Raw genomic sequence first — 144,179 nt, 5'->3', positions numbered from 1 at the left:
CTCTCTCCATGCCCCACAAAAATTAGGGTCATTATCATAAAATTCCTTCATTTCATCAAAACCAAGAACTTCAACCTTCATCTTGGTCAAAAAAGAATGTTATCTACTCAATACATCAACAACTTGGTTAGTAAATTGAATTTTACGCTTGATCACAAATGTGAAACTATGCAAGTACTCAACCCACTTCATGTCTCTAATTCAACTTATGTTGACTTCCCAAATACTATAAAGCTTTATGATCAGTATTGTAGAACTAGATCTTAGTGTGCAAGGAACATTAACATTAAAGAAAGCATTCACAAACCAAAACTAAGTTCACATATATTCTTAGACAAAGAAAATAAACAAGAGATGCAAACCTCAAAAGATGAAGCACTTCATTGCTTTCTTGATTTTGTAGATGCATCCTTTGATGTGGATGTATGCTCAAGATGCTCAAAGTTACTTCAATGGTGGAGATGGGTAATGGCAAATTGGTAGCTTTGTGAGCTCTCAATTTGGCATTATAAGGGTATGGGTATGGCTTTTGGCTCTCAAAAGGGCATGATAACTTTAATCAAATGGTTATTATTAAATGGCTTGGGAGGGGATTCAATTTATAGGCTAAGGGCTTGAGGGATGGAGGGCTAAGATGCAAAGAGATATGAAGGCTTAAGGAGGGCTAGGATGCACTCAAACGAGAGCACATGGGTTGTGATTGTTTAGCACCAATGGGAAGGTGACACTTGTCATAAGGAGGATGAGTGTGAGAGGGTAGGGTAAAGGGTTGGTTAAAGGCATGATGAGTGGGGTTAGGTATGTAAGAGAGATGTAAGAGGAATGAGTGTGGAAGAGGGAAGAGTGTGGAAGATGGATGTAAGAGTCATGAGTGGGATTGTAAGAGTCTTTTATGGTTTGTATGAGCACTCATGACTTGGTGGTTGGGATTTTTGAGGGGAGACTTTGATTTGGTTTAGGAAAATCTTAAACTTGTTTAGGGAATATGACAACATTATGGGATGGATTAGGCTTGGGTTTAGGATTAGATTAGGGATGTTAGAGATGTGCAAGTGGATGGCATTAATGAGGGTGGGTGAGTTAGTGGCTAAGCTTGGTTAGTATGGGTGGATGGGGTGGATTAGGCTGAATGGAGGATTAGGGATAAGTTAGGGGTTTTTAGATTTGAGAATTTTATTTATCAAATAGATTTATTTAATAAATGAGGATTTTTGGAATTAGATAGGAGAATAAGCATTAATTGATAAATAATAGGTTATTTGATTTATCAATTAGGACTATAGATGATTAATTAAATTAATCAGCTAGGGGATGGCAAATGATTAATTAAATAAGAATTTAATTAATGATACCTTTAGAGATAACTAAAGTAGATTACCAAAGCGTTGTAATCAAATTTAGGTGTCTACATTTTGCTCCTCTTTGACATAGTGTTAAGACAACACTATTTCAAAGAAGTTCGAATGAAGATGACACGAAGAAGATGTTTTAGCAACAAGGTTGCCCTAGTCTCAGATAAGAAGAGGAGAGACTAGACTTAGATGATGCCCCCTCAAGAAGGCGACGGAGAGAGAAATGAGGCTCGATGGCTTCTTAAAAAGTACAAGAAATTGAGATGAGCAGAGACACAGATTGGAAAATAGAAGGGGTTGAATTAGCTCAAACTCTCACTATGGGAGAATGATAAAGGAGAATTAGAGGCACAAGAGTAAAGCAAGCTTAAGACTTTCCAGGATTGGGGGGGAGGATGGAGGAGTGGAGCGCTATAAAAGGTATCCATGGTAGAGAGATGGATGATGGGATGATAGAGCTGATGCAATAGGATTTCAAAGAATCAGATTGGCAGAAGATGGATTTCGGAGATCCCTAAGACTAGGATTATGGATCTCAAAAGATGAGGCTTGGTGGATTGATTTGATTGGTGGATCCCTAAAGCTAAGCGTGAGGAGTGATTCAAAGAGATACTGATGCATAAGCTGGGGGAGGAGTGACAGATGTTGGAGATGGATGGGGGATAATGGAGATGAAGGGAATCCATTGAAGCTTTTTTGAGCAGGGGAGATACTTCAAAGAGAAGTACCACCATGTAGTTGAGCACTAGATTTGCTATAGGACTGTTGGTTAATTGCCAAGGTTACCAAGAACATCAAGGCCTTTTCACCAACCATCCAGAGGATTGACGAACTAACTCAAAACAAACACGCAAGGATTACCCCAGTATCACACATGAATCCCAAAGGAAGCAGCGTGGAAACAACACTAGGTAACCCACAAGCAAAAAAGAAAAACAAAAAAAAGACCTAATCAAGACCTTACACTCTGATTTCCCCATTCACAGCATACCATGATATGGAAGATAGTGGCAACCTTGAGGAGGGAACAAGGAGATTGCTTGGGAAAGATATTTTCAAGACCCAAAAGGGAAGATCCCAAATCAAAAGAAAGCGAAAATCCAAAAGAGAACCATTTGCCAATGAGATGGGTAGGACGAGGTACTAACAGACCAAGATCAGACATGAGGAAAGCTATATCCTGCAAGGATCTATCGGAGAGCACCTATGCTAATGGATTTGGATGAGGGATGCATCTGGCAAGCTGAACTAAGAAGGATAACACTTTGGTGATAGGAAATCTAGCTAAAAGATGCATTGGAATAGCTAACCAAGGCATGCTATGTGTGCAAGATGTTGACCAAGGATGAACTAACATGAAAGCCGGATAGATACAATGGTACTAAGCTAAAGAGGATGTACAAGCTGACGGACCAACATATGTTACAAATGTACAAGGTTGTTCATGTTTTGGTTTTGTGAGATGGAAATGTTTTTGAAGGGTGGGATGTCTACAATAGTTGATAGATGGATAGGTAGATGGTTTGTGAAAAGCTTAAGTGAAAATGGGGTTCTTTGTGTGCATGTGATAGGATACAAGCTAGGATACAAGATTATTTACAAGATGGAATATGGTACAAGCTTTGGACAAGATTTGGATATACAAGGTATGGTACAAGATTTACAAGGTATAATACAAGCTTTGGTACAAGATTTTACAAGCTATACAGGAGGTATTTACAAGCTTCATCAGATTTTGGATATTTGGTTGGAACACCAGGGGAACAAGCAGGTGTGTTATGGGATGGCGCGTGGATGGATGAGGGATAGGATAGTGATAGATAATGGATTAGTCTTTAGTACACAAGGTGCCTAAATTACCAGGTCTTTACCAAGGTACCTATCCAAGGTGCTTGAATTGCCAAGTTTTCACCATTGGACGCTTATTTCTCTTTACTATTTTTTTGTATTTTTCAAAAACTGGGTATACCAAGGATCTTCAAACATAGAACTTCTTGAGATGAATGATGTTAGTAGGATCATTCAAGAGTTCCCCTTCTCGTGTAGATAGTTGATAGGCTCCGGAGCCAAAAGATGCAATGACAACATAAGGACCGAGCCATGTAGGTTCAAACTTGCCTTTCTTTTCTCAATCTACTTGGACTTTCATGTTTTCCTTGAGGACCATGTCGCCCGGTTGAAAGTGTCATGGAAGCACTTTCTTGTTGAAATTCCTTTTGAGATGAGTTTGGTAGACTGTGAGATGGTCATAGGCTTGTTGTCTCTTCTCGTCTAAGAGATCTAGCTAGGTGAGCCGAGCTACTCTGTATTCTTCATCTAAGATTTTCCCTCACAAAGATATGTGTAGTGAGGAAAGTTCAACTTCTATAGGTAATACCACTTCAGCACCATAGACTAGGGAGTATGGAGTTGTTCCTATGGATGTATGGAAGGAGGTTCGATAGGCCCATAGAGCTGGATTTATTTGTAGGTGCCAATTGTGGCTGGAATCATTGACAACTTTCTATAGGATTTTGGGGAGGGTTTTGTTAGTTGCCTCTGCCTGGCCGTTACCTTGTGGGAAATATGGGCTAGAAAAGCAATGATGGATACAGAGGGAAGTGCATAATTCTTCCATGTTGAGATTTTCAAAGTTACCTTCGTGGCCAGTGAAGATGGTGAATGGGATGCCGAAGTGGCAAACAATGTGGTACAAGATGAACTTGGAGACCTGAACTCCTATAGCTGAGACTAGGGGGACTGCTTCCACCCATTTAGTGAAATAGTCTGTAGCTATTATTATCCATTTATGTCCATTAGATGAGAGAGGGGTGATAGTTCCAACTAGATCAAGGCCCCAACAAGCGAAAGGCCAAGGTGGTGCAATAGGCTGGAGATCTTGTGCTGGAGCGTGCACAAGATTTGTATGCTGCTGACATGGGAGACACTTTTTGACAAAGTCACAGGAGTCTTCTTCAATGGTAGGCCAATAGTAGCCTGCTCTAAGGATTTTTCATGCTAGGACAATACCACTCATGTGGGCACCGCAAAGTCTGGAGTGTACTTCTTTTAACGCCATCACGACCTCATTTTCATCTAAACATCGAGAGAGAGTATCGTGATAACCTTGAAGATATAGGGTATTGGCTATTATAACATAGCGGGATGATTTTTGGATGAGGTTTTGGCATTGGGTATGTGTGAGGTGAGGGGATATGATACCATCTTGTAAGTAAGCGTGAATCTCATGGTACCAAGGGGATTGTGGACCAACAAAGATACAAACACGGTTTGAATCCTCATTCGCATAGGCGGGTGTGAGGAGCTGCTCAACTAAAAACTCATACTGTGTAGCTACTTGGGGAATTTCCAGGAGTGAGTCGATAGTAGCCATAGCATCTACTGCTTTGTTCTGCATTCGAGGTACTTGTGTAAACTGAAGCTTTGTAAAATGTTGGGTTAGCTGATCAACTAGCTCTTTGTAGGGTAATAGCTTTTCATCTTTGGTTTGATATTCATTTAGGACTTGCTTGATGATGAGCTGAGAATTGCCAAAGATTTGTAACTTAGTGATATTCCATTCTGCAGCTATCTTTAATCCTGCTATAAGAGCTTCATATTCTGCTATATTGTTGGTGCTAGGAAATTGTAGCTTGAAGGCTTTTGGAATGTAATCTCCTTGAGTTGTAACCAACAATATTCCTACCCCTGATCCATGAGATGTGTATGAGCCATCAAAATAAAGTTTCCATGGGGGTTGTTCTTCAATTAGACAGATATGCTCATCTAGAAATTCAGTGATCAAAGGATATGCATCTATTAGAGGTGCATTAGCTAGGTGATCTGCTATAGCTTGCCCTTTGATTGCCTTTCTGTCCACATACTGGATGTCAAACTCACTTAGTAGCATAATCCATTTTGTTAGCTGACCTGTGAGTGATGTTCTAGAGAGCATATACTTGAGAGGATCAATTTTGGACACTAGTTGGATGGTATGACTTAGCATGTAGTGGCGAAGCTTTTGAGTTGAGAAAAAAACTATCAAACAAGCTTTTTCCATAGGAGTATAATTGAGTTCATAACCAACTAGGGTTCTACTAATATAGTAGATGGCTCTTTCTCTGCTATAATCATCAAGTAGTGCTAGAAGTGCCCCTAGAACAGTAGGCATTGCTGATATGTAAAAAATTAGGGGACGACCAAGAACTGGTGGAACCAAGATAGGGGGATTGGTGAGATACTGCTTGAGCTAGTCGAAGTTGTGCTAACATAAAGGATCCCACTTGAAGTTTTCATCCTTCTTTAGTAAATATGAAAATGGTGTACACTTATCTGCAAGTTGGGAGATGAAGCGCCGGATGGATTGAAGCTTTCCCTGAAGAGAGCGAAGCTGTCGCAGTGTCTAGGGAGGAGGCATGTCTAAGATAGCCTTGACCTTCTTGGGGTCGATCCTTATACCTCATTTAGAAACTATGAAGCCTAGAAGCTTGCCAGATGTGACCCCAAAGACACACTTCTTGGGATTTAGCATGAGATGATATTGGGCTAACCTATCAAAGACTTTCTCCAGGTCAGCGAGATGATCCATGAAGGTGTGAGATTTGACTAGGATATCGTTCACATAATCCTCCAAAATGCTATGGATAGGATCATGGAAAATGACTTTCATAGCTCTTTGATAGGTAGCCCCAGCATTCTTTAGGCCAAAAGGCATCATGGTGTAGCAAAAGGTTCCCCAAGGGGTAGTGAATGTTGTCTTATGTTGATCCTCTTCTGCAATCTTGATCTGATTATACCCGAAAAATCTATCCATAAGGGACAGAATTTCATGTCCAGCCGTAAGATCTACAATCATATCTATGTTGGGCAAGGGAAAATCATCCTTTGGACAAGCTTTCTTAAGATCCCTGAAATTAGTGCAAATTCTGATGTCATCGAAATACTTAGTGATAGGGACCATGTTGGAGATCCACTCTGAGTAGTCTATGGGTCGGATAACCTTAGCAGCTAACATTCTTTCTAATTCAGCTTTGACAAGTAATGTCACCTTGGGGTGCATTTTTCTAAGCTTTTGTCTGACGGGCTTGATCTTTGGATTGACTGCAAGATGATGAACTACAAGCTTTGGATCAAGTCCCGAAATGTCCTGATATGACCATGCAAATTGGCCAATATTCTCTCTTAATACCTCAAAGAGGAGGTCAGCTTGGTCTTGTGATAGGGATGTAGCAATGTGAACAAGTCTAGGGATCTCTAAAGAACCGATGTTGACTTCTCGAGTATCCTCAATTAGAATAGAAGACACCTCTGGTCAATTATCTTGTGGAGGCAATGCTAAATCCTCATGTTCTGCTTGTGACTCTAGATTTTCTTGTTGAGGGGCTTTCTTTGCTACTTTAGCTAGTCTTGGATTCACCTTAGTTCAAGTTTTGGGTGTATCGAAACTAGGTTGGGGATTTTCTCCAAAATACCCCTTGGGATCTAGCTTATAGATATAGGTAGAATTTGGCTTTGTCTGCTTATGAGGTATTTCAGCTCCCATGAATCTTAGAAGCACTTCCTCTGATGTGAACTCATCAATGTGTATGACACTTGGTTGGTCCCAATCTATGAGTTGTGGATGTGCAAGTGGTAGGTCAATGAGGTGGATGGATAGTTCTTGGAGAACAGAGTCTCCAAGGGAGATTTGGTCTAGGATATCATCGTAGGCTCTCTTTTCAACTTCCTCAAGAATGTCTTCGATTTCGACAAGGTCGCAGTGAATGTTCAAAAAAGCGTGACCATCCTCGTTGGTGCCCCCAGTCGTGGGTATGCCAAAGCCAAGACCTGACTTTGTTTCCCACTTATGCGCTTTGATGGGACATTGCATGCCCCTTTCTTCTGGTCCTAGTCCACCTCCTTGATAGTTTCATTTTTCAGTGATGAGCTTATGTTCTTGGGGATACTTCTAGCTAAAGTGGTCAAGGCGTGCTTGATTTCTTGGAGGTGCATCCTTATGTAACCAATTGTTGATATTTGGAGTGAATTCTTCATGAAGAGGGATTTTTGAGGATACAAAGGTTGGTGGGTCAAACTGTTTGTATCGAGGAGGTGAAATCTCCTTAGCTTTGTGATATGTCGATCGTCCATTGGTATGTGGATCAAGTGGGATTGCTCCGACAACAAATGCATCTGACAGACTATATTCTCCACAGCCTTTGTTGTTGATCTTTACGGTAGATGGGGTGGATGCGAGGATGGTTTTTGCATCATTACAAGTGTGGGATGAGCTAGCGATGGCTGTGTCAATGTCTATTCCAAGGCAATGGTTTGTATAGGAGGCTTCAACCGCATTGTAGTAAGCAAAGGGTTCTGGATCGGCATGGATGGTTACCTCAATGCCCTAATGCAGAAATTTGATGTACTAATGGTACGTGGATGGAACGGCTTTGATGGCATGAATCCATGGGCGATCGAGGAGGATGTTAAATGGTAGGTTTAGATCAATAACATGGCAAACCGTCTCTTGGATGACCGGCCCAACCTTGATTGGCAGCAAAATAGTTCCTTTTGTGGTTCTTTCCAAGTTGTCATAAGCTTTGATGGTGATAACCTCACTGATCATATCTGCCTCAGTATACCCAACTTGTTTAATGAATTTTAGGGTGCAAATATTCAAGGCTAATCCATTATCTATCATTACTCTTTTCATGACAAAATTGGATACCATGATGGCTATGCGAAGCGGAAGGGTGTGATCTGGCTCGACTGCAGGTATGTCGGTGGGTTTGAATGATAGGGCACATGAGGAGGATAGGTTTCCAACAAGATTATGAAAGTCAGTAGCATTGATATCTGAGGGGACACGAGATTCTATGAGGGCACTGTCAAGGATGCTTTTGTACACAGGACTCGTGCGGAGAAGGTCTAAAATGGAAATTTGGGCTGGCATGTTCCCAAGGTGTTCCAAGATATTGTATTGGCTTTTTGATGGAGTTGATGGTGCTGATGAAACTGGTGGGCTTGCAATGTTAAATCGCGCTCTTTGAGTGGTGATGGCACACTCATTGTCTAGTCCTCGGATATTGATAACATTGACAGAAGGCTCTTTCTCGGATATACAACCTATAAGGCTACCATAGTCTATATAGGATGAAGTGTGGTCATTGTTCTTCCCATGCTGTTGGTTTGGCTGGCAGTTGTTGGTGTTGTTTTGGATAGGTGCTTTTCCAAGATTTTGGTTGTTGTGTGGAGGAAAAGCATTTTGATAAATCTGTAAGCCTGCATTGGGAGAGGTTTGGGCACCAATAGTGATTTCTTTCCGATCAATGAGGTCCTGCACATAATCTTTCAGTTTCATGCATCTGAGGGTGGTGTGACTGTTTACCCTATGGAACTTGCAATACTCATTGTCCTTGTACCATGCATCTTTCGATTGGCTTGGATCAATTTGCTGGGTAGGAGGAAATTTGGTGACGTTTTCCTTAGCCAATTTCTCAAAAATGACATCCAATGGCTCACCAAGGGGTGTATAATTTCTAGGTGCGGGTTAGAATCTGGGTTTTTGCCCTACAGCTACATTGATGGCATTAGCTTGATTGTTAGACCTTTGAAAGTTGGGTCTTGTATTGTGGTTTTGATAGCTTTGGTTATTCTGTTGTTGGTAATTGATAGCTTGTTGGTTGTTTGGTTGATATGGTGGGTTAGACTGGCTTTGAGAAGGACCAACAATATTCACATGTCTAGTGTCAGTAACCCCATCTGTTGCAACTTGCTTGTTTTTGTTCCAATACCTAGACTTGTCATTGGAATGTGATTGATTTTGGTTGGCCTCTTTGTAAATTTTGACCACACCATCTTTAATGAGTCCTTGTTCAAGGATCATTCCTTTCTCTTTGATATCTTTATAGGTTTGCAAATAGTTCATGGTCATGTGGTGAGCCAAGCTGGGATGGGCATTATCAATAAACATTTTCACCACATGGCGCTCTGGCAAGGTGTAGGATATGCGGGTGGTAAGGGTTTGCCATCTTTGAAGGTATTCAGCAAGGCTTTCTCCACCTTTTTTCTTAGTGTGGACAAGGTCAACTATTGATAACTCTGTTTCAACAAGATGGGCATATTGGGCTACAAATGCCTCAGATAATTCAGCAAAATTTTTAATTGTGCCATAGGGGATTCTGTAAAACCATTCAAGAGCTGGTCCAGCCAAGCTTTTGGGAAAAAGGTGCAAGAGGAAGACATCATTGTATGCCACGTCCTGGAAATGCATGTAAAATTCTTTGATATGTGTGACAAGGTCTCCTTTTCCTCTGAATTTGTCAAATTTGGGTACCTCAAAGTGTTTGGAAAATGGTGTCATGGTAATGGCTCTATCAAATGGGTAAGGACACACATTCTCAAACTTGAATGTCTTCAAATCATTCCCTTCTTGGATGGCTTTCAGAGCTATCTTCATTTGCTCCCATTCTGAATTGATAGGTGATGGCTGGGGTGCCCCTAATGTAGGAGTGCCTTGAGTTAGGTATGTGCTAGATGGGGCCACTGAATATGGATGGCTATGAGGGATTTGCTGATAGGGATTGTACATTGTTTGGGTAGCTGTATCGTGGATGATGAGTTGCTGAGGTGGAGGTGGCACATATTGTTGCATGTGTTGCAAGGCTTGCTGTTGATATGGGATTTGAGGTTGGGATTGAGGAACATAAGCTGGCTGTGGGATAAATGGATTTCTTTGTGGAGGTAAGGTATAAGATGGTTGTGAAGCTTGGGGAAAGGATCGGGGGGCTTGTGGGGTTTGACCAATATATGTGGGTTGCGCCCCCATTTGGGATGGCATCTGCAAATAATTGGTGGTTGGTTGGGGTGGTGGATTACCTCCTAGAAGTGGCATTTAAAATTAGTTGGTAATAGGAGGTAATGGATTAGTTGGTGGTGGAGGTGGCAGGAATTGAAAGCTTGGGAATGGAACTGATGGGGTTCGATAGCTTTTTGGCTAGATTTGAAAGCTTGGTAGAGTGGTGGCGGGAGCTGGGGTCACTTGGGAGCTTGGCAGAAAATTGGCAGTAGCTTGTGAGATTTGATAGCTTTGTGGAGTGAAGGTAGTAGCTTGTGGATTTGTGGCCGATGGTATTGAGCTCCCAAGACCTAATGGAAATGATGGGATTGTGCTTTGGGCTGTGGTGAACAAGCTGGGGGTGATGAAAGGTTGATTACTTGGCCCCATGGGTGGCATCCCTATTGTATATTGCTGAGGTTGGCCAAAGATGCTAGCACTGATTTGGGAGATGGGTGGATTTGGAAGGCTGGGTTGGGGAGCAGTAGTAGCAATAGTGAAGGGAGTGAATGGTGAGGTATTTTGGGCAAAGGCAGTTTGGAGCGGAGAGGTATGAACCAAGGATGGAGTGGTAGTGGCTAGATTGGCTTGCGGAATGGAGATTTTGACTTGGGTGGAGGATGGTATGTTTGGGTTTGTCGGATCAAATGGATTGGCTTGAGTCTCTTCTTTTGGCATATATTGAAGATAATTTGGATCATAAGAGCCGATGGGTGGTGGCAGCTGCCCAAACAATGGGTGAGATGGATCTGATAATGGAGGGGGTCTTCCAAAGTCAAAGGTTCCTACATTGTCCCTTCGAAAATTAGCCATGATTGTCTCTTTGTTCTTGTCTATAATGGCGTTTACCAATACTGCATTTCTTGGTTGGTTCATGAAAGCTTCAATGTTAGTAGATGATGGCATATCTTTTTCTAGGCTGAAGGATGGCTAAGTGCTCAAGGGGGGTGATGTTGTTCGATCCAAATGATAGGGCTCCATTGTTTCTTTCTTCTTGGCTAAGTGAGTGACGGGTGGCATGAAAAATGCTCCTAGGGATGAGATGCAATAATGCTGATGGATGCAAAAGGGGGAAGGCTTCTCTATGCAAATGATTTCCTAGGTTGAGGCAAAGCTATATGACAAAACCTAAGGATTATTGGGTTGGGGATTCTAACTTCAAAGATATGTTTCCAAAGCACGAAAGGTCTACTTTCCTATGTGCAAGCTTGGTGGTGATTGTGTCAACTTAAGGATAGACTAATGATCCTTTAGGACGAACACAAGATTGACCACTTGTGGATCCCAATCTTTAGCTCAAGGTGATGAGGGATAACAAGTAACAAAGCTAGATTACCCTAGACAAAGCTCTGTCAAAGGGATAATCTTGGTGAGATTGGTGGATTTGGAAGATTTTAGGAATGGTAAACTTTTGGCAAGGTGACAACAATTGTGAAAGCTTAGATGTGAAGTTTTTTGGATTGTTGGCTAGATGGTTTGGTTCTAAATGAGATGGATGAGCTAATAATGCTTAAGGGGATAACCTAAGATGGCTGGCTTTTCTACAAAGATGACTCTAAAGTGAAGCTTATCCAAGAAGATGTGGAGAAATAAGGGTGTCTAATCATACAAATCATGCCTAGTTGGTAAGGCATAAAAAAGATTAACTCCTGGATGTTGGCTAAATTTGATGGTGCGCTCTAACCAGGCCTCTTGAAGTGCTTCATCGGCAGCTTTGTCCTCTACTTTGTGGAGTTTGGCAATTTGTGGGCTTGGTGTTATTTCTTTTCTCTTGGCTGAAATTTTTTGGTATGCCAGAGATGGCTTGATTTTGACTTTGTGAAACTTCTGTTTGGGTTTGGGTTGTTCTGACATAAATTCCTGAATTTGCTTGGCTTTGGGAGATTTTGGTTGTTTTGCTTCAAATTGTTCAACTTCTAAAATAGGTAGTGACTACGCTAAGTGTGCCCTAAGCTAGGATTGACCAAGTTTGGCAAACATTCATTCAACAAGTAAAATAAAATCAAGCAATAGATAGGAACACCCAGATAGAAGTTTGTGGTTCTCAGAATGTGATACTTGCGCTGAGGAGTGTGTATGTTCTATAAATATTTTGATCAATCACTTCAAACACATTAACATTCTAGATGGTTGTCTGCAAGGCTGACAGTTGGTTTAGCTAGGGAGTCCTTGATATACCCATGGTACGTGAGGCCCAAATTCGTAGATGAGACCAAAAAGATGTCATGAGGAGTAGTAACCCACTTCTCCTCTTTCACTTCTCAAGGGTATAAAGTTCCTTGAGGCTTAGCCCGAGTGAAAAAATCTTGATCCCAAGAGAGGTGTATTTCAATTCACCTCCTGATTCTTATACTCTGCCGGAACACTGGAGTTGAGGTCGTGCAAGGGGTGATGAAATCCCCAAGCAGGCCTCCTAAAAAGAAACAAGGTTTTGGATCCTAATCTTATGCCCCCAAGATGGCCTTGAAAGATGACAAGGGGAGAGAAGACTTGGATGACCTTGGGATAAAAAACACGCTTGTTCTTTTACCAACTGACTCTTATGTGTGCTAATCTAGACTTTGCAAGCACTCATGCTTAAGAGACAATGTTCAATTCCAACTTGAAGTGCCAACAAAAGTAAATCGATCGAAGAATGCAAACAAGAAGAAGATTTAGGGTCAACAAAAACAAACTCGCGTGCCCAGAGGCCCTCCACGTCAAGTATCGATTAATTTTCTTTAAGGCATTCAAGATTGAGTGTGAGTTTGTTTTAAGCCCAAAACAAAAGTGTGTGAGATTTGATTTCAACCAAGCACCCGGAGGCTCTCCACGTCAATTGTTGTTCAATTTTAGTGCCCAAACTTGAAGTGTGATCGATTTAATCTAGAGTTTTGGTCATTTAAGAATTTTGATAAAGTTAAAGCAAACGTTCAAAGACCAAGTGAGTTAGTTAGATTGTGGAACATTTAACACCTTTTTCAAGTAGACCCATCCCCATAAATGGTGTTGAGATTGCAACCAATGGTTGAATTGATGGGTGATTAGAAAAGAGGTGAGTCCAAGGAACTACTGAAATTGATTTTTGAAAATTTGTATTTAACTTAACAAAGTTTCTTAATTGTCCAAAAATCAAACTTTGCCTAAATTGCATGCAAAAGAGATATTTGTTTGTTCTTTTTAATGCCCCAAAAATTGAAGTGTGAGATATTACAATGGTTAATTGATCTTTTCATTCAAGATTGAGTTGTTTGTTTGAAGCATGCATTCCAAGAAAAATTGATTTTAATCCATGGCATTCAAGAGTGTGTTTTGAACAACATATATTCAATGAAAAATGTGTTTAACCATTCAAGTTCATTTTAGCAACATGCTTTCAAAGATAAATGATTAAACATTCAAGTTTATTTTAGCAACATGCATTCAAAGACAAATAATTAAACATTCAAGTTCATTTTTTAGCAATATGAGAACCTGCAAAAAATATGGTTAATGGTTTCATATGTGCTCCAACCTGCAATGAGACAAAAAAAAGCAATTTGGTTAGTCACCCAAAATCTTTCAAAATGAAAGCTTAACTATGGGAAAAAAAATTTTAACTTTTTTTGTTGTTTTTCCTACGCGTAAAAATGCTTAGAATGGTCTAAATCCTACAGAACCACTAAAAGTCTTTTTTTTTTTTTTTTTAAATAAAAAGTGCAGGAACTGATATGCTAAAACGAAAATGCAACATAAACAAGCAGAGACGACAGTTTATCAAGTGGAGATGCCAAACTGCGGAGACGCTGAAACTCGAAGATGTCGAAACTCGCAGACGACAGTTTGATGAAGAAGGTAGTTAGTGACGTCAGAGACGACAGTTGACTGTTGGCAGCGGTGAAGATGACAATTGACTGCTGGTGGCGGCGAAGATGATAGTTTGAGCTTTTGAAGGCGGCGCAAACGACAAAAGCCAGGCAGAGATGCTGAAACTCATAGATGTTGATCTGCGTAGACGTCGAAATTCTCAGATGACAGTTCAGGTTTTGACACAGATTACCAGCAAATAGGCAGAGACGTTGAATTCCGTAGATGACAGCTTGAATTGGTGGAGACGAAGGTTGAACTTTCGCAGACGACGTTCTACGGAGACGACAGGCAGAGATGCTAGTTTGCGGAGATGACACTGCATGTAATGAACCGACGGGCATGGGTTTTTTTCCAAATTTTTTTGTTTTCTTGGTTATTTTTGGATTTTAAAGGGTGTATCTTTCTCTCTAGTGCATCTTTCAACCTACAAAAATAAACAAAAATAACTTGCACTCACTCAAACAACAACAAACCATTAGATTGTTAGTTTGTAAAAGTACAATGTAGATTGAAATGGATAAAAAAAATGACCCATAGCAGGGTCCCACCGGGCGTGCCAAAATGTAGAACTAGATCTTAGTGTGCAAAGAACATTAACATTAAAGAAAGCATTCACAAACCAAAACTAAGTTCACATATATGCTTAGACAAAGAAAACAAACAAGAGATGCAAACCTCAAAAGATGAAGCAGTTCATTGCTTTCTTGATTTTGTAGATGCGTCATTTGATGTGGATGTATGCTCAAGATGCTCAAAGTTACTTCAATGGTGGAGATGGGTAATGGCAAATTGGTAGCTTTGTGAGCTCTTAATTTGGCATTATAAGGGTATGGGTATGGTTTTTGGCTCTCAAAAGGGCATGATAACTTTACTCAAATGGTTGTGATTAAATGGCTTGGGAGGGGATTCAATTTATAGGCTAAGGGCTTGAGGGATGGAGGGTTAAGATGCAAGGAGAGATGAAGGCTTAAGGAGGGTTAGGATGCACTCAAAGGAGAGCACATGGATTGTGCTTGTTTAGCACCAATGTGAAGGTGACACTTGTCACAAGGAGGATGAGTGTGAGAGAGTAGGGTAAAGAGTTGGTTAAAGGCATGATGAGTGGGGTTGAGTATGTAAGAGAGATGTAAGAGGAATGAGTGTGGAAGAGGGAAGAGTTTGGAAGATGAATGTAAGAGTCATGAGTGGACTTGTAAGAGTCTTTTATGATTTGTAAGAGCACTCATGACTTGGTGGTTGGGATTTTTGAGGGGAGACTTTGATTTGGTTTAGGAAAGTCTTAAACTTGTTTAGGGAATGTGACAACATTAGGGGATGGATTAGGCTTGGGTTTAGGATTAGATTAGGGATGTTAGAGATGTGCAAGTGGATGGCATTAATGAGGGTGGGTGAGTTAGTGGCTAAGCTTGGTTAGTATGGGTGGATGGGGTGGATTAGGCTAAATGGAGGATTAGGGATAAGTTAGGGGTTTTTAGAATTGAGGATTTTATTTATCAAATAGATTTATTTAATAAATGGGGATTTTTGGAATTAGATAGGAGAATAAGATTTAATTGATAAATAATAGGTTATTTGATTTATCAATTAGGACTGTAGATGATTAATTAAATTAATCAGCTAGGGGATGGCAAAGGATTAATTAAATAGGAATTTAATTAATGATGCCTTTAGAGATAAGTAAATTAGATTACCAAAGCGGTGTAATCAAATTTAGGTGTCTACACGTATACAACAAAAACTCTTTAGGAATCAAATAAAGTCTCCACTTCTTCATGGCTTGAATAATATCATAAAACTCATGATCATACACATAATACTTACTTTTAGATTAATTCAACTTCTCACTGAAGAAAGAAACAGGTTTACCTTCTTGACTCAACATAGATCCTATTGCATTGCCACTTGCATCACATTCCACTTGAAATACCTTATTGAAATCTGGTAAAGCTAGTACAAGTAACTCAATAACCTTTTGTTTCAAATTCTAAAAACTCTTATCAACCTCATGTGTCCACTTGAAATCTTTTTAATCTCCTCTCATTATTTTATTCATAGCATTACAAATAGAAACAAAATTCCTTATAAAGTTTGTGTAGAAACTAGCCAAGCCATGAAATGATCTTACCTTACCCACATTCTCAAGTGGGTCCATTCCAAAAATGCTTTAACCTTCTTAGGATCCATTCTCAAACCATCAGGTGAAATCACAAATCCCAAATACACAATCTCCTCTTGCATAAAGGAACACTTCTTCAAATTAATCAGCAACTTTGCCTCTTTCAACCTCTGCAATACTTGTCTAACTTTCTTAAGATAATTTCCTTAGTCCTATTGAATATTAGAATATCATCCAACTAAACCATCACAAACTTACCCAAGAATTACTTGAGAACTTCATTCATTAATCTCATGAAAGTAATAGGTGCATTAGTTAAACCAAAAGGCATAACCAACCATTCATACAAACCATCTTTTGTCTTGAAAGAAGTCTTCCATTTATCACCTTCTCTAATTCTAATCTAGTGATAACAACTCTTTAAATTAATATTAGTAAAATAATTTTCTCCACTCAAACAATCCATTATGTCATCCATAATCAGCCTAGGAAGCCTATATTTCATTGTGACCTTGTTAATAGCTCTAGAATCAGTACACATCCTCCATCCTCCCTTCTTCTTAGGTGCTTATATAATATGTATATCACACAAACTCAAAAATTTTCTTATCAAACCTTTGTGCAACAACTCTTGCACTTGTCTATTAAATTCTTAATTCTCTAGAGGTGTCAATCTATATGGTGCTTTATTCAAAAAACTAGCTCCATGAATCAAATCCATACAATAACTTATACTTCTTACCAATGGTAAACCATTGAGTACATCTTATAAAAAATCACAATTTTCTCATTTAGCAACTTTACAATTTCTGTTGGCAGTTAGATAACACTGATATCTTTTGTTGTCACTCAGTCACTATTGCTACAACTTGGTCCCTTAGGGATTAAGAAAACACACTTGGTCTTGTTGGAATTCTTTTAGAATAACTAAGAGCAAGGTGAATCAGTTATTCAAGGTCCAAATGTACAAATAAACCCATAAAATATTCATATTCATGCATGCATCCAAATCAATATGTGAATACTTAAAACTTTCAGGTTATTGTCTAATCAAATTTGAGATATGTAAAGTATGAAACATAACACATTCATCAACACACATGACACAATGATTTAATGTGGAAACCCAATTTGGGAAAAACCACCAGTAACATGCTACTCCTTTTCACTATTCTGAAGTGATGCTTTGTGAAAGGCCAACCCTATTAAAGGTTACAATACACACTTTTAAATGTGACTTGGTTAAGGGATTTCAATCACTCTATTAAAAGTGAGCCTTGTTAGAGGACTTTAAGCTATTCACTTGGAATTCCACCCTATTAAAGGATTTTCCAATGACTGTTAGGTCAACCTTAATCCAAAGGATTTACCCTAGACTAATGCAATTGTTAGAGAGTAACAATAGAGCTTTGATCTTATACAACTTAAAACTTCACTTGTAGATTACAAATCTCTCTTTAGTCCTAAATTTTTCTCGACTTTCATACTTTGCAACTTTGACAGCTTGTTCACCCTTCAAGCATTCGTCTCCTTAATCCTTCTTGCTTGGTATGCCATTGCAAACTCTTCTCTTGGGTCACTTGAATAAACAAAACCCTTGATTCCTTCTCCTCCTTAGGTTCTTGCACATGACACCAACTTTTCTAGACCTTTTTTTATGACTAGACATTCCTATAAAAAGGGAATTAGAATATTTTCCACTCAGTATCCATCGTCTACATTAGAGTTTTAACATGGATTAGGTAGGATACAATGTATCTACCCCATATCTTATCTTTCCTAGAAACTTCTCTTAGAATCCATTTGAATTTTCCTAAAAATAGTTTACATCAAATTCTATGCCACCAGCTCATCAATCTTATCTTCCTCCTAGCTTACAAGTTCCAAAAAAACAAACTTGTCAACTTATATTTGGAAAATCTTTGATCTTTGTCATAATGCAGCAGCTCGACATTATCAATCTTCTAATGCTCAACACATACTACATTACTCGACATCAATAGTAAAATCACTCGACATCAACTAGATTTTACTGGTGCTCAACATCAACTGAAATTTACTCAATATCAACTATTTTGCTCAGCATCCACTAGAATTTTCTTTCACTCAGCTCCAACTAATTTTTTGCTCGACTTGCACTAACTTTTCTTGACACCTACTATCCACTCAGTCAAGCTTGGTAGACAAACTTTATTTAACTTATTCTTCTAAACTTTCTAAGTGTATCCAAAAAAAAATTAACCTTAAGTAAATCATCAATACATCATGTTGTCACTTTCTCAATTGATCCTTGTACTCCATTACATAATCATAACTCAACCTTTTTTCTAGGTGCTTCTGTTACATCTTATTGATCAAAACTTCCTCATCAATAAACTAAGTGATAATACTTGAATCTTGTAAGCAATTGTCTTACTAGCAAATGGGAGGTTCAACATCAATGACAAAATAATGATTGAAACACATAATATTCTTCAACAATATCCGTCTTAACAATCATTTTAGTCAATGATCTTTTCAATCATATTTCAACATCTCCCTCTTTGGCATTAATATTAAACCAAACTGATCAACCAAGTCAATCAAATGATGAACATCTTCTTCAACCAAACTAACTAGGTTAAAACAGTAAGACAATACACAAAAGAAAACTTGTATTCCCTCTATCAAAAACTTCCATCTTCTGATTAGGTTACAAAAACTCTCTCTTATAACTCCCTCTGATGATGATCAATTCTCCCTCTTTGTTCTAATCTTTTCTCTGATATGCTTTCTCCTTCTCTAATCAACAAATTAGTTTAGGACTTTCTCCCTCTTATCACATGCACTTGATTAGTAAAAATCTTCTATTGATGATGATCAGTTTAATGTACTTTCTCCCTCTTTGACAACAATGCCAAAGACATATACCAAACACTTGGCATCTTTAATACATGCAGATATAAGATTTTGTAGGTTCTTCAATTTTTCCTTGTCGCCTTGCTTGTGACTAATTTGTAGTTTCGGTTCTATGATTACTTTAGATAGTTCCTAAAGTAAGATCCACTGCATCAATTTGTATTATATGAACATCATCTTGTTTGATGTAAGGCACTCCCTTTGTTTCTTATATAGCCTTTGATAGGAATATTACCCCTAGTTTATCTCTTAGATACTCATAAGCATCCTTAGGTAATGCTTTTATGAAGATATCAACAATTTGCTCCTTTGTGTTAACATATTCCATCTTCACTTCTTTATCTTGAACCAATTCTCTTACATCATGATGCTTAATTGCAATGTTCTTTTTCTTTGTGTGCATTACTAGATTATTTGATATATTGATAGCACTTGTATTATCACAATAAAGTATCACTAGTTATGTGATTTCTTCTTTCATTCCTTTGAGTAGTTGTTTGATCCATACAATGTTTGTGCAATTTACAGCAGCAACAAAATATTATGCTTCATCAGTAGATTGGGAAGTACAACTTTGTTTCTTGCTAGTCAATGTAACTAGTCTTTTGCCTAAGAATAATGCTCCTCCATTGGTGCTCTTTCTGTCATCAATTTTTCCAGCCCAATCAGCATTAGTGTAGGCTCTTAGTTCAAACTTTTCATTCTTCTTGTAGTATAAACCAAACTCTTCTATTATTTTTAGATATCTCATTATTCTCTTCATAGCCATTAAGTGATTCTCCCTGGGATTAGCAAAAAATCTTGCAACTATCCCTACAACTAATGAAATATCAAGTCTGCTATGTACTACATATTGCAATTTGTCAATCATTGATCTGTATAATGTTTGATTCACCTTAGCTAAATTATCATTCTTTGATAGCTTCTTTCCTATCACCATAGGTGTACTTACTAGTTTGCATCCTATAGCCCAAATATCTTCAATATCTCTTTGACATACTTTGATTGAGTGATGCATATACCATACTTCATCTGATATACTTGTAATCCCACCAAGAATTTGATCTCTACAAACATAGACATTTCAAGTTCTTGCTTCATTTGATTTGTGAAGTCCTTACACAAAGCATCTTGTCCTCCAAATATGATATCATCAACAAATATTTTAGATAACAATATACCCTTGTCTTTTTGTCTTCATGTATAGATTGATGTTATCATTAGTCCTTTCAAATTGAATCTTCACAAGATAAGTATGAAGCCTCTCATACCATGCTCTTAGTGCTTTCTTCAATCCATATAGGGCTTTGTGCAATCTACATGCCATGTTCTTATTGTTATCATCAACAAATCCTTCTGGTTGTTTTATGTAGACTTCTTCTTCTAATATGTCATTTAGAAATGCATATTTAACATCCATCTGATAAACTTTGAAACCATTGTATGCAGCATAAGAAAGTAGAATTCTCACTCCTTCCATTCTTGCAACAAGGGAAAATGTCTCACCATAGTCAATTTCTTCTTCTTGTGCATATCCTTTGCAAAATAATCTTGCTTTGTTTCTTGTCACTTCACCATTCTCACCTAGCTTGTTTATGAATACCCACTTGGTGCCAATCACATTTGTGTCTTCTAATCTAGGAACTAGACTCTATATTTTGTTCTTCTCTATCTGTTGAATCTCTTCTTCCATGGGCTTGTACCATTCATCATCTTCCAATGCATCTTTTACTATTTTTTGCTCCTTCATGCTTAACAAACATAATTCATTTCTCAATCTATTTCTTGTCATTGGCCTTGCATCTTTGTTTCCAATTATTTGATCAGTAAGATAATGTCTTTTGACATATTTAGACAATCTTGGCTCTGCTCTTGTTTTTACATTTTGTCTTTCAACTTCAGAATCATTGTGTGCATCTTTGTCAAGTATCTTACCATCTCTTTCATGTATACTAATCTCATAATCAAAATGTTCATTTTCTTCATTCTGCAACTCAACATCTAAATGTAGCTCAATTCCTAAATGCAACTTGACATTCATAGGATGTGACTCAGTAGTTACTAAAACTTGTTGTTGATTTGTAACTTGATTTGCAACATCTTCTTTAGCAGGCATTCCTTCATAGAAGTATACAAATGATTTGTATTCCTCTTGTTCATTCATAGGTTCAGCCTCATGTACTTCTATAAATTCATCAAAATTCACATTTGTACTTTTCATAATTTTGTTAGTGTTAGTATTTAAACACTTGTAGGCTTTTCTTCTTGTGCAGTACCCAAGGAATATACCTTCTTCACTTTTTGCATCAAACTTTCCATTCTTAACATCTCTAAGAATATAACACTTGCTTCCAAATACCTTAAAGTATTTTACATTAGTTCAAAAGGTGTTGAATGAGTACCTTTCTTGACTTGCACATGGTTTAAGGTATATACAGCAGTACTTATAGCTTCTCTTTAGTATTTTAGAGCAACTAAGTGTACTGGAACAGTCCATTATAGACTTGTTTCTTCTTTTAGAAATTCCATTTTGTGGAGGGATCCTGGGTGCAAATTTCTATCTTTTGATTCTTTTGTCATTACAAAACATCTCAAACTCATTTGAAGTGAATTCTCCTCCTTTGTTTGATCTCAAACATTTCAAACTCTTGATTGTTTCTTTTTCAACTCTTGCTAAGTACCACTTAAACATTTGAAAAGCATTAGATTTCTATTTTAGAAACATGATTGTTATCATCTTAGGGTAATCATCAACAAATAGCATTATGTACTTATCTCCTATGTAGCTTTGTGCTTCAGTTGGTCCACACAAGTCAGTATGAACAATCTCTAGTATTTCCTTAGAGGTATAAGCTTTACTCTTAAAGTTGGACTTAGAAATTTTTCTTAATTGACATTGTTTGCATACTATATTATCAGGTTTCTTCAACTTAGGCAAACCTCTAACTCTTTTCATGTTACTAATACTAACCAAATTATCAAAATCAACATGACATAATATCTTGTATCAAAGCCATACATCATCAAATTTTGCAATAAGACAAGTAGCATCCTCTATAACCAGATAGAACATATTACTTCTAGTTTGATCACCTTTTCCAATCAGCTTCCCATTTGTGTCATATTTCTTGGCAATTTTGTTTTCAAATTCAACCTTGCATCCCAACTTATTCAATTGTGACAGACTTAACAAGTTATAATTTAATCTTTCAACATAGTAAGCATTTTTACATGAAATCTTTTCCATGAGTTTGATAGAGCCTTTTCCTTTTATCAAACATGGTGCATCATTACCAAATCTTACACTATTTCCATCATAACAAGTTAAGGTAATGAAGTTACTTTTGTCTCCAGTCATGTGATGTGAGCATCCATTGTCAACGATCCATCTATCATTCTTGTTCACACAAGTCACAAGTGTAGTTGGCTCATCCTCGTTAGATTCATCCTTCATTGCAACATATACCACTTCATCATCATGTTCATCAAAATCATTATCATAAACAATGTAGCATGACTTCTTGCCTTTTTCTTTGTAATATCTTTTGTCATCTTCTCTTTTGTTTTTGTACTTGTTTCCTTCTTTGTAGTTTTTTTTTGTGTACATCTTGTGGCAATATGACCAACTTTATTGCAATTAAAACAAATGATGGGTAACTTACCTTTAAACTTGCCTTTACCTCTATGAAACCTCCTTGCTAGTAGTGCTTCCAATTGTTCAATGTCTTCCTCATCTATATTATTGTCACTAGATTTAAGGTTCTCTGGTTTGTAATTGTCAAAGTTAGATAGCTCAAAAATAGTGAGTCTACCTACCAGACCTTCAAGGGTTAGATCATTTCTTGGAATACATCTCAACTCTTGGATTGCAAAAAATCTAATAGCATATATAGGAAATAATGTTCTCAAGACTTTACTTAACATAGTATCATCGTCTATATGACCAATAGCACCTTTTATTGCACTAACAACTTCTTTTATCTAGTGACATATTGAGCAATATTCTTACCTTCTTCCATTCTCATGTCATCAAACTTACCTCTGAGGCTCTTAAACTTGGCTTTTTGAACATTTTTGTCTCCTCCATAGATGGTGGTCAGGGCATCCCACATATTCTTTGTAGTATTGCAGCCTTTGATATCATCAAATTCAAAAAGCTTAGAGTAGAGGTAATCTCCAACATTGCCTGATTGTGTTCCTTTTTCTTCTTCATATCTTTAGCAGTTAAGGCTCCTATTGGATCAACATGTTCCACTATAATGGTAGATTGTGCATGATCTCCAAGTCCTCCAAGGTGTAGCTTCATCAAACTTTTGCATGCAAAAAATTTATCTTTGTTGAGCTTGGGTACTTCTCTTTTAGACATCTTGATCTTTGTTCTTTTAGTTCCTTAAAACTAGTCCTCTTAAGCAGATGGCTTTGATACCAATTGTTGGAATTCTTTTAGAATAACTGAGAGGGGGGGTGAATTAGTTATTCAAGGTCTAGATGTACAAATAAAACTTTTCTTATCTTAGTGAACCCATAAAACATTCATATTCATGCATGCATCCAAATGAATATGTGAATACTTAAAACTTGCAAGTTACTATCTAATTAAATTACAAATATGTAAAGTATGATATACAACACATTCATTAGTTCACTTGAAACAATGACTTAATGTAGAAACCTAATTTGGGAAAAACCACCAGTAACATGCTACTCCTTTTCACTCTTCTAAAGTGACGCCTTGTGAAAGGCCAACTCTATTAAAGGTTACAATACACAATATTAAATGTGACTCAATTAAGGGATTTCAATCACCCTGTTAAGAGTGAGCCTCATTAGAGGACTTTAGGTCATTCACTTGGAACGCCACCCTATTAAAGGATTTTCCAAAGACTGTTAGGTCAACCTTAATCCAAAGGATTTACCCTAGACTGATACAATTGTTAGAGAGTAATAGTAGAGCTTTGATTTGATATAACATGCAACTTCACTTACAGATTATAGATCACTGTTCAGTCCTAAATTCTACTTGGCTTTCATACTTTATAGCTTTGAGAGTTTGTTAACCCTTCAAGCATTTGTCTCCTTAATCCTTCTTGCTTGGTATGCCATTGTAGCCTCTTCTCTTAGGTCACTTGAAGAAACAAAACCCTTGACTCCTTCTCCTCCTTAGGTTCTCACACATGACACCAACCTCTCTAGACCCTTTTTTATGACTAGACATTTCTATATAAAGAAAATTAGAATATTTTCCCACTCATTATCCATCATCTAAATTAGGGTTTTTGGATGGATTAGGTAGGATATAATGTATCTACCCCATATCTTGTCTTTCCTAGAAACTTCTCTTAGAATCCATTTGAATTTGCCTAAAAATGGTTTACATCAAATTTTGTGCAACCAGCTTATCAATCTTATCTTCCTCCTAGTTCACAAGTTCCAAGAAAATAAACTTGTTGGCTTATATTTGGTGAATCTTCGTTCTTTTTCATAATGCAGTAGCTCAACATTATCAATCTTTTGATGCTTAACACATACTACGTCACTTGTCATCAACTATAAAATCACTTGGCATCAACTAGATTTTATTGGTGCTCAACATCAACTAAAATTTACTTGGCATCAATTGTCTTGCTCGACATCCACTAGAATTTTCTTTCACTCGGCTCCAACTAAATTTCTGCTCAGCTTGCACTAACTTTTCTTGGTACCTACTATCCACTCAATCAAGCTTGGCAAACAAACTTTATTTAACTTATTCTTCTAAACTTTCTAAGTGTAGGCAATCATTTTGTAACCTTAAGTAAATCATCAATACATCATGTCATCACTATCTTAATTGATCCTTGTACTTCATTACATAATCATAACTCAACCTTTCTTCTAGGTGCTTTTGTTACATCTTATTAATCAAAACCTCCTCATTAATCAACTAAGTGATAGTACTTGAATCTTGTAAAAAATTGTCTTACCAACAAATAGTAGGTTTGACATCAGTGGAAAAACAATGATTGAAACACATAATATTCTTCAACATTCTCCTTCTTAACAATATTTCTAATCAATGATATTTTCATTTAGATTTCAATAGATTCTTTTTCAACCCCTTTTCAAAAAAAAATTCTTTCACCACACAAACTTGAACAATAGTACAATTAACCTCATCTGGACTTAAATCAAAGGTAATAATACTTGATTTCTTCCATTCACCCAAAGAGTATATTAATTCAATCTTCCATCATGAATAGCATATCTATCATATTGCCAAGGTCTACCCAAAAAAATATGAAAGCAATCCATAGACATAACTATTAGAAATAGAGAATACTAAGAGGGGAGATTGAATCAGTACTCTAAAAACTTTTTTTACCAACTAGATTTTTAAAAAAAATTGAACCATGCATAAGCAAGTAAATAAGTAATGTTGAGCAGTAAGAGTAACCATGCACAAAAAAAACTCATAACATCATATTTTATTAACTAGGGAAACCCTGGCCAAGGGAAAACCCCAGTGGGAATGATGCCCACAAAGAAATATATATATATATATATATATATATATATATATATTTCTTGTTAGAGGATGGAGCCTGTTAAGAGTCTATGTAAACACATTCAGTATATAAGAGTCCCTATTAGGAGACATGGAATCCCTGTTAGTAGTTGTGGTACAATGGATGCAAGAAGAGCTCACTACCCAAACATGTACTTTCAATTACAAGAAGAACTTACTGCCCAAACAAGTAATTTATCCTCTAAGTTTCTTAAATATAGAAGTATAGATGTTGTACCTTCTTTTTTTTTATCTTTGACCTCAACTCAATCTTGATCACAAAATCAAGTTATCAAAAACTCGCTTCTTGCATATGATACAAAACTTCACATTCATAACTTTTGCACATAACTTCACAATTTTGCAACATGTCTCTACATAAATACCATGCCTTTTCACAAATTGTTGTTAGACCGACTAGGACCAAAATAAACTTTTCAATTTAGAGTAAACATCTACAATGTCATCCCTAATTGGTCAAGTAATTATTTTGTAAACAAAATAATTCCTTTACCTTACATTTTGTTGTTCTTTAAATCTTAAATATCTCTTTTTCATATTGTTTGTACTGATGTCCAAGGTTATACACATCATCGTCAACATGTATATTATTTCCATATATCTTCTCTCTTAAAAAGAATATTGTATAAACAAGTTATACTTCAAATGTTGTTCTTTGTTCTTGTCTAATAAACACATAATTGTATTCACTAGAACTTGAATAACAAGTGTCAAGGTTAGTATTCCTACAAGCAATCTTTTAGATTAGGGTAAAAACAAGTTTTGAAGGGACTTGAAACCCTTAACAGAAAAATAAAAGATGTTCAAATAAGCACAACCAAGTTTTACAAGAACCTAAAACCTGCAGTATGAAAGTTACAAAACTGGGTTTTACAAGGACCTAAAACAACAAAAAAGGACCAGAAAATGAAACCAAGTTTTACAAGGACCTAGAACCTAGAGTTTAAACAAAAGAAAGAAAAACTAGTTAAAAAACCCAAAGGTTAAGCACATGTTTTTCTCACTTTATTCTACCTCCATGTAACCTTGCTAGTCATAATATGACATCAACAATAGGTTACATACAAAATAGTACACTATTGTAAACCATTTTCATACTTAGACAATTTTCTAAGTAACCAAAACCTAAGTATCTTTATTTCTGAGGTTATCTACAAGCATGTACATCATGTGTTGTCATTAATGAAAATATTTACATACCTACATATAGCCAATTTCCAACAATCTCCCCCTTTGGCATTAATGGCAACAAAGTAGGGAAAATTGGCTAAGTATCAAAACTTTACCAAAACTTACAACATTACTACACTTACCATCTATTACAAATGCTTCATCTTTATTTATTACAAATGCTTCCCCTTTTGATATGACTACAAAATGTAACTTACAATTTTCTCATACAAATTCTCCCCCTTTGACATCATGACAAAGGTTAGAATGTCCAACAAAACTGTCAAAAAGTTATGTCTAAATTTTGTCAAAAATTGTTAAATTTTATGTCTTTTTGCCTCAAGCTGATATCATCTTCATACAATCATCAAAATTTTCCTTTAGACCATCCATATATTTCTCCCATGTGTCCTTGATTTCTTCGACATTAGTGAGTATTGCACATAAGTCATATGTTGCAATCTCAACTGCATTAAGGTTAGAATATATGAAATTGGAATAAGTTTTCTTTGTTTTAATGCAATCCTCCAATTGTCTCTCAATGGTTGATAGTTTCAAATCTAAAGAATCTCTAAAATTTGATAATCTTCTCAAAATTTGCTCTTTTTTGAGTTGCAGTTTCTTGATGTCAATGTGAACACTGACAACTTGTCCTTAAAAATCATCAACTCTACTAGAGGGTTGTTGTAATTGTCTTCATAGAGCTTCTAGCTCACTCAATTTCCCTTCCATCTTATTATCCAAATATTTAGTCAACATGTGAGATAAAGTACATTTGATGTACAATACATTGTCATCTTGTTGACATCTTCAGAGTTTGTATCAAGACTCAGCAAATCATTCTTTATGTTCTAAAAAATAGTACTAAAAATATTAGCATCATGAGAAATTTGAGCCTTAGACTTAGCAACACTTAATAAATCTAGAAATTCATCATCAAAAGATTTTACTACTACTTTGGCTCTTTGTTTGAGGTCTACTTCTATATGTTTAGCTCCCAGATTTCTATGCAATCTATCAATCACCTTCATTAATGTCCTTTGTAGACCCTTGACTTTCTTGTTCTTCTCAATCAACTTGATCAAAGATGACATCAAGCCAGATTGATCATCATCATCACCTGTAAGGTCGGCAAGAGATAGTGGAGTGGATGAGCTAGATTCTTTAGTCTCATCTTCCTTTTGTTTCTTCTCTACTGTCTCCCTTGTTTTTCTCTTTTTCTTCCTTCTCCTCTTGTTCCTTCCTTGTCTTTTCTTTCGTTTCTTCATCCTTCTTCTTTTCCTCCTCAAGCAACTTCAGCTTGGCTTCTTCAACCTTTTTATTTTCCTCTTCTAACTATATTTTCTCTTCTTCAATTAGTTTTAACTGATCTTGAATGTTTTTGGAATGGGACTCAAGTTGATCACAACTTACAAAAGGATTATATTCAATATTAATAGTAATATTTGTTTGATCAATTTGCATTGTATCACCACTTACTAACACTTCTGAAGTATTCTCTATAGTGGTAGGTGTTGTCTTTAGTTGAGACATCATCTTGTTGATGGTTGTTACTATTTCACTTCTTATTACATTCTTCTCACCTCCCATAAATAGAAATGGCCTCATCTTACTTCATAAGTAAGGTGCTAGATTATTCATCAATTTCCTGATTTCAACAATAACATCACATAGAGCTTCATCAAAGTAATTTCCAATCTTGAACTTCACAACATATTGTTCACTTACTAGAAGCTTAAGTTCATCCTTGATTCATGAAACATTATAGGTTTTAGGGTGTCTCAACCTTTGCAATTGCAACTTTGTAACCAACTCCTCTGATGCTAATTTTTTTGGCCTTCCACTGTTAATAATCACTTTGAAACATTTTTCATCCATCTTACATCTAGTCTTGAAAAGACTTCTCTTCAAGATAGGTTCCTCATCAATTCTCTTATTAGAAAAATTTCTCCTTACAATCAAATTTTATCCAACTTCAGGTCCACATGGTAAACCCTCAAGGCCTTCTTGAATCACAACATTTTTGTTACCTTGTTCGTTCTCACCAAAGTATCTACACTCAAAGGATCTATGCCCTTCTTTTCCACATCTAAAATAATTACCACAAAAAATCCCTCTAGAATAAGAACTACCTCTTCCTAAATAAGAACTAGTACCTCCTCCATAAGAATTACCATATTTTCATTTGTTCTTGCCTTTTTTATCATTTTTCCATTCATACTTTTTCTTATCTTGCACAGAATTATTAGATCTGCTACCTTCTCCATAAGATCTGTGTATGCCTCTCTGGAATCTACCACTTCTACCTCTTTGCCTTTGTTCATGCTTCTTTCTCAAGGTCTCCTCATCTTTCAAGGCATATTTTTATGCTTCTTCTACACTTTCTAATTTCAAAAAACTTATCTTGAATTCCAAATCTGAATCCATTTAGATACCTTGCAAATTTCTCAACCTCATCATCTACATGTCCAAATTTGATGTTTAATCCATAGAATTCCTCGGTATACTCTTTCACAGTCATGTCCTTTTATCTCAAATTTTGCATCTCTCTCAACAATCTAACTTGGTACTAATTAGTAGGAAGGAACTTCTTCTTCACCTTGTTCACCATTTTTAGCCAGGTCTTGATCTTCTCTTTTCCTCTTCTTTTTCTATCAATTTGAAAATGCTCCCACTATAGTAAGGCATGACCTTTCAACCTAGTGACTACAATCTTCAACTTTTGATTATCAAGAGTGCCTTCAAACTCAAAGAACTTATCCATATTAGATAGCCAATGCAACACAACATTGGTGACCAATTTTCCATAATAAAGAATGACTTCCACAATAGGCTTTGAATGTGCCCTAGATAATACTTCAATAATATTTCCTCATCCTAATCTTCCTTAGGTTTCAGATTAGGGTTTTTTATCATTTCTTCATCATCACTCATTATCAAGATGCTCTCCTCTCCTTTAGGTTTTCTTGATAGCATCTAATATGGCTGCAATTTGTCTTATCATATCCATAATAGCATTTCCTCTGTCACGAACCATCTTTACAAATAGGTTCTTGCAAGATCATAACCCTCTACAAGTTATAGGTCAAATTTGCAGGTCTTCCACCCTACAACCATATTCAACTTAGGGTTTTACACGATCCAATCTCTACAAGGACAAATCTTAAGCTTTGATACCACCTAATGGAAGGAGGGATTAAAAAGTTAGGGCTAGAGGCTTGCCTAACTATCCAATCACCTTGCTGAGTAACAAAGTTGAAGAAAAGAACACCAAGGAGAGAAGGAACTTCAAAGTAATTTATTAATTCATCCAATTATTTTCATACATGCCTAGTTGTAAGGCTTCTGGGTTATGGCAACAAAATACAACTTCAAAATCCATGATCTAGCTTCAAATTCTCTATTCCAAGAACATCTTCTCCCATTTCTCTAAGTAATGCCTAACCTTAATCTAAACCTAAAAGCCCTTATTTATACTTTTCAAAATGTCTTATAGAATATTTTAGATCATTACATAATAGAAATGTCAACTTATAACAATATATACACACCCCAAGACAAGATCTGAATATTACATTCACAATTAAAATTAATTACATAAGTCATATCAAAATAAGAACCAATCACAAACAAAATTGGTCAAAGAAGGAATTGAGCATTAGTAAATATCAGGCTCAATCAGCATATGAAGGAACACTTAGCCAACATTGGACAACTCAGCCAATACTAGATCGATCGTCCAATATAGGATAGCTACAATAACTTGAGATCTACAATAACTTAGCCAATGTTGAACAACTCAGCAGTAACAACAAGTTGGAAACCACTAGCACTCAGCTCTAATAGGTAGAATGAACAAAGATGAGTAGGATAGCAAGACAACCCAAGATGCTCCTGCATCAAACATGTTGCATGAAATCAAGGTTGATATTTCAACTATCAAACCTAATCCAATTCCTATTGATGGCTTTGAAAATGTTATCACACAATCTTTGGGTGTTGTCATTTTTCCTATTCAAGTAGTCCCTATTATTTCACCTATAGTTACTAGTTCCATGCCCAACCCTCTTTGCTATAATCTTCATATAGGAATCCCATGGTTACATGTCATGCATGTTGTTCCTTCAACTCTTCATTGAAAAGTGAATTTTATATATAACAGCATAATATGCACATTTCCTACTAATGATAGACATAATAATTATTTATGAATTGAATCTGATTCCCATGACATTTCTACAAAGTCCCTTTTAGATGTTGATTGTGCATTAGCTTTTGTGGGTATATAAAAGCTTCCTAATGACAACATGGGATATTTTGTATAATTTGATATCTCATTCATTTCACTTGATTCTCAAACATATTCAACTTATAATATACAAAATGGTTAAGGGTGAGTACAAAAAAGCATTGAGAATAGTGAGAACCTTGTTGAAGCATCTAGTTTTGATGCTCCTTCCTTGTCCACGTCCTATCTTTTATTTATATCTACCTTTCATCAAGGCATTGTTTTGCCTTAATTTCTTTTTACTAAGGTGATTAATTGGCCTCAATATAAAGAATTTGTGAATCTTTTTTTTGGCATATATCATGGATATCATGATCACTCAACTAATTAATATCAATCTTTACAATACAAAATTAAATAGTTTGTTGACAAAAATGTTATTTGTGTATCTTGTCACAATGAGTTTTATTTTGATCTTGATTTCTCAAGATAATATCAAGATTCCATGTAGCATGGCTATCCTATTCCTTAGGGGCTTATTATCAGACACAGTGCTCTTTGTGAGTGCATAACAGGTCCCCTTTACCCTTGTTCCAACACTTGGGGGGTGGGAGGGCATATCAATCTCTCTCATTCTCTCAACGATCCTCTTCTACCTTGGTTAGAGTGTTATTTATGTATCTTGTAATATCTAATCTTACATCAGCATATTGGTTTGCATTAAAGGTATTCATCCTTGATTTAACCTTTTCTTTGTTTGCTATTATATTTCCATGGTAGATAAATTCCTTACCTTGGAGCCTAAACATTATGTCATTCTACACTTCTTGCATGCTATCTCTTCACACTCTTCTCTTACATGGGTACATAATATTTGTTACCTCTTTGGCTTGAAGTAGGTGTCACTTTTGGATATTATCTTGATCTATAAATTGCTTTATCCTTATTCATCACTTCATTAAGATGATACAATAACACTTATTTTTTCATATAAAGGGAGGGCATGCATAGCCTCCTTATTGCACATATTTTTAATCATTTAAAGTATGATGGATAGATTACACTAGAATAACACAAATTTCTAGGATTAGTTACTATCCCTTTTCACATATTTAGGATTGGTTTACCAGAATAAAACAACTTGCTAGGGTTAGTTACTATCCCTTTTCACATATTTAGGATTGATTTACTAGAATAACACAATTTTCTAGACAATTTGACCTATCCTAGAACATACATACCAAATTTTGATGGTGATAAACTAACTTATTTGTGGGTGCACAAACAAAATAATCCTCATGGATACAAAAAACCCTAATCCATTCATGAGGCTCATACATACACACACATGGAAAGTTGCCAGAAGGCGCAAATATTTTATAGGATTGACTATCGAGTACACAAACTTACTAGACTATTCAATAAAACAATTTTTGTGGTTCACAATAAGACACATAAATTTCCGTACATGAGTTAATATTACTTATTTCTATTTTTGTTTTTTTTTTGAACAGTGATGTTTCACTTGTCATGATTTTGGATTTGGAAATGCCTCAAGTCTATTGAGGGTTTGATTGTTTCTTTTTCACCTTAGTTTTAACAAGATCATCCTATACATTTGATCTACTTTGTCATGGGTATGAATTTGTCTCTTTTTCCACCAATGTGAGGGATAAATGTATCATCTTAAAAACTATTACGCATTAATTTGGAAGCTCTAAATACTTTTTAGGTCCTATTTTAGCAATCTCCTAGACATGGATATATTTATGTTTTAAGTGTTTCCTTTTCTAAGTTTTTGCCCATTTCTAAACATTATATCTCCACCCCCAAGATTCTGGAGGGCATCCCAATGTGGAAAACTCCCAGCGTAAGGGTATAAATCATATCTTACCCTAGGGGGCTAGGTTGTCCCTTACCCAAGGTCAACGGTAAGGTTGTCTCTTACCTTTGGTAAGGTGGGAGGTTTTCCCTTAGTTTGGCTATTTTTCCTTGAATCTCAATTTTATTTCAGAGTTTTCAATCTTCTCCATTTGATCATGGTTGGCCTCTTTCAAATTTTATTCCAAAATTAGTATGAAATGGAGTGTACTCACCTTATTCTAAAATCCATACATTCTAAGAGAAATTCATATATTTTGTGAGAAAGAATATATTATTCATATTTTGAAAGCAAACTTCCAAGGTGGATTCAAGGAGCTCAAGCCAAGAAAGCAAGGATTCATTGAAGGAATTTACTCCATGTCATAAATCATATTTATTTTATATCTAGATTCTTTCTACATTGGATATAGAGGAGTTGGCCATCAAGGAAGGAGAACTACATTTATCATTGCACAAGCACTCAAGTGTCCATCCTTAAAGCATTCAAGAGCATACTTAAATCCATGGATCTATGATTTGGCACCTGTAGACCTATTTACTTTGTGGATATATCTTACCTTATCATCCTACATCAATTTTTTCCATAAAGGTTTGGTAAGTAAGGTCAATACTCATTTTTCTACTTTTTGCATGTTTTCTCATTTATGGTTAATTCCTAAATGGATGATTGAAAAATGAAATCCCATCCTCCCCCACCCCCACCAATAATTTACAATTTTATTATTTGTAAGATTATATGTGCATATTTTTGGAGTGGTGAATTTGGATTACGGATCTTGGGTTTGCGAATTCTGTCATAGTTCTAGATTTGCAGGTTTACATAGGTAGGGTCAAGGATGACATTATCCCTTACCAAATTATGCCTCAACTATAGCTTTCAGTCTTTCAAAATCCATGGATCTTAGTTTCTAGGTCTCCAATCCTATTTGGTTTCTATTTCTATTATAGTGTAATAGTCAATTTTCAGATCTAAAGTTCCATCCTTTACTAGCCCTTAAGGTGATTTTGATTCTTCATTTTTCATTGTATCATGATTACTTTGATGTATAAGATCTGATATTCTCATGTTCTTATTTATTATATATGCCTATGCAGTACTTGCATTTCAATTGGTCAATTTACTTGTATTATATAAATTCATTAAATAAATAATACAATCAATACGTAACACTATATCAAATCAATTCATTAAACTACTCTTCAATACTATTTTTTATTGCATGAAGAATAAAGATGTCGTTCATATTTAAAAATTAACTTAGTATAACATGTCACCAATAAAACTAATATGTTGAAACCAAATGTTAGAATCCATCAAAGTAAATAGCTTTAATTTTACAAGGCTTACTAATAAAACAAGAAAATCAAATAACCCAATTAAGTGTCATAATAGTATTCCCTACCATAATTTGGAGACAAAGTCGTCCTAAAAGTATCATGCAACCAACATTAGTAGAATAAAATTCATAGTAAGAAGGATATGACAAGAACAATATTCAAGATGCACCTTGATAAGAGAAAAATGTCCAACCATAACTTCAAGTACAAATGAGTTGCATCTCGTACCCAAATTTAAATGCACAATAGTTAATGATAAACGTAATCCAATAGCCAATGGGGTTTCCAATTCTATATCATTGAAGTCTAAATGCTAAGATGGTATTTTTTAGGGATAATTTAAAATTATTTGCATTACCTTCCAAGATTGTGTGTTGTTTTATGAAGAGGAAATGTATCATGTGTTTTTTTCTTAGGTTCAAATGGCACATTTGAGGAAATTAATGCCAAGCTTGGTGATCATGTTTTAAAAAAAAATTTATCTCATGATGTCCCTACTTAAAATAGGACAATATGATAATATCCCAAACAAAATTCCATGGATCATATATAAAACAACAATTACAATAGAATCAAATTGCCTCATAAATGAAAGTAGTTCTAACGGAGACAAACTAATCATCTTAGAGAAATATGAAAATTGCAAAATGAAGCAATCAATAATGTTCAACTCCTCAAAGTGAAATGTGATAATTTGTTCTATTTAACACAAATAAAGCACATGTCACTACAATCATAAATTTAGATATGTTAACCCCAAGTCTAAGATAAATGAGGTATAAAAATTGAAGATTGAATGAAGAAACTTGATACTTTCAAAATGTTACCAAAAAAATCTAAGGATGTGATTTTACAAATTGATTCAACTAAAATCATAAAGGAAAGGAATTTACAAGATGCAAGAGAAAGCATTCCAATATATTCTGATAGTAAATGTTCTACACATATAAACCAATTTTTTTAACAAACTAAAAATTTGAAATGTACATCTACCAAATAACTAATAATCACATTAAAAAATTAACGTTAATTATCCTACATTCTCCCCATAGTAAACATCTAGAAATAAAATGGATTATCATGTCCCCTTTAAAATTGTATTCTTGCTTAAATTGCTCTAATTTATAGTGCAAGTATTGGAAGGGTAATCTATTAGTTTTTTATTTTTTAATTTTTTTATTGGTAAAAGGCCAAAGCCCTGATAGTATAATAAATAACAATGAATTTATAACTCGACCTTAGGAATTAACTTCTTCATGTTTTATAGATTCATTGACTTCTTATAATGTCCAATTGTTGTTGCATCAAGAGCCTTCCTTGATAATTTATTTCCAGCTTCCATCTTTACTTTGAATTGTTCGGTTCTTGAGTTGATGTATTTTTATAACAATCTATGTACTATATCCTGAAAAATTCAAATGTTTGGACAAGATTGTTGTTAGATTGTAAAATTGACATATTAAAATACATAAAAACTTAACGAACACTTATTTTATTAATCGATCCTTATTCCTTTAACAATTTTGAAGATTTCCAAAGCGTTTCCTTTATTTAGTTTGATTTTTTAATTAGCATTTTCAAATATCATTTAGAATGTATCATTCTTTAAACAGTAATATTATTCCCCCTTCTAAATTTATTCAACCTTAATTTTAAAGTTTGAGTTTGATTTATTCTACCTTACTTTCCTTGTAATTTAATTGGAAAAGTTTTACAAGAAGATGCCTAATTAACGAGATAAATCTAGAAAGACATGATTTGAATATTGCAAATTATCATAAATAAAACCTAATTTCAATATAAATCTGGTTTGTTAAGAAGACTGAGACTTAGACCAATTTTATATGATTTGAACATCTAATTTGTTATGTCAAAACATTAAAAGGAAAACCTGCACGAAAAAGACAAGGAAATGGCAGAAGAAAACAATGAATGTAACAAAGAATATCAACAAAAAATCTAGAACTTACCCAATATAAGAACATAAAAACAACATAACCAAACAACCAAAAGGGAAAACAAATCAAAAACTCGAAAAGATGAAGACTAAAAGAAAAAGTTGAAGTGACTAAGAAAATAATACTACACAACTATATATGGGAAAAGGCCAAAACTAGAAACAGGCTAAATCAGAAAACTCCAACCGAAGAAGCAACTAGAGAAAAAAAATAAGAGAGAAAGGAGGGAAAGAGGGGGAAATCAACCAAAATAAACAAAGAAAGATAAATAAATAAAATGACCATAAAGGAAAAGAATTGATGCTTGCCTCCTATATTAAGAAAATTAGGGTTTGGAATGCCTAAAATCCTTCCATTGTCTCTTAATCACAACTAGAACCCATAATTTCTATTACTATACATGAATTAAATTGTCACCCACTTCATTAATGCTTAAGAATTAGGCTAAATCAAAACCTTTCATAATAAGCATAAACACGTCGAAAATAAAATCAAAAAACTCATTCCACTAGAATTATAAGAGCCTCAAAATATTTAAGATTATATTTATATTTAATATTTATATTACAGCCTCTAAGCTAGGCAACCTTGAGCAAGAACATTATTTGTTCCTCCATAATATGAACAAAAGGGAATAACAAAAGGAAAGAGAAAGAACCATATACAAAATAAGAAGGGGAAGGAAAGAAACTAAGAGGCAAAGCCCTCTGAGGGAGACAAAATAAGGGCCCAAATACAAAACCTAACCATAATATATAGACCTACTACTTCTGAATAACATGATATTGGCATACCCATTTCACATAAGACCTTCAGCTTTCAAATACCACTTAAAGCCTTTCCGTTCTTCACAAATACGGGTGTTAGTGATGGCTAAGAGAAACATCCAATTCCTAATTATCTCTTCCATTCTAGTAGAAAAAAATCAAGAGATTATTGATTCCTAGAATGTGAAAAACATGGTAGGGTAATTGTGGATGTCATGTTCACTCCTTTTAGGAATGCAAAGATTGTCATCGATATTCTCAAGAACTAGGTCCAATTTCTTAATGATCAAAATTTTAAAGAGTTTTCTATAGAAATCCATAATAGTTGGTTAATCCTCATCAACATGCAATATTGTTTCCACAAACTTAGCCACAATATTCGTATTATGCTTTTGACAGTCCATGAAAACAAAAAATTATTCCCCAAATATCCTATTAATAGCTCTAAACACCAGTTCATTCTTAGTATTTACTATTTTACTGATTCTTAGCTCACTTACTTTCCTCCAAAATGGCATTCCCATTTGCCCAACTTCATGCAAATTGGAGTATCCATCAAACCAAGAGACCTAAAACAGAGAAACTCTAAATAGACATAGAAGAAATAAACATTAAATTAAATTAAATTGAAGACACTCCCTTTGTATAAATAGGAAAGTGTGTAATAATGATTTGAAAGGTGGAAAAACTAAAGAGGAAATATCTTAATATTCAAGATCAATAATTATCATCCTATATTGCTTTTAAGTATATTGATTAAAGAAATGTTAGTTTTTGTAATTGGTTTAAATGCTTTGAAGGACATGTTTTTCTTGATTTGCAACCTTAAAATTGGTTTTTTTTAGATTTAAGGATTGACATGAGATTTGAGGATATGCCTAGGGATTTTGTGATAATAATACTATCTTGAAATAATTACTTTATTTATGGCATCTACAGCTTACATGATAATATAAAATCATTGAAGAATGAGCTCATATATTGATGCAAAAAATAACCCTGAAATTGTTAGAGTAATAAAGAATTTTCTTATTCATTAAATCCTATTTATTTAATTATTAAGTCATTTATTATCTCTAGTTTACTTATGCTAAACTTTGTGTATATAATAATTAATTTTTTTATTAATTATTATCATGCAACCTAGGTTAGTTACCTTTTAGGGTTTTGAACTCCTTTTATAAGGATTGATCTCTCTTTGTAACATTCATTCATTGAATACAATTTGCAACTCTTTTTTTGCACATCAAGAATGTTTCATCTTTTGTGGATCCAGTAATTCTAGCCTCCATAGCTTTTGTTTTTCTTTATCTATGACAAGTGTTTGCATGTAGGTGATTCTAAGGAACTATGCTATTGATCTTTCATCAACTTCAACATGGTATCAGAGCACCAGATCTTCATGTCTTTGTCCTCTTCATGAGAGGTTTGGCTTTAGTTTTTATATCTATTTTTAAGAGGCTTTTTTGTATTGAATTTGCAAGGTCATTTTTTTGGTATACTTTGAGCCTAAACGGACCTCACTGTTGGATTTGTAGCACCCAAAAACCCCTATTTTCATATAAAATTTGTTCAATTTGGACACAGTTGCAATCTGAGGTAAAAAAAAATTGCTCCTATATTTAACATGCTACCTGAGGAAGGAAATTTTTTATTATTAAAAAACACAAAAACAAATCATTTTTTGAAGCACTCGTAATTTTTTTATTTCAAAAATTTAAAAGGCCCATGCAAAAACAACATTAAAAAAAAAAAAAAAAAAAACTTTTTGGAAAAGGATGATGACATCAACATAGCACTGACAAATCTGAGACATTGCAGTACTAATGTCATCAATTTTTAGGCAAAATTTGATGGTCTTTCCACCATTGTGTATGATTTGTTTTGTCATTAAAATCTATTGATGGTTTTTTGCCGGTATCTTGGACATACTGAGGTATTTTTGGACAAATCATATACAATCAGAAATCTCTTTCTTTGGAAAAATCATATACCATCAGAAATTTCTTTCTGAGCTCGTCGTGATGATGCAAGTTATTTTTATTTTTATGTTGTTTGGTTCCCTGTTTATGCAGTCAAAGTTACGGGTTTTATTTTGTACTTCATGAGACATATCTTGAGCATCTGATCTCTAATTTGAGAATTCTTTATATCATTGGAAAGGTCTTTCAGAGATCTTTCCATTGATGCTAGTTTTTTTTCTTAGATTATGCTCCAAGCACATTCTATTTAGTCTTTTTAATTTTTACACTTTGGTAGATATCTTGGTTGTTTGAGGTTTGAGGATCGATTTTGTTGCTTCATATGATTTTTAATGGGTTGTATTGTTTGTTGTATTAGCCTTATGTTTCTTCTAGTCTTTATAGACATCTATTATATGCATTCTTGCAAACACACTAAGATGATGTATCATATTGCATCTGTATTTTCATTTCAGTTGTTTTTCCTTATTTTTCCTTTTGATTCAAGAAGTGTCATCTGAGCACCCTCATGCAAATTATTGTATTCTTGGGATTCACCATATCTTGTGCCTTATTGTACATACACTACTCTAATTAAAGTGTCATGGGGGGTTGATCTTTTGCCTTTGTTTTTCATCTTCCTTTGTCTAGTGAGTGTCCCTTTTGTGACATTAGCCTATGTCATGTCTAAGATTGATCACCTTAGTAAACACATATGTATTCTTTTGTGCATTTTGATCATGGTTCCTTGACATGTTCTTTTGGCCCACTTTTCCAATCACTTGTCACCTCGCCCTTGTCAACATTAAGGGGTTCTTATGCATCTTTGGTTCAATGGAGTGAGCTATGTATTCAATTTTTGTTCCTATGTACTAGGAAGATGTAGTGGTTGGGTACCTATGCATTTTGGTGAGATGGACCATTTACCATATAGTCACGCTTCTTTTCATTCCTACTTTGGTTTCATCCTTCCATGTTCGATTGATCAACTCTTCGAGCTTTGGTGTTTTATGCCTTTTGTATCTTCAAGTTTAGTTATTTTCCTTTGTGTGCCTCCTGATTTGAGTAGTGCGTTCTAAGAGCACTCATACAGATTATAGTCTTCTCTACCTAGTCAAGTTCTATTTTAGTTGAGGTTCTTCATATCAGCAATTACTTTTGATAGATTTTTACAACTTCTACATGCTTCAGTGTTGTTCTTCATGATCATCTTTTGTTCCTCTCTTGTATAACATTTCCTAGTTTTACCCTTACTAAATAGCCTCTTATTTATTGCACTTTTATTCCAAATACAAACTTTCAAGGATCATAAAGCCCTAATTTCATTTTAAATATCATCTTCTGACATACTTTCAAATTCTTCCAATTGAGTCGTATCCACATCCCACTCTCATACATCTATTTGGTCTTCTACAATGAATAATTCAATCCAATTTGGGCATGGACGGGGATGAACATGGAGAAAATGAAGCAAGAAATCCAAATTCCTTCAAATAGTGGGTGTCCATTCAATAAATTATCAATGTCTTCGATTTCCAATATAGGATACAAAGGATCAATCATATTACCTATTGTTGTTTGAAGATAAAATATAGGTTTGGGAATTGTTAGATCTTCCTTAATGTTTGCAATGACTAAAGCAAGATTTTGAATGTAAGATGCTTTGAAAATTCTTCTACATAATATTTCAATTGCAAATTATTCTGGATCTACTTGTAAAGCTGAAGCGATAAAAATCAGATGGATATTTGAATAAACTATGTATCTATCCTTATTATAAATGAATTATGGACCCATAATTTAATTATTTGCATGAACTACTAAACAGTGGGTAGCTAGAATTATACTTATGAGTCTTCAATCTTCTATTATGCCATCAAAGGCAATCTGTTATGTAAGACCCTTGATCATAATAGGGTTAGACATGGCTTTATCCCAAAGAGATAAAAATTGGACAAGTCAAAAGGCTAAAATATAAGAGTGGTGTAACTACTCTAAGGGTAAACTAAAATGGTTGTGATTCATAACCGCTTAGATCTTGGTTACATTTTGTAACTGATTTAATATTCAATATTAAATCTCTATCTATTAAAGCTTAAATATTCTTATTTATTAATTCATTGGTTTATTAATTTTATTATATTTGATTAATATTTTTAATGAGTATATTACTACTCTCAGCACTTGAATTTGCTAAGACATCCACTTTTTTGTTTCTTTCTATTTAAATGTGCATAATCTAGACTGATTCTAGTTTATTCATTAAATCTAGAGCCTATTCTAATATGGAATTGAGTTGTCAATTTGGAGTTCTCTTTTTCCTAATTGCATTCAAGATAACTTGTGAGTCTCCTTTAATTATCAATTTCTTGATACCAAGTTCCATGGACAAGCATAGCCCTTCTATTAATGCTTCCATTTTTGTAATATTGTTAGTAACCTTAGCTAAGTATTTGGCGTGCTTGACTATCCATTCTTGATTATCATTATGTATGATACATCCTAGGCCTGTGTTTCCAGGATTACCTTAGGATACTCCATCAAAGTTTAACTTGGTCCATCCTTTTGGTGGTGGAAACCATTTACAATTAGCTCTAGCTTGTTTATTAGCTATAAAGTACAACATTTCAAGATTGATAATGTAATGCCTACCCCTAGTTGACTTTCAGATTTTTTTGCCAGATTCTTTTAGGCATGTTTTATGATTATCGGTACTTGGTATTTGATTTGAGGTTATTTCATAGTTAGTTGATTTATGTGTTGAGTTACTTAGTTATTTCATGTGTTTAGGATTATTTTGATGATGACACATGTATGTTCAAATAGTGATTTCAGATAGCTCATGATGATATTTAGATGGATTATTTATATGTAGTTCTATGGTTACTTACACCATACTTGCATGTGTATGGTGTACTTGTATGTTTTACTCTATGCTTAACATTTCTGATATGGTTGAGGGAGGGAGTCACAGTCACCTACTAGTTGAGATCTACACAATGCCCCACTCCCTACCATTGTTTGTTTAGTTTAGATTATATATGTATATACATGCTTAGATTTTATGCAGATTGCAGGTACCAGGTATCAACTTCCCTGAATTGCTTGGATGAGCATACCCTATTATAGTATCTCAATGGTAAAAGTGGGAAGATAACTCTTGAGTCCAAATGCTAACCTAAGCCAATTTGTCCTAGAAAGTAGGACAAGTATCTAAATTGTTTACCTGTCTAAATTCGTCAAGGACGTAAATTCATGATTTTGACTCTAAAGTTTGATTATGTTCTTTGTCTTCAGTTGAGTTTTTGTATTTTGGTTTGTGGGTCTAGTGTGATTTTTAGTTGTAACTAAATTAAATTAAAAGATAATTTGATGATTTTATTTAATGAAAATTTTATAAAGAAAATTCAATATTTAATTATATTTAATTAATTGAGACATTAATTAAATAAAAGAATTAAATTTAAAGATTTTATTAAAGTTCAAATTTTGGTGTATTTATATTTATTTTATTTAATAATATTTTATTTAGGAGTTTCATTTTAATAATAAACTCTAACTAATATTATTAGTTGAAATAATAAATATTTAATTAAAATGCCTTGTGATATAATTAGAGAGAGAAAGGAATTGATTTAATAAAGATTATTTTAATTAAATTGTAAAAATGTTGCACATGAAAATTAAAATATAATAAAAATAATAAAGGATAAGGGGTTTCACGTGATTGCACAATCGAAGCTCTAAATTGGGAAAAAACTCTTTATTAAGATATTAGAGTTCATTACTCCAAAACTGCTCAAGGCTTTGCAGGAGCTAATTTCTGAGAAGAGGGTTTTCGAAAGAAAACGGGATTTGTTTGTGAGCTCCATGTGATCATTATTTTAGCATCAAATCCAGGTAGGATCTTGTGGGTTTTTGCACTGTAGTTTCTTTTATGAAATCATTATGTCTTCTTCGTGATTTATGAATTTGTTTCAGAATTCATTTAAGTTGAAACCCATGTTTGAGAAGAAATTGATTTTTGTTATTGTATTATCTGTGATTTAATCTAAAACCATGGTTGCGAATCTATTGTTTTCGTTTCTAAAACATCTGTAAACAATGAAGATTGAAACCCTTGTTTGAGAAAATTTGATTTTCGTTATTGAATTATCTGTGATTTAATCTAAAACCCTTGTTGTGAATTTATTGTTCCTTGTTTCAAAAACATATGTAATTGAATATAATTTTGAAACCTTTGTTTGATTGATTGGAAATCAGGATGAGGGTTCGGAAAGGAAAATGAAATTTAAAATGCAATATCTAATTGGTTAATCGTGTTTTCTCTATCAAATTTATTATGCAAAATTTATTATATTTATTTATTTATTTATTTATAATTATCACAGTAATTATAAATTACTGTGATAACTATATATATATATATAATTTAAAAAATTGTGAGATGGCCTTGTACATAGGAGGGCATTGTTTTAAAGTTTTTATAAAAGAATTATTTAAAAAACAAATTGGGTGGGCAGGGGCCACCACCCCCACCCCCTTCTCCTTTCTCCTTCCCTCACCTCGCAATAGTTCAGGATTGTGTGTGGCAGTCCTGTTGTCACTGCAACAGGTATTGCTGACGCAGTACCTTGCTATTGCATCAATAGGGCTATGCACAGTAGTAAAGTCAACAAGCTTTAAAAGTTTTAAACAAAACTTTAGTATTTAGTTTTTTGAATTTATTTAATTTTATTAAATAAATGTTTTGTAATATGGTTTATTGAATTTGAATAATAAATGATATTATTATTATATATAATTATTGTATTATTTAGTTTAAATATTTATTATTATTAATAATTTAATAAAAATATATTATTTTATTAATAAGATAATATATATTTTAATTAATAATTAATAGTTATTATTAAATGATGATGATAATATTTAATTTCATGAAAGTTTTAATATTATTTTTTAATTAAATATTTTTGCTAATTACTTTATTAATAATATATTTTAATGAAGTAGATTGATAATCAAAATTCAATTTGGGAAATTGATGGGTTTTAATAAGCTTAGTTTTGGTAATATTGTTCAATTTAAATGACAAAATTTTTATTACTAGGGAAATTTTATTTCTTTTGTAAATTCGAAAACCTTATAAAACTGTCATGCTTGAAAATGAAAATGTAAACTTGTAAACCTTTAGTGAAAATTGAACTTTTAGGTTTTCAAACCTAATGAATTATGAAAGCTATGATTGTTATGTACTCTATGTGACATGTGGTTTACTGTTATGGGGTGCAGGTTTAACTTAGTTATTTGACCAGTTAGTGTGTTTACCAGACGCTTGAGGGCTTTTTTTTTATGATGATGTTATGCATATGATCTTCTATACCTAACCATGGTGATGTGTCATGTGTCTTCTATGATGAGTTTGATCTATTGGTTGTTAATGCTTTCCAATTTTCTTGTGCAGAACTGAGGTGAATGGTGTGACTTTTCTAGTATAACTTTTGAGTCTTTGATCAGTTATCTTTGGATGCTTCCCACTTACTTGTATAGGACTAAGGTGATTATTGAATTTTATCCTTTGGTGATTTCCAGTTGCTTCTATATGACTAAGGTGATATTGAGATTGGTTTTTTTGGTGCTTTCCAATTGCTTGTAAAGGAAATAGTAATATTTTGTTAGTCTCTAACTATAGAAACCAAAAGATTGGATAATGTAGCTTTGATATTTCGAGAAAGATTCATCTTATCAGGTGCTTGGAGTCCATCCCATGAATCTTCCCATAATAAAGCATTACTTACATGTCATGTGTACCAAGTTAGATACTTGCAAATGAAAGGACGATATTGCATCATAAAATTCCATGTTCTGGAGCCCCTAAGGGGGTTAGAGGTTCAAAAAATAGATAGCGAGCTAGTAGTAGAGAGATATTTATGATATAGAATGCTTTCCCATTTGCTATCTATTTCTTGGAAGAGCCTCCAAACTAACTTGGCTCCCAGAGCCTCATTTTGCCAACTTAAATTTAGAATACATAGACCACCATTTTTTTGGGTATATTGATGGTCTCCAATCAAATAAGAGCTTTATTTTTCTTTTCTTCTAACCTATTCCAAAATAAGACTTTCATTTTCTTATCTAGGTTCTTTTTAACCCCACTAAGTAATGGCAGACAATACATTTGATATGTGGGAATAATAAAGAGTACATATTTGATTTTGGTTGCTCTAGCTATCTTGTTAACCATTCCCCTTTCTAATTTTCCATTTTTTTTTCTTTTTTTAATATTATATAGTTCTAGGACTTAGAATCCTTGCAATTTTTTTCTAATTATATTCCTAAATATTTGCATGCAAATGAATTGTGCTTGTAACTCATGAAGTGACATATGTTATCTTCTAAAATCATATTTGTGTTTAAACAATAATTTTTTTATTTATCTTCGTTAACTTTTTGCCCATATGCTTCCATATATTTGTTAATGATTTGTTTGAATTTGTGAGCTTCTTCCATTGAACTTCCCCCTGGGAGAATAGTATCGTCTGCAAATTGTTGGTGCGTAATGTTGGGAATACCTTCCATAACGGTGACTCATTTGATAAGAGATTATGTTTGTACTTTTCCAATACTTCTACCAAAGGCTTCTTCCATTATAATAAACAAGAAAGGAGATATTGGATCCCCTTATCTTATTCCTCTTAAAATGCTAAAAAAATCTTTCGGAGAGCCATTGATCAATAGAGAGATTTTAGGTGTAGCAATATAGTTAAAAAATAGATTAATCCATTATTTTGAGAAGCCAAAGGCTTCAAAGGATTTACACATAAATCTCCAATCTATTTTGTCACATTCTTTTTGGATATCTAATTTCATAAGTATACAGGATTTTTAATTAATTTGTGTTGAATGAATCACTTCTCGAATGATGATAATGCTATCTAAAATTGATCTATTGGGCATAAAACTAGTTTGTTCTGTAGAATTAAGTTTGGGTAAGAGGATTTTGAGTCTATTGGCTAATGCCTTAATGATATTTTTTCATATAGTATTACATAAGGCAATGGGCCTATAATCACTAGGCTTAGCATGATTAATTTTTTTGGTTTTAGAATACAAACACCACTAAGAGCAGGGTGAATTGGTGATTTAAAATACTTTTCAAAACTTCAAACAATCATAAGTTATAAAATTTAACACATGAGAAAGATGGGTAATGCATAATAAAGTGGCACAATGTTTTAACGTGGAAAACCCCTTGGGGTAAAAGACCACTTTCAATCTGAAACTTTATTTGCCTCTTGTGAAAATCTTTTAGAGCTACAACTCTGGGAAGCACCAACACCCTATTTTAGAAACACCAATTTCAAAGAACAATAATGCCTTACGCTTGAAGCACCAACTTCATGAATACAAGAAGCACCAACTTCCAAAATGAAAAATGAGATATAAAATCAGAGAATCATCTCTATTACAAAACTATTGGTGTAAATACGTATTTACTATTTACACTTACTTAAGTTTAATTGGGTTAATGCATTATTTTATTATTTATTTTGTGAGACACTTAGGAGTTTGTGTACCTTTATGAGTTCTCATGTTGACAACACAGAAATATGCAACTCTAATTTAGCACATGGTGTCTACAACATTGGAGTTTGCATCATTCATTGAGTTTTCACGTAGACAACATAGTTATTCATACTCTTTTTTTAGCACATGTTGTCTCCAACATAAATTTGTGTGATATACGTTTGTAGGCTTATTCTCTCATCATCACACTTACTTCTGTGCTTAAGGGAGGATAACACATATTTCGTGCACATGTGTTTAGTTGTATGACTTATAATGATGTTAATTCCCAAGCATTCTAGATGCATCTCAGAGGCCTTTATATATAGGCACTCCTAGTGTACTTTCATTCATATTGAATCGAATAGATATCAATATTTTGATCATACTCTTTATGGTATATAGTTGTTCTTGTGTTTGAGTTCTTTGTTCTTGGATGAATTTTTCCCTAAGGCAAATTCTTACATGTTATCAGAGCTTGGAGAATCTCTCTTCACATAACCGTTTGAGACCAGTGTTGCTTCAGCACCTCGGCCCAAATCTAGAGTACTGCAAAAATTGAAAGTGTCTAGAGCCTAAATAGACCTCACCATTGCATCTGGAATGTCAATTTGGTGAAGATCAGCTACAAATTTTCCTACCCTAGGCCAAAGTCGATTATGAGGCAAAAAAAATTTGCAAATTAGCACCTAGAGGCCCCGATTTGCAACTTGGGTATGGTCATTATTTGATCTACAATTTAAATTTTTAGATCTAATTATATCTCTATATATTCAAATTCTTCTTTTTTCAAAGAACAAAATTAGGCCAAGCCTTCTTGTAGAGAAAAAAAAATTGTACAAGTACCGAGCAGTCACACCCTAGCCTTGTATGGTCATACAGAATATTCCCTAGCATCAAAGAATATTCCCTTATCTGTGGCTTAAACACAGCGGATAGCAGAAGGACGGTTAACATTTTCAGGCAAACCTCACCATACCGGCCAGCAGATTTACCACCGGCGACAACCCCTTCACACCCACTGTGGGCTTGGTTTACTTGGTAAGCAAGTGGGATTTGTTTTAAATAACAATCCACCTTCCCACACCACCAATGTGGGACTATTCATAGTTTCCCTAGTGGCCTGTTGAATGCACTTTCTAACACCCTTTTTTCACCTTCTAGCCATTGCACTTTCACTCACCAGCCTGACACAGAGATTCCCCTCCCGGTGGAAAAGGACCTATTCCAGCAGCGACAGTAAAACTTTCCCAATGCTGACCTTTCGCTAATGATTCTCTGGCGCACATTTTTTGCAACTTTGGCCACGTCAATAAAGATTTCCAGCATCCTATTTTCTAAATCTGGTGCACTACACATGTAGATTGCAGGCATTGGCTTTGCACCTGTACCATGATGTTAACATTTCAGCCAGCTACGTCACAAGACCTGCTGACTCACCAAGCCATGTCAGCTACCACAATGCCAACTCAGACCAACCGCATTTTGCCACATGTCCACATTGACATGTCAAGTTCGTACGACCCACATTAGAAAAATTCTATTATGACATCATCATTTCCATACACAGTATGCCCAATCAACTGCCACGTCACCCTTGGGCATTTTTTTACCTACATTAGCATTTCACAAAGTTAAATTTGATAGTCATCTGACCATCATTTCCAAGCATTTTTTAACTACTACAATAGTCATTTGACCATCAAATTTAAGCACAAAGTTTTCTACCTAGACCCCTCTTCAAATGTAATTTTGATTTGGCAGCCCAACTTTGAGAGGCCATAACTCAGTCATCCAGACTCCAAATCAAGTGCAATTTTTATTGATTTTGGGTAAAATTTTCTGAACTTTTCAATAGTGTTCTTTTCTAGTTTTGGTGCAAGGAATTTTTAGAAATTGTATTTTTTCGTGATTGTACCTGTTCAATCCAGCATTTTACAACTTCAAACGCTCTGTACGAGCTCATATAGACACAAAAATAGGTTCCTTTTTTTGAAATTGCATTATTTTTCATCCACATTCCAGATCTGCAATCAGATTTTAGGGTTGTGTGGACAAAAATCTCACTTTCAAAATTACGACTTTTTCTACATTGTATTGCTTTGATTACTTTTTAGAACTGTTGTACATCTGAGCTATAGTGCTTAGTGACAGATTTGAGCCTCAAAAGGCAGTTGTAAAAAGCAAAATCAAAAGTCCACTTTGTACTTTTTGACAAGTGGCCTATTGTACACACACTACATATAAAGTGCCAAAAGAATCTTTTTTGGGGCGGTCTTTTGATTGAGTGAAATGAGGAGGCGTGTATTGTGTTTTGTGTCTCTCTTGTGTGCTCTTTTAATTTTTTGCATCATGGGTTCACCTAAATGCCCACTTCTAACTTCACACAATTATTCTACATAGACAGATATTGTATGGAGTAGATTAATGGAAAAAGGTCTGAATCTTTATGTTGATGGTACAATTCCAAAACCCACTGATGTTAAAGAGCTCATTGATTGGAAAATTATAGACAATTAGGCTTTAAGAATTATCAGGAGTTGTGTACATAGAGATCTCTTCTTCCACATTGCCAGTTTTACGAAATCCAAACCTACTTGGGAAAAACTTGAATCATTGTATGGTAAGGTGGATGAAAAAAGGGATTTCAAATTGAGGATGATCTACTTCTCTTGGATCCAAGGAACTTTGATACAATTTAGGATTACATCAACAAAGTGAATGAGTACAGGGCACTACTTAAAGATTGTGGAAGTCCCATGAAGGATGATAAGTTGATTCATCACATCTTGAAGAGGCTACCTTCAAAGTATGCTTCCTTTGTTTCAAGTTATAATACTCACAAGTTGACCATGGGAAGTGCTTTCCAGAGGCCTGCATTTGATGCATTTACAGATCTGTTGATTGTTGAACAATATCACTTGATAGATTTGGGACTTCTCACGACAACAAAGACCAAAGCATCAGTGGCTAGTGATGAGCACCAATCAAGTCAAGGTGGGAAAAGTTCTAGCAACAACAAGAAGAAGCAGTGGAAGCAAAAATCACAATCTAAGACACAACAATTCTCCTCACAGCAAGGCAATTCTTCTTCCAACAAGAAGGGAAGTAATGAAAAGAAGGACAAACTTTTTTGTGCATATTGCAAAAAGCCAAATCATGATGAGCATCATTGCAAGACTAAAAGGATCGATGAGTTGGAAAACCTACTCAAGAAGAACAAAATTCAAGTGCCATGTACTTCCAAGGATTCAACTCCAACCTCTTCAAAGGGAAAAGGGAAAGCACTTATGGCATATGCAAGTTTTTCGGAATGGATACTTGACTCAAGTGTCTCCTATCATATGGGTTCTTCAAAGGGAGACTTTTCTTCATTAAAGCAGTCAAAGGTACTGCACATCTTTGTGGGAGATGATACTAAAATGGAAGTTGAAGGGAAAGGACATGTGGAGATGGAAAATGGTGAATTCAAAGATGTTCTCTATGTTCCAAACTTTAGATCCAATCTCCTCTTAGTTTACCAAATCACTCGCCTTGGAGACGGACACAAAGTTGAGTTCCTTCCAGATTCAGTGATGGTGCGCAGTCTTAGAGATGATTCATTGGTTGCAGTGGGGAAAGTCAATCATGACAAGAGGCTTTATTCCTTCTCCTACTTAGTGCCTAAGTCTCCTTCTCAAGCCTTGTTGACTCACTCACATTCACAAATCAAACTATGGCATGAGCGGTATGGTCATCTTGCCTTCCGATAACTTCAACAACTTTGCTTAAAACACATGGTCAAATGTCTACCTAACATCAACTTTTCTAAGGGTGAGTTTTCATCATGTTTTGTGGATATGCATCTCGAGGAGAAGTATGATAATGGGAAGTCTTCTAGAGCACCAGTTGTTCTCCAATTGATCCACATGGTTTTAGCAGTTCCTTTTGTAGTGACTTCAATCAGCCAAGCCACTACATCCTTACTTTTGTTGATGACTTTCCACGCTTTACATAGGTCTACTTCCTTCATCACAAGAATGAAGTGTTGGACAAGCTTCAAGCCTTCAAGAATCATGTTGAACAAAAATCAAGGAAAGTCATAAAGGTTCTTCAGATGGACAATGAAAGCATATATGTAAACAAAAGACTCAAAGACTTTTGCAAACTTGAGGGAATTGATCTTCAGAATCCACCATCATTCAGTCCGCACAAGATAGATGTTGCAGCACTGAGATTAGAACTCTTAAGTCCATGGCAAGTTGCATGATTAAAGCCAAGTCTCTTGATCCAACACTTGAAGTTGAAGCCATTAGAAGTGCTACTCACATAATTAACAGGTCTCCTCATAATGCCTTAGATGGGAAGACTCCTTTTGAGGCATGGTGTGGTAGAAAACCAATTCTGAGTCACTTTAGAGTCTTCGGTTGTCCAGTATGGGAAAACATATCTTCTAAGGGATGCAAGGCACCAGCACCTAGGCCTTGTACTTTCATCAGTTATAAAGACAATGCTAAGGCATATAGACTTATGGGTCTAGAGACTCCTAAGATTTTTGTGGAGAAGGATGTTCAATTTGAGGAAAATTCACCCAACTTATCCTCTACTCCTCTCTGCACTTCATACACTGTGGAAATTGATAGTGATACCAGTGATAGTGCTTCAATAGATTCAAATACGTGGGGTTCTATCGACAATTGCAGCGAGAGATAATAGCATCAGTCTAGTCCACATGCTTGTATTGCCACAGTGAAAGGTCTAGCACAGCAAGGTACACATTGCCTTCCAGCTTTAGCAACAGGAGATGACTACATGGTAGAAATTGTAGGTTTGTTCGTGGAGTCACACATAGAAGACTTGGGAGATAGCCTTGATGATTTTTATCTTCTCTTTGATGAAAATGATCCTTTTACAGTTGTTGTGAGGGCTCACTTTGACCCTCATGTCCATTCTCTACATGATCAATCTGTACAGGTTGACATGATTGTGGATCTTTATGAACAGCAGTTGTCGAAGGTCTCTTTATTAGTTGAGGAGATAGATGGCTCATTGGGATAGGTTCAACAAACATCCTTTCCAGATCTGCATTCATTCTTTTTAGCAGTGTTAGAAGGGGCAACCATCAACATCAACACAGGGACACTTGAGAAGGTTTCAATACCACCATACATCTTCGGGATTGTACCTTTTCCATTGTTGCTTTCAAAAGGGAGGAACATCATTCTGCACTCATGGACCAGCTTCTTCCTTGGAGCAGCAATCACTATTCGGCATTCTTCATTGGGGGTGGGGGGGACTACCTTGTCTCTCTTCCTCTTCTTTCTTATGGGGGGGGACTTTTTCCTCTTATGAGGTATTGTTCTTCTCATTCTTCACTATTGTATATACTTGATGTATGTTGTAATGGGGGGGTCTTGATTACTCCATCCATCCATGCATCTAGTTTTTTCATCTCTCTTTTTGAGGGAGGGTTTTTCCCATGAAGTTTTCCCTCTTTCTCTTCTTTATGAGAGATTGCATTTTTATTATGTACATGGGTACCTATCATGGCCTAGTAGTCAAGACCCACCTTGCATTCTTCATCCTAGTTTTTGTAAGCTTAAGGGCATTCCCCTAAATTGCACTTAAGGGGGGGTATTGGTGTAAATACGTATTTACTATTTACACTTACTTAAGTTTACTTAGGTTAATGCATTATTTTATTATATTGCATTATTTTATTATTTATTTTGTGAGACACTTAGGAGTTTGTGTACCTTTATGAGTTGTCATGTTGACAACATAGAAGTACACAACTCTAATTTAGCACATGGTGTCTACAACACTTGAGTTTGCATCATTCATTGAGTTGTCATGTAGACAACACAATTATTCACACTCCCTTTTTAGCATATGTTGTCTACAACATAAATTTGTGTGATATACCTTTGTAGGATTATCCTCTCATCATTGCACTTAATTTTGTGCTAATGAGGATAACCCATATCTGGTGGACATGTGCCTGGTTGTATGACTTATCATGATGTTGATTCTTAGGCATTCTAGATGCATCTCAGAGGCCTTTATATACAGGCACTCCTAGTGTACTTTCATTCATATTGAATCAAATACATATCGATATTTTGATCATACTCTTTTTGGTCTATAGTTGTGCTTGTGTTTAAGTGCTTTGTTCTTGGATGAATTTTTTCCTAAGGTAAATTCTTACAAAAATAAATCATGAATCACTAGTTTCAATTTCTTGTTGAAAACATAATGCATAATGCAAGGTCACACCATTTAGCCAAATTGAATTTTTCCCTTTAGGGTTCCTAATGTCACTCCCACTCATTACCTCCTCCTACTTGCTGAGTTCAAATCCAGCATCTTCTAGTGGCTCTATCAAGGCTCCTCCCTATCGTACTTGCATTGACTTGGATTTTGGGGGGTTTCCCTTGTAGGATCTCCAAAAGGTGAGGGATTTCCCTATGTTCCTTCTAAAGGGTTGGGGTGTCTCAAGTGGTCTACTTCTACTAGTATATCATTTGTGGTATGGATAATTCAAGTATCCAGATTGGTGTTGTGCAAGATAAGACTGTCTCGAATGGATCTAGCTTTTTGCATGTTGATGATGGATTCTTGGATGCTAGGAATGGGCTCTCTTATGCCTAAACTTTAAGTTCTAGAGGAGGTTTTGAGGTTGTTATTAGAAAGGAAGTTTCTATACCTTTTCATGTTTGTCATTTTCTTCTCTTGGATCTAGATGAAGAAACAATAGTGGATATTGAGAAAAGGACTAAGGCTCTTGTTGTGGATGTTGTTATTTTTCAATCTAGGGGTTTGTAGCCCACTCTCCTAGGCTTCATGCTTGGATCTCTAACCATTGGGAACCACATATTAAAGACTTGGTTCAAATCTTTTGTGAGGCCTCACCTGATCTATCATAGTATAGATGACATATTTGCATTATGATACTTCTAATTTGATGTTTTAATATACTTTCGAGTCTATAGGGTTATGTTATTTTAATATCTTCATTTTGATGATCTGCACTTATGTCTGCACATTAAGACCAAAATTATATAATTAATGATTTTGTTCATGTTCTAACTTTTTTTTCAATTTCTTTGATAGAAGTTGAATTGCAGAATTGCTTGTAATATGAAATTGTAATGTTTAAGTCGACGTATGTTACTTGCATTTTGATATTTGGGATTTGGATATTTTGGCATTTTTCAAGACTTAGAAGGACAATGGCTTATTGGTTTTGACATTTGTAGTAGTGTTTTACATTTATGATATGTACTAAGAACCTAATATTGTGAATGGGATGATCAAACAAATATGAATGCAACTTTACACATGGCAGGATAGAAATTAGGTTATGATGTGATGCAAAAGGTTAATTTGATTATGATGATGATTTAATGTGATATGCAAATTTTGATATTCTAACATTTTGAATGATTTATTAGAAATGATTAGGAGAAGAAATTTATTTGAATTATGTTAATATGGATTGTGTAACATTTGAATTTATATGCATTTATGATATGTATTTTATATGACCTCCTTGGACTAGTAATATCAAGTTTAGTGTGTAGGAAGTCAAACCATGGAAATTTTTGGGGGGAAATAAGGTCCAAACCTATGTGAATAAGGTTTAGCCAAGGTGAATGTTTGGAAGATTTAAAAGCCTCATTGTGATATATTTTATTTCGTAAATGTGAGCTTGCTTGTGTGTGAAATTTTTTTAATCATAAAAATGCATTAGGGACATGTCATGATGATATGGAATGTGCTTTTATGTGTCACTTGGCACTTGTGGATTTTGTGTGTTAATGACATATCATCTAGGGTTTTGGTCATGGTGGCATTTTACCCTAAAACTAATTACCTTGTTAATGATTAAGTAAACCCACTTGACAAGGGCTAGGATGGGTCATTATCAAAAGGAAATTCGAATTTAGACTTCACTAGGGTTTTGAAGGGTCATTAGGTGGTCCCAAAGTGTCTTTTGTGTGAAAATAAGCTACTCATATGATAGTATAACATGTTAGGAACCTAATTTTGACCATGATAGAGCCTAGACAGCCTAGGGGGGCCATTTACCAATGCCTTCTTCCATCAATTCGAAAATGGAGTTTTCACATGAGCTCTTTTCCATGTTCCCACTAAGTCAAAAATAGCAAACTTAGAGGGAGACAAGTTTGTAAGAGGAAGTGGCTTGGTGTTTTTGCTAAAATAGTTAGTGGGAAGGCTTGTTTAGAGAGTCTTGGACAAACTAGTCGGGTGTTCACCCACTCTCTAAGTTTAGAGACTATTAGGGTTTGGAAGCTTGGGAGGGAGCTCTTCAACAAAATTTCATTATCATTTTGCAAAGGAATTTCAAGGTTGGTGTTCTTACCATGTAGTTAACTCCTTCCATTTTGAAGTTGAATCTCAATATTGCATTCATGAGTATGTAGGTATGGAGAAAGATATTGTAATAAAAAAGTGTGGTATCATCTTGTATCATGTTGTGTTGTGTTGTATTGTGTTGTGTTGTGTTGTGATGAGCATGAAGTTTGGATTTTCATTGTTCTCTTTTTTTTGGAGTTTCCATGATTTTGTGCATGACTGTTGTTATGGGTGTGAGGGCTTCACTCACCCTTTGGGAAGGGAAGAGAAGTCTAGGGTGAAGGGTTTAGTTGAGATTGAAATATAGTTGAGAACCTTGGAGTATGGGCTCCATTGTATGCCATATTCATTCATATTTTTCTTTGGGGGTGATGAGGAAAAGATGGTGTAGAAAGGAAGTTTATGGCGTATGGGCTTCAAGGAAGCCATTACTGATGGTGTATGTTTGGAGCAGGTTTGTGGAAGCCTCGAAAGGGCATGTAAATTGTTAATTTGTGAAAGCCTTGAAAGGGCTTAAAGATTGTTATCACAGATATGGTATGATATGGCAAGTCTCCTAATTGAAAGCACACATTCACCCTATGTTCAAGATTTCATTCGTGAACCATTGTGAAATACCCTTGGGATGGGATTGTTCAAGTGTTTTAATGTGATCTTTATACATTTGTAAGATTGGTATGAAACCCAATTTGAATCTTGTTTCCCCTACTCGATGGGTGGCTTCATAGAAGCCTAAGATGAGAAGTGAGCCTCCATGGTTCCAAGTTTGTGTTGTTTTGCAAGTTTTGAAAGGAAGTAGATCCTATGAAGAGATTAGGGTTTCATCCCTTGGAAATGTTGAGAAATCAAGTATTGTGGAGGGACTACCATGTTCCATGTCATCCCATGATGTGTTGTAATGTTAAGATCCATTGTTGTTTCATTGTAAATTGTAACGTGAAAGAGATTTACTTCCTATTGCATGCTAATGTAAATATGTAAAGTGGAGTTTGAAAATTTGCATAAAGTTGATTTGCAAGAGAAATATTGTAGCACTGTCATAGTTGTGTAGAAAGGGAAAGAATCAACTCATGTAAAAGATTTCCTGTTGAAGCTATGTAACTAATCTCTTTGTCTTTCCTTAGAATTCTTGTATTCAATCCATAACTAAACCTTATGGAATCTTTATGTAAGAGTTGTAATTCTAATGAATCAATGTAGACTTGAGTTATTTGATTTTATGATTCTCTGTTATGTATTTTGATGCAATAGAAATATTAAGTCCTAAATAATTCATATGCATGCATAGATAGTGATTCATCATGCCCTTTTTAAAATAAAAATAAAACTAATAATCTCATTTGTGAGTGTATTCATCATTTAGAGAACTTATAGTTGATTAATGGAATATAGACAATGTGTACATTTTGAGTATTCTAAACCAATGAATCTCTAGACTACATAGATACAAGAAATCACATTGATTTATCACCAAATAAACTACCTTGGTGTCATAGAATAAAATAACTCCACATATGTCATAGTTTAAAAATTCCTAAGAGAGAGTAGGTTGTAGGTGCAATTTTGCTCTCTGGAATTTGTATGGAGAGTTAGAAATAATTTCATCATCTAATACAGACCATTAAAATAATTTAGGGAATATCCCTTGGAATCATGTGCATATAGAGAGATAATAAACTAAGAGGGTTGGTCAAGAAGAACATAATAAATAAACAGGATACTAGTCATAATGAGTCTGATGCAAGTCACATCCAAGGAAAAAAATAAGTATATAAAATTATGGTAGCTATAATAAAAGAAAATATATATACTAAGACTAAGTAAGATAACCACCTAGGAAAAGCCATGTACTAAAAAATGTTACATTTAAAAAAAAGTAAACTAGACATGCCTAACCAACCACCCTAGGCTCCCACTCCTGTCAACAACAAAAAAAGACAAAAAAAAAAAATAATGTTTTTGGAGGGGTAGGTCCTATCCTTTCCAAATGCATGGCCTATAAAGGCAAGCATGGCAGGTTGAGGGAAGGTGGGAGAAGGCTTTATCTTTTCAAAATTTGACTATACACTTTCCTTTGTTTGGGGTTATGCACTTTCCTTTGTTTGGGATTAAGTGCCCATGATGAGCAACCTTAGAAAATCACCTCCTCCTCATGCCTCACATGAGCCTAGGTGGGGACCATGTGTTTGGGAAGGGGATATAGTCTTAGGATAATAGAAAGGCGGATTTGGGGGAGGTTAGAAGCATGTAGGATGGGATAGGGGTAGGTGGAGAGTAGGGTAGAAGGGGTAGGATAAGTAAGCAATCGTGGTGAAAAGTGAGATAGGTGTTTTCTTTTTGAAGAAGGGAATGTAGTTTTACATTAAATTGGGTAAGTAATATTGTTTAGGTTAGGGATTAGTTAGTAAAAGGAATACTTAGGTGATTTAACATATAGTTTATAATGATAGGTAAATTCATCAGTAATTAATGATTGAAATTATAGTTAAATTTGATAATAATTAAAAAGGAAGTTTAAATTGTAGTTAAGTTTATTAATAATTAAAATGTGTAGTTAAAATTAAAATGGTAGTTAAAACTATAAATTGAATTAATAAAGTATAATGATGTTAAATTGAGTGAAAATTTTGATTAATGGGAAGAGTGTAGGTAGCAGTTGAGTTGACCATGACCCTTAGTTAATATATGATCTTATTAAATTTATTTTTGTATTTGAAATAATTCTATCAACGTTTTATAGTTGATAATTAAAAATAATGTTCTAGAGACATTAAATTTAAATAAATAGTATATATATATATATATCTTCAATAGTCAAGATTATGGTATAAGATTTGTTAGAAGTTCAATGAAATAACAATGTGCAAGAGCTCATTCAAATTGGTATACTTAAATAATAGAAGGTAAAACTAATGAAATTAAATAATTAAATAATTAAATAATTAAACAATGGAAAGGGTATTGGCCTAAAATGTAATGACACTTTATAAGTGCAAAGATACATATATTAGCACACCTACCCATTCTCGAAAAAATATTGAAAGTTATATGGATGTAGAATGGACGTACACATTATCATTCGCAAACAATTGAACTACTACAACTTCATTGATACCAAATTTGCACTTCTTTTTATATACATAATATCTTACTACTAGGATTGTATGGATAACCGAGATGAGAACATCACCTAGCTATAGCTCAAAGTTCCAATGAATTTTAGAAAATAAAATTGGTCTTCCATGGAAACTCGAGTATCGAATGTTTGAATGAAAACAAAATATTCCACACCTACTAAAGTTAATTATCTCCAACTCAATGATCGATTACAATAACAATTCTGATATTCTCGAAGGCTATGTGTTGTTATACTCTAAGCACCCCTTGGTCTGATAGAATATTCATAACATAATATAAGTTATGCACTATCTTGTAGTTAACCCTTCGAAGAAAAAAAATGTTGGTTGTGTTTTGCCCTGTTAAATTTAGGGCATGACATCTTTACCTCAAAAAAGGTTTCTTTATAGCCAAATTCGACAATCTGGAAGCTAGAAGGGTCATTCTTTGTGATCACTTTATTATATGGGAAAATTGCTTTCCTCCTACACTTAAGCTTGGGTACCAAGATTCTAACCCATCTTCTAAATCTTTTTGTAAGAGATGTCAATTTGGGTACATCTTCCTAACCTTACTCTACATCTTTGGGTGGATTCTATCCTCAAGGAAACAGATGAGGCTTTAGGATTTTTTTTATGGTAGACTTTGATCCTTCCAATATCTTTCACTCGATCTATGCTTGAATTCTTGTTGGCATAAATGCTTCTAGAGGTATTTTGGAAGAGAATAAACTTTTCTCTCCAAAGGGCTCTTGGATTTAGACATTAGATTATGAAGGTTTTCCTTTTAGATGTAGATAATGTTTTAAAGCGAGTCATGTGGTGGCAAAGTGTGACATTAAGAGAGTTAAGTCTAAGAAGCCCACTTCATGGTGGAAGGGAGCCTCTATGAAACACCATACTATGGTTACTCTCAAGAGGATGAGAATCCTAAAGAAGTTATGTAAGGTTCCACTAGTTCAAAATAGGTACAAGTTGTTCTAGATAGGAGTGAGGTTCCTAGTACTGATTTCTTTCTAGAAAAGGCAATAGTTGTTGATCTTGTTGGTTTGGATCATAAGGTTGTAGTGTCTTGCAATTCTTATCAGCTTAAGATTATTCGATCTGTGACTTCTAGTTCTGATCAATGCAAGATTTTTAGTTATGTAACTATTGGCTCTGACCAACAAAATGTTGGTCTTACTATTTTTATGGTTTTGTCTAGCATGGTATTTTTTGTGTCTATTGTTGGTGGATCTATCTAGCGAAATACTTTTGGTTCCTCCCATGGAGGTTACAAATGTTAGTCCTAGCTAGAAGTTTCCTTGTGGCTCAGTTAATATTGGCTTTTGTCATGTTATCATTCTAAGGTCTTTGGATTCTCGAGCTTGGCAAGATAAGGTTGCTATATTGGAGGAAGGTTGGATCCTCACTACTGGAAATTATCATAAGAAGTCTCTTCATTTTGACATGCCTCTATGCTCCCAAAAGAAGGGTAGCAATGGAAAACCCTAATTTTTTCTTTTGGTTTCAAGTTGTGGGGTTTTGGTCTGAAAACCCACTATGGCAGTTTCGGCTTAGTGATTGTTTATAAAATTATTATTGTTTTGAGTGTTTTCTCATTTTTAGCAATGTTTTTTTTTTTGGGAACTCTTTGAGAATCTTTATGTTTTGAAGTTGTAAAGGGTTTCGGGTCCCTTCAAAATGTGTTCTTGCCTTTAATTGAAGACAAAAACTCCAAAAAGAATTCACAATTACAAATGGAAGGGGCTTTGGGGCAACAAAACAATCATCCTCAAGATAAGAAATGATATATAATATTGAATTGTTATCAAGGAATGCAGAGAAGAAATATCAATATTGAATATGCTAAAGCCACTAAAGACTTGTTTATTTTCGTGTTTGTTGTGCTTGACAATCAATAGAGATTAAGTTGTATATGCAGGAGGGCAGACAAAGGGTCATGATCGATAGGCGTGACTCATGTTTGAGTCATGTCTATCAAGCGTGACACAATATCACCCCCGATACCTTTTCAATGTCAATGATACAACAATGAACTAGCATAAAAATAATCAAGACTATCGATTACATTGGTTTTGTTCAAATACAATTTCAATTTAAATCTGCATATATATATATATATATATATATATATATATATATATATATATATATATATATATATATATATATATATATGTATGTATGTATGTATGTATGTATGTATGTATGTATGTATGTATGTATGTATGTATGTATGTATGTATGTATGTATATGTATATGTATGTATGTATGTATGTATGTATGTATGTATGTATGTATGTATGTATGTATGTATGTATGCACACACACACACACACACACACACACACATATGCATGTATGCATGTGTGTGTGTGTGTGTGTGTGTGTGTGTGTGTGTATTATATATATGTATGTATCTATCTATCTATCTATGATTATATTTGAATATCTAACCATATAATAATAACATAAATATTCACAATATTCATTAAGAAAATCTTTATAATTTATGTTTAACTAATCTATACATTAACACTCCCTCTTAGATTAGTAGAAAAAAAATACACAGAAGAAGTCTTTGATCAGAAGACTTCTTAATGTCAGATAAGGGTTGATTCATCAACGAAATGATATTCATCAACTTATATTTGACATCATATAACATGAGAGTTGGCCTATCAACAATATCAACAATATGATATTCACCAAGCTCTCTAGAGTAATGGCCTATCATAACATCAATTGAATGATGACCACCAAGTACTCAGTGTGATATTGGCCTATCAAAATATCAGGGAAAGATATTCACCAAGTACCAAAAAATATATCTATACAAGAGACTTGTAGATAATCAAATTAATGATATCTAACACCTAGTTGTTGATTTATAAGATAAAGCCTTTACATGAAATAATTTCACAAAATGAATCATGCTACAAGTTATTGTAAGGATGTCACTTTACAACAACTTCTTTTGATACAAGTGGAATCATTTTGATGTCATCACTTCTTAATGATTAACATAGGTTTTATAAATTGTAATATGTAGAATGTACAATAATCAATTTCTTTGAGACATTTCTTCAGATTTTACAATCATACCAAGTTCTTTACGAAAATGCTCCCCTTTTGTCTTAGCAAGTGGTTTGGTAAGAGTGTCTACAATTTGATCCTTTGTACTAATATATTCCAACTTGATTACATCCTTCTCAACCATATCTCAAACATCGTGGTATGGTATCTCGATGTTTTTTGATCTGTTGTAGAACACTAGATTAAGAGAAAGCTTGATGTAGCTCTAGTTATCACAATAAATAGTAGTAGGTGGAAGTGGCTTCCCAAATAATCCAAATAGAAGTTTTCTCAACCATACAGCTTCTCTTGCTCCCATAGATGCAGCTATGTACTCGACTTCTCTAGAACTTTATGCTACTGAAGGCTGCTTCCAACTAAACCAAGATATCATTGTTGAACCCAAGGTAAAACAACATCCTGAAGTGCTCTTACAATTCTCTAAATTTCCTGCCCAATCATAATCTATATATTCTCTTAGATTTAGTTCAGTTTTAGTGTATTTGAGACCATATCCAATTGTACCACTGAGATACTTGAGAATATGTTTTGTTGCTACTAAATGAGTTTGTTTAGGTTCACACATGAACTGACTGAGAACATTTACAGCATAACAGATGTTAGGTCTTATGTTTACCAAATACATTAAAGAACCAATTATTTGTTGATATAGAGTAGGATCAACACTTTCAGAAATATTTAGTTACTTATTTTAGTTTCTTGAGGTTTGTTTCCATAGGAGTGTTCATTGCCTTGTTGTCCAACATTGTCAAACCTTTTGAGTAGGTCTAGAGTATACTTCCCTTTATTTAAGAAGATTCCTTTTGAATGTTGCCATACTTCTAGTCCTAAGAAGTAGTGCAGTATTCCTAAGTCTTTCATTTCAAATTCAGATATGAGATGTTTACATTTTTCAATGAGATGATCTTCTCCTGTGATCAAAAGATCATCAAAACATATAACCATAATTAACATATCCCCCTATATTACCTTGTAATATAAATTTGGATTTGCAATTTTTTTAGAGAAATCAAGTTTAGTTAGGTGATGATATATCTGTTCATACCAAGCTCGGGGAGCTTGTTTCAATCCATATAAAGTCTTTCTTAATTTGCATACATGAGATTGTTTATTGTGTACTTCAAATCCTTCTGGTTGTTCAAGATAAACTTCCTCTTCTATAACACCATTCAAAAATGCAGTCTTTACATCCATTTGATGAATTTTCCATCCCTTGGATGCAATAATGGCTAAAACAGTTCTGACTAAAGTATATCTGGCTACTAAAGGAAAAGTTTCCTCATAGTCTATTCCTTCCTTTTAAGAAAATCCACTTGCTACAAACCTTGCTTTGTATTTGTTGATACTTCCATCTGCAACATGTTTAATTTTAAATAGCCATTTTGAGGAGACAACTAATTTATTTTTTAGTCTAGGAACAATATACCAAACATCATTTTTAAGTATGGGGTTATATTCTTCTGTCATGGTATGTTTCCAATTTTGATGTTTTATTTCTTCTTTTACATCAGATGGTTCAGATTTGGAGATTCACTCATTAATGCAACGTAACTTGAGTATATGTTAGGACGTTTTCTTTCCCTAATGAAATCTAAGGGAATGGAATTGTTCTCTTCAATTAGCTTTCTGGCCTATAGTGGTCTTTTCTTTTCCTCAGAAGTGTGAGTAATGTCCATGGGTTCAATTGATTAATCTTCCTCCATTAGAAACTCCCTCTCATTATTAGAGTTTTGTTCTTCTAGAGTTTCTTCTAGGGTTCTTCTGAATTTGATTCATTTTCATCCTTAGATCTTTTGAAGGCAAAATCTTCATCAAATATTACATCTCATCTTAGTTCAGTATTTCTTTTTCCAGGGATATAGATACGATAAGCTTTGGAAGTTTCACTGTGACCTACAAAGATTCCTTTCTTTCTTGAGGGCTCTAGTTTGATTCTCTTCTCTTTAGGAATGTGTACATAGAGAGGGAAACCAAAAATTCTTAGGTATTTAAGATCAGGTTTCTTCTTGGTAAATGCCTCTTCAGGGATCTTGAGTTCAAGATGAGAGTGTGGACATCTATTTTGAAGGAAAACAATAGTATTTGAGGCTTCTCCCCAAAGATAAGTTTCAAGATTTTGATCATAAAGCATTGCTTTAGCAGATTCAACTATGGATCTATTATTTCTCTCAATTATTCCATTCTGTTGAGGATTATAGGGAACTGAACACTCCCTCTTGATCCCAACAGTTTTACAGTAATTTATAAAGATATCATAAATGTACTCTTTACCATTGTCTGTTCTTAAGACTTCTATTTCTTTCCAGATAGATTTTCTACAAGGGCTTTAAACTCTTTAAATTTCGTTAGGATTTCTTCAAATTCTTTACTTTTAAGAAAATAGATCCAAATCTTCCTAGAAAAATCATTTTAAAATATGATATAGTATAGAAACCTCCTAGTGAAGGAACTAACATAGGACCACATAACTCTGAGTGAATAAGTTCTAGGACTTCTTTGGATTTGGTTTGACTATTTTGAAATGTAGTTTTAATATTCTTCCCCACGGCACAACCTTTACAAGTTCCTTCATGGTACAGATGAAGTTTAGGTAGACCCATTACCATTTTTCCTAGAGAAGGTAATCCTCGAAAATGAAGATGAACTAGTCTCCTGTGCTAGATTTCATTTTCTTCGAAAGAATCATGAAGTAGAGCTGAATGAATGAGAGAGTTAATTTGGTAAAGACATCCATGTCTGGAGCCAATCTTCTATGCATTTTTTATGTTAGAGTTCTTAGGCCAAGCTAAGACCTTTCCTTCCATAAATTTAACTTTGAATCCTTCATCTTCAAGAGCAGAGATTGAAAGCAAGTTTCTTTTTATACCGGGTACATATAGTACCTTTGTAAGTTCAATTGTTTTCCCTGATTTCAGATGAATAGTACATTTTCTTATTCCCATTAGAGGATAGCTTGTATCATCTCCAATGGTTACTTCGTCAACATAGTCTTCCTTGATAGAGTCCAGTTGTTCTTTAAAACCTATAATATGTCAAGAGGCTTTGTTGTCAATTACCCAAGTACTTGATCTGGTTGATGCTTCACTAGAGAGAGTTGAATAGAAAACATTGTGTTCAAAATTTCCATTTGAGTTGTGAGTGGTTGCAAAGGAAGCTTGTGGGTTAATTCAATCAAGACATCTAGATGTTGGATGTCCAATTTTATCACATCCAAAGCATTGCATTTTAGAGAAGTCGGGTTGCTTTCTCTTTCCTTTGAATTTTCTTTTCTTCTTATTTACTTGTGTAGAGAGAACTTGTAAATCTTTGTTTAAGGACAAAACATTTTGACCTCAAGCTACTTGCATACACTCTTCTTGTATACAGTCAGCTTTAAGTCTTTCAAATTTAGGAAGTTTTGACCGAGAGCATACCCCTTATCTGAAAGTATCTTGTGATGATGGAAGGCCTTTTAGAGCCATTATTGTTAACTCCTTTCCATTACAGATGTGTCCTATGGAAGAGAGTTGATTTCAAAGTTCAATTATTCTCATAAAGTATGAGAAAATTTTCTCTCCTTTATTTATTTTAATATTTGACATTATGTCCTTTAATGTAATAATCTGAACAACATTATTTATCTCAAACATATTTCCAATAGCAGTGTACATCTCATGTGCAGTGTCTAGTTCTAAGATTACAGGAATTAGATGAGTTTTAACAATGTCCACAATAAGTTTCATAGCTTTATTGTTGTCACTCTCCCATTTTTCCAGTTCATCATTTCCTTTAGGTGGTGGGTCAGAATTTTCAATAAACTTATTTAGGCCATCTTCTTTCAGTATGAGTTTCAATCGTAATATCCAACCTACAAAATCTAAATCACCTTCTAATCTATCTTCCAACCTCATGTCATTCGCTATTTTTGAATAATATTTGATTAAAGTTTGATTTTAGGATTACTTCTTTAAACCTACTCCAATACCATGTTAGTGTATCAGACTGTAAGTGAAATAATATTCTAAATTATCCTCAAGATAAGAAATGATATATAATACTGCATTGTTATCAAGGAATGTAGAGAAGAAATATCTATATTGAATACACTGAAGGCACTGAAGACATGTTTATTTGTGTGTTCGTTGTGCTTGACAATCAGTGGGGATTAAGTTATATATGCAAGAGGGCAAACAAAGGGTCACGACCGATAGGCATGACTCATGCTTGAGTCACATCTATTGGGTGTGACACAATATCACCCCCAATACCTTTTCAATACCAATGATACAATAATGAATCGACATAAAGATAATCAAGACTATTGATTACATTGGTTTTGTTCAAATACAATTGCAATTTAAATGTGTGTACCTCTGTGTGCGTGCATGTGTGTGTGTGTGCGCGCATGTGTCTGTGCGTGTATGTGCACGCGCGCGCGCGTGCGTGTGCATGTGTGTGCATGTGTGTGTGTGTGTGTGTGCGTGCGTGTGTGTGTGCGCATGCACACGTGCCAATCAGTCTATATTTGAATATCTAACCATAAATAATAACATAAATATTCACAAGATTCATTAATAAAATCTTTATAATTTACGTATAACTAATCTATACATTAACAATCCCAATAGGCATTGGATTTTTTATGGTTACAAATATGGTTGTCCGGGTCATTTGCAGTTATGTTAATTATTATGTCTTCAATAATAGTTGCAAATTTGCAAACTACTTCAATGGATGAAAATCCATTGGAGAATGTTAATGGGCAAAAATCCATAAACTTTCCATGATTAGGAGATGGGGACCCTTTTATAGAAGAAGGCATTCTCATCCAAGGATTTCTTTTGGGCTAAGGGAAAGTCCATAATATTGGTTAGTTATTTTATTTCTTTTCAATATAGTTATTATTCATGTGTAGAAGAGTTCAAACATAATTTTTGTAATTTGTTATCATTTTTTAGTCTTACTAATGTATCACATGAGTATGTTGACGTAATTGAGTTTGCAATTAAATCTATATGTTAGCATTCCCATTTGGATAAAGTACTTCAGCTTGTGGTGTTCAAAGTTGATTGAATGACATTTTATGAATTTTAAGTAGAATTTGGATGTTGAAAACCAATTCAATTGCTAATGTTGTGAATTAGATCTCACACCTAATTATTTTGTCTTAAATATTAGACAATTGATCTCTTTGGTGTTACATAGAGTTTCATTTGTTATGATGTTCTTTTATTGAATATTAACTAGCTAGTTCATCAAGCGAAATTGGATATTCTTGATGCATGAAGCTATATTGAGTTGTTCTAATAAATCAGTTCTCGACATATCCATGTGCTAGTTGATATCAACAAATCTATCTTTAGTATTTTTTTTATGAAGTGTATTAAACTTGTAATTATTTCAATGCAACACAAGGTGACTAGTTTCAATGTTTTTTGGTGAAATTGGCAAAGTATTTGCAAATCTATAAGTATTCGTTGAATTTTCTTGACTACATTACATGTCCATTAGTCTATTAGCTTTGAAGTCTCCAATGAGCCACCTATCTCTAAAAAACATAAAATCTTGATGATATCACTTCATGGAATACATGGTGTACCACGATAAGTTGTGCCAATCCAAAGAACTCTGAAACTTATGCTACTACACTATAAAAATGGGAATCCATCATATTCCACAAATCTCTCAAACTCAATAAATGAACGTCCATATCAACAAAAGAAATGAATAAACTGCTCTAACAAAAAAATAGTGTCAATCCAAATATAATGATTTGAGTCCTCTCACAAACCGTCACTCAAAAAGATCAACATACATTCTCCAATGAATAATAATCAATGTACAATTCACCATGAAAGAGTCACTCATCATTGGTGCTCACTCCAAATTATGATTATGCAAAGTCATCTCATATCTACCTACAATGTCGAAAATTATATTGACCTAAAATCTCAAAAATAAAAATCAAACTAGAAAGATAATCTTGTGACTTGTCTCCATGGCACTTCCTAAACTTTGCAATATTCAAGACATAATGGTGTCCAAATCAAATACAAACAACTTAGACGAAATATGAAAAAACCTAGATTCAACAAATTTGTGTAACATTCTAAGCATACATTATGCATATCTATGATGTCTACACTCAAATTTGCCATACACATACCAACAAAGGCCCACTTATATAAACAAATTTTATAACAATCTGAAGAAGCACATAACAATCTAAATAAGAGCATGATCAATCTTCTCGTCACTGAAAACATTATGAAGAAATTCTTAACTAGTCTTGGACACTATTTTTGGATTATGAAGGAATTCCTTTCAAATGTCAGCAGTGTTCTAAAACTAGGCATGTGGTGGCTAAATGTGACATTGAGAAATCAAAGAAGATTACCTCTACTTCTTGGTGGAAAAATGTCACATTTCAACATTATATAATTTACAAGAATTCTTCCAGAGGAGCATCTCCCAAGCAATTAGGAGGATGTCCTAGTATCTTATGTTGTTGCCTTGGACTCTTTGAATGTTGCTGATACTTTGCCTCTAGTAGACGTTCATGGAATTGATAATTATCCTAGCTCTAGTAGGGGTCTGGTTGTTGGAGTTACGATTATTGTCCCTCGTGTGTCTGATGTTGATCAAGGTTTAGTTGTTAGTAGTCCCCTTGTGATTGTCCATAATTTTGGTCCTTAAGCTGGATCAATTTTATGTTCATAGGTGTATGAAGGACATGTCTCGCCTTCTCTAATTTCTTTGTTCCCGCTACCTATGTTGGCCCTTCCTCGGGATCTTGTCTTCCCTCCTAGGCTACAAGAAGTTCAATGTCGGATTCGATTTCTTTGCAGGATGTTGTAGCTAGGGTGGGAGGGATGGATTAAAATAAAATCCAAGAAATCTAAATCTGCTCAATCCTCTTTTGATATGACCCTTTGTTTCCACAAGGGTAAGTTCAAGGGTAAATCTTAGTTCTGTTTGGTCGGTTTGGGTTGCAGATTGGTTGGGCATTTTTTCTTTTCAAGCAACATCTCGTCTTGATGAGGGGAGCTTGTTGGCTTGTCCCCTTTTCTTGGTTTTGGCCCATCCTATTTTGTCTCGTCTCTTCTATGTGAGTAGACTTGAATATCTTTAGCTACAAGGTTTCAAGTCCCTGTCAAACCTACTTTGGATAAGGTCTTGAGGCCCCTTCAAAACATGTTTTTCACTTAATCAAAAATATTATTATCACAACATCATCATCACCGACATCCTTGGCATTAACAACAACATCATGATCACCAACAAGAGCGTCAACAACACTCAGCATAGCCTTATTTGGACTATCTAGCTTAATTTCCATGAAAGGTAACACAATTGTAGTGTGTAAAGAAGCATCTACTATCTCCTTAGGACTAGTTCAAACAAGGGAATTGCAACACATAATAGTGTTTCAGGCACTTTCTTCTAAAAACAATGAGACAAAACATAAAAATATGATGATCACATAAAGAACAAAGATATAGACCAAAACAAGATATGCATGTATGACAATGGTGACAAAAATAGGAACACAATTTTGATTGTACCAAATTGACAACAGCAAAGGAGGCCAACTTATCAAGTATTCATATACTCTCCAAATACAAACAAGATGATTTTGGAATACTTCAAAAGACAACACCCAACAAAGCCCTTATAAGATTATATAAGATGATATAAAGTGTGTTAGAATAGCTCCAATCTTTTTCTATTTGATTAGCTTCTTTTATTTTGTCAATTTGAACATGTAATGATAAAAATGTCATATTTATACAAAGTAGATCTGTTGATGCAGAATACATAAACAAATCAAAGGAGATACTTGTTCGACATAGGGCTCAACTGATAATGTGTATCAACAAAAAAAGGATTAGCCATAGTTCTCACAAAGTAATCTTATAACTCCCTATAAAATAACAAAATACCCTTAATACTCCATATAGACTATAAAATATCAAATAGTTTGGTTCTGTTTGCTTGATTATAGCTACAACTCCATTTATTGACTATGGTGTTGAACCCCATGCTTACTAGAGCACTTGGACATTCCATAAAAATACAATCATACCTAATCATCTTCTTTAGTCCATAGCATGGTAGCGCCATTAAGAAAACTCGATGATCCTGTGATCTTTGCAATCCATCTTACAATAGATGGTGACAATGGTTACAAGTATATTTTTATAAATAAAATATCAAGATAACAAAAAAACATTGTAGTGTTGTCAATTTTTGGGGTTCAATGACAGTATGAACATCTACAACAATACTTTGTATCAGTAAATAGATTCATAATTGATATAGAAACTAGTATGTGGAAAACAAAACAAAAGCAAACATGTGTTCACTGATAGAGACTTAACACCACAATCCTTTGTTAAAATGATTGAGAATCAAAGTGATATCATATAAGCTTACATTAAAACCTTGCAAGGCTAACAAAAGATGATCTTCAAGAGAACAAGAAAACAACAAGTACAAACAAGAAAATAATTTGAAAAACCCTTACAGCCAATAGTCAACTTTTACAACTTACCTCGTTCTTTATCTCTAGAAAAAAAATTCCACATCTCCATATTCCAACAACCAAGGATTCATCATAAGTGCCTTGATACAAATTCAACGAATTCAAAACATTGAAGAGAGAGCTTTCCAAGTATCTCCATTAAAATTTGTGAATAAATATTGTACATATAAAGACTAGAAAATGTCATATACTAGAAATTGAAATCTAAAACTACCAAATGACTAATAACTAATCTTAATTTTCATTATCCTACATAATGTAGATATATTATAGGTCTAGTAGAAGACAATAGAGTAGTAAATGAATAAAAAATGATAGAAAATAATAGTATTAGAAAAGCATAATGTGATAAACTAGTCACTTTCCATTCCCTTCTTAATTATAGAAACTAAATAATGCAACCAATGCACATATTGTCGTTGCTCTTTATTATGTAAATAAACAATGAGAAAATTGGCAAGGTCATTATTAATACCCCGAACTTTTAGGGATTCTTTAAAAGCGCCTTGTAGATCATAGTCCAAGCTACTGCACAACATACCCCAAAAAATGTCCATTATGAGTACTGCATATAGAGCTAGTGAGAAAATCGCATTGAACAAAATATTTAAATGAGCCAACAAAAATGAACATGAAATCAAACTTGACAAAATCATATAAAAGACTACTAGTACAATGCTCAATAATATAATTTGTGATAAATTTAAATGTGCTCAAAATTCCATGCAGTTCAGAAAAAACATTAAATCTATAAACTGAACAATGACATCCCCAAGAATGTTGGAATGGTGAACCTCTAAGAAAATCAAACCTGATTGATCAGAGAAAATGGCTAGAAAAACAATTGTACATTGTCAAAGAATGGTTTATTATTTTGTGTTAGGTTAAAATGTTGCAAAATTTTGTAATTATGTTTGTATGTTTTCAATAAAAGATTCATGATCTAAAATCTCTTGGATATTTATAACTTAAAACTAGAGTAGAAAGTGAAAAATATATCAATGATACCAATGATTTTTGATCAAATGTTTTTCAACATTTGTTGATAGATGCAAGTCAAAAACAATTTTTTAAATACATGCTAAGAGAATATAGATTTTCCTATTTATAAAGAGCATAATTGATTTATGTTTGCTCACAAGAAGTTGATCTTATTTAATTGTCTATTTGAGATTTGTTATTATTCTATTAGATTTTTTGTTTTTTGTAATGTGATCATCACTTGTTTTTCAATTCATGATCAAGTGTGCAAGAGATTTTAAGTAAAATATCTCTAAGATCTAGTTATTGTTTTGTTAGTGATCATTTGATAACAGGTTGTTCATTAACTTTTGTACAAACAATTCTCCATATTTTGGTTAACCCCTAACACATTTGGTCCATTGCAAATTCACCTTGGATTGGTGGTGAAGATAAAAGGAGACAAATGTCAGGAAGCTCTAATTTTTCTTTGAATTTGAAATTGGCGATACAACTATAAGAGTACCATTTAATAGCATAAGTAGCATGGTATAGTAAAAAGGTGACCAGGATAAAAGGGGTTCTCAAGAACCTTTGATCAGCTTATAACACATACACACACTGCAGCAAGTATTTGAAAGGAAACATATTCATTATCGATGATGTTGGTGTCGACCAGCCATAAGTAGAATCTCATGAATGTCCCCTTTTTCAAATGTCCTAGTTTGTGCCCTAAATCGCAAGTTCCAAGTAGAATAGAATACATAATCCTTGTTGAGATGTTGCAATGTGTTAAAAAATCACTAGAACATAATCTTCAGGAATACATCTTCCATATTAGAGACATTAAAAGCATAGATCATCTCAACTAGGACCAGGAACATTAACTTAATCATATGATATATTTAATTTAAGAATGGAGTTCAACCATTGGAGAGCTAGCATAAGGCGCATATATGGGACCTTAAACAACCCTTTATAATCCTTTACCCTAGGCCCAAGAGTGGATATCATTCCACTTAGCCATCATGTGGCTCCTTGTCATCCATAAGAGGGGGTTGTACTAAATGAGGAATTCTATAACCATTTATAATCCTCTACCCTAGGCCCAAGAGAGGATATCATCCGTCTTGGCATCACATGGCTCTTGACATCCATATGATGGGGTGCACCTAGTCAGGAGTCCATATCCAATCAATCCTCTACCCTAGGCCGAAGAGCGGATATTGTCCCTCTTATCCATCATATGGCTCTTGCTATACATATGCAAGGGTGTACCTAATAGGTAATTCATGGTCCACTAACCCTCTACCCTAGGCCAAGAGTAGATATTGTCCCTCTTGGCCTTGTGTGGCACTTTGCATCCATATCAGGGGTGAACCTAGTGAGGTGTTCATAATCCTTTGATCTTCTACCCTACACCTAGGAGATGACATTGTCCATCTTGGCCTCATGTGACTCCTGTAATTCACATGAGAGGGTGTACCCAATGAGGAATTCATAATCCATTAACCCTCTACTCTACACCCAAAAGCATATACCAGCCCTCTTGGCCTCATGTAGCTCTTGCCATCCATGTGAGGGGGTGAACCTAGTGAAGTGTCCATAATCCCAGAGTTTGCAAACTCTACAATTACTCTCTAAGTTGTTGAGTACTCTAGGTTTTTGCTTTGCAAATTTGACTCTCACACGTATATAAGCACAAGAACATGGATAAAATTGCCAATGCAAGTAAAATGTTGGTTTCACGTTTTTTTTTTTTGTTATAAAATCATGCATTTTGTTTTGAGGTGTCAATTTTTTATTTCAAAAAGATTTAGTAATTTAATTTTGCAAAGAAAACATATGTTCTTTAAGATATTTAATTTTTTGTACTTTCTAACTTGTCGAATTTCTACCAATCAAAAATTTGGGGCTTGTCAAGTACTCTTCGAGTCTGAGTTTGAAAACAATGCATAATCCATTGATCCTCTACCCTAGGTTCAAGAGTCGCTATCGTCCCTCTTGTCATCATGTGGCCTTTTCATCAAGAGGGTGTACCTAGTAAGTAATACATAGTCCACTAACCCTCTACCTTAGGTCGAGGTGCAAAAACCATCCCTTTTGGCCTCATGTGGCTCTTCCCATCCATATGATGTGTACCTAGTAAGGTGCCCATAATCCGCTCATCCTCTACCCTTGGTCGAAGAGCAAATATCATTCCTCTTGGCCTCATGTGGCTCTTGACATTCATATGACAAGTTGTACCTAGTAAGGAGTCCATAGTCCATTAATCCTCTACCCTGAGTCCAAGAGGTGATATGAGGAAGTCTACCTATTGAGGATTATATATACCATTGAACTCTAGCCTAGGCCCAAGAGCCAACATCTTCACTCTTGGCTTCACATGGCCCTTGACGTCTATATGAAGGGATGTACCCTGTTAGAAATCCATAGAAAAGTAAATGAATCAATTAAGAATCTAGAATGGTTAGCAACAAAAACTAATATGTTAGAGAAAGTCTTCATACATACTAAGCATACATCTCATGCAGACCACCGTTGAAGAGGAATGAGAAAGCCTGCAATAATTAGTAATCTCTGGTCTGATCCACCTCTGTGCATGATTGTAATATCTGAAGAACTGATCTGCTCTTATGGATCAGTGTTTGATCCTTCATTTGTTACAACCTCCCAAGGGAGTCTTCTCCTTTATGTAGGTTCATCTCTCATTGACGGGAGATAACTCTTTAAATGGGCATATCCTTTGTTAATTAGCTCTTTTCATTATAATCGTGGCTCTTCTACAATCGCTGCACATTATGCATATTAATTGTTTCCCTTAATCACTTACTTTGCTTAGTTGGATTTATCCATGTTGTAAAGATAATGATTACTACTTAAATGTCCATCACTGCTGTTCAAGTAAATCGCTGTTGGCTCATAATACGATGTCCCTGGGTATTATCTCTGCATTTCTCTGCATATTCATTCCCAAACACTTTTTCTATTTTCTGTTCTAATTCTGCTTAAATTTCGAATATTTCTTCCATCACTCCCCCACACAAACTCTGTTCTAGACTGCTGTAGATCTGCTCTTATTCATCATATAGGTCTGCTATCATCTTTCAGATCTGCCTATATATCTTGACAAGATCTGTTTATTGTCTGCTAATGAATATAAAGATATTCCTTGTCCATTTCTCAAATGAAATGTATCCACTTTATATCTTTCGATGGAGGGCATCTCTAAGCAATGCAACTCTTCACAAAATGCCCTTTGCCATGTTTAATTAATTTACTTGGTTGGCCGGACATGATATTAATTTAATTTAATTTACCCTTAAGAATTAGTTGACCCTAACCCTAGCTGGCTCTCTTCACTTATTTACTATTATGGCTGAAATTTAATTTACGAGGGCTGTGATATAGATGGGGCATGACAAATCTCCAAACAGAAACTTTCCCAATACAAGAGAAACAAATGTTCTTTCACCACAATAAGATGAATTAATTATGAGATTCAAACAATAATGTAAAAAATCTTGCTTATAGAAGCAAGGAGGGAGAGCTGGTCAGAGATCACCTCGCAGCGGGACAGTGGTCAAACGTCCTGTTGATAGGACAGTTGCATGTTCAAATCCCACTCACTGCCGAGATGCCGATGATTTTATGTGATTGGGCTCTGACCAACGGATCACGTTTGTCATGGACACCGACGTTCGGGTGTTGCCACAAGGATGATGCCGCACAGATGGTGCGCACACGCACGTGCAGCTGGCTGTTCAGCTGCTGGGAGGAGAGAAAAAGGGGTGCCGCACACCTTGGGAGATATAAAGGAGATCTAGCTCAATGGAGAAGGGAGCCATAAGGTGGCTTAGGCCAGGAGAGATAAGGAGAGTAGAGTGGCATTAGAAATATAGGTTTATCTAGGAGGCACCAATGCCTCGGCAGCCACATAGTCTTGGAGAGGTAAGGTGTGTAGTGAGGCGGTATAAAGATGGATGCATCTAGGAGGCGTTGATGCCTCGACAGCCCAAAAAAAATCTCCAGGATGGGGTCCCCCCTTAATGTGACCCCACTAGTTGATTGCTCCAATCAAAAGTTCTAACCTAAAATAATAATAAAAAGAAGGGAGAGCTAGTCGATAATCAACACCATCTACCAAAATTATTAAATGCACTAACCCATCTTAAGTGCAACTTAGGGAGAAGATTATTATGCAATATGAAAGCAAGATGCAATATGAGTCCTAACAACAAAGCCATATTAGGTACCCATGTACAATGCAAATGCAATGCAATGCAATCTCTCACAAGCAAAGAAAAGGAGAAATCCCCGTGGGAGAAAACTCCTCTCCAAAAGAGAGAAGAAACACAAGATGATGCATGGAGGACTTAATTGTAACCCCCAAGACTACATATATCATGTATATACAATCAAGAATCCCTCCGTAAGAAGAAAAAGAAAGACAAGATACCCCCCATAATAAAGAAGCTCTAATGTCAATGAAGAATGCTTGGAAATAAAAGATGATCCAATGCCTACAAGCAACACCTCCCCTAAGTCCACTGAATGATGAGGAAACCACTCCATGTCCTACTAAAAGGAAGAGGAACTCTCCAAATAGAAATCTCCGAAAACTAAGGAGTCTCCAAGCTTGAATAATCCACCATATAATCATGATCAAACTCAATCAAGAAATGTGACAAATCAAATGAGGGAGGAAACTCGTCAATGTCAATTTCAAAGACAATATATCAACAATTGTGTTTAAACTATCATCAAAGAGGAGAAAAGTCCCCCCCCTCATCTATGTCTCCCAATGTAGCATCCCAATATTAAAACTATCATCAAAGAGGAGAGAAATCCCCTCAAGTATGTCTCCCAATGTAAGATCCCAGCTAATTCTGTCATGATATTCTCAAAGTGTATTGACATTTTCTCAGACACTTATTATGCAAGGTCACTCTGTATGTTGATTTCTGAGTTTAAAGCTTGGTTTTGAAACTCATTTAAGATTGTCTTCACACATGCCAATGTAAAAGAAACATAAACAAAACTTTTACATTCAAAGACATCAAATTTCCAGCACTAAATAGTTCCAAACTCCCTAAAATCCCATCAAATGCTTGGTTGGAACAACCTTATTGGCACCAAAATGAACAAATGGAAACCATACAAGGTAATGATGGAATCAATACAGTGAATCTAGAATAAATTCATTCAGAAACCTCCTTATTAAGCCCTGCAAATGATCTTTTTTGGCAGATGTCAGCACCTGGAGTAGTACGGCTGGCTGAAGGTGTTTGGCAGCCTATTGGGATGAATGTAGACTCCAAAAACCTCTGATCTGCTGTTGAATATGCTCAACCTGCCCTGCACACTGATTCTCAGCTGGTATTCTTGAGGATTCAAACCCTAGATACAATTTCCAGGGTACCTGTTGTTGAACAGCTAGAGGAAAATAGTCTGGCAAACACAAATTTGTTGCTACAAGATAAATCTGTATGTTTTTTTATATACTTCTAATTTGTCCCTTCGCACCAAAAATTATCAAAATCAATTTGGACTCCAGTGCTTCAATCAGCTGAATGACCAATGAAATCCTCGCTTCTTGCAAGCTAGGGTATTGTCCAAATGCAGCAAAACTCAAGAGTTGTTGTTCCTAAGTATGTAATATGTAATATGCTGGAAAACCTTGTAAGAGCTCTCTAAAGTTGTTGTAGGTAAGACTGTGAACCCTAATTAGGGTTGGCCCAATTTTATTTTTTTCTAGTTTGATGAGCTATTTAGATATTGCCCCCTCTTATTTATTATTATATTATTACTTTATTAAAAAGTGATAATAAAATAACCTTTTTATTATTTTATTATAAAGTGAATATAAAGTCCTTTTTTATTATTATTTTATTATAACCCAAGCTTAGAAAATATTAATTTATTACCTCATTTACTCATAAAATGCAATTCAGGGCTCAAAACCAAATTTTGTCTGATGCTCTTCAATCCCTGATACTGTCTGAACCCTGCAAGCAAATTGGAACCTTGCTCAAATACAACCTGAAACTGCACAAGAAGTCCTTGAGAGAGTCCCCTTATCAACCCATTAGCCTACACGAACTCAAGTGATAGATCAACCATCAACTCACCTCCTTATCTCCTAGAAAAACGACATTACACCCAAATATGTAACATGAGACTCCACAAAAGAAGTCTGAAATACATATACTGATCCCATAAAGCAAGATCGGGAATACCATGATCATCTTGCTCAAGGGTAGAATTCAAATTCTAAAGAAGCAGGTGATGGAGGAAGCTCAATACTAGGCTCAAGAACCCCAAATTTCAAACGACCAAACTTCTCTACACAAACATGATTCACCCTTAATGGCCTTAATGGAAAGGTGTAAAATGTAACAAATGGTTTTTTATAACAAAATAGGATGATTGTTTAAGAGTTTTCCCAAACAATAACTGAATTCCTATTCATGGGACATTAACTGCTTTTAACTACTAATAGTTAATTGAAATAATTAGAATAATGATTAACTGAAATAATTGTATCAATGATCATCTGTAATAACTGGAATAACGATTAATTGAAAATAACTGTAACAATGATCAACAGATATAACTATAATAACGATTAACTGAAATAATTGTAACATTGATCATTAGAAATAACTATAATAACAATTAACTATCTTTCCCTACATACAAGTAAAGTAAATGCTTAACATGAAAAGAAGAAAAACATACAAGTAATATCCGGTGAGTCTTTAGTAGGTTGTGCAAGCCTCAACTTTTAGTAAGAGGAGAAGCATTGACTTAGGCTTAACCTCCCAACCTCGGACCATACTTATCCCCACACAATCTATTGAATTAGAAAGACCCTCCCTACCTCGGGATCAGGCTTGAGATACTTTTAGTCCTAACATCTGAGCATTCCAATGTTTAGAATGTCTGCACAGTTATGGACAGACATCTTTGAATAACTAGCGCCACTGACATCAAGTGATCATAGATGGCAAACATGCCTTTAAACGACCTTGGCCAAGGTTTTTCTGATGGGTTCAATGACCTGATCACCACCACTCAACTTGACAACAGGGGAACAATAAGATGGACAAGCATGAGCTATTAAGTGAAATTATTTTAAATTTATTGTATCGAATCTTACTTTTATTTTTATGTCAATGCAGATTCCATCTCACCTCTTCACATTTTTTGTGGCTATACAGAGCCGATGAGTCCTAGGTGCTCGGATCTCAAAGCAATCGGCTCTATCTGTTGATTCATGAATATTATATATTTCCAGCTTATCACAATCTGTGGCTTGAAAAATGTGTTCTTCAAGACTTGCAGAAAGTATCATTTGATTCTGATTCCGGTGGCATAAATATATCATGATTTCATAACATGGTTTCTTGGCTTTTATTGCCATAAACAAACTTTGAGAAGGTCAATCCTATGATGTTAAGTAAAATGATTTGCATCATGTTGTAAACTATAGCTTACTGTTGTATAATTAAAATGCAGTATCAACTGATAAAGAAAATGTATAGCAAAATTTGGGTTTCGGTTTATCACATAACCTAATATAATATGGAAAGAAAGATGATGTCTTGTTGGACACTGTGATTCGACTCTTCCTTGAAATGGTCTTCAAACACCAAAAACCAGTACAAAATGTCACGTTTTTCATCAGGAAGATTTATACCAAGTGGAAAAGAGATTGGTGGTAGACGTAGAGTTATGTTAGATGGTATTGCAGAGATATCAGGTGGTAGATGGAAGTTGGGTGCTTGGAAAATATATAAGTCGGATGCTTGGAAAATATAGAAGTCAGGTGCTTGGTAAATAATAATATATCTCCTCCGCCTCTCTCTCGACTTCTTAAATAAAAAGGTAATTTGTCTCCTTGGCTTCCAAGAAGTCTTAACATAAAAAGAAAATCTTGGCTCTTGAACACCAAATAAAGATGCCATGTGTTACAATCGGTTTCAAGTCAGAAAATGAAATAAAAAAGATGGAAAAAGATTTGAAGGTTATAAATCGAAAATAACTATGGTTTATATCTATCTACATGCACGTAGATATAATTATGGGGTGACATCATACTATTATAAAAGAAATAATAATATTATGGTGTCACTTTATTCTTATGTCTATGTGTATGTACTATGTACATAGGTATTTATTATAATTATGTGATGGAAAGATCAATCGAAATCCTTTGACGTACGTATTATATTTTAATTAAGTTATTTTATGATTTAAAATGTTTGCTTAATAGCTCATGCGGGTCCTTCAATTGTATCCTGAACTCTCTGGGTGTTCTTTTTGCATCTACATAACTTTTTTGTCTGTCATTGGCTTCTTTCAATCTCTGACAAATTTGGATTATCTGCTCTTCCATTTCCTTAAGCATTTCAAATCCAACAATAATTCTATCTTCCAATCGATTCCAGCTCACGGGAGTTCTACATTTGTGGCCATATAGAGCCTCAAAGGGGGCCATCTTAATGGTGTATTGATAGGAATCATTATAAGCAAATTCTACCAAGGGTAGATATGTTTCCCATTGGTATTGCCGATCCATACAGTAAACTCTCAAAAGATCTTCTAATACCTGGTTTACTCTTGTTGTTTGACCATCTATCTCGGGATGATAAGTTGAACTGATGTTTAGTTTAGTCCCTAATGCTAAAAATAATGTTTGCCAAAATCTAGAAGTTATCCTAGCATCCCTATCTGAGATAATTTTCTCTAGAACTCCATGCAATCTGAAAATTTCCTTTATGAATTTATGAGTGATTTTTGGTGCTTCATCAGTTAAATTTCTTGGTATAAAGTGAGCAACTTTTGTGAATCAAGCTACTCCTGCCAAAATGGCGTTGTGTCTATTCCGTGTCATACGTAATCCTTGTACAAAGTCCATAGAAATTATCTGCCATTTCCATTCTGGTACCTCATTTGGGTGCAAAAGATCGGCTAGGTATCGATGTTCTACTTTTACTCTTTGGCATTCCAAGCATCCTACCAAAAATCTTGTTATCTCCTTTTTCATTCCATTCCAAAAATATAGAGGTTTTATATTTGACGACATTTTAGTTACTCCAGGTGTCCTAAATATGGAGCTAAATGAGATTCTTCCGTAATCATTCTCCGAAGTTCAGTTTTGTTAGGTATATAAATCCTGTCATGATATCTTAACAATCCATCCTCCGGTACCCTAAATTCTGAATACTTGGGATCTTGTGGGTCTCTGATGAGAGCTAGGCCGATCTCTGCATAAAATTCATCATGCTCTAGATGCTACAAAATCTGGTCTTTTAATCTGAAATTTATAGTAGCCATTGCAAAAATGTGTCTCCTTCTACTTAAGGCCTCTGCCACTTTGCTTTCCTTTCCTTTGATGTAATTTATGTTAAATTCAGTCTGCTAAAAATTTCAGCCATCTCCTTTGCTTAGCATTAAGATTAGGTTGAGTAAATATATATATTAGGTTGTGGTGGTCGGATCCTAGATCAAAAGGTTTTCTGATCAAGTAATGTCTCCACATTTGAAGATCATGAACAGTAGCTGCTAATTCCAGATCATGAGGGGTATAATTCTGCTCGTTATTCTTCAATTTCCTATATTCATATGCAATTACCTTCTCATCCTACATTAGCACACCTCCTACTCCTCCTCCTGATGCATCAATTGTAACAACGAATTTCTTTTGAGGGTCAGGTACTCTTAATATGGGTGTTGTAATTAACTTTTCCTTCAAGCATTCAAAAGCTGATTGACAGTTTTCTGCACATACAAACTTCCTTCCCTTTCTCTGAAGTGTTGTAATCGGATAGGATATCTTGAAGAAATTTCTGACAAACTTCTTATAGAACCCTGCCAATCCCATGAATCTTCCGACTTCTGTCACATTTTTAAGTATAGGCCATTCCTTAATTGCTTTGATTTTTGACAGATCTACAACTATTCCTTGAGCTGATATAATGTGTCCTAAATACTGAATTTCCTTTTGATAGAAAGCGCACTTAGACAATTTTTCATATAATTTATGTTTTCTTAACCTTTGTAAGACTTTTTCCAAATGCTCTTGATGTTTTTCCTTGTTTTCTGAATAGATTGGAATATCATCTATAAAGACCAGTACAAACTTATCTAGGCAATCTTGGAATATGATTTCATTAAGTTCATAAAAGTTGTTGAAGCATTGGTTAACCCAAAAGGTAACACTATGCATTCATAATCTCCATACCTAGTTCTAAATGCAGTTTTGTGAATATCTTTGTCCTTAATACGAAGCTGGTGATATCCTGACGTCAAATCAATCTTTGAAAATATTGTAGCTCCTTTCATTTGATCAAAGGTCATCAATTCTAAGGAGTGGATACCGGTTCTTGATAGTAACCTTATTAAGCATTTTGTAATCTATGCATAGCTCATAGTTTCGTCCTTCTTCCTAACAAAAAATATTGGGGCTCCCCATGATGATACACTAGGCCGAATCAGTTTCTTGTTTAACATATCCTGTAATTGTATTTGCAACTCCATTAATTTGGTGGTGGTCATTTGATATGGTGCCCGAGAAATGGGTTCTACTCCTGGTAACAAATCTATGGTAAAATCATAGACTCGAGATGGAGGTAAACCGAGGAGTTCCTCGAGAAACACATCCTGATAATTCTTTAGGTAGGGATTTTTTTTCAAAAGATTCCTTTTAACTTTTCTCTAATTTCCCCATCTTCAAAAATGTAGTCATCTCCATAAGTGGTGTTTATAAGATTTCTCATATCTTAAACTCTTACTGCAAAAATCTCATAGCCTTTTCTTCCACATTACTTAAGTTGCATGGAAGATATCTGTTTTGATTTAATTTCATGTTTAATCCCAATAATGCTTGCAAGTTTGCGTTGATCATCCAAACAATCTACAGTTTTAGCAAGACAATCAACCTTGGCCTTATGCTCACTGAGCCAATTAATGCCTATAATAATATCGTAAGACTCAAGAGGTGCTACATATAGATTCAATTCAGTAGAGAAATTTGGAAAATCAACCCAAGCCTCAAACAGACACTGCTCTACCTTAGCCCTTGATTAGTTTGCATACTCGATTGTCCATGGTTTTTCCATAAAACTAGATCTCTTTGGAAATCTACTTAATAGTTTAGGCGATATAAAACATTCAAAAGCTCCAGTATCAATTAAAATAGAGACAGAGTTCTTGTAGATCTTACCTGGAGTTTCAATCAGGCTTATCTGTTATTCTGCTTGTTTATTGTCAAAGATTGCATGGATCCTTTAATGATAAACATGCTATTGTTGTGGAAGAGGTGGTCAGTGCGGCTGATTGGTGTTGGACTTGACGGGACATTTATTGGCATAGTGATCTTCCCCACAATTGTAACATCCTGAAGGTGGCCCTTTCTTTTCATTGTTCTTATTATTCTTACCTATATTAAAATTACTTTTAAAATCCTTGACTCCATTCCCTTTCAATTCTGGCTTGCTAAACTTATAATCCCTAAACAATTTCTTTTGAGATCTAGTGTTTGTACTTTCTGTATTCCAATTTGTTTTCCTTCTATTATCTCGAATGGAGTCATCTCTCTTGATTTTATATTCTTGTCGGATAGCCTTCTCTAAAGCTCCTTCCATGGTTTGAGGAGTGAGAACATCAACTGCTCCTATTCTATTTTTCAAACCCATAATAAATTTCCTCAATTTTAGATTTTTGTCTTGTTGATATGTTGGTACATACTTTAGTAATCAGGTAAATTTCTCCCAGTACTTGTGTACAGTCATATCTCCTTGCTTCGAGTTTTGGAAATCCAGCAATTTTTTGTCATAAAAAGTTTGGGGTAACAAACGGTTCTAAAAAATGGTTACAAATTTTTCCCAAGTAATTTCAATGGTTTTAATGTTTTGCTCAACCTTGGTGTTTACCCACCATGTAGCAACTTCTCCAATAAAGTGGCATATTCCCCAAACTGCTTTTGAGGTTTCTGAAAAGTTCATAATTTCAAAGTATTGTTCCATTTCGGTTAACTAGGCCTCTGCATCCTCTCTGGATTCAAAACCAGCGAATTTCGATGGTTTGATCTTAATATCTATGCATAGATCACTCACTATTTCTTGTTTCTTTTATTTTTCAGTTTGAATGGGTAAAGCTTGTGAGGTTCTCTTGTTGCATTCAGAGACTTCTGTCTCTGTTCTAAGAGGAGGCGAGGATTGCATTTCTTCTTGGTTCTACCCCATCTGGGTTACCATCTCATTCATTGTTTTTTCCATATTATTGAACTTTAGTTGTGTTTCTTGCAAAATCTAAAGCAATAAATCAATGGATGATTGTGTGTTTTCATGGACCATGTCATGACCTGCAACGTTCTCTTTGCTGCTCATTTTGTTTGTTTATTGGTTTAACCTGAAAATTTACAAAATTTTCAGTCAATATATTGTATACATATTTTTAAGTGTGCCTACAACAAATTAAAAGAGTTTGCGAGTGAATATAACACACAAATAAACCAATTTATTTAACTTTAATACTCTTGTTGCTGCATTCATGGCAGCCTTATTTACAAAAACTTCCTCTACTGAGGATGTTTACATTATGGAATCTAAATTTTGCTTCTCAGCATTTAGTTCTGTTTTAAATTTGTACATATCCCGCACCATCCAAGATCTGTGGAAATGCAGAAGAGAGTTTCCCTATCGAGCATTCCAATTTTGAATTAGTTTGATTCTATATGCTGCTTTACTAGCAAGAGTCCACCTGACTCCTTCCTTCTTCATTCGTTGCTAAGCCTGGTTTAGAGTTTCATTGTCTTGGGGCATGGACCAGTGTAGTATCCCGATCCTAGATATTTGCTGATTTCTCTTTAAAACAAAATAACCAGAAACTAAAACCTTGCAGATGTATTCGAACACAAATGAATACAATACAACAGCCGACAGATGTTTAACAAGCTTCTTCTTAATAATAATATTCAAACTCAAAAATAGGCAAATGGAATACAATACGATGTTTGAACCAGAAAATTTCTTCACCAATTAAGAACCGGTTCCTTTCAACTTTATATTCAGAATTCCAAGCATAGGCAATTATAATACAAACAACAATAAGAAACTAGTGTTCTCCCAAATAAATCCGTTTGCCTCAAAATGATATTAAAGATTCAAGCATATAAAAATGTATTACAATCAGTAGGATTAAACCAGTAGTCCTTCAACACTCCTAAATACATTATTGTATTATATAATAGCAATACAATAACCAGTACAGAACACCAATCCTAAATACAGATTTAACAGTCGGATTGGAATGATAGGATAAGAACCTGTAAACGCGAATGAAACACCTGAAGTGATGTTTCCCGAGACAATGGGTTTGTGTCCACTGCCTACTAGCACGAGGGCTACGTCCTCCAACTAGCTGAAAGCTGAAGCTTTCTAAGACTCCCGTATGAGAGGAAAATTGAACTGAGTAATTAATCAAGCCTCCAAAAGTATGAGTCTCATCTCCCTTTATCTTCACAACGGTGACTCTTCAGCTTCTTCCTGGTAAATTGTCTTATTCCTCCTCATCCTCTTGTGACCACATGAGATATTAATTTGAACTTAAATAATAAATCTCCAGGTAACATAGTCAAATTTAATATTGAAAATTTGTTCCTTCTTAATAATTCTAATGTCCCCAAAGAAGGGACATTACAAATCTCCCCTCCTTGAGATTGCTTGCCCCCAAGCAATCAGTACCAGGATCCCATATAAGTCTGTAGGCAGCCCTGAAATCAAAACTGAAAACAATTTCAGCCATACTATGTAGCTAATTGTCTCTCTGCAATAAGACTTTCAACTGGATCCCTGGATCCCATATAACTCTCTGAAAGAACTCAACACCTGCACCTATAAACTGTTCAACACTGACCAATACTAGGACCACAATAAAATCCTCGTCCAACCATAGATGTAATCTGCCAACACTTAGGTCCCAAACTCTATTACGTTGTCTCGTTGCTATGATGAGATAGAAATATATCCAAGGTCCATGTATAATCCAGTAGAGTGTAAAGACCTACCCTAAATGGGTGATGTCGGAAATGAGCTCCTCATAAGCTAAAACCACTATCTCAAGGACATCAAAACCAATACCATCGTCATCAACCTGGAGAACTCCCAACTACATAGGCGCTATGAAATTGAAAGATGCTGGAAATATAACCACATTCCTCACATAGCTACTCCACCAAGAATTACTTAGCAGCTGATGAAGGAAAATCACCCAACTCCTGAGAGGGTTGAAATCAAAAAATATGTTGGGGTTGATCAACTAATAAGCAACAAAAGTTGATTCATCATTCCCAAGCTGAGTTCTTGAATCACTATTAGGATCTGAATCAATATTCCAAGGTCTGAAATCAATTTCTTCCTCCTCAAGGCATACAAGAGAGACTCCCTCATCTATCATAAAAAGTGGGTTATCGGACATCCAGTCAGCAACCACTTCAAACAAGGGGTTATCTATCAGCTGAAAGTGATCTAAAGTTTTGCTACTTAATCATTTGGGGCAGCTATCCAAGTCATAAGTTTGCTGAATGCTCTCAAGTTCATCGATGACTTCTAGGAAAAATTCCTGTTTCATTCTATCCTCATGTTCCCGAGATTGATTCATGACCTTGATCTGATTTTCTGCTCCTTGAAGAGAGAATCGAGCCTCATCCAATGCCTCACGAACATGCTTCAACTCTGTGTTAAGTTCGTCAATCTCATCCATCTCTCTATTTGACTGTTCAGCATATATCTCAGCAATCTTAAGGATATAATCCCTGTAGGTCAACAAATACAAGTAATCTGATTTCATAGTTTCAAGGGGTATCTTGACCTCCTGCAAGTCATCAGCATTCCAATCTCTTCCCGCTTCTCTTGGAATCCTCATATAGAGCTCCTCAACCGATGCATGGGTCCTGTCATAATGTACTGAAGATGCCACAACCATATCTTCACTAACCCTCAATTGATTCCTTAAGGCATGCATTTCGTTACTGCCCTGTTGGAACTATTTATTATCTTGCAATGTTATCTTAGGGGGTTCTTCCAATTTCAAGCCATGCATATTAGGAATATAAGGTTCATCATAAAAATGCCCCCAAACTACTATTACCTTGTGGGCAATCTATCTCCCCAACCTTCCTGTCAAGGCTCACTTCCAAATCACCAACAAAGAAACTTGCACCTTGTGTAGCATCTTCTACGTGAACGTGACAAGGCCACAATTCACTGGTAGTTGACTGTTCTTTTTTTTCAAGACACCCTAATTGCTGATTTCGGTCCGCCGGAAGATCTTCTGATACACCTTTGTGCTGGTTGTTTGCAAGGAAATCTTGAACCAATTCCAAGTACCTTCTTTTTGCCATGTCAGTCATGTTTTGCTGCTCAAGGTAAAAATTCATATAATCGCTGAATGATAGATCATTCTGAATCCGTTTAGGGAATTTTTTATATTCTCCATAAATCTCAAGTGTCTCAGCTCTTATATCAGATTCAGAGTTCTAGGCAAACTGTTCTTGAAGCTTCATAATATTTATAGAGATTTTTCCCTGTTCAAAATTACTTGCCGCTGTAATAGAATTTGATCGAAAATTTGATTGTAATTGACTGATGCAATTCACCTTAACACTCTAACTTCTGAGCTAATAATTTGATATTAAGTTTTCGATTGGAAGCTGCAATCATTTACTGCTATAATGACCTCTGGCTGGATGTTGTTATGATTGTCTGACCAGGGGTCTCTGTTGAAATGGAGTTTGAGTGCCTGGGTTCAAAATTTTGCTATTACCGTTTGCTTACTGTTTGTATGCTTCAAATTGCCATGAGAGATCAAATTGCCAAGTAATAAAAATGCATTCAAAGGTGACACCCTAAGAATTTAAGACCACTTTATGACTGGAATATATAGACAAATATTACAACGCGTATCTTGATAGAGATATCATATTTGCTCTGATTTGTCAATATATTCAAAAACCATTTGTCCTGCAACACTTAGATGCTTAACATGATCCACCCCAAATTCAGTACTCTAACCCAAAATCACTGGAAGTCTTCGAATGAAGATAGCTGCAGACAACAAGAATCATCGATGGCGATGCCAGGGAATCATGTGTTAACACATCCCACAGATCTGAGTATTTGATTTTGCCAATACTTGTCCTGGACTGCTCTTCCACCAGCTACTAATATTATACCTAAAGAAACCTGAGATGGCTGAACTTTTATGTTTGTGGCAGCATTAAACACTCTGCTCTATCACAATCACAGTTTACTTTCCAACATGCCCAAAACTAATTTCTCATGGGCAACCTGTGACCACTCCAGCATTTCCCAGAATATTTTCAACTTCCCGTTCTGTGTCTGGAAAGCTCCTCAGTCAAGTAATGTAATTAGAACCACTATGAAAACACACAGCAGTCAGCACCAAGGATTTCACATGACCATCAACGACTATATTCCTTAATCTCACTCCAAGAAGAGGACAACATGCCAAGTCTGAAAGACTTCTCCACGCCAAGGCAAGGAAGACACAAATTTGGCTCAGTCTCTCCTCTCATATGTGCCACTGTTTATGCATAATGACAGTCCAATATGTTCAGAATAGTACCACTAGATTTACATTCCACGTCATCTTCAGAGAGTTCCGTCATGATCACAAGGTAACTTTTGAGGGCCCTAATGAAACTACCTTCTCGTATATTTGCAGTAATCACCAGCTTCAGAATTTCTAGGTTACGCACGGACATGTAACCATAACATAGTTACACCAAACCTCCCTTTTTTCAGAATCTAGTATCGGTAATGCAACAAAAATGAAGGAGACCTGTAAGCGCGATTTTTTTTTTAAATTCCTTAATTAATAATAGTGCGTGCCACATCCTATGTCACGTATCTCCTTACAAGAGTCCACGCCCACACCCCTAACTAGAACCCGATGAAATTATTTGGCTTCCCGAACAATTATGACGTGGAATAATCATGCAGTAGAGACGTTGCTTTTCTCTTGATAAGAAATCTCACAAATGCTACTACGTGGCCAAGAGCCGAGAAAACGCTACAACAACCGCTTGGAATATAGATTTTCAACTCAACGCGTCATGAGTATAGGCAAGATTCTTTTTTAAATCATCTCTCGGAAATTATAACTTGTCGGAAATAGTTTGGGGAACAAGCGTTACCAAAAACACTTAGAGTTCACTCATGAAACTACTGGCATCCGCGTGAGTCAAGCACCCGATCTGCAGCTGAAACGTCCATCAAATCACTATCCAAATATGCTCGACCTGCGAAGATAATCTCCCCTGCAACTTTCGGTGCCGTCCAAGTATTCAATGCGTGTAATAGACGTCGACTTAGGAGGCTCTGCCGGTATCTGCAACTAAAACTTCTTTGCCAACGTATATGAGCTTCACTCTGGGCTATTCGTCTTGGCCCCTACATTCAATCTTCCGCTCTCGCATTCAAGAGGATACCGTTCTCTCTGTTGGATATGTTGTGTCAATGCATAGCAGTCCCAGAGAGCCGACTATTGCAATTGATAATATGTTCGCTTACAGAAAACTCCAAAGTTCCCTCGCATATTTCCTTGGTGGTTACTTTACAGATATATACGTAATAAAGTGTTTGGCTCCCTTTTCAATTGTATAGACATGCCAATTAGTTGTTCACAGGATCAACTCTTCTCGTATCGGCGCACGAACAAGGTATAAATAGTTCATCTCATCTTGCCAGACCTCATCACGAAATTCAACTCTCATGTGAGGTACATTGGTTCTGTGAATATCATTGCCTGCCAAACCTCTTTTGCAGTACGTTCTCCCAATCCAATGGGACTTCAAAGCATGAGAAAATCCAAACTGGTAAACAGAATTACATGCAATTTCACAAAGATTGCAAGCACTAAGCTTCCAGACCAATGCTGCAATGCTATATTCCTCTACAAGAGGCTCTTTCATGAGATGAATTTGTAAAGGATCCTCTATTGAAAGAGAAACATTGAGCCCACGAGCAAAAACATATGGAAAGGATTTTTATGGTAATTTTATCATTGATCAGAATTCATGTAGAAGGAAAGTTCTCTGGAACTTAATGACACTGCCCATCAGATATGATTTTGCATATTTTTCTTTTAAACCATCAAGTTTGTTACAAAGTTCATTTCTCAGAGAAGGTGCACTTTCTGATAAGCCTGATTTCTACCTTGAAATGATAAAGTGGAAGGTAGGTTTTGTGGTAGATAAAGTATTCTGGTAACTTCTCAGCAAGACCTAACAAACTTCCTTCTCATATAGTAATTGCTTTTCGGAGATTTCTGAAGATAAATCTTCGTCTACACCATTTGCAATGGTTCCCTAGTATTCCAAGTATTCTAAGTAGATAGACCCCAACAAGAATATGCCCAGAATTTCAATCTTGTATTCCAAGTATTTTCTCTCAGCTTAATATGTTTATGAAATATCCTTATAGAAACTCGTCACTGTTATAACTTCACAGGTTGGTAGGAAAACCAGCTCTGATACCACTGTAGTATCCCGATCTTGGATATTTGCTGATTTCTCTTTAAAACAAAATAACCAAAAACTAAAACCTTGCAAATGTATTCGAACACAAACGAATACAATACAACAGCCGACAAATGTTTAACAAGCTTCTTCTTAATAATAATATTCAAACTCAAAAATAGGCAAATGGAATTCAATATGATGTTCGAACCAGAAAATTTCTTCACCAATTAATAACCGGTTACTTTCAGCTTTATATTCAAAATTCCAAGCATAGGCAATTGTAATACAAACAACAATAAGAAACCAGTATTCTCCCAAATAAATCTGTTTGTCTTAGAATGATATTAAAGATTCAAGCATATAAAAATGTATTACAATCAGTAGGATTAAACTAGTTGTCCTTCAACACTCCTAAATACATTATTGTATTATATAACAGCAATACAATAACCAATACAGAACACCAATCCTAAATACAAATTTAACAGTCGGATTGGAATGATAGGATAAGAACCTGTAAACGCAAATGAAACACCTGAAGTGATGTTTCCCGAGACAATGGGTTTGTGTCCACTGCCTGCTAGCACAAGGGGCTATGTCCTCCAACTAGCTAAAAGCTGAAGCTTTCTAAGATTCCAATAAGAGAGGAAACTGAACTGAGTAATTAATCAAGCCTCCAAAAGTATGAGTCTTATCTCCTTTTATCTTCACAAAGGTGACTCTTCAGCTTCTCCCTGGTAAATCGTCTTATTCCTCCTCGTCCTCTTGTGACCACATGAGATATTAATTTGACCTTTATAATAAATCTCCAAGTAACATAGTCAAATTTAATATTGAAAATTCGTTCCTTCTTAATAATTCTAATGTCCCTAAAGAAGGGACATTACAAGCAGCAAGTGTAGTCGAAGTTTGGCATGTTTTTAATTAAGTACAATATGGGATGTCGTGCCTTCTTGTGAGGTGTTTTACGTACTTGCATCCTGTGCAATTATTCTAAGAATTTTCAAGTTTACATGGAAGGTAGCATACCCTACATTCAATGTCGAACACAGCGCTCTGATACCATATGTAACAAACAGTCTTTCATAACAAAATAGGACGATTGTTTAAGAGTTTTCCCAAACAATAACTAAATTCCTATTCATGGCACATTAACTACTTTTAAATACCAACAGTTAATTGAAATAATTAGAATAACGATTAATTGAAATAATTGTATCAATGATCATCTGTAATAACTGGACTAATGATTAACTGAAAATAACTATAACAATGATCAACAGATATAACTATAATAACGATTAACTGAAATAACTATAACATTGATCATCAGAAATAACTATAATAACGATTAACTATCTTTCCCTACATACAAGTAAAGTAAATGCTTAACATGAAAAGAAGAAGAACATACAAGTAATATCCGGTGAGTCTTTAGTTGGTTGTGCAAGCCTCGACTTTTAGTAAGAGGAGAAGCATTGACTTAGGCTTAACCTCCCAACCTCAAACCATACTTAACCCCACACAATCTATTGAATTAGAAAGGCCCTTCCTATTACAAGGTAATTGGTAAATACTTGCTTATTAATAACAGAGACCGAAAGGTCAATTTATACAAAAGGAAGAGACGATGTTTCCTTAGGAAACGATCGTAAAGAATAGAAACATTCTATTCCAGAGAAAGCAAAAAACGAAAGCAAACTAAAGCTAAAGATATTTACAAGATAACCATTAACTAATAATAGACATCTTATCTATTATTGTAATACCCTCCCTTAATGGTTAATCTATCTAACACACCAAGCTGTCCTCTGAATTTGACAAACTTATCAGGACCAAGAGGCTTGGTGAGAATGTTTGCAGTCTGATCTGAGGTAGGAACATACTGCAGATCTATAGTCCCGTCTTCAACCAGCTGTCGTATGTAATGACAATGAACATCCACATGCTTGGTTCGTTCATGGAAGACTAGATTCCGTGCTAACTTGATAACGCCTTCGTTATCAACAAACAAAGTAGTTGGTCCTGCTGGTGACATCTGCATATCCCCAAGCATCCGACGAAGCCAAACAGCTTCACATCCTGCCTTAACAGTCCCTCTATATTCAGCCTCTGTAGAAGAGAGAGAAACTGCCTGCTGCTTCTTGCTGGTCCATGTGACTGCACCGGATCCCAAACTGAACACATATCCAGATGTTGACTTTTTATCATCAACAGAGCCTGCCCAATCTGAATCTGTGAACCCACTGAGTTTAGGATTAGAACTCCGAGAATACAGAAGTCCATAATCAGAAGTGCCCTTCACATAACGAAGCACGCGCTTTGCTGCCATCCAATGATCAGCCTTAGGAGCTGTCATAAAGTGTGAAATATAGCTGACTGCGAAGCTGATATCAGGCCTAGTAGCAGATAGGTAGATGAGGCTGCCTACTAGTTGCCTATACGTAGTATCATCAACGGAAGGAGAATCAGACTTGGCTGATAACTTGAGACCTTTCTCCATAGGTGTAGATGCAGGTTTGCAATCCTGCATTCGGAATTTGTCTAACAAGGCTCTGGCATATTTGGACTGAGAGATGAATATACCAAAAGACTGTTGCCAAACTTCAACACCTAAGCAATAATGCATGAGCCCAAGGTCAGTCATATCAAAAGACTGGCATAAGTGTTGTTTGATTCCCTGAATCAAAGATGTCGAACTGCCAGTGATGATCAGATCATCCACATAGATAACCAGAAGGATGATGTCATTGTCAGTAGTCTTGATGTACAAATTTGAGTCTGAAGAACTCCTCTTGAAGCCTTGATCACTGAGGTACGTATCAATCTTGATGTACCATGCCCGAGGGGCCTGCTTCAAACCATAGAGAGCTTTTACCAATCTGAGAACCTGATGGTCTTTACCAGCAACCTTGAAACCAGGAGGCTGCGTCATGTAGACCTCTTCATGGAGATCACCATTCAGGAAAGCACTCTTTACGTCCATCTGATGGACCTTCCAGCCAAACTGTGCTGCCATGGCTAAGACTAATCTGATGGTGCTCATCTTTGCAATAGGAGCAAAGGTCTCCTCATAATCAATGCCCTGACGCTGAGAAAAGCCCTTTGCCACTAAACGAGCTTTGTACTTATCCAAAGTACCATCTGATTTGTATTTGATTTTGTAGACCCATTTGCAGCTAATGGGTTTCTTCCCTGGGGGAAGATCAGAAAGGACCCAAGTGTTGTTCTTCAGCAGGCTCTGGTGTTCAGATTGCATGGCCTGTTCCCACTCTGGAATTCCTTTAGCTTCGGAATATGTTTGAGGTCCAAACACACTGTGAATGTTGGTCATAAGAGCAAAGTTAACAGAATCTATAGTTTTGCTCTTTTTCCGAGTAGTTCTCCCATCAATGAGCTCATCATCATGAAGATCAGCAAGTGTCTTAGCCCACCACTTAGGCCGGAGAGGAGAATGACCAACAGTATTACTAGGATCCTGATCAGAAGAATCTGGATCAAACTCAAGTGAAGCATCTTCAAAACGAGGTGATCCTGCAGGAGAAGCCGGAGGTGGATGTACAGGTATCACTGGCAGGACTGGAGCTATAGGAGCTACTGGAGCCCTCCCATCAGGTGGACCTAATGGAATGCGAACTCCCAAATCATGAACCTGCATAGGCTGGTCTGCTGGATCAGGAACAGGAGAAATAGGCATGAATGGTCCTCGTTGCTCATCAAAGACTACATCGCGGCTGTATATGAGACGAGATGTCTCAACATCAATAAGGCGGTAGGCTTTGTGAAGACTGCTATATCCAGCAAGCATCAATTTCTGACTCTTGGCATCCAACTTGGTGCTTGAAGCATCAGGGATCCAAACAAAAGCAAGAGAGCCAAAAACCTTCAGGTGACTGATTTTGGGCTTGCGACCTGACCAGGCCTCTTCCGGAGTTTTGCCTTTGACCGCCACTGTGGGTGACCGGTTCAACAGATAAACTGCAGTGTTAACTGCTTCTGCCCAAAAACGCTTCGGAATATGTCTGTGTTCGAGCATGGAACGAACCATCTCGGTGATTGTCCTGTTCCGACGTTCAACTACACTGTTCTGTTGTGGCGTGTGGGGTGTGGTGAACTGGCGTTGGATGCCATGTGTATCCAAGAAGCTGGAGAAAACATTAGAACAAAATTCCCCTCCATTGTCTGATCTAAGAGTAATAATAGATTTCCCAGACTCTTTTTCAACTAAGGGTTTAAACTTCTAAAATACAATAAATGCATCGGATTTCTTTTTAAGGAAATACACCCACATTTTTCTACTGAAATCATCTACAAACAACAGAAAATACTTGTACCCAAGAACAGAAGGAGTGGCCATAGGGCCGCAGATATCAGCATGAACAAGCTGAAGTACTTGAGAAGCTCGCCAAGAATCGCCACTGGGGAAAGGTGTGCGATGTTGCTTCCCAGCCTGACATGCGTCACAAACTCCAAGGTGTTGGGTTTGAATCTCTGGCAAACCAAGAACAAGCTCATCCCGAGCAAGTTGTGAGAGATAATGCACATTTAAGTGCCCATATCGCTGATGCCAAAGTGTGCTGATGGAAGATCGCCGAGCAGCCATAGCTAAGTCCTGAGAATCACCAGAATCAGTAAGTCTGAAAAGACCATGATCCTCAAGACCAACTGCAATAGTAGACTTAGTCGCCCGATCAGTGATGGTGCACTGATGTGAACTGAAGGTGACTGCCAAGTGTGGAGAATGTCGCAGCAACTGACTGACCAAGAGTAGATTTAGTTCCATCCCTGGAACGTAGTACACATCAAGGAATATGAGCTTCCTCCCAACAGACTAAATTTGAATGTTGCCTTTACCAACAACCGTGTACTCTTCTCCACCACCAAAGATAACAGAATCTGAATAAGGCTGGTAGTCAGTAAACCAGTCTCTGCGGTGAGTGAAATGTCGAGAGGCACCTGAATCAATGTACCAGGCAGATGACTGTACATGGTCTGCAGGTCTTTTAGCCATGAAGGCATAAAAGGCAGATTCCACCTGCTCAGTGTGCTCTGCACTGTTCGCTTTGGGTTGCGAACCTGATTGCTTAGACTGGGCAGCTAAGCGTTTCCGACATGCAACCTTCATGTGACCATACTTGTGGCAATAGTTGCATTGAATGTTCTTCTTTTTGGTACCATCGGATGCTGGAGCAGAAGACTTCTGCTGAGATGGTTGTTGAAACTTGCCCTTATCCTTCTGAAAGGATTTCGCAGCAAAGGCTTGCTCAGTGGAGGTGGAACTGGAGCTGCTACCGAACTGTTGTTTCCACCGATCTTGCTGAAGTAGCAGGGTGCAGAGATCAGTGAACTTTAGATCAACACCAGTAGATGTGATGTTGAGAGTCTCGATAAAATGCTCATAGGAATTTGGTAAACTCCGAAGAGTGATTACCACAATATCCTCTTCCTCCATCTTGCGACCGATGGCAAGTAACTGATCACGAATTTCCTGAATCCGATTCAGGTGTGCCTGGAGCGAGGTGCGCTCATCCATGACAATAGAAAATAGAGTGTTTTTCAGAAAGAAGGCTCTGCTCTTGTCGGAAGTCTCATGAAGACCTTTTAGATGTGTCCAAATTTCGGCCGCTGTCTTGCCAGATGGAATCTGAGAAAGCTGGTCATCAGCTACGGAGAGTTTGAGAAGCATTACTGCCTCTCGATTGTTCAGATCCCATGTATCTTGATCAGGACCCGGAGAAGTCGGACGCTGCTTAACACCCAGAACAAGTTGATCGGTGTTTCGATATTCGAAGATTGCGATGATGCGCTGCTTCCAGGTTCCATAATTGCGACCATTGAATTTGGAATTATGCTCGAGCAGAATATTTGTCAGAGATGCCATGGCACGTTTTTCAATGAAAAACTGTGAAAATCTGTGAAGGCACGTTCTTCGAGGCAAAAATACGAAAGACCCAGAAGAATCAAAGAATGATCCAAAAGAGAGCTCGAAAAACCCAGAAGGAATCTGCTGTCGTTTTTTGAATCCGCTGGCTCAAAAATTGAGACACAAAAATCGAGGCACCCAGAAAAAATGGACGACAACCCAGTTGAGCTCTCGAAAAACCCACCAAGAACCTACAAACAAAAAAAAATTTCGACCCCAAAAATTAGGGTTTCAAAAAAAAACGGCCCTAGCTGAAAAAAGCTTGAAAAAACTCCAGATTTCTTGATGAAAAATGGTCGAATCTGCTTCCCAGAGCACGATGACAGACTGAGACGGCTAAGAGCATGAAGATTTGATACAGAAACATGCAGATTTTCACCCCGAAAACATGAGTCTTCAAAAAATGGCCACGATTTCCACGCGATTTGCAGACTTGTAATTCGGGAATTTCTCCAAGCAGAAAAACCCTAGGTGGGTTTTGGAGAAATTAGCTGAAATAATTTTGGAAAAATTTAAACAAATAATTTCAAGAAGAAATTATAAATTTTTCCGAAAAAATTTAAGTATTTAGCTCTGATACCATATTACAAGGTAATTGGTAAATACTTGCTTATTAATAACAGAGACCGAAAGGTCAATTTATACAAAAGGAAGAGACGATGTTTCCTTAGGAAACGATCGTAAAGAATAGAAACATTCTATTCCAGAGAAAGCAAAAAACGAAAGCAAACTAAAGCTAAAGATATTTACAAGATAACCATTAACTAATAATAGACGTCTTATCTATTATTGTAATACTTCCTACCCTGGGATCGAGCTTGGGATACTTTTAGTCCAACCACCTGAGCATTCCAGTGTTTAGAATGTCCGTACAGTTATGGACGGACATGTCTAAATAACTGGCACCACTAACATCAAGTGATCATAGATGGAAAACAAACCTTTAAACGACCTTGGCCAAGGTTTTTCTATTGGGTTCAATGACCCAATCACCACCACTCGACTTGACAACAGGGGAACAATAAAATGGACGAACATAAGCTATTAAGTGAAATTATTTTAAATTTATTGTATCATATCCAACTTTTATTTTTATGTGAATGCAGATTCCATCTCACCTCTTCACCTTTTCATGCCTATATAGTTGGTGAGTCCTAGGTGCTCAAATCTTAGAGCAATCGACTAAGTCTGTTGATTTATGAACATTATATATTTTTAGCTTATCACAACTTGTGATATTGTATCTTAAAGTTCAAGTCGCTAGGTCCTTACCAAGGCAATTTAAGGTCATACCTATCATCCTGATGATTGGACTAAGCTAGTATCCCATTTCGTAGATCATGTTTAGCAATGTTTCCCCCATTTATCTTCTCCTGCAATCACCCGTGCAACATTTCCACGATGATAACAAGTTCCATTATAATTTTCATGTTAACATTTAAAAGAATTTAATAATTAACCATAATTCCAGATTCAAGCAACTGCTAAACATCACATGACAAATAATGGATAACGACCATCTTCATCAAACGGTTAATACAACAGGTATAAATAACTACCTACTTCACATGATTATGAAAGAAAAATTTGTTCAGTCTAACAGTTATGAATAGATTAAAATTAGGTCAAAATTTGGGATGTAACATGAACATCAACCAAAGGAATGTCGTCATCAGTAACAGACTAAGAAAAAGAATACAATTGTGATGCATGATCCACCACACCTATAGCAAGTCCCAATATTTATAATGTGTACATAATTAGGAGGGACCTCAACTATCTTACTAGATGCCCCATAAGTTATTTGATAAACTAAAAGGAGATTAGTGGTCAAGGAGGGCATATAAAGAACATCATTGAATGATCCTTCACCCATATCAATAGATCCTTTCTCACAAACCTTCATATATGTTGTTAACCATCAAAATATTAGGTGAATGACAAGGCTCAAAGGAAGAGAACATATCCATAGAAGATATCATGTGATGAGGTGCACTTGAATCAAGAAGCCATTTCCCATTTTTACGAATAGTGGAGGCTAAGAGAGCTTTACCTTTCAGCCATTTACAAATCTTGTATCCCCTGATTGTGAAGATGAAGATGTTGTTGATTGTGATATTTAAGGAGACATTGATAAGGGCCATGAGATGTGATGCTTTTTGAAGGTATCTAAGCTCATCAACTTTGTTAAAATAACACCTATGCTCATCATGTCCCTATCTCCTACAATAAGCACATTTCATCTTCTTTTGTGATGATTCCTCATTAGAAAAGGTTTTGGAGTATAGGGTATATTGTGAAGGAGATTCCTTAACTTGCTAATAAGACATAGAATCCTTATTTTGTTTCTTAACCTTGCCACATGAAACCTTTGGATGTAGATCTCTTGCAAGAAGTGCTTGAGACCTTAGGGTGTTGATGTGCACATTTGTGCCAACTTTTCTTGCTTCTCTGTAAGTTGAGCTGCAAAATCATACAGAGGTGGTGTAATGCCTACCCCTACCTGACTTTTTTGTTGTATTATCAAATTCTTTTAGGTTAGTTTTCTGATCGTGTTTTGTGATTATTGGTACTTAGTTACCGGATTAGATTAAATGTATTTCATAAAATGAATTTCATATATTCATAATTGTTTCGATGATGATATATATATTCATTTATTGACTTTCAATTATTTAATGATGTTAGTTAGATGAATGATTTTTATGCGATTTCTACAGATAATTACCCCATACTTGCACGTGTATGGTGTGCGTGTATGTTTTTTTTATGTGTGACATTTCTAATGTGGTTGAGGAAGGGAGTCATAGTCACCTGCTAGTTGGGATCTACACGATGAACCACTTCTTATGATTGCCTATTTAGTTTAGAATATTGTGTTTGTACATGCGTGGATTTTATGTAGATTGCAGATACCGAGTATCGACTTCCCTGAATTGCCAGGATGAGCGTACCCTATCACAGTATTTCAATGGTATAAGTGGGGAGATAACTCTTGAGTCCAAATCCTAAACCCTAAGCCAATTGTCCTAAAAAATAAGACAAGTATTTGAGTTAGTTTCACCTTTCCAAATTCGTCAAATGACATGAATTCATGACTTTGACCCTGGAGTTTGACTTTGTTCAACTTTCACTTGAGTTGTTGTATTTGGTTTTGTGGGTCTGTGATGATTTTCTATTATAATTAAATCGAATTAAAAGATAATTTAATGAAAATTTTATAAAGAAATTCAATATTTATTATATCTAATTAATTGATAAATTAATTAAATAAAAGAATTAAATTTAAAGATTTTATTAAAGTTCTAATTAGGTGTATTTATATTTATTTAATTTACTAATAATTACTTAAGAGTTTTATTTTTAATAATAAACTCTAAATAATATTATTAGTTGAATTAATAAATATATTACTAAAACGTCTCATGATTTAATAAGAGAGAGAAAACATAATTTAATAAAGTTTATTTTAATTAAATTACATAAAGCTTATGCATGAAATTAAAATATAATAAATTAATCAAAGGGAGAAAGAAAATTAATTTAATAAAGATATTTTAAAATTGCTAAGAGTTGTGCATGAAAAAGTAAAAGGTAATAAAGTAATAAACTGTAATTGGTCAACAAGTTCCCTCTCATGATTGCACAATCAAAATCCCAAATTAGGGGAGAACTCTTTATCAGAAGTCTAGAGCTCATTTTGCAATTACATAGGTTTTGGAGAAACAATTTTCAAAAAAGGAAGCTTTTCAGAAGGAAAGGGTTTTTTCATGTGCTTCGTGCATTTGTGTGTTTGCGTGTTAGCATCAGATCCAAGTAGGATCTCGTGGTTTAATTCTAATATGGATTTCCATTCTTCGAATTCTTGTCTTCTTCGTGTCTAGATAAATTTGTTTTCAAAGTTTTTAAATGTGGTTGAAAAACCCTTGTGTTGAAATCTTCTCTGCTTTGTTCTTAATACATCTTTGAGCGAAGTAATTTGATTCAAACCCTTGTTTGAGAAAATTGAATTTTCGTTATAGAATTGCTTGTGATTTAATTTGAAACCTCGTAATGGATTTATTGTTCGTCTCAGAAACATCTATGAATGATTATAGCTTTGTAATCTTTGTCTGGTTTATTAGAAAATGGGATGAGGGTTTGGAAAGTTACGATTTTTATTAAGTTTCTGTTTTTGGAAAGTTTCCATTTTTAGTTTCATTTTTTGGAAAGGTTCCATTTTTTAGTAAGTTTTTGTTTTTGGAAAGTTTCCATTTTTAGTAAGTTTCAATTTTTTGAAAGTTTCTATTTTTAGCAAGTTTCTATTTTTAGCAAGTTTCTATTTTTGGAAAGTTTTTATTTTTGGAAAGTTTTTGTTTTAGTAGGTTTTCATTTTAGGAAAGTTTCTATTTTTAACAGGTTTCTATTTCGGGAAAGCCTATTTTTAGCAGATTTCTATTTTGGAAAAGTTTCTATTTTTAGTAGGTTTCCATTTTGGACAAGTTTCTATTTTTAGTAAGTTTTTATTTCGAGAAAGTTTCTATTTTTAGCAGGTTTCCATTTCAGGAAAGTCTATTTTTAACAAGTTTCCTTTTTGGGAGAGCTTTTCCAAAGTTTAATTAATTTAAAATTATTATAGTAATAATTGATAATTATTATTAATAATTTTAATAAGTATTGTTAAAATTTTAAATTTAATTATTTGAAAATTTGATTTATTACTTTATTATTTAAATATAATTCTAAAGTAAATTGAAAATCAAATAAATTAATTGGGAGAATTAATAGTTATCTTTACTAAACTTGGTTTGTGCTTGATGATTCGATTTTATATAAAAATGATTTATATTGCTAGGGAAATTTTCTTATTCGAAAACCTTAGTAATTAACATACTTTAAAAAAATGAAAACTGTGATGTGTATGTTCACTAAACTCTTACGTTTTGATAACGAATTGAACTTTGAAACAATGTTTAAACAACTTTATATGGTTTGTTGAATCGTCTAAAATTCTAGTGAACTCGGAAACCTTAGTAAACCTAGTAACTAGAGAAATGGAAATTGAAACCTTGTTTGAGATCGCAAACTTTATGAACTCTAATATTTGAAAAAATGAAAAATGAAAACTTGAAAACCTTTAATGAAAATTAAGCCATTGTGTTTTCTAAACCTAATATATTGTGAAAGTTACTTTTGTGTGTACTCTTTTTATGACGTGTGATTTTACTGTTGGGTGTCAGGTTGACTTAGTTCTTTGAACAACTCAGGATGTTTACCAAAGGCTCAGGAGTTCTATTTTGTGATGTCATGATGATGTTTTGATCATGATCTTTTGTACTCAACCATGGTAATGTGTCTTGTATGCTTTATGAAGTGTTTTGATCTATTGATTGTTATTGCTTTCCAATGTTCATGTGTGAAAATGAGGTGAATGGTGTGACCTATCTGATATAACCTTTGAGTCTTCGATCAATTTTATTTGGATTGCTTTTCAGTCGCTTGTATAGGACTGAAGTGTTTGTATGATTTGTTCTTGGTGATGTCATGTTATGACGTGGATTTAGTTTATGCGTACTTGATTTTGGGATCAGTCCTGTTAGGATGATTGTATTGGTGGAATCCGTGATTATGATCAGTGATTTTCAGTATTTGTCAGTTGCTTGATTAAGAACTGATGTATGGTATGTGGTCTTTTGTGATCTTGTACTTTGCTAAGCTTAGGGTAGGTTATCTGTATGTCATGTTGGGAAGTGGCTTGCAATGGAGGTATGAGCCCTGAAGAGGCTGCCTGGGTAACCCATTGTAGGTTATTTTAATAAGTGATAGCATTTCATTCAATGTGTTTAAAATGAATTAATAAGATATTGGTACCACAAAAAGTCAGTAGGGGGCCAGAGGATTAAAAAACTAGTCAGGTAACCTTAGAGCTAACTTGTTAGTATGCCTTGTCAGTACGAAAGGATATTAGTGCTACATAGAGTCACTAGGGGGCTGGAGGACTAAAAGACTAGTCAAGTAACCTTAGAGTTGGCTCATGCACTAACACTTGCCCACATGCATAGTAGATTCCCTACGTGTCATTGTTGCCTCTGGGTTTAGTTGATACTTGTGTCTTGGTACCCTTGAGATAGTTTGCTTTCAGGTGATTCTTTGAACCCAGATGTTGGTTTTGACTTTTGAGTTTGTTATCTGTTTGGGACTTGAGTTTATCTCCTCAGCACAGTGGGAGTGGGCCTTTTTGGGTTCCACGAGGTCGGGTGGTAGTGTTTTTTCTTATACCATTGAGATCCGACCATCAGATGTCGCTGCTGGATGTGTTTGTGTAGATGTTCTTTTCTATAGATTCTTGTATTTCTATGATGGATGGTTATACCTAGCGTATTGTATTTGATTACATAGATCTTAAGAGATGATGTACTCTATTTTATGTTGGATATTATTTCAGCCCTTCATACCCTATGACTTGTACAGTGGATGATTGGGTATTTTGTTTATTGCCAAGTGGCATCTTATATAATTTTATATTATTTAAATGAATTTGTACTTGTAATTATTCTTTAATATGGATGTGTTATATTTTGGTTTTTGTATTAATTAAACTTAAATGTGATTCAACATCATGGGACCCTTAAGAATTGTAATCTGTTTTATGGTATGTGTTTATGTGAATGTCAATTGCTTCCGCTATTCTATAACTGTTGTTGTATCTTTAACTTTAAAAAATAAAATGTTTGTCAAACTTAGTAAAACTTTAGGTTAGCTTTCTTTTGGGTAACATGGCGGGGCGTTACAGAAGGCATATTGTGTGCATACCTAGAACATTCATAGCAGCATAAAATGCAAAACCAGATAATGAATAATCAGGACCTAGCTTTGAGAGAATGCAGAGAATCAATTATTCATCCTCTTTAGTAATCCCACATTCTTTCAACAGCAACCTAGGAGAATTTAGCTTTGTGAACAAATCCTATATTTTGTCAAAATGTCTAAAATAAAGAATCAGTAGTTCATTCTCCAATAGAGATTCCCTCATCTAATATGGCTTCCCAAAGAGACTCTCTAAGTCCAAATTTGATTTGGACTCTTACCAGATAGAACATGATATCTAAAATCAAGACAAACAGACATAATGATTGTATCAAGGGCTTCATCTCTTTGATCAAATCATTTCCTATTTTCTGCAGCACCCATGGAAACTAGATCTTGGCTAAAACTGATTCGCTTCAATTGCAATTTCAGTAACAATATCTCCATATCAGATTTCCATTTATAATAATCACACGAAGTTAGAAGTTCTTATTTAGGCACATCCATGATGAAACGGGAGAATACAACAAATTTTCCATCACAGTGTAATCAATCAACCCCTTTGTTCACAAGAATGAAACAAACCAATATCAAACTTCAACAGATTAAAAGCACCATAAAACAGCAAAAATGTGAAAGATACCTCAACCATCACAAAGTTGTCAAAAAACCTTTAAGTAGATATTTTGATTGTGAAATCAGCCTCCATTTGCAAAAGTTCTGCAAAATTGTAAAGAAAGGCCTATACTAGGCACTTGTAAGAACACCAGGGGGCTTGATCAGCAAGCGCCTAGTCACTCCATATGAATCAGATGAAATGATTGTAAAATTCAAAAAATAATGCACAAAACCTTTCTTGTAAAGGCGAAGACGAAGAGTTAAGAGATAACTAGCACCAACTACAACCATATTTATAGAAGGTTATGTGAGTGGACCACTGATGGGCATGTTTGCTAATCAATAAGAATAAACTATATGGAATCCCTTGGCATACCCCTTAATATAGTTGAGAAATCAAAATCTACAATTAATCTTGAGAAAGCCAAAGGTCCATTTAGGTGTGCTAGAAGGTCATGTGAGTGGACCACTGATTGGCATGTTTGCTTATCAATAAGAATAAATTATATGGAATCCCTTGGCATATCCCTTAATATAGTTGAGAAAACAAAATCCACAATTAATCTTGAGAAAGCCAAAGGTCCATTCAAGTGTGCTACAACCATGTCAAGAATGGATGCATTATATATATTCTTCACAATGCCTATCTTCTCACTGAAGTACCCTTTCCTTGTTGCAGATGTTTCCAATGTTGAGGATGAGGATTGGATAAGTATGGAGGGGTAGGCACAATATTCTTTCCATGAATTTAACTACAAACACAAGAACCAACATGATAACCACTCGCAAGAAGAGCAATCAAACATTGCATAAGTTCATTTAACTCCTCAGAGAATTGCTCTTTGAATGAGCCAAAAAGTGTCACTATAGGAAGAAGCTCAAGAAAGTCGACATCAATTTGCTCATCCCCAAAAGTTGTTGAAATGAAAACCAGAGTGATCCCACAACTCCAAGTCAATCACAAAAGAAGACTACCATGTTGACGTTGTGCCACTCGATTTGATTCTATAAAATCATTGTGCCACAACTGCACTCTCCTCTCTTGGAACCCCAAAAAGTAATCATCATCAAATCCCAAGCTGAAATACCTAAAAGGGAATACCATGAAACAACTCCTGAATCATCCTAGTAAGGTCCATAGCTGCAATCCCTATACCTAAATGATCTTGGGCAACTAGAAGACATATCTTCTCAACCCCAAACCATAATACTTGGTATATATTCTCAAGGTATCATAAAAAATCATAACTGCAAATGCAAACTCCTCCAATCTTCTTGCTAAAAGGAAAGCAATCATTTGCAAGAGTACATGAGACTCACCAACATAATACCACATGGGTCTAACATGTCTCCCATATGCTAATCTAACGCACTAATGAAGACTTGAGAATACTCTTACTATTTGAACTCGTTGAACCTCTAGAAGAAGAAGCAAAGCATTTAAAACTTCACTGTCCTAAACAAACACACAGTAAAATATCAAAGTTTACATCACAAACCTTCATATGCTGAACTCTTTGAGTCAAGAAAGCCTACAATAAAAGATAATTTATGTTGTTCAAAACCAAAATTAGTGTACAATATGATTTTAGTGCTCTACACAAAGAACAAGAACAAAACCAATGAATTTCCTAAGTATAAGCTTGCGTAAGAAAAAATGCTACACCTAAACAACTCCTAAGTGACTAAGAACACTTCCAAGAAATATGGAAGTGAGAACCTTCACTTCTTTGACAAAGGATAATGCAGTGCTACTCAGGGACGTTTCCCCAACCTAAAAACCCTAGTCTCCATATTGGAAAATTTTCCAAGACTTCAGGTTCCCCAGGGGACATCCCCATCCCCATCCTTGTTTTTGAAAATTCATACGAAATGTCCCGAAATCCAAGGGACCTTGAGATATTTTTTGGGAGATGGTCAGGAGTGCCTTGAATGTCCCTAGGATGGATGGTCATACGCAATGGGATATGCTGCATCAGCACTTTAAAAACACATTTTTCTTTTATAAAACTCTTCTTTTATTTTTAAATTGGCTCCTTCCTTCCAAGTTTGCCCTAACATGCTTATTCTGGTTTGGTAGATAATTCCTACCAATGTTACAAGACTCCACGAGTCCCAAAGCGAGCCAAGAAAAACAAGGCAAATTGCCTCAGGACTCAGACTCGGTCGAGTCTTGGTTGACTTGCCGAGTCTTGTCAGCTTGACTCAGCTAGCAGGCAGTGTCCAGAAAAGACCAAAAAAAAAAAATTGTAATGTTTTATTTTTGGCATGTTAAGCATGAGTAAGACCTAAAAAGGTCATTCTATCACTTGTAAACACAAAGAATAGGAAAAAAAAAAAGAGTTGAGAGAAGAGTATTGGGGTTTTGGGATCCGATAGTGGCAATAGTAGTGGAGGAGGCTAGAGCACGAGGAGACACAGTGCAGGACCTTGAGGCCGAGAGTGATGGATTTGACTCTAATGATGAGGATTATGAGGATGAGGATGATCATGATGAGCATGTCACTTAGGTTCAGCCTCAAACACTGAGAGGATGGCTCTAGAGTCTTCCATGACCTATCTTAGGCGTACTCGTAGGAAGACATAGGCTACTATGAGCCTTTGTTTTGATACACGTTTTGAACTTTTGATTCTATGAATTGCATATTCCATGGATATTGGAGACATTTGATAGTTGCACTATAGATAAGTAGGAGATAATTTCCACAAGTAGTCAAATTGTGATATTGCTCTCAAGATTTAAGTGTGTGATTTTGAGTCAAACTCATTGACCCATGTTTCATGAGTAGCGAGTAGTTAGACTATATTTCAGATTTCTATTATGTTATTCAGATTAACTTTTAGTAATTTCTTTCAAAAATTTGCATTTATACTTACGTGATCTATGAAAAGTTGTATATGTGTGCAAAGTAGCTTCTATTTATCTCAATTATTTTGTACTTGATGTTAATTGGCTAACTGAAGCATGTAACAAACTTTAAATCCTTAAAAATCTTTGAATTTCATGGGTTTTTTTAATTTGTCGAGTCCTTGCCGAGTCCGACTACCGAGACTGAGTCCAAGCCCAATTTGGGCCTGAGCAAGTCTGAGCCAAGTCTAAGGCTGGTAACACTGATTCCTACTATATGGGGTCGTATGATTAGTATTTGGCAAGTTTACATTAGGAATCAGAAAATTAAGAATGTTGTACAGTCATGTTACAAGCTCAAAATCATATAGTATATTGTTTGCAAGGTGTTGGGAAAGTCGGAAAAGTGCATTACATGCCTGAAACATGCATCTTTATGTCATTTTGAGGCAATAAATCAGTGTTTGGTTGGTTTCGGGTTGGTTTGGGTTCTTTGTGGAAGATTTGATGAATACTGGAGGTTGCATCCCTGTAACAAACCTCTATCATGATCAGAATTGTATAGCAGACCTGTTTATGTTAATATCAGTCCACTTACAATGAGTTGGAGCAGTTTTAGGGGTGTAACGACCATCAACGTGGATGCAGAAGTAGGAACAAATTTGGTTGAGTTCCTATAGAAGATTGTCTGACAGTGGTTAGAAGAGAAGAAAAGTTTTCTGAGGTAGAGCAACAATTGAAGAAAGCAGAGGCTGCATAAAGGTGCACACAACAAGCAGAAAGGGCTGGTAATGCTCAGTAGGTGTTGAAGCAATCAAGAAAATTCTAGGTACTGATTCTATGAGAAAGGAAAAAGAAGACAAGCTATGCACAGAGAGCGATGAGAAGGAACAGGAGAAGTCTGCAATAAAGCCTTGATCTAAAAGTTTCTAAAACAGGGCATCCTCTATTTTTTATGTTTGTTTTTGTTGTTTAAAAAACAGAGCGCACTCTCCTTCAAAATTATAATTGCTTAAGATAGTGGTATTATAGGTTTCACATTAAGGTGATTGTTAATTGAAAATAAATATTGATATGCATGGGAAAATACCAGCAATAAATTTTCTCATCACAAGGAGCTACAATTTTGCAGACTAGCGACATTTGGACAACCCATGTACTGAGTATCAACAACATAGGTGGTCTAATCATAAGACACCGTCTTAACCAGATCTGTTTCGTTCTGTATCAATTGTTGTTTCGAAAATTGGCAAGTATTGTCGAGCATCTATTTTGCACTGCAAGTAATAATTTCCATAAGGATTTAAAGAGGGTTACTTCAAGGATAGCACTTGTAGGGACAATACTTGTCAGTCTTTTAAAGATAAATCAAAGTACTGCACACATGGATTAGTAATTGGGCAGTGATGATTAGCTTGAAAGTTTCTCAAGTCTTTTCAACAACTCTATTTCGTGATATCGAGCAGCAATTGCACTCCGAGGGATGATATCTCTTTGAGGGATTCTGTCAAACATTTGTTGTGCGTTGTCTATGCTTCCACATTTTGCATACATGTGCACCACAGCACTATAATATGAGACAAAAAACCTCTTTTTTTTATGCTTTGATGGATATTCATACCCTGTTCCAAAGCTTCTGATCTGAAACAATCAGGCAATGTTTGTAGAGTCCGTCTTTCTACCTACAAATTGTATTTGCTTGGAAGTTTCCAAAGCCTTTTCAATATATCCAATATATATATATATATATATATATATCCTGTAATCGTTGCAATCCATCATACCACATTTCTTTGACAAATTTTGTCAAATGATTCAAGTGCCTTGTCCATAACTCCACATTTTTCATACAGATCTACAAAATTGCAATTACAGTGTCTCTCAAAATTCATCTATCTTTTATGCTTTGATGAATGTCCATTCCCTATTTCAAAGGTACCATTTTGGCACGTGTGTTTGGGATGATGGTAAAGGTTGTGGAGTCTGGCTATACTCCTGCCAATTACATTTGATTGAAGCTTTCTTAAACCTTTTTCATAAAGTTCAAATTTGTTCATAGGAATCATTGCAGTCCCTGTAAGACCAAATTTCTTTGAGGCATTTCATCAAATAGTTCACATTCCTTATCTAAGTTTCCACATCTTACATGCATGTCTACAAATGCTCTTGCCACTACGAAATCTGACACAATTTTTGTATCCTTTATGCTTTAATCGATGTCCATACACTGTTCAAACACTCCCATTTTGGATCCTGAACTTACGGATTCCACATTGAAACATTTTTTTCCAAATATTTGATCAAATACTTGACGTGCATATTCTGTATTCAAGCATCTTGAATAGATGTATAGGGCACTTCTCGTGAAAATATTGGACTGCAATCTACTCTTAATCACATACTCATGAATTTGATTGCCCTGCCACAAATTTGTTAACTCAGCACAAGCACAGACAACACCTAAAATAGTTACCATGGGTTTCCTGCCTGTCAAAAGCAACTGATAAAAATGCTTCAAGTGCTTCCTTAACATACCCATTTTGGGTACAGCCTGTAGCAATTGTATTCCATGAGTTTACATCTGGTTTCAAACCCAGTAGTGGCGTTCAATTTTAAAGATTGAAGGCTTCATCAAGAAGAAATAAATATGCATACGATAGATATACTGGTGAAAGTTCACCTAAGACAACTATTGATGAAATGCAACTGACGTACAAAGACTGCAAACGATATTGAGAAATCTCATAAATTAATTCTTTCCAATGTATACAGCATTAACAATGAGAGCCATTTAATTGCCGGGACGCTGGTTGCCTTGAAACGACTTGGGATGGGGCATTGAGAATCAGGACAAGGATCATGAGCACCTTTGAATAATACACCTCCACGTATAGCCTTCTGGAATATTTTTTAGAAATGACAGTAAAATGACCAATAAATCAGTGCAGTGTGAAAAATAATGATGCAAATTTTTAGTTTGGACAGTGACTGTTTTGGCATTTGCATTATGTGCTGTACCACAGGATGGAAGGATGAAAATGTTTCTATGGTAGTAATTGCATTTACAACCACTTGGAACCGTTGATCAAGGTAAAAGAGATTAACGCATTTAAGATTGGAAATGCCTACTCAAAAAGTGAACGCTGCAGTGTTTCTGACAACGATTTCCGGCTACTCCAAAAGTGAACATTGCATTGTTTCTAACAACTATTTGCCGGCATGAAATTTCCGACTAGAGGCGACTCTAAAGGGAAAGCCCATCGGCTAAAATTATATTGAAATCATACACCAAATAAATCCAACTAATAAATAATCCTCAATCTTTAACAGTAACTAAATAAATACATAATATGCCCAGTTTCCAAAATTGTGAAATGTATTTAAGAATGTTTATTTTACTAGGGAAGAGTACTGGTACTTGAACACCCTAGCTTTGTGCATGCGTAGAGCCAAAGATATATGTCAAATTTCAACAATTTTTTGGTTGTTAATGACTTGACATCAAAAAGGCCTATGATGCAGTTAATCGAGGATTCTTATTGAAAGTGTTAGAACAGTTTGGGTTTGATCAGGCGTGGATTGAATGGGTGGGGAGTTGCATTAATACACCAAGATTCTTGGTGATAGTAAATGGCAGCCCTCGAGGTTTTTTGGAATCGAATAAGGGGATACTACAAGGTAATCTTTCTCCTTTTTTATTCATTATTACGGAGGATGATTACAAAGAGGAGAATGGTTGGATTGTGGAAAGGTATCAAGATTGTGGATGGCATGGATCCTGTATCTCATCTTCATCTTCCTAATGATACATATCTAATGAAAGAAGCCTGCAAAAGAGAAGCAAGGATGATTAGAAACACTCTGGACCAAGGTTGCACAGCTATGCGTAGCCAGACCCCTGTTACATGTACCAGGTACTGGTACGTGTATCCCATACTGGGTACTTGCATGGGTACGTACCCTGCAGATGGAAGCACCACGTCAGCTTATAATTTTTTTCTCCCTTGCAAAACGATATAAAAACTGCCATGTAGATTATGATGTCTGATTTTTGTTTCAGTTTTCCATTTGCGTATATCAGCTTGCTGTGTATCAAGCTTAATTCAATATGCAATCAATTTGAAACTTTGATACAATATTGATTAACAGTAAACTACTAAACTTTTTCTGATTTTCACTGTTCAAGTTAGAACTAGAATTTTATCATTTGCAATATGTCGTTATATGATTTGTGATTTTCTTGTTCATATTTAAAGTTGCCTTCTTTGTTATGAATCTAAAGTTTAAACATTCAGCATATATCTTAAGACTCGTGACTCATATTTTCAGATTTCTTGTTTCAAAAGCTCAATCTCATGGCTCATGACTCATATTTTCAGATTTTCTATAAAATACCAAAATTATATGAAATAAAATAAATTACACATACCCCTGTCCCTTATTTTGGAAAACATCCATACACGTACTTGTATCCATACCCAAATTACCCAAGTACTTCCGTACCCATGCAACCTTGTTCTAGACAAATACAGTGAAGCCTCGGGTCAATGTATTAATTGGTTAAAATCTGAAGTGTTTTTCTTTAACGCAGATCTACAGTTACAGCCTACAACGATCTATTTGCAGAATTCTGGGAATGAAAGTGGGAATACTCCCAGGCAAATACCTTGGGATTCCTCTATTTGGTGGGGCTTCAAAAGCTGGACTTTGGAAGGACCTTGTGGATGGCTGCTTTAAGAAAATGGAAGCATGGAAGAGAAAATGACTTTCATCTGCAGCCAGAATTCTCATGCTCAAATCAGTTGTCTCTACAATACCAGCTTTTCAATGATGTGTATGAAGGTTCCAAAAAAAGTAACCAAAGTCATAGAACTGAAAATGCAGAAGTTCTTCTGGAATGGGGCCCAAGACGAAGATAGATGGCCTCTTATAGCATGGAAGGAAATTTGCAAAAGTAAAAAAGAGGGAGGTGTAAGGATTAGAGACTAGCAACAGATGAATTTAACCTTGGGTGCCAAACTGGTGTGGACTATTGTTGATGTCAGTTTTGTACCACTATATAACATATAGCAATTGAATACTTGATATGGAATATCAAACACTCAATTCCTCTCTTGAAAAGTTAATACTTGTGAAGACATGAGATAAAACTCCAATGTTCCTTACACCTATGGATGCTAACTCAGTTATCGATGTGATTTGTTGGTAATCACGTAGGCGTTCTTACGTTGTTCATTCAAGGATAATCTCGGACTTTTGGATGATGGTGATGATGATGGGTTTGTAAAATATAATGAGTGCCAGATAATGTTGATGGTGGTGATGATGGGGGTGTGTCTACCAATGATGCTTCTCCTAACCTCCTTCCTCAAAGCTCCAAATACTAAACTACCCACTGCTCTACTCCTACTCCTATGAATGGAAAGATTAGCAAATGGACGAGGATCGAATATGATGAAAGCTAACCAGCGGCTTTACCTTCATAGATGCAATGATTCAAAGGAAAAGGACTAGTTTACCACACAAGGCTTCCCAACAAGCCGCTAGGATGCTAGTAGCCTAGTTTATAGGTCCCTATCAAACATCCACTAATATCACCATGCAACTATCCATCTACTCGTACTCTTCCTTAGCAACTTTATCAAAATGAAATCTACTTTAACAACTTCAAAGGGAATCTAACTTTAAATATTGGAAGTAGAAACCATGCAATAACACCAAATGTTCTTAATCACCATGCAAGTCACAACAATGATAAAGAGAGGCAATTTTGGTATTATCTTAGCAACAATTTTCTCTGGCCCTTTACAAGTGAGAGCAAATGGCCTTATATAGAGGCCAAAATTACAACCAATGGTAGAGATAAAGAGGCAAAACCAACGATCCAAATTGGATCCTAGAAACCCTAATTAGGGTTGCCACCCCATCAGCCAATGAGAAGACGCCACCTCATCAATGGACCAATGAAAAAAAGGAAAAGTGGCAGCCAATGAGAAGGCACCAAAATGGTAGCCAATCAAAATCAGACACCTATCCTACCTAAGAAGAAGGAGAATTTTCCACTTGGGCTTACATCAAATGATCTTCTAATATAGTTCTACCCCCTTCTTTCATCTTTTTAGCCAAAGCAATGAACTTAGCTAGCTTGTCATTGACTTCCTTCATGGGAGGGCAAGGTGTATGTTTCATCTTACGCTCAGCTGAATTCATCATGTTGCTCACTATTTGCAGTGTTTTCTCATGATCCCTCTCATATTCCTTTGCATATCCAATAAAGGCATTGAGGGAGGCAAGGGTGCCCAAATGTTTCCTCTTCATAGCGACCTTCCCCAACTCATCCAATCTTGATCCAAACTCTGTCTCATTAATGTTTTCCTCTTTGATATCTTCAAAATCAAGCGCAGCCCCAACATCGCTCATCATGGTTGAAATGGAAGTGTCAACGCCTGGGCTGTGTTATGCAATCTCGTTCCGTAGTCAAGGCAACGAACCAAGACTCCACCGTACTCAAACCTCCTTCATCTATCAACTTGGCTCTTTCCAAATATTTCTCGGTAGCTCAATGAATGCCTATAGCCTGGGAATGGCTAAGTCCTTGACTAGAAGTAAATCCTTCCATTCGCCTTCAAATGTTCGAAATTTGTCTCTAATGACCTGAATGTCAAGACAAAGGAAGGCAAGAAATTTCGCCCATCTTGGATTGTATCATGGATCCAATCCTTGACTTCTTGCAGTTGAGTCGATATCTCTTCTATATTGCTCCCGCTGTCTTGAGGAAGGGCTGCCTAGTGCAATTGTTGGATACGCTGGCAATCTCTCCAATACTTGTTCTTGGCCTCCAACTTTACAATCCTTTCGTTTGCCTTCCTCAACCTTTCTCTAATTGAAAGGATGCATTCTTGGATCTCCTCACATTCCATGTCATCTATGATTCTTTCCAAGTTATGCTCTACTATCTCATAGCCCTGAGCCACAATCTCATCCAATGCCTTGTTAACTGTTGGTATAGCAATCTGAACCTTTCAGTGACCATCATTGTCGCTCCTGATTACTGTCGTCACTTAGGTTTGCACCCTTGTCCAAGGCCTATGCACGAGGACAACCTAGTGAAACATGGAAACAACCTCCAAGCTGTGGGACTTGAACTACGAGGTTGAGTCTCCGGAGAAGGCCGGCTTCCTCTTACTTGTCAGGGCGCACATATCTATTCTCAGAAGGGAAAGGGAGAAAGAGAGCGTTAAAGCAAATCTACCTAGTCTAATCTAAGGCAGTGATGCACCAAAACAGAGTGTTCAGACTCATTCCTGCCCATATATGCACTACAGAACTAGGGTAACATACAAAAGTCATACATGTCCAGATTTATATCGATCAATAATCACATACGGATCAGAAAACCAACTAAATGACACCAGGAAAAGAAGATTTCACTTGTATATTATCCAATAGGCCAAGATAGATACAGTATGTGGACCACTAATCTCAATAATGCATCAATGAGAGGCAAAATGAAGCACATACACATTGACCACTGAAGAGAATGACACAGGATGCTATGTAGCTCAGAGACACAGGGATTCTACACTGCAAGTCTGCAAGCAGTAGCAGAGAAAATCAGGAAGAGTCGACCCTAAGAACAAGTCACCAAATTGCCTTTATAGATCAGGCATAATTAAAGATTTCTGTGTCACACTCACTTCTTACCTACTGGCATTAACTTCCCATCTTGAGAATCCAATCGAAGATCTGATTGAATCCTGGCTTGCATACCAAAAAATCTCATATCTTTCTGAGAAAGAGCCTGGAGAAGATAGAAACGGCGCCACAACATTCCCTGACATGGTAGATGGATCGACTGGATAGATGGAGTGTCCCTCTGCACCTGATATTCACTCTGAGTTGGTGGCAATTGATTATGAAATCAGATCCACGGCAAAAATAAATAATGATTTCTATCCTTTCTGGTTCACGAAACAGCAGGGTCAAAAAGGTCAACCAGGTCCACATGCTGACTGGGCCACGTGGGGCAATCACTTTCCTCCCCTTTGCCACCCTGGCAGTCCTCTTCACGCGCTGACCACACCTTTATGTTTCACTGGGCGCTATGTCGCTATGGGCGCCATGCCCTGAAGTTCCTAATAGCGACATAGCGTCCAACAGTTATCTCTATCTGTGGTGGTACCAAACTGTGACTGCAATGCCCCAACCAGACTGTATCATTGACTTGGCAACTTAACTGTCAATCGTAACTGTGATGTTAACTGCGCATCCCCCCTGGGCCCCAAGGACACGTGGCAGAAAGGCTCCAACTCGCTATGGCAAACCTCGCGCAATTTCCCCATAGCGCGATGGCGCCTGCCCTTGATCTCTGCAGATCTGACGGCTCAAAATTCAACCCCTGACTGCGCTAGCCGCGTTGAAGATCTAGTGCCACCTAATGTCTATGTTCTGATCTGGCATATGTGGCAGTCCCTGATTCACCGTAACACTAACCGTCGTCGGTACACCTTTTCGACGACGCAATCTGCCCGTCGTGAGACTTCCAACCTGCCGCAAACTTTTCAATCTGCGACCGGGCCCCATTCCACTTGGCACCACCTCAGCGATGCATCCTGGCGAGACTTGGCCCTACTGACACGTGGCGAAAGGGCGCCATGTAGTTATACTAAAAATCTTGCAGCTTCGCCATGGCGAGATGGCGCCTGCCGCCGATCCATTCTAATCTGACAGTCGCAAAACCTGACCTCCCGCGACCCTCCTTCCTTTATGATTCGCCGGGCCCGCCAAAACGTGGCGTCAGCTTATTGGTCTGTCGGTCACCCTGAACCTAACTGCGCCGGCAGCATGAAATGCGGTCCCGCCAAGACACGTGGCGCAAGGGCGCCAAGTCGCCGATGTATCTACCGAGCTGTTCTCGATAGCGAGACAGCGCCAGTCGTAGATCCCTTCTAATCTGACGGTCGTGAAGACTCGCCATTCCTCCCGAAACTACTGGGCCTGTTGAACGCGTGTCGTCATTTGATTCGTTCTCCTGACGCCGATTGGTAAGACCTGATTCCCGCCGACACGTGGCGGATGGTCGCTATGTCACCATGTTAAAACCCGTGCATCTCTGCCATAGCGAGATGGCACCATCCGTTGATCTGAATCGATCTAACGGTGTGCAAGGAAGATCATTCCTCTCAGCGTATCGATGAATAAGAACTGGCCACGTATCAACGGGCTGACTAGTCCTCGCTGACATCCCTGGACCCACAAGGACGCGTGTCCTTCAGGCGCAATGTCGTTAACATAAGACCCGCACAGCTCTTTTATAGCGCGATGGCGCCTGCCGTCGATCGGTCTTGATCCGACGGTGGAGATCTTACCTTTCCATGTACTGGTGACGCTGACTGAACTCTGACTTGGGGAACGTGGTCGCTCTTTATTGGCCCAATGAGACACCTCCCTGGTCTGACAAAGCACCAACTCGGAGGGTCCGTATCGCCTTGACCCCACTGATGAATACGTGGCTACATCTGATTCGCCACCGTGGTGCTGGGCTCCTGACTGCTCATGCGAAGTACTTGCTGGGACCCAACGTGCCTGGTCGCTTCCTGCCACGGTGGATTTTCCGATTGGGCGCTATGTCGCCATTGGAAAATGCATCGGTTTTCCGTTGGCGCCATGGCGCCTCGCCGGTCTTTCGAACTTCCGGCCCCGGGAAACATGTCGCCCGCCGACGTGAGCATCTCCGTCGGGCGCTATGTCGCCATGGAGATTTTCCGACAGGCATGCGATGGCGACATAGCGCCTGCGGCGCCGGAAAACTTTCCCGACCCGCCCTCTGTTGTAGCCCGCTCGTCGGACCCACCAGACACGTGTCAATTGGGCGCGATGTCGCTGATGCTAACTCTCGGGCAGTTCTTGATGGCGAGATCGCGCCGACCGTCGATCTTGCTGAAATCTAACGGAGAAGATCCTGCGGGCTGCGAAATACATCATAAGGTCTGATCTTGGCATAAAAAATAATATTTCCGCGGCTAGCCATTAGTCGAGCTGAGCATTTAAAATTTAAACCTTTGGCGGGTGAGCGAAAGGTAACAATTACCTTTGCCACCATTTTTGCAATTTGTGTCTGGTTCTCACTATCACCCTTTTCACTAATCTTTGGATATCTTCAATTGTTCGAGCAGTCACTATCTCACCTCTTGGCATAAGCATTTGCCTTAACCATAGCGGTGCAATGCATCTCTCCAAATCCGGATTTGGTTCGATTAGCAAAGCTTCACCAACGGCCTCAGGTGCTTGGCTCGTTTCCTCAATATCAATTGGCTTATCCTCTTCTTCACTAGTAACTGCCATGCCATCTCCATTCTCCGAGAGAGGAGAGTACTCGGTGCTGTCACCGTAACCACTTGATTCTGAATCAGAGCTCACCTCTACCACGGCCCTTTGTCCACTTGTATTATCCTCTTGGCTTCTAGCCTCAATTATGCTCTCCCTTAATGGTGTTGTATTTTGTTTCTTCGTCGAAGGTTCCTGATGTTCTTTACTTTTCTCAATCTCCAAACTTCTCTTCTTGCTCTTAACTATTCTTTGTTGTTGGCTACTACCCTCACCTTTCTGTCTGATTGATTCTATTAGACCTTCCTTTGGTTTCATCTTTTCATAAGTAAGGTGTACCCTCTGACTTTGTAATTCCCTTAACTTCCCATCATACCACGACTCAGTGTGCAGATCAACTATCCTTGTAACTGCTTCCAAGGAAGGATCCTAGTGATCATCCCAATCCACTGGGCTCAACTCTGTTCCATCCACTGTACCATAATCTTCTCTCAACACATTTTCATCATCTTCCAGTTGATCGGGAATATCAAGGCCTCTCCATCTTATTGCCCTCATCATATTCACTAACAATCTTGAAAAAGCTAGCTTTCTCACATGAAAGTCATCCCACGCATTGGCCCAGAAATCCTCTATAATAGGAACATGTTTGAATGTATTTCCATGAGATGACAAGACCATTAGGATCAAATCCTTGCCTTGCTCTATACCATGCCAAGTGATACCATTCTAATTCTTTCTCCACAGTTGCAAAGGCAATAGGATTGGGGCAACTATCATTGCCAATTCCAAATGAGAAGGTAATCCCTGTCTCACCTTTAAGTTTCATCATTTTGTCAAAACTACCTTGTCGGGGGGGGGATGGGTGGGTTACCTTGGAAGTCCCTTGGGACATACTGTGCTTCCTGCTACTCTAATATATATGAATTGTGGAAATTAGATAAACCAACTCCCATACTTCTTAACTTTTACTTCTGCTTCTGATGAGAGCCTCTTAGCAAGTGTCCCTTGCAATATCCTTACCGTTTTCAAGGCAAAGGCATCACAAAACATCTTATAATGTTTAGTGTTGTGCAAATGAAGCTATAGATAGCACTTGTGCACCAAACATTGCCCTAGCCCATTGCCAATTACTCCTAAGGCCTTAAGTCCAGGATTCTCATACAATCTTGCAATTAAATAGAAAAGATAGGACCCCATATAGAATTGCTTTTGATTTTGCACGGTCCTAAGTTGCAACTCTAAATTCTGGCTTATGATCTTAGCCAAATCAAATCTTCTCTTTCCATTTTCAACTTCATCAATAAAGTAATACATCCAGTTCTCGAATTGCATACCTTGAGCTAAGCCCATGATCCGGCTGAGAAGTACAATGAGATCGCCGTACTCTGATTTGAAATCTTACACAGTGAGCCTTGATGATCTGGTAACTCCCTTTTTGCCTTCGTGTAACCACTTTTGCTTTAGGTGAATGAAGAAAGCCTCCTGATTATCCTTAAATGACTTGGTTGCCAGATCCATCATTACCACGGTCATGCCTTTGTACTAGGGGATATTAAATGTTTCTTTGACCACTTGTCCGTTGATGTTGGCTAACACTCTCTTCCCTTCATCAGAAATGATGGACCTAGTAACAATATCAAACCAAGATGCGCACTCCATTACCAATTCTGGACAAGGCAAGGTAGGAGGGAAAGTCGCCGCATGTACAATTCTGCTTTGTTAGATTTTCTTTGCCATGGGGATTATCCTTCCTTCGGTCTGTCATTTTAACAGGATCATGTTTAGTGTACTGATATTGATGTCACTTATTCGCCTCACTTTCGAGAAGAAGGTGGTCTTAGGCATCATGTCTTCCTTGTCTTTTTTGGTGTTCGTTCCCTTTGGGTTCTTGCTTGCACTAACATCTACCATCCTAAACACATATTTCTGCCTCTTCGTTCTAAATGATATGGACTACACTTATCGCTCTCCAACCTTCTTTCTATCAATGGAATCTAGCTTATTTCTGCCTCGCCAAATCCTACCTCTACACTTATCGATCTCCAACCTTCAACCTATGGGTGGGACTACCACTTATTTCGGCCTCTTCGTTACCTTAGGATGGACTGCACTTATATCTCCCAACTTCAACCTAGGGTGGTCTAACTTATTTCTACCTCACCAAGTGTCCTATTATGAAATCTACACTTATCTCTCCAAACTTCAACCTATCAATAGGATGATGAAGTGGTGGATGATGAATGCAAGAAGAATATAAGGGAAACGAAACCAAGCAAGAACAAAAAGTTGAATCTGCCTTTAACAATCTTCACCTCTACATGAATAGAATCTTACCTTAATTTTCTCTTTACCAATAATCGGGCCCTCTTCAAGTTTGGATCAGATTTCGGAAATGTCAAGCCTCCTTGCAAATAATGATGCCCTAACAAAAATCAAAACTTTGACCTCTTGAAATCACCCATATATTTGCCAAAAATCAGACCTTTGATCATGTATCTCCTTCTCCAAGTAAAATCGCCCAAATCTAGGGCAGAAATTCGCAACCTCTAGCAAAAATCAGAACCTTGAGAAATCACCCAAGCAATAGAAAATATTCAAATCTGCTCTCAAATCACCTAGGGCAGAAATTCACCCAAATTGGAAGGAGAATGGTGTCGCACAAGGAAAATCTGTTCCAACAAAAAAATCGCCTACACTAGAAAATGTCTCTCCAAGACAATTCGCCCAACACGAGGAGGAGGAAGATGGAAAGAGTAGATGAGAGAGGGAGGAGCCCTCTTATACCAAAATCTCCTTGCTCCTTCAAGCTGGCCGACTTGCTCCGGAGGAGAGAAAAAATAAATTAGTGCTTTATTAATGGCCCAGATTTAAATGCCATGCTAAAAAAATTATTTTGCCCATAGTGAAATTAACCCATTTAATTGTCGGTTGCGATCAAAAATTGTGAAATAAAATGAGGAAAGCCTAAGAGATGCCAAAATTTTCATTTAAAAAATGTTTAAGCATTTAAAATATCACTAAAATCAAATTTAGCAAGCTAGAATCGATTTTCAACTTTAATTTACCAATTTCTTTCAACATTTAAAAGTCTTCTAGGCAATATTTAATGAAATTTTGCTATTTTAATCCACTTTCAATTTCTTAATGCAATTTTAATTTTTAACCAAAATAAATCATTTTCCTAGCCTTCAAAATCAATTTTCCAATTTTAATTTCACTATCAAAAACTTTCTCTCTTCACCATGAAAAATCAAGATTTTCCAAAACAATTAAATCTAAAAAAATTCATTTTGAAAATGCTCAAACTTATACAATTATATCAAATTTTCAAAATCCATCTAAGTCCCAAAAATTTGTCATTTTATCCTGTAGAATATGGTTCTAACCATCGAAAAAAAATATAGTCTTTGAAATTTGTTTGGCCTAAGGAAAAAATTTATATGTTCCGAAAAATCAAGTTAAGACCTGGTGAAGAAAGAAATCCAACTGTATCCCTCCTGGCCCGAAGGCGTCCAAAGTGTAAAATTTTCAAATCAAAAACTTTTGGACAACTCCAAAAAAATTTGCTAAGGCGATCCAAAAAAAAGGGGTCCCCAAAATTTTGGGGCGATGGTGTGAAAACCTCACAACAGCTATCTACAATGATCTAAATCTTCTTTGGGTTAAAATTATCCAAGCTAAATACCTGGATAGTGAGGAGAAAGAGAGAATTCTTACTATTAGGAATCCCCTGAGAGGCTCACCAATACGGAATTTTATTCTAGATTGTCACTTTCTGATTACCAATCACATATCATGACAGTTGGGAAATAGACTGAAAGTAAAGTTTTGGGAAGATACTTGGGATGGTCTTCCTACCCCAAGGAGAACGTAGAGCTACGTGAGGCAAGGGAGGTTCTCACTCAGTGATGGGAGTCAAAGTTGCTGATTATGTTGAGTTGAACCAGGCTTTAGGGTGAATAGGGTGGTGCTGGAAGTCTCTGGATGGCATAGTTTTGTTAGTTTAAAGAATAATTTTGACAACTGAGTGTCAATACACTTAACCATTTTTCACTATACATGCCAAGCAAAGAGTAGGTACCGAGTGATATCAAGTGCCGAGTTATTCAAGTGCCGAGTAATATCAAGTGCCGAGTAATATCAAGTGCCGAGTTATTCAAGTGCCGAGTAACATAAGGTGCCGAGTGATACAGTTTTGTTTAGGTGCCGAGCTATCCAGGAAACAACATGTGCCGAGCATCAGTAATGCTTCAGGAGCCGAGTAACTCAGGATATCAACATAAGAGTTTGTAATTGCACAAACTATGATGTAAACCGTTTTTGTAGCCGACATAAGGTAAATCTCGAATGATCTAGAGATAAGAACGAATCTTTTACATTTCCTATGCAATCTGCATGCAGCCAATTGGAAAATTGGAAAGACGTGCAACCAATCACCAAAAAGTGAAGTATTGAGTGGGAAATTGAGATTCAATGTGGATCGTAGATCCATATCTAACCCTAAGTCTTCGAAGTCTTTTTAAGGAAGACAAAAAGATTCACTGCAATGATGATGAGAGAAGGAGAATAGTGTTAAAGGAAAAACATAATGGAATTCAGTGAAAGAAGACATAGAGAGTAAGAGCAGCAATTCAATATTCAGTTGATCAGAACAAAGCAAAGAAGACGAACAAAAATCAAATCTCAGAGGATCAAAATCAGAGAGAGAGCCAGAACAAGTGCCTGCATTCAGCAATCAAGGATTGCAAACTATTAGGTTTATAATACCTAATACTCTCTTACCATTGTATTAGAAAGGAAATCCTATGTAGATAGGTTGGCTTAACAGCTATTTGTAGATCCTTATCAAAAGGTGATTAAATCCTTTAACAGGGTGACACTTCATGTTAAGTGTTTGTAAATCCTTTAACCAGGTCACTATTGACACTGTGTAAAGCCTTTAACAGGGCAGGCCTTTAACAGGACAGACCATTAGAAGTGGTTGAACAATATTACTGCAGTGAATTTTTGTGGGTTTCATCCCCACCCCAGTTTTACCTTCTTATTTCTGGAGGGTTTTTGGGTTACCAAATTCCAGTGTTATGTGTTGATGATGCATGTCTTAGTTTCATATTTTCATGATGTATTTACATGCATGCAATTTACTTTCAGATAAAAGTTTTATTGGATAAAGTGTAATACTTCTGATTCACCCCCCCCCTCTCATCAGTATTCTTTCCATATTTGAATATTCCAACAAGTTTGGCATGGTTTTGAGTGGACAGCAGTGAGACTCATTATTGTCCATCCTAAAAGAGAGACCACTTAACCACTACAATAAAGAGGACAAGATAATATGGTGTGCAGCCAACAGGCGCAGGTATTCGGTGAAGATTGGTTATCAAATGCGAACTGAGGGTATGAGTTGAGAAAGTGGCCAGTGGATTTATTTTGGGGAAGAGATTGCCTCCCAAGGCTGGCTCTTTTGCACAGTTAGCAGCACAAGGGAGGACACTAACCACTCAAAGAAGAAAATGATTTGGCTTCCAAGGCCCAATTAGATGTGCAATTTGTGAATTGGCTGAGGAAAATGTTGATCATCTTCTCCTCAACAGAAGAATTGCTTGGGAATATTGAGAAATGATCATGGCCGTTAAACTGGCAGGGTCCATTGCTGCAAACGTTGAAAGAAGTTTTTTTGGGGTGGCCATTAAAGCATAAGAAATCAGTGCTGTGATGTTTGTGGACTACATGCCCATCCATCATAGTATAGGAGTCATGGAAGGAACAAAATAGGAGAGGTTTTTCGGGCCAAAGTGAATCTACAGAGAAACTTAAATAGAGAATCAATGGGGCTATTGAGGAAGTTGCAGGAGCTGCAACTTCCCGACTTCCAAAGGGTGTTCTCTACACAGGGTGGGATCAATATATGCAGCAACAATGGTCGGGTATGAAACTCAGAAAGGCAGGGCAGAGTCAAGGGGGCAGAGATGTATCAAATTCTAGAGCAGAAGCAAAATGGCAAAACCCGGAGAAAATTTGGGTGAAGATTAATTTTGATGGGGCATTGAATGCAAACAATAGACTGTCTGGTGTTGGGGTGATTGAGTGAAATGAGCTAGGCGAAACTTTAGCTATTGGGGCCAAGAGATTAGTTCATTGGTCAAACAATATGGCAGAGCTCAATGCTGCACGGTTCACAATAAGAGTGGGCAAACAGTTGGGGTGTGATCGAATACACCTAGAAGGTGACTCAATGTTAGCTGTCCAAGCCATTATGAAGGGCAGTTCGAAAGCTTGGCATCTCTAACCGATAGTGGATGCAATTAAGACAGACCTTAGGGCATTAGTTGACTTTAAAATAAACCAAATTTTTAGAAGGCCAATGTGGAGGCTGATATTTTATCAAAATGGGCATTGTCTTTTAATAATGACAACGACTGATGTTTGGAGGATTTTCAGAACTTGAACTTGGGTCAATAAGGTGGGAGTTCGATTCAGAGATTTGGTGTGGGAGTTGTACTGCTGTAGGATAATTTCAGCATGGATGTTGAAGGTGTTTGCAATGGTAAAATCTGCATGGTAAAGTTGTTGGAATATTATATGTTGCTGCGACAGGGGATGAGACCACTGAAAGCCACTTTGTAATGGCCACAATGTCCGATAGTCCAATGTGGAGGATGATGCCCGCAGAGTTTTAGTTTGGATATGGTGCAGGCATTTGCTGCTGGTAGTCTCTTCAAAACTCAGAGATGCTTGGTGGTGCCAATCAGAGGTGGATGGTATGCTGTTTACGGGGCTTCATATATTGCTGAGAATAGATGAAGGGAGGAAATGAGTGACAACACTGAAGCTGTAAGCGAAACAGATGGGCTGTTTGTCCGTCTTTTGGGTGCTATGTATAATGGCACTAGTCCATATCAGCAATGTTTCAGCTGTCCCACCAGCTTATGTAGTTAGTGATGTTGCTGGATTAATGAATGTTATCTTTTCTCTTATTAATAATACTTATATCTTATCGATCGAAAAAAACAATAGTTGTACACTGTAGTGTTCAACTATACATGATATAGTAAATTATTATTGGTGTATGATGCAACTATGTATTGGATCGTTTGTTTACTAATGATTGGATAATTAAATGAAGTTACTCCACGGGCACTTGGTTTGTGCAATATCATAGAGTGCGTGTTATACATATTTCTTGCTTGTGGTTTGGCAGTGTGCTTTGTGGCACTTTGTGTGACATCTTCAAGAACAGTTAATACATTGTTTCAGTTGTATTGCATGGTTTCGCATTTATTTTGCAGGACCACAGCAGGCAGTAGGATCAGGGTATCAGCGGATCAGGTGTGTGTGGAGTGTACAATTATTGAAACGCATTCGGTTACTGGTGTTCCTCCCACCAATACAAGCTTAAAATACTAAATTCATACATTTTAGCCCTAAAACCCTAAATTTTACTTAAAATTCAAATTAAAAAATCACCTGAAAATTGGACCATAGTATTTTGAAGGCTGCAAAGGGATGGTCGAATCATGATAGGCAACCTTGTGAATAATCGGATCATTGTCATGACCCTCCAAGCCACAATCAAACCTCAAAATGGAATCCTCCCCTGGCTTAGTAATGCACAGCTTCATTAAAACACTGCGGGGATAAATTCCAGGCTCTTCCAGGAAGGGGCCCAGCAATGCGGTAACGGCAATATCTTCGTGGTCATATGACCTCTTCAAGACCACATCTTGAGAGTTGGGTGGGTCCGAGATCATAACAAAGGAGCCTAATGAGCCTTTATCACCCTCTTCCTGCTCATAAAACAGCACCATCACCATCGCCTGCAGGGAAGTGGCTACGAAATAGTGTGTTTAATTGTAAAAGCTTCAGCTTTACTTACATGATGTTTGTTGTTGGATTGCTCGTAAGCGATTTCTGATTCTAGCTCATGTATGAGTTTTTTGTCTTCTCCTCGATTGTCAAGCAACTCGTGGAAGAAATCGGACGCGTATTTCTGCAATTTCCCAACGGGATTCGTATTCGAACAGAAATATGAAACTTTGGTCGTAGAGGGTGCCGCTCCTCGGAGTTTTCGTCCTCCCACAGATATCAACTGTATTAATTTCTTCGACATTTTTTGTTTTGCCCGATTCTATAAAGAGCAATTGTTAGTCCTTGTCTTATATATATGACAGTGAACTAATGTTTTGTTTGCCCCCACTCCTATCTCTTATTTCTTTTTTCATAAACAATCATCATTTCCTTAAATCATATTCCAAAGTTGTAGAATAGATATTTTTAAATTTATTCTTTTGGAACAAAAATCTTTTTTTCTTATTAGTTAAAGGCTATTTTCTTAAGTATTAATCTTTTTTTTCAAATTGGAAAATTTTCACAAGATCGAAAGATAAGGATCTAATGAATGTTATAATGTCAAAATTTATGAAGGGTCTTCCTCAAGTTCGGTAATTTATGGATAGCACATGTGGCACATTCTATTGGGAGAATGGAAAAATGAGCAAATGTACCTTAATCACGAAATCTTCTTTGCACTACTGAACAGTATAAGCAACAAAAAATCTCTGCAAAAACACCTTCAATTGATGCATGTACACTACAATCCTTGTCACACTTGTGCACAAGGGCTTCACAATCAAGAATCTAATTAAAAAGTCATCGAGCAATCCAGTTTAATTGTGGCATAGAGAATGAATTGTCCAATGTCATTTTTCCCCCAAATTTTGTGTATTTTTGAAAATAATTTTGACTATATCTGCCAAGTAACACATAGTCGCTAGTTATGTGGATCTCTATCAATTTTTTCAGATTTTGTCTAGTTTTTATTCATTTTTTTTCCCTTTTTTCGCTGGGTCAAGGTTTTAACTTTTTTCAAGGTTTCTTGTCATTTGAAACCCACATGTCCATTTTTCCTTCTGTAACCCGCACCCCAATTTAGTCGATCAAATAGTTATAATGCCCAAAATCATCAACCACAAGTTAGCTTGAAAATTAATTTGTATTTTTCTCAATCACTGGAAACATAACCTGAAACTCATAAAGCATGAGGTATAATGCCATTACCTACACTGACAATATTTGTCAGTCAATGAGGACGAAAAATAATTTTTTCAACGAGCAAAGAATTGCTTCTTTTAAATAATTATTCTCCTTGTACTTGATTGAATTTATAAGTTTTTCATAGAACAGAAAGGATAAGTTTCAAACAAGAAACAACATTTTCCACATCATAGTTGAAGATATACGAATCACAATCTAGACAAATTTCATACGTTTCTCTATGCTTGTTGACTTCTGTAGATAGAATGACTGACTATATGATGTACTCCTTTGAAAATATGACTAAGCAAATATATAGCTTGCAATTTTAGGACAACACATCTTACATTTTGCATCAACGTTAAACTATCTTGTTCTTTTGATACAATTGTCCTTAATACAAACAATGTAAATCCGATTACTCCTTATATAATGCATAGAATATGATAGTTTTACATATACAGTCTTGTCAACATACCTATTCATATGTTACATGTGTTATTTTTGTGCAATTTGAAAATCTGCTAATTTCCAAATACAAATAGAAAACTTCTAGCATTTTGTTTTTTTAACTATCAACTTCCTCCCTTTCTCTAAAGTTGCAGCAACTTTTGAAATCAATATAAACCAATAACCCTCCTTCATTCTCCCCACTGAAGGTAGGGACTAAAGCTCGATTAGAGCTCTTGTTAATATTATCTCTATTACAAATACTCCTCTTTGACCTTGCCCTGCCCACATCATATTCGTAGTAGATTTCTTCAATTTCCTCCCTTCTCAATCTTCTTCTCTTATTTCCACTTCTTCTTCTTCTTCTTCATTCACCTGCTTCCTCCCCTTTGCTCCTTGCTTCTTGCTATTTTTTTACTTTTTATTTTGTATTTTCTTCTTCATATTCTCCTCTTCTCTCTCTTTCTTTGTTTTCTCCTCATCCTCTTTTTTGTTCTTTTCATTTTGTTGCTTCTCCTTTTCCTCCTTTGTCCCTATACTTCCCCCCCCCCCACCCCATCTTTTTGTTATTCATTTTTCTTATTTCTCCTTCCTCTTGGTGGCATCCTTCACCTCTTTCTTATACATTGCCTTCTCATTCTCCTTCTCCTCTTCCTCCTCCTCCCCTTCACCTTCTACTTCTTCTTTTCCTCCTCTTCCTCGAGCCCTTTTTCACCCCACCTCTCTTTCTCCCCTCCTCATTTTTCTACTTTTTCCCCTTGGCTTCTTCTTGATCTTCCCTTTCTCTTTTTTTTGTCTTCTATGCCTTTTTTTCTAATGTTCCTCTTCCTCCTCCTCCTCCCCCCTTCCTTCAAATCATCCTCTTTCGCTCCTCTTTACTTTTATCCTTCTCCTTTAATTTCTTTTTTTCTTCTTGTTCTTCTTCTTCTTTTGTTGTTTAGTAGAAGACAGTGTCCTGGACATTTTTTCCATTATTCCCCTTAAGCTTCTTCTTCCCCTTCTTTTGTTTGGAGAAGAGACAATGTCCCACATTTATTTTACATCTTTCCTAAACTTTAAGTTGAATTTAAAAGATAATGTCTATTTTAAAATTTTCTTTCTTATAATTACTTGAGAATAAATAACTTCAAAATTTATGAATAAGTAAAATTTCAATGTAAAACTTAATGTATAGTATAAAATATGTGTCATGTGTTAAATTTATACAGACTTCAATAAAATAATATATTAAATCTAAAGTTAATTCTTTTAGTATTTTTAGGAAATATAATTTTTTATTATAAAATTAAACATAAAATAAATAATTTAGTGTAGTTATTTCTAATTCATATAATTTTGTTATAATATGTACTATATTTGTAATGTAAGAACATTATTGAATATAAACATTTATGTAAAACTAAAATAAACTATACAATGTTTAAAAATTAATACTATCATTAACATGTTTAAACAAAGAAATAATTGTCATATATAGTAAACCCAATATATGATTATAATTAGTTGATGGGATTTTAATGTGGGATTGCTCTTGTACGTTATGCTCAGAAAATTTGTCTCACGACATTAAACTATTTTAAAAGCCACAAAACAACTTTTAGAAACTCATAAAACTATTTTGCAATGGTCAGAAAATATGTTTACGTTAAGAAAATGATGTCCAACATTATATATTTTTTATTTTATTTGAAAAAACTCTTCTTATCTATTTTTAAAAATAAAATAATTATTACTAATTATTATTTTTATTAATCAATTTTAAAAATAAAATAAACAATATTATTGTATAAAATAATAGAATGGATAAAATTAATTGTATAAAATCTAAAAATTATTATTTTTAGATAAAAAAAGATATGTTTTTTTTTTGATAAATTATAATATAACAAGTTTATTTCTTCTTTAATTTAATTGTTCTTTTGGCAATAGAAGCAAAAAAAAAAAAAGCTAATTAAAATAATTATTACAATTTTTCTTTTTTATTAATTAAAAATAATAATATTCTTGAGTGTAAAAAAAATGGGTTCTACCTTTCATAAGCAAAGTTGTAGAAAACCAGCCTATGAGCATTTTACAAAAAATTATGAAAACTCAGTCGAAGGAATATTTCAATAAAACCAAACATGTGATCCCCTTGCAAACTTTGAATAAACTTGAAGTCCTAGATCTAGTTTCAAGCAAGGAGGAACAAAATACATTATCAATCCAGAAAGACATAAGAAACAAACCATCAAAGAAATCGATGCAATTTCCCTCCTCGGGAATTAAAATGGGGAAGATAACCCTAGAAATTTGAAGTTGGGTAGAAACACTTTCACAAAAAAATTAAAGCCTAGTGACCACTTAAGATCAAGGGAGAAAATAAGGAGGAATCTATCATTTCAACACAAAAACAACTTTGAAGCTCTAGCATCTGTACACAAAGAGAAAGGGAAGCAATTAGCAGAGGAAAGGAAAGGTAAACACAACTAGCAAGATTTGCTCCAAAAATCCAAAAAGAAAGTATTACTACCAATAGCGAATAATCAATTGGCAAACACCAACTACAATACCTTCTCAGCCTTGGTCAAACTCCATGAAATTAGAGGCAAAGAAGTTGTGACAACATGAGGAATAAAGGAGGCAAATTGTAAGGGCAAGTTGCCACAAAAAGCCAAAACCATGATAGCAAAAGAGCTTAAAGAGGGATGACAGTTTGTTCCCAAGCAGAAGAGAAGGCAAAGAAGTTTAGCAAAACCTGAGAAAGAGATAGCAACAAATCAACCTAGCTTCGATCAAAATATAGTTAAAAGAGATGAAGCTCAAATTAGGGAACAATTAGCACATTTTCCTGTACTAAATATGTACTTAGACATAGCCTTTGTGAAGTCTCAATCCCATCTAAAACTATCTTAGCTGAATTTAGTAGGAACCCTAATTTGAGTCTACCTCGCTCTAAAAATCTCTCTTTAGCCAACAACATACCCATCAAATCTAAGCCTTCCAATGTTTCTATTGTTCGAAAGTCTGTTAAGGATTCTAGCAATCTCAATACTCTAGACATAAGTTCTAAGGCTTATATTCCACATCATAGGAGAGTAATGGGATCTGGATCTAATAGAAATAATTCAATCTTAACACCATTGATCCCAAAAAGTAATATGAAAGTGGGAATAATGTTAGTAGAACACAATTCTCCTAGAGATACCCAAATTATCAGTAATAAATTCAACAAGAGAAGGTGATGGAAATGTCAAGAGCTAGGAGTGTTTGCTTATTGGAATGGCCCTAAAGAAAAGATTTTGAAATCGGCAAGATGGTTAAAAGATTTATGCATGGAGCAGGTAAGTATCTCTATTTATTCTAATTGTTTGCTATATCTACATTGTCAAATAAAGACATTATGAATGAATTCATTTTAGTTTCATAATGTCTTTATAATGGTCATTGGCTTAAATTTGTAAGCTGGATACCAAATTGTAATGAACAAAAGTTAGGAAATCATCTAGCTCCCTCTTAGTTTGAATGCAAAAGTCTTCCACCAGAATTGCATCAAATTCATATTATTAATAAAATAGGAAAATATTTAGGCAACCTCTTAGGCATCAACTTAGACTACAACACATCTAATGATATCAAGTTCCTCATGAACACAAAATTAGGGCAAAGAGATTTCAAAACTAACAAGATCATTACAAATAAATCTATCTATAATCTTTCTTTAACTATATATGAAGGAAAAATCAATGGTATCATTGGAATATATTCTAATATTATTCCACATTAGATAAATAGAACCATTAATCCCAAAGAGGAACTCAATTGAACTCACGCCTTGAGAAAGAGGTCAGAACAAGAGAAAGATAAAAAATTAGAAGAGACAGGAACTCTAACAACTAAAAATAATAAGAAGCAGGGTAACAATGAACAAGAAATTAGAAAATTTGATTTAGAGGACATGAATACATCTATAATTATCAAACAATCAAAGAAGAGTAAGGAAGATCAGGGGGAAAAGATATCCTTGAAGAAAAAGAAAGATGGCAACATAGTGTATGAAGAGATGCAATAAAAAAAACTAGGTTATATCAATGTACCATGTGTCCAAAAAGAAAATGGATTATTAGAAGACCTAAATTCTGACTTAAAGATTTATAGTGGATTAACACATGATCTTTTACTTACTCGAAATGATATTAATGATCAAATAGTCATAGGATAACAAGCGTATGTAGAATATCTCAATGAATCTACTCAAAATCAAAAAATTGAGAAAGTTGATCTCCAAGAAAACAAAGAAGAGGATGATAGAACAAAGAAAGTAAGAGTAGTAGACAAAATAATTGGTGAAATTGTACAAAAAAAGACATCAGGATTAGAAAGAAAATTAGTAAATTAGGATAGAAATTTGGAATCATATTTCAGTCAAAAGGAATCTAACTTAGACCCGAGTCCTGCAGCATTCAATCAGAGCCCAGATAGGAACATGAAGTCATTAGAAACTAATAGTAAAGGACTGCAAAAGATAAAGGAGGACAGAATATTGCTAAAAGTTGAGCAAGGAAATGTAAACAACAATTAAAAGGTATATGAAGAGGTAATCAGAGTTAAGTCAAAATTAACAAAACTAAGAGAATATAGAGAGGAAGATTGTATGATAGAGAAAGACTTTGATCAAAGAAAAAATGAATTAGCCAAAAATAACTTATAGACAAGAATGGATAGAAATAGAAACACAAATAGTTAATATCCCTTTAGCATCATCAACACATTGAGAAAATGTCACTATCTAGAAAAAAGCCAAAAAGAGATCACACAAATTTTGGCAAATTCCAGCAAATGGGAAAGATATATTTGAAGATAGTGATAGTGAGTCTAAGATGGAGAAGGAGGGTAAGGATAAGAATAAGTATCTTCTTATACCAATGGAAGTTGAATCCTTTGTGAATAAGATTGTGGCATAAAGTCAAGAAGACCAAGAAATTAGTAAAGAAATAGGGAGAGTAAATGGAAAACAACTAGAAAATAGACAAAGGTGGGAAGAATTTGGGGTATCAAACACTATAGAACAACTTATTGAGAATGAAAATACTAAAGGAAAGTATCCTCACTATGAAGAGAAAAAGGAAACAAAGATGGATGGAATGGATATAGAGTATCAAATTATGCAAGAATTAGAAGAAGAAGAAGAGGTGGCATTAGAGGAAGATAAAACATCTACAAGCACTAACAATGCCAATGAGTACATTGATAAATTAGGTATTTCAAATAATCAAGAGGGATCAAAGGCTCCTAGATGTGGCAAACAAAAGATGAAGAGATGAAGAAATTTGTTGATAGAACTGAGATCTGCAATAGGGTAGGCAAAAAATCAAATTAAGATTAGCAAAATATTGAATGTAGGGAAGGGGAAGTTCCTACCCAAAGAACAATGGGGATAACAACATGGAATGAAAGGGGACTTAATGTCCCTAGCAAAAAGTTTTTACTAAAGGGCAATTTAACATTATTTGATTCATAGATTATTTTAATTCAAGAGGCCAAATTAAACAAAGAAAAAGGAACCAAATCAGAAAAGAAATTAGGTAATTGGAAGATAGAATTAGTAGAATCTAACTGAGCTTCTGGAGGTATTGGGATCATTTAGAATCCACAAAAAATAGATTTCAACAAAATAGTCTCAAGAAATAATTGGATGGAGGGTAGAATTAAAAGTTTCTAACATAATCTTCAACTAACCCTCATCAATGCATATGGACCTATTGAAGTAGTAGAGAAGAAAGAATTATGGGATGAAATCAACACATTAATGGAAGTTAATCATAGAGATAATTTTCTCATCGGTGGTGACTTTAATGCAATCTTAAACTTGAAAGAAAAGTATGGTGGATCTCAGATAGTAAGACAAGTAGTAACAAATTTTAGAGAATGGTTTGAAAGAAACATCTCAATGGATATCCCAGTAAGCAATGGAGTATTTCCATGGAATAATAGAAGATCAGGCTTCTATCACATAGTAGAAAGATTAGATAGATTTATATTCAAGGGAAATCTAAGCACTATAGATTCTACCATTTCATTCTTCTATTCTGCCAAATGTTGGATGAAATCACTTCCCAGTCAGGAGAGAATTTGTAGGAATTGCAATACAATCAAGAAATCTATTAAAATGTGAATAGATGTAGTTCTTAGATAATAATTTCATGGAAAACATAAAATAATGGTGGTAAGTGTGTTCTTTCCAAGGATTAAGATGTACTACTTTGTGCCTGAACTAAAAATAATTAAAGAAAAAAATCTAAAATGGAATAAAGTACATTTTAATAATATATTTAAAGAAAAATTAGATAATGAAGAAGAACTAAAGAAACTAAATGAAGAAATAATCAAAAAAGGAATGGATATGAAAAATATAGTAAAGAGAAGTTGTTTTTAGCAAAACAAGAAAATATATTAGAAAAAGAGGAACTTTTTCGAGACAAAAATCGAGCAAGGTCTAGTTAGCTAAGGGAGACTAAAATACGAAGTATTTTTACAATGGTATAATAAATAATAGAAACATTAAAGATTTACCAAAATCAGTAATAATGAGGGTCATGTAGCAGAAGATCCTACCAAAGTAGTGGAGGTATATGTGGATTATTATAAAAACATCTTAAATAAAGTTGATAGTTATAACCATATAGCACAAAAGAAAATGTTAAACACAATCCCTAAATTGGTAATAGTTGATGATAATAAATTGCTAAATAAACATTTCTCTTTAGAGGAAGTCAGAAAATCCTTGTTTAGTCTTAATCTGGATAAATCATCAGGACCAAGTGGTTTCCAAGCCTTCTTCTTTCAAAAATGTTGGAATATCCTAGGGGTGGACCTATGGAAGGCAATAGAAGCTACAAGAAACATAAGATTATTATTGACTGAGATTAATCACACATTTTTAACCTTCATCCCCCAAAAAATGAATCACGATGAACTTGGTGACTTTAGACCCATAGCATCATGTAATACCAAATTTACAAAATTTTATCAAAAGATTAGCATCTAGACTTAAAAATGTCCTCCCTAAACTTATATCCAAAGAATAGATTGGTTTTGTTCTTGGTAGATATATTTTAGATGGAATCCAAGAAACTATCCATTCAACTCAAAATAACTAAGATGCATGCATGCTTATGAAGTTAGATATCCAAAAAGCATTTGACATGGTGGATTGGATATTTTTGTGTAAGACCCTAAAAATGTTTAGTTATTCACATCAATGGATTAACCTTATATGTAAGTGTATAGCAACTCCTAAAATATCACTTCTTATCAATGGTTTACCAGAAGGTTTCTTTAATATATCCAAAGGAATCAAACAAGGAGATCCAATTTCACCCATCCTATTCATAATCATGGCTGAAGCATTTGGAAGAGCAATTTAAAAAGCTCAGGTAGAAGGAAAAATCAAAGGGATAATTGTGGCATGAAACATTTAGAACTTCACCCATCAACAATTTTTAGATGGCACAATAGATCTGGGGAAAGCACAATAGAAGAAGTGCAAAGTTTTGAATAAGTAATACAAGAGTATATGAAAATATCAAGACAAAAGGTAAATGTTGAACAATAAAAAATAAATTCTCAACACCTCACTAGAAATGTAAATTATATTTTCAATATTATGGGATATAGGAAGGGTTTATTTCCTTGCAAGTATTTATAAATCCACCTCGAAAAGAAAGTCAAAAATTCTAAAACATAGGATCATATTCTCGAAAGAGTTGATAATAAAATAGAAAACTAGAAAGGGAAATGATTAAATAAGGAGTGGTGAACTACAAAAATTTAAGCTAGCCTTTTAGCCATCCCTATATAACAAATGACATGTCTCCCCCTACTTATAGGAGTTAATAAGAAACTAGAGAGAAAACTAAGAAACTTCTTTTGGAAAGGGATAGAAGAAAAGAAAAAAAGCCCTAATCAAATGGGAAAATATATGTAAACCCAAAGAGCTAGAAGGATTAGGAATCAAAAACATTTGTTCGCAAAATGAAACAATAGGAGAAAAATTAGTATGGTAACTATACCAAGAGAAAGATAGCAAATGGGCAAAAATTCTTTATCATAAATACTTGAATGAAGCATATCCAACATCTCTATATAGAACTAGTAACCCCCCAAAAGGGTCTAACTCTTGGAACTTTATGTTACAATGTCTCTCCATCATTAGTGATTATGTCATGTGGGATATATGGAAAGGGGAGGAAGCTCTATTCCATGAAGATTCTTGGGATGGACTCCCCCCTCGTGACAATTTCAATATTTCAACAAACATCAAAAGCACATTAGTTTATTTATGGGACGAATAAGCATATGATTTTTAAAAAGTAAAAAAGGAAAATGGGGAAGGTATTCTGGACATGGAAATCCTTAGAAGAAACTAACTTAATATATTGAAGAAAAAGAGGATTTTACTAATTTTCTTAGACAAAGGCAAGCCAACCACAAAAATAGAAAAGATAAACTTATATGGGGGCTTCAAAGGTTGGGTAGTATAGTGTAAAGAAAGGCTATGACCTAATAATTAATTCATAAAGATGGGAGAAAATAAAGATCCCCCTCAAACTTTGTTGGGATCCAACTTGCCTGTTGAAGGCTAGGATATTTATATGGGCTACAATATAGAAGAAAATTTTAACAGCAGATAGATTCTCAAAGATGGGAATTGAGGGTCCATTGAGATGTACATTATGTAAATAAAATTGAAAGACAACTAAACATTTATTATTCTAATGTCCCTTCACAAGGGAATGTTCATATTGGCTTTGTCAAAAATTAAATTGGGCAACACTGTTTCACAAAATTTTTGAGTGTTGTTTAAATAGTTGGCCTAATGGTGGAAACACTAAAATATATAGTAAATTATAGAATGTTCCTCCCTCTATTCTCATGTGGAAAATATGGAAGGAAAGAAACTGACAAATATTTAGTGACTCTGATATGAACATTCCTTCCTTCCTCAACAAAGAAGAATATTGCATTACAGAAGTAACGAACAACAATCTAAGGACAACAGTTAAAGAAGAAGGGTCATTTTTAGATAGGGATGTAGATATGCGAAGAAACTAGATCAATCTCATAAATCCACCATTGGTATACACTAACAAAATCCAATAAGCATGTAAGGAATGTAGATGGAAACTACCCTCGATAGAGAGGACTAAATTAAATTTTGATGGAGCATCCAGAGGAAATACGGGCAAGGCTAGAATAAGATGTATCATATGTTTGAAAAATGGAGATAGGATTGTTAAATGAGCTAAGCCATTAGGCATTACCATGAATAATATAGCAGAATTAGAAGCTCTAAGGGAGGGACTCAAACTTAGTCTAGAGCTGGGCATAAAGAAACTTGAAGGGGATTCTCACATTATTTTGAATGCATTAAAAAAATGAAGCACCCCAAATTGGATCATAAATTCCAAGCTTGAGAGCATGTTGATTCTTATAAAAAAAAATCGAGGAGATTAGAATCCAATATATATATTGAGAGGGGAATAAGGAATTTGATCAGCTAGCAAATAGGGGAGTGAATGGTGAGGATTTCATACTACAAGAATTTGAGACCTAACTATGTCATGTAGATCCCTTATTCTCCCTTTGAATCTCTTTCCATTCTCCTTTCATTTTTCCTTTTAAACAATATCATTACCTTAAAACTTTTAAGACTCTAATTTATTACCCTTTGAATTCTAATCATCCTTGTAATTTAGTGTATTCTATTATCCCTTAGCCCTAATAGTGGAATTCATAAAATTAGAGTTACAAATTGTATTAGTTTAAGTTAGGTTAACTTTTCCTCAATGGATTTTTGTCACTTAAGCCTAGTAATATGTGTCCCCTTTATACTTGATCAAGGGAGATACCCAATAATAGGGGAATTAATCCTAAAAATTAATATTTCTCCATGTCTCATAAATAAATAAAGTATATATGAGGGTATATTGATTTTTAATAAGTTTTTTCTCAATTGTCTTGGCTTATTATTAATTAAGTATTACTTGACTTACACTGATGTCTGATTAGAATAGTAGACATCCAAAAATTGGCAAAGACATAAACAACACAATTTTGATCAAAGGATGCAAGTTAGGGATTAAATCAAAGGGAAACTGACATACTTTCAAATCAATCAATCAATCAAATATTTGATCAAATAAAAAAGGACCTAAATCATTTTTAAAAGAGGAAAAGGAATTCATACATCACAAAATGAAATTAAAAAAGGAAAAAAAGGAAAAGACAAAAAGTTGAAAATAAATGGAATAATAAATAATTCAATAAAATCCATTTATCCTCTCAAAAGTGAAAATCCCTTTTTTAACATTTAAAAGAATTGAAAAATCCTCTTTTATCCTCACAAACTAAGTCTGTTGGACTCTTTCTCTTGGCCCCTTATGAGATATTTTCAGTTTCACCTCCATCCTCCAGTCAAAGGTAAAATCCTAGTCTCTATCCCAATCCCTTCCAAAATCCTATAAATAGGAGGGAAATTCAAGAGCTAAAGGACCCAAGTTTTAGACATCTGCACTATAAACACATTTAGAGTCATCATGCTAGCATTGTTATTTTAACAATTTCATGTCATTTTGGTAACATTTTAGCATTCTTTTCATGTTATTTAGTATAATTTAGCACTTGTTTAGTTCATTATATACACATATCATAGCATTCTATGGTTAGTATTGTCATAATATCTGCATTTATTCATAGATCTTGCATACATCTTTGTAGATTTGCATTCATGGCATACTCCCATTCTAGAATTGTCACTGAGATGTTGGTCTAAGAGCTTTCTTAGCAGTTGTAGTTAGGGAAACATGGGATGTTCATAGAGTTTCCATTTTGATAATGATTTCTTGGGTTTAGTTTATTTCGTTGTCATTTTATCTCATGAATATGTGAATGGACCGTGTACAAAATGGCACCCACCGTGGGGCTTGAACTTGAAGCCTCTCTATTCTTCAATCTCTTTTTCTTGTGTTTTTTTTTTTAGTGTATATCTACATTTTTTGTTGGTTTCTTGTGTAGATGTGATTGGTTGCAAGTTCTACAATATTTTGGAAGCTTCATAACAGCAATAACTAACTCTCAAAGACTTTCCCGAATGCACTAAGGCCATATTTATAATTTTTTGACACTATAGCACTTCTGAACTCTATTTCAACACTTCCAAGCAATCTTTTAATGCATTTAAAGTATTTTGTAGCACATTTAAAGCTTTCTATAGTGCATTTAAATAGTTTTGCAACACATTTAAAGTTTCCTATTATGCATTTTTCACTTTCTCTAGTGCATTTACTAGTTTAAATAGCACATATAATACATTCTGCAATGCAAATACTAATTTTTGTAGCACATTTGATTACAATCATCAATTGTTAAATGTGACTTGCAGATCTGATTATTGGTTGTTTACAAGTCTCTTTCAAGCTAACAAAAACTCCTAGGTCAATGACTATGCGCGATAGGAATGAAGACCCTCAGAAATGCCCCTAGCCTTTGCTAGCATCGAACCAAGCAAGTGGACCTCGACCCTTTTCAATTCAAAGTGCAACATTTCTAAGTTCAAAACCTAATTTAATAGAAACATTTGATCTCGCTAACCTAAAATGGGAGTAGGCCTATGCTCTCAACTCTTTTGACTTGATCAGAATGCCTAACCTTTTGTAAAGATTAGTTACAATCAAACGATGAAAGAACCCACACATAGCTTAACTAGGAGCCCCTTGTCTTCTATAGTTAAAGGGCTTGTAATTGAACAATTGTATCTGTGTTGTTTGGGAGGTCAGAACAATAGGGATATGCTCTCACTCTTCTAGAGTGATCAAATTTCCAAACCTATTTTTGATTTCCATTTTCCTACGTTCTACTAGGTAGGTTTACTCAACCATGGAAAGGATACCTCTTTGATTGCCTTAGCAGGGCTGATGAGAGGGAACGCCTTTCAATCTTGCATTCCCAATCAAATGCAAGCCAACCGTGTTTGTAATATAACCTTCTTCTAGTAGTCCCACAAGGGATTGTGCCAAACCTCCTTAGCATTGGTGGGAAGTTCTCTATCACAGGAGAGGTAAATTTGAACATTGTTGGTTAAAAACTTTAAACCCACTAGTCACTAGCTCTAGATAACCTTGTTAGGAAGCCCTTTTCTTCCATTTTTATAGGTGCGTTTGGTTTCATATTTCATTATTATTTCCACTTTGACTGTGTTTGGATGTTTTTTTAAAGACTTGATAATAAACTTGAGTTCGAATCATAGTCCTCCCAAAAGACGCCACTACAAATTGATACAAAAACTAAGCTCAAAATAAGAACGCTACTGAAGACCTTGAAATAACACATTTAGTGCTTAGAACAATTCATTTGACCCATTTTGGGATGCATCTGAACTCTATTATAGTGCATTTGACTACAAAAAAATGCATGTCAATTTTAAAATAATGCATTTGCTCTTCATTACAACACATTTGATGCATAAAACAACACATATGAACATTAAAATAGTGCATTCACTCTACAAAACAACATCTAGTGAACCATTAAAGAGTGCATACACCAATTGAAATAATGAATTTGAGCAATCTTTTAGTGAATCTAAGAAAAAACCTAAAATAGAGGCTATCTGCATACATGACAAATGCAAACAAACAACAGATTCGGATACTCTTTTTCCTCATTGATATTTTCCAAGATTAAGAGATCCTGAAATTGATCATAACCATTCTTGAAACAAGTAAAGTCAGAAGTTTCATCTAGGAATCCTCCATCAAACAGTTATTGTTGCTTCACCTCACCTATCAAGCTAGAAATGTCTAGAGACACACATCCATTCCCTACCTGACTTCACAAAAGTAAACTTACCCTTATCAACATTGCCAAACACCTTGTCAAACTTAGTTTGTTACTCCAAACAAACTACAGTCAACAAAAACCCTCATATTGCAAAAATGCATAAGAGTTAGAGGAATCATATTCACATCTCATGCCCCTACATAAAATCAGTGTAGCTATGAAACCAAAATGATTGCCTATATGGGTGAGTGCTAGAATAGCCAACAAAACCATCAAATGCATGGAATCTTCAGATATTATTGAACCTATCATACCAATAGATTTTTCATCAAATAAAGTCACTCACAAATCATCCCTGTTCAACTAGAATTTATAATCTTTTTCCAAAATGGGTTCATCTAAAAGAGCATAAAAAGAAAAATCGAGGATTTTCAATAAAATCCTGACTTGTAGATATCATAGACAAGATACTTGAAAAATACAAAGAACATTACATATTGGTGTTAGCACAACAAGGTGCAAAACTACCATCTAGCTTTAACATAACCAACCTTAAATGAGATAAAGAAGAGTCACCTTTGGATTTTGTTACCCAAAAACTACAAGACCTACAATTAGAAATAGAAAAGATGAATCGAGGAAAAACACAACCTGTAGAATTTAGCCTTGAAAAGGTGTTTTCTCTTCCATTTAATAAAAGCATCACCTTCACACCTTTCACTCAGAATGTGTAGATACCAAAATACAACAAATATTTTGGTACATCAGATCCCCAAGATCATCTTAGACAATTCTACACTCTAAGTATGGAGTTTGTTCACAACATAACTTATCTAATGCACTTATTTTCTAGAAGCTTCAGAGGGAAAGCCATGGAGTGGTTCTCCAAGCTACCCTCTAACATTAAGTCCTTTGATTAGTTGGCTTTTGTTTTCATTGCTCAATACTTGTATGATATTGAAAGGGAAGTTACAATGATTGATCTGTGTAATACAAGATAACTTCCTAGAGAATCATTCAAGGTCTTCCTACAGAGATGGAGACACACATTTACTAAGTACCATAGAGACATCCCAAACAAAGACAAGACTGATATTTTCATCAATAGTCTCTTAAAACCCATGTACTATTAGCTCCATCTCTAAGGGCCTAAAGACTTTAAGACTACCTTAGAAAATGTCGCTAAGGTAGAAGGGACCTTGATAAATAATGGCATTATTAAGTTATCAAAAGATGGTAAGGGTTTCTCAAATAACTCCTCACAAACTCATAATTCATCCGATCGGTCCACCAATAAACAAAAGTCATGGTGGAGAAATAACAAAAAAAATGCAATCAATGATGTGGTGGTTGAAGCTAACCATGTTAAACCACACACACAACCTCATCCAAACCAACAATATCCTACTATTAATAACACCAATGCAAACAATAGATAAAACCCACCTAGATAAGACAATGTTCATCCATTTTACCAACACAATCTGACTACTCCTTCAACATCCACTCAATAAGTAGCCTATAATCAACCTCCTCCCCCAAGAGGATACCAATCTTCAAATGTCTCTAAAGAATATACACTTATTGGGGTATCTTACGAGAGTGCATTAAAAACACTCTTAACTAATGAACTCTTGGTGCTCCCTAAGGCCAAGCCTTATGAACCACAAGTTGAACCAAAGTGGTGGAATGACAAGCATATTTGTGCCTACCACTAGAATATGGGGCATCTAGGGCTATACAAAAATTAATCAATGATGGAACTATTGAAGTAAGCAACCTTCGCAACAATGAAGACCACACAACTTTTAAGAACCATTTGATGAGCCACAAAAAAAGGTGAATCCTCTAGAGTAAATCAAAATGCATCTTCCCATGATAAGGTTAATTATACTCATCATTATGATAATACCATCAACATGATCTCCATATTTGATGATGCTATGAAAGTCATAATAATTAAAGATAAAAATAAAAAATAATCATTGAACACTGTTACCCAAGGTCAAGCTTCTAAAGTCATCCTACCAGGCCCCGTGACAAGTTTCGATCATGCAACTATGAGTTCCACCTTACCCAAATACAACTTGGTCAACCAACTACTCAAGGCTCCTGCCCATATCTCTATTTTTGAGTTGTTGCAAATATGCCTGAAGCATAAAGAGATCCTCACCAAAGCCTTAGTTCCAAATGACCTTGATGTTAGTAGATTTCAAAACATGGTCAATAACCTTGTTGTCTCTCACTGTGTATCCTTTTCTTCTCAATATGACATGTTAGTCATTCATCCCCAAAACTCCCCATTGCACATTGAAGTGTTCATTCACAGAAACAAAGTTAAAAGAGCCTTGGTTGACAACAGAGTAGGACTAAACATTTGCACACTAAATTTGGTAAAAGCCTTGGGGTATACAGAGGATGTTGTTGACTCCAAAAAGAAAATCACCATTAAAGCTTATGATGATGTGGAAAGATCCTCCAAATGCATGGTTATTCTACCAATCAAGGTGGGTCTAGTTGTAAAAGGAATTGTTTGTAGAGTCTTGGACTTAAAATTAACTTACAATATCCTATTAGGGAGGCCGTGGATCCATGACATGCAAGCTATTTCATCCACTTACTACCAATATCTGTAATTTCCATACATGGGTCAAGAGGTGACCATACCCGGGGATCAAAACCTTGCCCAATATTATAACTCCCTTGTTCCTCATAATAGGGAAGAAACTAACACCCTAACATATGACATCAGTTGGTCCACATTAATAGATACTTCATGTTCTACCAACTGAGATAATGACCACTTACCTACATCAACTAAGGGTAAGGTGAAAGTTGGTTGTTCAAGTTCTTCCCTTCCTCCATCATCATCCTTAAAAGATTTGAAATAGTCACATTATGAAGAAATGGATAGGCTAATGAAAGAATTTGATAGGAAGTGCAAACTACAGTGTGAAGGGGTAGGTGAGTACTCTATCTCATTATTTGATCCCTCACTTTCTCCAAGATCTCATAACAAATCATTATCCACCACTAGGCTTTACCATACACATTTTGTCAAAGCGAGTGGTGTACCTTCAAGCTCCATAGAAGAAATTAGTGAAAAAAATATTGACATTTCCCCTTATCTATATGGAAAAGACTTTGACTTAATGAAAAAGATGGGATATACGGGTGATGGCTCTTTAGGAAAAGGGAAAGGCATCATCAAACCCCTAGCATCATAGTTTAGGTCTAACATATCAAAAAAAGGGGTAGGATACTCTAAACAAGATAATGTGTAGATCACTTTCAAGTCTCATCCCAAATATAGTGATTCCTCCTCTTCCACCTTGGTGTGGGAACCTAAAGAAATGGATGCCAGTAACCAAAAAGTGGTTGACATTAAAAGTGTGAATCCATCCTTCCCAAATTCACATCACTTGAGAGAATCACTTGTGGACACTTCTAATAATGAAGATGATGATGATTCCACCAAGTGGGAATTTGAACCATTATCTGAAGAGTCCATTTATGACAAAGAATGTGATGTTGTTCACGTTCTCGCATCCAATGGTTTCATTGCATAAGGATCAACCTCTCGTCCAAACTTTACTTCACCAAGAGCCAACACACATCAGGATAACTTAGAGGTTGATATAGAATAGAGATGTCACATCACATCATAAGAGGATGATAAACCTATTGAAGGGTTTCAGTTTCAAACTTTGTTTCTTGACTTCTTCCTGGTAGAAGTCGAAGATGACTACTATGAGCCACTCACTTGTGCTACCTTTCCTGATACTTTAGAGGAAGCATGTGTTATAGACCTAACTGATACAATGTATGAACCATCAAATGAGATCATGTCATTAAACCCTACCAAATATTATCCATATAAGGAACTACTCTCCTTAGTCCATCCCAAACTCATCAATTGGGATACAATTGACCCTCACCATATTCCCTATTTTGACACTAACCATGATGTCTTCATCTACCTTAATGTGGTTGTACCATCTCTTTCACAAACAATAGGAGAAATGCACATATATGGGTCTGATATCAATCATCTTAGTCATACCAGAATAGGTCAAGAACATCAAGGCCTTAATTATCAACATCAGGTTATAGTTGATCTTGACAAAAAAATAGAAAAAATAGAAATGACTCATCCAAAGGTGAAAACCCAACTGTGGCACCCATAGATGAGATGATTGATACCCTACCAGAGCACTCAGAAGAAAGATCATCTATCCTAACTGAACCAATAAAAAAAGTCAACATCAGAATAAACTAGGAATCAAGGATCATCTATTTGGCATAGTTTTTAAACATAGAAGAAAGAAGCTCATTCATTCGCTTCTTCAAAGAGAGGTAAATAAAATTTTCATAGTCTTACGTGGACATGCCAGGGTTAGATCCAACTCTAATCCTTCATCACCTCAACATTTCTCCATTGGCTAAGCTAGTTAAACAAAAGTTAACAAATATGTATCCCTGTATAGCCCTACTAGTCAAAATAGAATTAGAGAAAATGCTCAGCACCAACTTCATCTGGCCTTAGCATATGTGTCGTGGATATCAAACATTGTGCCTATATCAAAGAAAGATGGTAGCATATGCATCTATATTGATTTTTGGGATGTCAACAAAGCATATCCTAAAGATGATTTCCTCCTTCCTAGCATCGACACAATTGTAGATATGATAGTATGTCATTCCATGTTCTCACTCATGGATGAATTTTTAGGATACAACCAAATTAGGATAGCACCAAAAGATCAAGATAAAATAGCTTTTACCTATGCATGAGGCATGTTTTGTTGGAATGTAATGCCTCTTGGGCCAAAGAATGCAGGGGTCACCTATCAAAGGGCCATGACCAATATCTTTCATGACATGATGCACATTTTTATGGAAGACTATGTTGACAATATCCTTGCCAAATCTCATAACTAAGAAGATCATCTCCCCATATTGGATAAGATATTTACCTACCTAGAAGCATTAAAAGTTAGGATAAACCCTAAAAAATGTGCTTTTAGCATAAAATATGGCAAACTCCTAGGGTACATAGTTTTAGCCAAAGAGATTGAAGTTGATCTTGAAAAGGTATAGGCTATAGTCAACATGCAACCTCCGAAGAACCTGAGTCAGCTACATTCTCTTCAAGGAAGACTTGAATCAGTCCATCATTTCATTTCCTAGTTAGCAAAAAAGTGTATGCCTTTCACCCATCTACTCAAAGACATAAATTTTAAATGGGATAATCAGTGTCAAATGGCCTTTGACTTACATAAAAATTACTTGATGAATCCTCCTGTGTTGGTACCTCTGGTATCACACAAACCATTGTCACTATATATTTCCCTAACAAATAAATCAATTGGAGCCCTCTTGGCACAAGAAAATGACTAGGGAAAAGAAAGGGTCATTTATTACACTAGTCGCACCCTGGCCAACTATGAGCTCAATTACACCTTTATTGAAAAGGCTTGTTTAGTCATAGTTTTTGTTTCCCAAATGCTATGACATTACCTTTTGACACATAAAGTTAAGCTCATCTCCAAGATTGATCCCGAAAGGTATATTCTCAACAAGACAATGTTAACAAGTAGATTGGCCAAGTGGGTAATGATCCTAAGTGAGTTTGATATTAAGTGTGTCAATAGGAAAGGAAATAAAAGGAAAGACAATTGCTGACTAATTGGCAAATGCACCCATAGAGAGCTTGATTCTCATCTTAGCTAATTTTCCAGATATGCACATTCTTCAAACAGAGCTAGTCACTTGGAAGTTCTATTTTGATGGTTATTATACACACCATGGCTCAGGTGTTGGTATTTTGTTCATAATGCCATTGGATTTTACCATCCCCAAGTCCTACAAACTACTTTTCCCCTGCACAAACAACACGGTAGAATATGAAGCCCTAGCCTTAGGCCTCAAACTAGCCTTAGAATGGAAATTAATAGCACTAGAAGTTTATGGAGATTCTTGATCATCATCAATCAAGTCACTGACACATATCAGACCAAGGATGAAAAGTTATTGCCTTACAAACATATGGTTGACACACATAAAGCATGTTTTGTTCACATTACTTTTGAACAAATTCCCAGAGATAAAAATAGCGTAGCAGATGCCATGGCCACCTTGGCCTTCTTGCTTTAGTTACCAAAGCAACATGAGCAATATGACTTCTTAGTATAAGAGGTGGTTCAACCTACATTTACTCAACCTGATTCCCTCGTTATTTTCCATTTAGACACCCCCAATTCCCTCTGGTATAATCCCATCATCACCCACCTCCATGATAACACCACTCCCTCTAATCTCTCACGGAACCAAAGAT

General features: G+C 35.6%; 1 protein-coding gene across 2 annotated transcripts; it reads right to left on the bottom strand.

The window, feature by feature from the left end:
- Positions 1–68,908: 68,908 nt before the first annotated feature.
- Positions 68,909–123,683, bottom strand: LOC149542756 (Mitochondrial glycoprotein family protein). Of its 2 annotated transcripts, XM_089797647.1 has the most exons (5): positions 123,417–123,683; positions 123,008–123,327; positions 70,002–70,054; positions 69,536–69,606; positions 68,909–69,143 (listed from the first exon to the last, which is right to left on the bottom strand). In XM_089797647.1, the coding sequence occupies exons 1-5, from the start codon at positions 123,648–123,650 to the stop codon at positions 69,105–69,107; spliced, it is 717 nt and encodes a 238-aa protein (XP_089653773.1). In that variant the 5' UTR covers positions 123,651–123,683; the 3' UTR covers positions 68,909–69,104. The 2 variants fall into 2 exon arrangements, with proteins under 2 accessions (XP_089653773.1, XP_089653772.1); XM_089797646.1 differs by lacking the exons at positions 68,909–69,143; positions 69,536–69,606 and having other exon boundaries at positions 69,636–70,054; positions 123,417–123,682.
- Positions 123,684–144,179: the final 20,496 nt, after the last annotated feature.

This window comes from Cupressus sempervirens, chromosome 8, assembly GCF_028749045.1.
Source record: "Cupressus sempervirens isolate cs-2001-9-10 chromosome 8, ASM2874904v1, whole genome shotgun sequence".
In the NCBI taxonomy this organism is placed as follows: domain Eukaryota; kingdom Viridiplantae; phylum Streptophyta; class Pinopsida; order Cupressales; family Cupressaceae; genus Cupressus; species Cupressus sempervirens.
The sequence above is the reverse complement of the archived record's forward strand: the minus strand, read 5'-3'. Positions and strand labels throughout refer to the sequence as shown.

What these genes read in the sequence shown, in the direction of transcription:
- LOC149542756 (XM_089797646.1), bottom strand. Translation starts at nt 123,650, where the DNA reads ATGTCGAAGAAATTAATACAGTTGATATCTGTGGGAGGACGAAAACTC. An exon ending in AATCCAACAACAAACATCAT is followed by an intron (nt 123,328 to 123,416) that starts GTAAGTAAAGCT and finishes TTTTATGAGCAG; the next exon opens with GAAGAGGGTGATAAAGGCTC. An exon ending in TACTATGGTCCAATTTTCAG is followed by an intron (nt 70,055 to 123,007) that starts GTGATTTTTTAA and finishes TATGTTGTGCAG; the next exon opens with TAGCTTGGACTATGATCTAC.